At 39.4% G+C, this 144,179-nt stretch overlaps 3 protein-coding genes across 6 annotated transcripts; 2 read left to right on the forward strand and 1 right to left on the reverse strand.

Annotated features, from left to right (window-relative positions):
* Positions 1-38,025: 38,025 nt before the first annotated feature.
* lamp3 (lysosomal associated membrane protein 3) lies at positions 38,026-40,628 on the forward strand. Its single transcript, XM_065259869.1, has 6 exons — positions 38,026-38,176; positions 38,440-38,660; positions 38,932-39,051; positions 39,216-39,288; positions 39,618-39,788; positions 39,977-40,628. Exons 1-6 carry the CDS (start codon positions 38,116-38,118, stop codon positions 40,114-40,116), a joined length of 786 nt encoding a protein of 261 aa, XP_065115941.1. The 5' UTR covers positions 38,026-38,115; the 3' UTR covers positions 40,117-40,628.
* Positions 40,629-41,588: 960 nt separating this feature from the next.
* On the forward strand, positions 41,589-51,172 carry mccc1 (methylcrotonyl-CoA carboxylase subunit). Its single transcript, XM_065259361.1, has 19 exons — positions 41,589-41,878; positions 42,409-42,452; positions 42,557-42,690; positions 42,846-42,941; positions 43,048-43,169; positions 43,257-43,404; positions 43,493-43,614; positions 43,694-43,805; positions 44,644-44,725; positions 45,078-45,205; positions 46,122-46,305; positions 46,776-46,885; positions 47,895-48,111; positions 48,432-48,518; positions 49,799-49,848; positions 50,006-50,143; positions 50,240-50,347; positions 50,696-50,767; positions 50,847-51,172. The coding sequence occupies exons 1-19, from the start codon at positions 41,823-41,825 to the stop codon at positions 50,967-50,969; spliced, it is 2,133 nt and encodes a 710-aa protein (XP_065115433.1). The 5' UTR covers positions 41,589-41,822; the 3' UTR covers positions 50,970-51,172.
* A 3,405-nt stretch (positions 51,173-54,577) lies between these two features.
* atp11b (ATPase phospholipid transporting 11B) lies at positions 54,578-109,493 on the reverse strand. 4 transcript variants are annotated; one of them, XM_065259364.1, is made up of 32 exons: positions 109,238-109,493; positions 102,952-103,068; positions 102,696-102,785; positions 101,796-101,876; positions 101,573-101,680; positions 100,479-100,607; positions 97,164-97,267; positions 96,017-96,064; positions 95,765-95,829; positions 94,368-94,449; positions 92,651-92,801; positions 91,210-91,407; positions 90,752-90,910; positions 90,041-90,216; positions 88,283-88,351; positions 88,084-88,157; positions 87,897-88,000; positions 84,412-84,593; positions 80,904-81,107; positions 77,933-78,086; positions 77,670-77,772; positions 77,387-77,532; positions 77,232-77,291; positions 75,565-75,692; positions 75,137-75,275; positions 74,650-74,673; positions 74,193-74,258; positions 74,016-74,119; positions 73,472-73,637; positions 69,492-69,577; positions 62,736-62,869; positions 54,578-55,886 (listed from the first exon to the last, which is right to left on the reverse strand). In XM_065259364.1, exons 1-31 carry the CDS (start codon positions 109,262-109,264, stop codon positions 62,767-62,769), a joined length of 3,447 nt encoding a protein of 1,148 aa, XP_065115436.1. In that variant the 5' UTR covers positions 109,265-109,493; the 3' UTR covers positions 54,578-55,886; positions 62,736-62,766. The 4 variants fall into 4 exon arrangements, with proteins under 4 accessions (XP_065115436.1, XP_065115434.1, XP_065115435.1 ...); XM_065259362.1 differs by lacking the exon at positions 69,492-69,577; XM_065259365.2 differs by lacking the exons at positions 54,578-55,886; positions 62,736-62,869 and adding an exon at positions 68,265-69,005.
* Positions 109,494-144,179: the final 34,686 nt, after the last annotated feature.

Raw genomic sequence — 144,179 nt, forward strand, 5'->3', positions numbered from 1 at the left:
TAACAAAGAGTTACGAACCTTACACGTTTTGTCAATCAAGATAATCTTTACAAGTTAATCCAAAATAAATACATTTTGAAGCCTAAATAAAGCCGTCAGATATAAAATGCGGATCAACGTCATCATCAAGCTTCCTCAAACTTTATTTAAAAAACACGCTCGCTCATTATGATGTGCGCTGAATACTTACTTATCCACTTTTTCATGAGAATTTTTGCCCATTCGTTTTTCCAAAAATGTTTCAAACTAATTTTGTTTATGCGTGCCTCTTTGATAGTTTTATCTTTTGTTAATGTTTTATTTATTCGTTCATTATTTTGTTAGTTTATATAAAGCTTATTATTTTGTTGGTTTATATAAAGCTTATTATTTTCTTTGTGATTAAAATTGTTATACCTGATCATTGTACCACAAATAAACTTTAAAGATTGTCTTTCACTGTATTATGTTTGTTTGATTGTATGTTTCCATACTATTTTCTAATTCGCCAAAAAAAAAAAAAAACGCGCTTTTACCATCTCAAAAGCACTAACGTTAGAATGGCCGTATCAATTACTAATCTTATGTCCTTTTTTGTAGACGATAAAAAAACCATAGATCGGGGAGAGAATCATTATAAATCTGGACATGTAGAACAGTGCAGCTTAGATGCTGGTTTACTAACCGGAATTGTAAGGGCCAGCATGAGGGACAAGGTTTATCGAGTCTCGGTAAGTAAAACTAGGGAAAGAATCGAGTTATAATAGTATGTATTTAAGAAAACAATACAAACAATCTCTGAACAAACATAACAGTTAAATTCCAAACATTTAATATAATAGTTGTATATAATTATATATGTTGAATTTAAAGATAATTGTCCAATAGCATCAACAAATGCTTATTATATATTATAATTAAACCATATATGTTCCATAAATAAACCATATATACTCATTTTGTTCACGTTTTCTATATATTTTTACCTGGTAATCCACAAGCCCCAATGTGAGAGCCAGTGTAGTAAATTTTATCTCACATTCACATTACTGTGAACTGACTGGAGTGTAGTTACAATGGTATACAAGCAGTACAGAATAGTTTATCATTTAATTTTTGGTATTTGTCAGACAGGCGGCTTACAGTGCATTCAGTATACATATCAGCATGTTCTCTGGGAATTGAACTCGCAAACCTTTTGCACAGTTAACAGATGATCTAATCAATGAGCCACAGAAACCTTACAGCAAGAGTTGTAGTAAACAACTTTATTTTCATAAAATAAGTAAACTGAAAAAAACTATATACACTAATTGCAAAAACTGATAATTTACATGACAGGTCTCTACAGGGAAAGATGGCATTGTTGCTACCCAATGTGAATGCCCACGTGGACAATACAAATGCAGCCATGCAGCTGCTTTGGCCATCTTTGCCATCCACAATTTCAGCTGCACAGACACCACATGTCAGTGGAAGAAGCCTAAAGCAGCTAAGAGCACACACTCTGTAGAGGAGCTGTTTCCTCCACCAAATGAGCCATATAATCCACTGACACGAGAGCCAACAGCAGAGGATCGTGATTGGCTAAGGAACAGACTCAGGGGCAGATTCTCAGGAATGTCCTGGCTTCTCTCACCTGAGCCTGAAGAGAATCCTCACACATTGGAAGCACGTTCTGTACCTAAAATTGTAGAGTCTGTAGGACATAAGGGGTCTGAAGCTATCCTGGCCAGTATGGCTTTGTCAGAGGAGGAACGAAGGGCTATTCAGGTCGCAACAATTGGTCAGCGCAACAATCCCAACTGTCATTTAGTTCGACGTGGAAGGCTGACTGCCAGCAACTTTGGAGCTGTCCTTAGGTAAAAGCGTGTGACTGCTTCACTTCTTGCTAGGGTGCTGGGAAAGCAACAAGCCCTAGAGGGTGTTTTGTCTGTACAGTGGGGTATTGTGAATGAAAGTGAAGCCATCCAAGCATTCACCACGGCAACTCAGATGCCAGTCCAGGAGTCTGGCTTGTGGCTGTCTCCATCAGGAGTGTTGGGAGCATCTCCAGATGGTTTGGTGGGGTCATCCGCAATCGTGGAGGTCAAGTGTCCCTACGATGCGAGAGAGAAGTTAATTAGTGAGGCAGTGCAAAATAAGGGCTTCTGTGTCAGTATGGAAGGGGGTGTTTACAGCCTGCGCAGAGACCACCCCTACTGGCATCAAGTACAGGGGCAACTTCACCTCACTGCAAGGGAAAGAGCAGCAGGAGCCTGATGTTAATGGCTGGATGGAGAGCAGGAGCCTGATGTTAATGGCTGGATGGAGAGCAGGAGCCTGATGTTAATGGCTGGATGGAGAGCAGGAGCCTGATGTTAATGGCTGGATGGAGAGCAGGAGCCTGATGTTAATGGCTGGATGGAGAGCAGGAGCCTGATGTTAATGGCTGGATGGAGAGCAGGAGCCTGATGTTAATGGCTGGATGGAGAGCAGGAGCCTGATGTTAATGGCTGGATGGAGAGCAGGAGCCTGATGTTAATGGCTGGATGGAGAGCAGGTGCCTGATGTTAATGGCTGGATGGCGAGCAGGAGCCTGATGTTAATGGCTGGATGGAGAGCAGGAGCCTGATGTTAATGGCTGGATGGAGAGCAGGAGCCTGATGTTAATGGCTGGATGGAGAGCAGGAGCCTGATGTTAATGGCTGGATGGAGAGCAGGAGCCTGATGTTAATGGCTGGATGGAGAGCAGGAGCCTGATGTTAATGGCTGGATGGAGAGCAGGAGCCTGATGTTAATGGCTGGATGGAGAGCAGGAGCCTGATGTTAATGGCTGGATGGAGAGCAGGTGCCTGATGTTAATGGCTGGATGGAGAGCAGGTGCCTGATGTTAATGGCTTGATGGAGAGCAGGAGCCTGATGTTAATGGCTGGATGGAGAGCAGGTGCCTGATGTTAATGGCTGGATGGAGAGCAGGTGCCTGATGTTAATGGCTGGATGGAGAGCAGGTGTTTCTGACTGGATGGAGAGCAGGTGCCTGATGTCAATGGCTGGATGGAGAGCAGGTGCCTGTGCGTCACATCGCACCTGGTGTAGACACAGTGTAATAGAAGCTGGGCTGAGCTTAACTGAACAATGAGAGAATAGAGGCATCTAATAAACTTACTAACCTTTACATTGAGGTAATATTAGAAACTTCAGGAAATCCATTGTTTCTGGCTGGATGGAGAGCAGGTGCCTGATGTTAATGGCTGGATGGAGAGCAGGAGCCTGATGTTAATGGCTGGATGGAGAGCAGGTGCCTGATGTTAATGGCTGGATGGAGAGCAGGTGCCTGATGTTAATGGCTGGATGGAGAGCAGGAGCCTGATGTTAATGGCTGGATGGAGAGCAGGAGCCTGATGTTAATGGCTGGATGGAGAGCAGGAGCCTGATGTTAATGGCTGGATGGAGAGCAGGATCCTGATGTTAATGGCTGGATGGAGAGCAGGTGTTTCTGACTGGATGGAGAGCAGGTGCCTGATGTTAATGGTTGGATGGAGAGCAGGTGCCTGATGTTAATTGCTTGATGGAGAGCAGGAGCCTGATGTTAATGGCTGGATGGAGAGCAGGTGCCTGATGTTAATGGCTGGATGGAGAGCAGGTGCCTGATGTTAAAGGGATAGTTCACTTTAGAATGAAAATTCTGTCATCATTTACTCATCCTCATGTTGTTCTAAGCCTGTATGAATTAATTTTTTCTGATGAACACAAAAGAAGATATTTTGAGAAATGATGGTGATCACAGCAGATAGTGACCATTGACTTTCATAGTAGGAATAAAAAAAATATGATGGAATTTAATGGGTACCGTCAACTGTGTGCTTACCATCATTTCTCAAAATATCTTATTTTGTGTTCATTGGAAAAAAGAAACTCATACAGGTTAAAACAACATGAGGATGAGTAAATGGTGACAGAATTTTCATTTTAAAGTGAACTATCCCTTTAATGGCTGGGTAGAGAGTAGGAGCCTGATGTAAATGGCTGGATGGAAAGCAAGAGTGTTTTTGCACTATTCTGTTGCCACTTCTTTCATGAGAGGAGATTCACTAGTGCACAGCATACCTGAACCAGTTTATCTGCAAAGTGCCGCAAGTGAGAAGGAATAAAGCTGAGAATTTTAAAATCCTTTAAACTGCCATTTGCCCTCTCTACGTGGATCCTGTTCTGTGCAATCAGTTTTGTAGCATGTGCTTCACTGTGTGTCAGTTGGCCGTGACTGAGGAATGGGGGAATGTTAACTGTGACTCCTTCTGGCAGAATGTTGTGGATTAGGAATCCCTTGTCAGCCAAAATCAGGTCTCCAGGCTTAAAAATGTTCAAAACACCAGAATCAAGTACTATCTCCTTATCACTTACAGATCCTGGGTAAAGTTTGCTGCAGTATGTAATCACAGCATTTGGTGCCACCCCAATGAGTACTTTGAAGGAGTGCATGCCACGGTATGCAGAATAGGTCTCTTTCTGTGTATCCATTTGTTTGGGAATAGCAATTTTGATGTCAGTGCAATCCAATATCATTCTGCAATTTTGAAAAGGTAGAAAGGAAGACGGCATGCAGGTCTGGTTCTTCTCCCGGCTGGGAACAGTACTCATTATATCCTTAAAAAGGACCTTGTGCAAAACCTCTATGAATGTTATTAATACATTACTTACAGTCCTTGTTCTACAGTGAAAGAGTGTAGCCAAGTGTAAGTGTTTGTAGTTGTGGCGAATTTTCATCAAGGTCATGAAAATCTGGTCCTCAAGGATGATTTCTTTGGGTCTCCATCCAGCAAAGTATGTAATGGAATCCTCAAAACGAGCAATATATTCACACACAGCACTGAAAGTATCTCTATCTGGCAATCCTGTCTCCATCCGAATCACACTTTCACTCATCTGAGAGGCTGAATACCTGTCATGACAGTTACTCATTTCCCCTTGGAGTTTGTCTTTGAGAAACTGAATCTCTGCTTTGGAATGCTCCAACTCAATCTCAAGATGGATTCTCTTGCTTCGTTCAGACTGCAGCTCTTCAATAGTTGTGCTACTACTTGGTTGTTCTTCAGAATTAATAGTGAAGGTTTGTTCAGCCAGAGATGGTTCATCATTGTCAGACATAAATTGTGTAGCCACTTCCTCCTCTTCATCCATGGGTGGTGGAACATTTTTAGGCACATCAGCGCTATCCTGTCTCAGGGAGTATGAATGATCTTGCAAAATGTGTCCAGTGGGAACATCATTTGTGGTTAAAAACAAAACAGGGACATTTTTTTCCCCTGCAGGAAAATGACAGCTGCAGATACGCGAATGGACACTGGGCTTTCGGTCAGCTCGTCTAAGGATAAATTCAAAATAAACAATGTTAGTTTTATGGAAGTTACACCTTTACAAATTAAAATGACAAGGGGGTGGGGGGGGAAATCACACAATAAAATATTTGTATTAAATTAAAATGGAGTTTTTCAGCATTTACATTAATCTTCTTTATTGATCTGTCCACATTTATATAGCACATTCAATATAGTTAACATTTAATACGAAAATAACAAAGATTAATATCATTGTTACTTAATGCCTTAAATTATTCTGTTTACAAATACAATCATATTATTATAAGTGGGTAAAAACCAAGTTCACAAATATCAGGATGTAACGTTAGGACCCACCCTATTTATAATTAAACAAGTTACAATAAAAGTCAATAAACCAGGTATTATTTTGAACATTTTAATTAAACACATTTCTCGACGTAACGTTAGCCTTTAATAAAACTGCAGCGGATCTAATTTATAAAGAAATAAACAAGCTTTTAGATATTTTAAGAGAAAGACAATGGTATTTAGCTGTTGATTTTGTTATGAAAAACGTTTATTCTTGTTAACTTAGCCTTTTTAACTCCATCTGACAGTCAAATTAACATTAGCATGTTAAGCAATATGCACCATTAAAGTTTCGTCAGTAAACGTTAAGGCAGTAAATACGGTGTTCACATGGAAACTATCGTTCTGTGAGCTTACCTTACGGCACGAACCCAGAGTCTCCGCTGGGCAACATCGGACGGAAAACGGTAAAATGAGCATTTTTCATTCGATGACTTGTGGTTGCATCTCGGGACAAAACAAAACACCATTGTCGAACAACAGTCTCTCCACAGATGTAATGAACTGGTAATCAGTTCCCTTAATATAACACAATTATACAATTCTATGTACAACAATATCTGAAAAAACTACAATTTGAAAAGACTAAATATAACGTTAAATATATTAACTGCAAGGTAAACTTAAGAACGTGAGGCTGTTACGCGGGCTAGTGAGAGATTTCCTGTTGATGACGTCTAATGTCCTCGCCAAAGGATGTAGTCCCTTTTAGCAACTTGTTAGCAACCACCGTTTTTAAGACACAATAAAGTTTAAAAAAAAATCACAAACAGGTTATAACTGGTGTGTTTTATGTCATAGAACAAAACGTGAAAATATTTAGAGGTTTTGTTAACCACAGACGTTATTTCAGGCGATTTAGCAAAAACCCATTCAAAAAACCCATAGGCTTCAGGGCGAGGTAACCCGTAGTGCTAAAATGCTAACTCACTTCCGCGTTTTAGCCTACAAAGTGACGCCATTACTTCGGCACTCTATTGAGTGTGGGGTGTAAACTACACAATCCCTGCCAGCAACTCTCACTTTAATTTTATTGTCTTTTTTTTCCGTATGTGTTGTGAAGCTTAAATTGTGACTCTTGAGGGACGATTATTTTTTTTTACTCTATAAAATAAAGAATTTATATATTTTTCTATATTTGTGTTGTCCTTCTCGCCCCATCTTTGACAACGAACCTTCGTGCCTTATGGTTTAATTTCCCGGTGTATTCCGGGTGGCGTAGTTGGAAATTAGTTTCATTTGTTATTCCCTTTTTGTATATCACCTTGCCACATGAAGATAATTTACAAACATGAGAACGGATGGATTATGACTTGCGCACAATTTTTAAACAAAGGTATGTTGTCCCGTTTAGATTTTTCATGTTCATTCTATATGCACTGTCAGCTATGATGAAGTGTAATTAATCATTGCGCCGCCAACTACGGTCCTGCGACATCAGATATGTCTTGTCTATTTTTTACAAAATAGAGTAACGAGAGTAACGAACTCATTTAAATTTCAGTAATTGTAATTGCGTTACTTGATTAAAAAAATACTTCGTTACATGCCCGTTACTGCTAAAAGTAGTGGAGTTACAGTTACAGTTACAGTTACTTTGTAACGCGTTACTCCCATCACTGATAGTCACTTATGATGCCAATAGTCAGTTATGGTCATAGCGCCACCAGCTGGTAACAGGAAGTAACATGTTTACAATGATAATGCAATGTCGGATTTGTCCCAAACTTCACATGATTGATAAGAGTCCTGGACTGAACACATCTACGTGCCAATATTTACATGTAGTCACTCACACTCTCTCTCTCTCTCTCTCTCTCTCTCTCTCTCTCTCTCTCTCTCGCTCTCTCTCGCTCTCTCTCTCTCGCTCTCTCTCTCTCTCGCTCTCTCTCTCTCGTGCTCTCGCTCTCTCTCTCTCGCTCTCTCTCTCTCTCTCTCTCGCTCTCTCTCTCTCTCGCTCTCTCTCTCTCTCGCTCTCTCTCTCTCTCTCTCGCGCTCTCTCTCTCTCGCTCTCTCTCTCGCTATCTCTCTCTCGCTCTCTCTCTCGCTATCTCTCTCTCGCTATCTCTCTCGCTCTCTCTCTCGCTCTCGCTCTCTCTCTCTCGCTATCTTACACGATGCTACCTCGCTGTCATTTGTAATTAGCAACAGGAAATGTGGCACATTATACTACACTTTTAATTGGTTCACCTATGTTTACATGCTTAAATGCCTATTTACTACTGTTCCCTTTAATTCTTATGCCACGGCGTGGCGGTGTCATGTGTGCGAGGGCCCTTCCATCACTGCTTGCAGTTTTAATTTGGTCTTGTTTTCATTAGAAATATCAAAATATTCTTTAATCAAGATGATTGTAAGAAAATAGGTCTAGTTTTTAGACAAAAAGCATACAATTTAAGTGAATTTGTGCTTAAAACAAGCAAAATTATCTGCCAATGGGGTAAGAAAATTTTGCTTAATTAAGTGTTTAAGAAAAAAGAAAACGTATTTTTAGATTTTTTTTCTCACCCCATTGCATTGACATCGGACCCTTCACCATTGTTATGACACACGAGAGGAAACAAATGCGAGTTAAGAGGTTTATTGAAAACAGAGTAAATTGGTGGATGCAAACAGCTGAGTGGTGACACAGGCAGTTGAGGTGGCCAGCGTGGAAACAGGAAACTCCGGTCTTGTGGAAATCCAAATCCAAAATCCAAAAACACGACACGAACACGAACAAGAGAGCCGGAACACAGGAACACACAGCACGAGACCTCACTGACATCCACAGCGATCTGACAAAGAACATGAGAGCTGAGTGAGTATATATAGGTGAGACAATGAGCTGCAGCTGGAGCGAGTTGATGACAATCAGGTGCGCTGGAGGTAAGTGCCACACACGCCCACACCCGCACACACAAACACAACACAGCCATGTGAATCAGGAAGGAAACAATGCATTCATAAACCGTGACAGTACCCCTCCCTCTAGGAACGCCGCCTGGCGTTCCCAGACTCCTTTACCTGCCGATTGAACTCATCGATAAGGGAGTGATCCAGTATGTCCCGAGCAGGAACCCAACTTCTCTCCTCCGGACCGTAACCTTCCCAATCCACCAAGTACTGAAATCCGCGTCCCCTCCGCCTAGAGTCCAGAATGCGATTTACCGAATACGTGGTCACCCCATCTACGAGACGAGGCGGGGGGGGGAACCGGGGCAGGCGGATTAAGGCGTGAAAAAAACAGGTTTAATTTTGGAAATATGAAAGGCGGGATGTACTCTCCTGTACGCAGGAGGAAGACTAAGGCGGACAGTCACTGGATTAATGATTTTAGTGACCTTGAACGGGCCAATAAATTTGGGAGCTAACTTATTAGATACGGATCTGAGAGGAATATTCTTGGTAGAAAGCCACACTCTTTGACCAACGACGTACCTCGGAGGCCTAGACCGGTGGCGATCGGCTTTGGCCTTGGTGCGCTCCCGCACCTGGAGTAAAACCTCACGGGTTCTAGTCCAGGTGCGACGACACCTCTGAACAAATGCGTGAGCAGAGGGGACCGTGACTTCGGATTCCAGACTGGGAAAAACAGGTGGTTGGTAACCTACACTACACTGAAACGGCGACAGGCCCGTAGCTGATACCGGTAAAGAATTGTGGGCGTACTCCACCATAGAGAGCTGTTGACTCCAGGATGAAGGATTCTTGGAAACCAGACATCGCAACATTCTCTCCAGATCTTGGTTGGCTCTTTCGGTTTGACCATTGGTCTGGGGATGAAACCCGGAGGAAAGACTAACAGTCGCCCCTAGCAACTTGCAAAACTCACGCCAAAATTTGGACACGAACTGGGGACCCCTGTCGGAAACCACGTCTGACGGGAGGCCATGTAAGCGAAAGACGTGGTTTACGACAATCAACGCTGTCTCCTTGGCTGACGGTAATTTGGGCAAGGGAATAAAATGAGTCGCCTTCGAGAATCGGTCCACCACGGTCAAAACAACCGTGTTGCCCTGGGAGGGCGGGAGGGCGGTAACAAAATCTAGAGCGATGTGGGACCAGGGTCTCGAAGGGACGGGCAGCGGTTGAAGTAACCCATCAGGAGGACGATTGGAAGTCTTACCACTGGCGCAAACCGAACAAGCCAAAACAAAACTGTGAATGTCTCGAGCCATACGTGGCCACCAGAATCGTTGCTTGACCAAATATCTGGTTCGACTTACTCCGGGATGACAAGCAATATTGGAACAATGACCCCACTGAATAACACTGGACCTTAACCTCTCCGGCACAAATAAGCGATTCGGTGGACACCCGACCGGAGGCGTTACCCCTTCTAGAGCCGCTTTGACTCTCGATTCGACCTCCCAAACGAGTGTGGAGATAACTATCCTCTCCGGTAAAATACACTCGGGAGTAGACAGGCGTTCGGAACGATCAAAAATGCGTGACAAAGAATCGGGTTTGATGTTTTTAGAACCCGGACGATACGAGAGAGAAAAATCAAAACGACCGAAAAAAAGTGCCCACCGAGCCTGCCTGGAGTTCAGTCTTTTAGCCGTTCTAATATATTCCAAGTTCTTATGATCGGTCCAAATGATAAAAGGTACCCCGGAACCCTCTAACCAGTGGCGCCATTCTTCCAATGCTAACTTGACGGCCAGCAACTCTCTATTACCAATATCGTAATTACGTTCCGCGGGAGACAATCGATGTGAAAAAAACGCGCAAGGGTGCATCTTGTCATCTGAGGAAGTGCGTTGTGATAACACTGCTCCTACCCCCACCTCTGACGCATCGACCTCGACCACGAACTGACGTGAAGGATCAGGGGCAATGAGAATAGGGGCTGAAGCAAAGCAACCTTTCAGTTTGGCAAACGCAGCCTCAGCTGCGTCTGACCACCTGAACGTAGTTCGTGGAGAGGTCAAGGCGGTCAGAGGTGCGGTTAGCTGGCTGAAATTGCGAATAAAACGCCGGTAAAAATTGGCGAACCCCAGAAACCTCTGCAGGGCCTTACGGGAATCTGGGCTTGGCCAATCTACCACAGCCTTAACCCTTTCAGGATCCATACGCACTCCCTCAGTAGAGATGATGTACCCCAGAAATGGTACCGACTGTGCGTGAAACTCGCATTTCTCCGCCTTGACAAAAAGCCCATTCTCTAGCAACCTCTGAAGCACTCGTCTGACGTGTTGCACATGTTCCTGGAGAGATGAAGAAAAAATCAATATGTCATCCAGGTAGACATATATGAACTGGTCAACCATATCTCGCAACACATCATTGACGAGTGCCTGGAAAACTGCTGGCGAATTTGATAATCCGAAAGGCATCACCAAATATTCAAAATGGCCGCGAGGGGTGTTAAAAGCAGTTTTCCATTCATCCCCCTCCCTTATGCGGACCAAATGATAAGCATTACGTAAGTCCAATTTTGTAAAGACAGATGCTCCCTGCAACCTCTCGAACGCTGAAGACATCAACGGCAAAGGATAAGTATTCTTAACCGTGATGTTGTTCAACCCTCGGTAGTCAATACAAGGTCGCAGAGTACCATCCTTCTTCCCCACACAAAAGAACCCCGCCCCCGCCGGAGAAGAGGAAGGGCGGATGAACCCGTTTGCTAGAGAATCAGAAATGTATTTCTCCATAGCCTCCCTTTCGGGAATCGAAAGCGAATATAACTTGCCTTTAGGCGGAGACTTACCTGACATTAACTCAATAGCACAGTCATAGGGACGATGCGGAGGGAGAGAAGCAGCACGAGACTTACTGAACACTTCCTTCAGGTCGTGGTACTCCGCGGGCACATTAGATAAATCCACTGCCTCCTCCTGAAACACAGACAAAGGCACAGACGAACAGGCAGAAACAAGACAAGACTCATGACACTTAACACTCCAAGCACACACTGAGTTGCTCTGCCAGTCCACTTTGGGGTTATGAAGCCTTAGCCAGGGGTGTCCAAGTACAACGGGTGCCAGGGGTGAGTCCAGAATGTAAAAAGAAATTATCTCGGTGTGATTGCCAGACGTGATGAGTGTGATGTTCTCGGTGGAAAAAACTATGGTGGGAAGATCCTGTCCGTTGAGTGCATGAACTGAAATCTGTTGTGAAAGGGGTCTGAGTGGTATGTTGTGTCTGATGGCAAATGAATGGTCCATAAAATTACCTTCTGCACCCGAATCCACCAACGCCTGGCAATCGTGATGATGTGCTGGCCACCTCAGTCTCACCGGGAGGAGCGTAGATGTAGATGAGGACTTCTCGGCTGAGACCCCGCCCGATAGTAGCCTCAAACTTACTACCGGGCTGGGCCTTTTACTGGACAGTTGTAAGCAAAGTGACCAGTCCCGCCGCAATATAAACAAAGGCCCTGGGATCTCCGCCGCTCCTTTCCTCCCGGGAGAGTCGGGCTCGACCCACCTGCATGGGCTCGGGACCGTTGGCATGGCCGACCGCGTCTCCACCAGTGACTCTAAGCCCCTCCGTTCTGCTGACGCCGGAGCTGGGTGTGACTCTGCGATTCATTCGAGACAGACGGGAATCGACTCTCAAAGCCAGTTCAATGAGTCCATTGAGTGTAGTGGGTAACTCCATGGTGTAAATCTCCCTATGGACGCGGTCAGCCAGCCCATGCAGGAACATATCCCACTGCACCTCCTCATTCCATTGACACTCGGCAGCAAGCGTTCTGAACTCAATCGAATAATCCGAAACGGATCTCTCCCCTTGCTTCAACTCCGCCAGTAGACGAGCCGCTTCCCTACCGGCGAGAGCCCGATCGAAGACTCGCTTCATCTCCGCTGAAAGTGTCTGGAATGAGGCGCAGCATGGATCTTGATTCTCCCACACCGCCGTTCCCCAGAGCGCCGCCCTACCCGTCAAGAGGGTTAACACAAACGCCACCTTGGTTCGTTCATTGTTGAAGGTTCTAGGTTGCAAAGAGAAATGCATAGAGCAACGTGTTAGAAACGCTCTACAAAAATTCGGCTCACCAGCATATGATTCAGGCACAGGTAGGCGGGGCTCCGAGGACGTGTTGTTTTCCGGTGGTATGGGCTGGACGGGCGGTGTGGGCGGCGCAGTGGGCATCTGCAGTTGTTGAAATTGTTGGGTGAGCTCCGATACCTGTGCCACCAACGCTTGAACAGCGCGACCCGTCTCACAGAGATTGCGTTCTTGGGACTCCATATGTCGGTTGCTGCGATCAAAGAATTCCTCCATGGATGTAATATTGGAACTCGCTGCTTCCATCAGTTGGTCAGATCGTTCTGTTATGACACACGAGAGGAAACAAATGCGAGTTAAGAGGTTTATTGAAAACAGAGTAAATTGGTGGATGCAAACAGCTGAGCGGGTGACACAGGCAGTTGAGGTGGCCAGCGTGGAAACAGGAAACTCCGGTCTTGTGGAAATCCAAATCCAAAATCCAAAAACACGACACGAACACGAACAAGAGAGCCAGAACACAGGAACACACAGCACGAGACCTCACTGACATCCACAACGATCTGACAAAGAACATGAGAGCTGAGTGAGTATATATAGGTGAGACAATGAGCTGCAGCTGGAGCGAGTTGATGACAATCAGGTGCGCTGGAGGTAAGTGCCACACACGCCCACACCCGCACACACAAACACAACACAGCCATGTGAATCAGGAAGGAAACAATGCATTCATAAACCGTGACAACCATTCAGAGGCAGCTGAACAAAGTTACTTACCAGCTCAACTTAACACCACAATACAGGATTTCCCCTCATTCCACGGATCTCTTCTCAAACCATTCACTGACCCTGTTTCTCTTCCTTCCACAGACACTGATCCGGTTGATGAACCTCCTCCTTCCATTCCTGTAGATGAAGACCCCATCTACCAAGTCCGAACATCATGGACTCCCGGCGGCGAGGTCCCCGAATAGAGAACCTGGTCAACTGGGAGGACTACAGTCCCAAGGAACGTTCCTGGGTTCCCAGAGAGGATATTCTGGATCCCTTACTGCCATTCAGTTCCACTCAAATCATCCGGACTGTCCCGTTCCTTGACCTTGAGGTAGACCTCGTTGCCATACTCATCTCTCTTCACCGTTGTCAAGAGACGCCTCAGGAGGAGGGGGTACTGTCAGGAATGCATCCCCCTCACCCACTCCACCCACTTGTTTTCACTTACCAGAATATTAATCATCTCCACCTGATCCTCATCACCCCTATCGTTTAAACCTCATTCTCATTCAGCCATTCACCATCTGTTCTCATCAGTGATGACACTGATTCAATCAAGCTACTTTACCTCATGGACTTACCTGTTTATCCCCGACGTAGTCTGCCTCTTTCCCCTTTTCGTTGATCCATACCGGAATCATCATCTGCCACCTGAAACAAAGAAACTCTAAAGCTAAGTTTACCTCAGAAGAACTATAGCATTCCACCTACCATATCTACTCCATTACTTCTGTTTTAAAAAAAAGCTGTATTAGTTGCCCATAGATAGCTGCACTGTGGTGCCATCTTCCACGGTTAAGAACTTAGGTGTGGTGTTCGACAGCAATTTATCCTTCTAAAGTGATATCTCCAACGTCTGCCACACAGCATTTTTCCATCTTAGAAATATCTCAAAAATATGCCATAAGCTGTCTGCATCAGATGCAGAGAAGCTTATCCACGCTTTTATGACCTCTAGAATAGACTATTAAACTCGTTACTCGAGGGATGCTATGCAAATTAGGTAAACAGGCTTCAGCTAGTTCAAAACGGTGCTGCAAAAGTGCTTACTCGTTCTAAGAAGTATGACCACATAAGCCCAATTTTGGAATCTTTACACTGGCTACCAGTCAAATATCACATACAATTTAAAATACTATAAATCACGATGCTTCCATGCATTTAGTGGTGTGGTCCTGGTCAAGACAATCTCCTGAACTCCAAACTAAATGTCAGAATGGGAAAGAAAGGTGATTTAAGCAATTTTGAGCTTGGCATGGTTGTTGGTGCCAGACGGGCCGGTCTGAGTATTTCACAATCTGCTCAGTTACTGGGATTTTCATGCACAACCATTTCCAGGGTTTAAAAAAGAATGGAGTGAAAAGGGAAAAACATCCAGTATCCGGCAGTCCTGTGGGCGAAAATGCCTTGTTGATGCTAGAGGTCAGAGGAGAATGGGCCAACTGATTCAAGCTTATAGAAGAGCAACTTTGACTGAAATAACCACTCGTTTCAACCGAGGTATGCAGCAAAGCATTTGTGAAGCCACAACACGCACAACCCTGAGGCAGATGGGCTTCAACAGCAGAAGACCCCACCGGGTACCACTCATCTCCACTACAAATAGGAAAGAGAGGCTACAATTTGCACAAGCTCACCAAAATTGGACAGTTGAAGACTGGAAAAGTCTCGATTTCTGTTGATACAGTCAGATGGAGTCAGAATTTGGCGTAAACAGATTGAGAACATGGAACCATCATGCCTTGTTATCACTGTCCAGGCTGGTGGTGGTGGTGTAATGGTGTGGGGCATGTTTTCTTGGCACACTATACAATAGGCCCCTTAGTGACAATTGGGCATCGTTTAAATGCCACGGCCTACCTGAGCATTGTTTCTGACCTTGTCCATCCCTTAATGACCACCATGTACCAATCCTCTGATGGCTAATTCCAGAAATTCAGCTCCATCAACTGCAAGATGCTATCCTATCAATATGGGCCAACATTTCTAAAAAAATCTTTCAGCACCTTGTTGAATCAATGCCACATAGAATTAAGGCAGTTCTGAAGGCGAAAGGGGGTCAAACACAGTATTAGTAGGGTGTTCCTAATAATCCTTTAGGTGAGTGTGTGTATATATATATATAGGACTCCTAGGACTTTTTGTTCCTCCCAGAGGTTTTTCTCCTAGGGGGTTTTTCAACCCGGCATTGGTTTAACTTAGCACCCTCTTACAGTATATACGAGACATTATTAATTCGCTCGCTTGGAAAGTTTATTAATAGACGGTATATTTTGCTACTTATATTGTCTTTCGATTTTTCTGTGTTTGCCCTGCTTTTTTTTAATGTAAAGCTGCTTTGAAACAATTACCAATTGTGAAAAGCCCTATATAAATAAAACTGAATTGAATTAAAATTACCATCTGTCTGCCTGCCATCTCTCCGTTGTGACAATAAACACTTAATTCAAGAAAATTTGTCTTATTCCATTGGCAGATATTTTTTGCTTGTTTTAAGCACACATTCGCTTAAATTTTATTATTTTTTTTGTCTAAAAATTACTTATTTTCCTAGGTTATTTCGCTCATCAAGAAAAAAACATCTTAATTTAAGAATGTTTGGATATTTTTACTGAAAACAAGACAAAAATACTAAGTAAGAAAGTAATTTTGCAGTGTATCATTATTTGTATGGCTCTCTCTTGCATCTGCAAGTGACTTAAGGGCGATTTATAGTCGTGCGTAGGTCCTACGGCGTAGGTTCCGCATCGGTTTTCATTTATACTTTTGCGTCGCCGTCCGCGTCGACGTGCAAATACACGCGAAACCGCTGGTTGGCAGTAATCACGCGTGTAACCACAGTAGCAGCAGAAGTCGTCACAGAAGAAGAAGCTAAGCAAGTTAACTCACAAACGAAGAAGAAATAGCAACTTGTTGTGTATAATTTGAGAAGACCAGCAATGATGGAAGTAAATAAACAGCGACTTATGTTGGCAATTGCAGTTTGAGTTAAATCACTCCTCAACTTGGCTCATCTTTGTTTTCACCGTCTCAAACGGAAATACCTATGACGCAGTTTTTTTACCTGACGGGAGGGGTTCTGGTGGGCCAATAACAGCGCTTGCGGTCCGCGTAGAGCCGACGCGCTGTTAGAAATTTTGTGAGGTGCGCGTCAGGCTACGCAGAGCTACGCACAGGCTACGGATAGCTACGGCGTAGGACCTACGCACGACTATAAATCGCCCTTTATACACACAGGTTGCAGACGTTGCATTCCTTAACACCTTCTGAGTTAAGTAGTAAAGCACAAACAGCAAGTGTTTCCCTACACACAAAGTTATAAAAATTACATGCACACCCCTCTGCGACACACGCATTAGCCCGCACATACAAATGTGCGAGGTTGTGTATGCGCGTAGGTGCACGCTAAAGGGTGATTTATAGTCGTGCGTAGGTCCTACGCCGTAGCTATCCGTAGCCTGTGCGTAGCTCTGCGTAGCCTGACGCGCACCTCACAAAATTTCTAACAGCGCGTCGGCTCTACGCGGACCGTAAGCGCTGTGATTGGTCCACCAGAACCCCTCCCGTCAGGTAAAAAAACTGCGTCATAGGTATTTCCGTTTGAGACGGTGAAAACAAAGATGAGCCAAGTTGAGGAGTGATTTAACTCAAACTGAAACATAAGTCGCTGTTTATTTACTTCCATCATTGCTGGTCTTCTCAAATTATACACAACAAGTTGCTATTTCTTCTTCGTTTGTGGGTTAACTTGCTTAGCTTCTTCTTCTGTGACGACTTCTGCTGCTACTGTGGTTACACGCGTGATTACTGCCAACCAGCGGTTTCGCGTGTGTTTGCGCGTCGACGCGGACAAGTATAAATGAAAACCGACGCGGAACCTATGCCCTTAAGCCGATTTATAGTTGTGCGTAAGTTATACGGAGTAGCTACTGCGTAGGCTATCCGTAGCCTGTGCGTAGCTCTGCGCAGCCTGACGTGCACCTCGCAAAATTTTTAGCAGCGCATCAGTTCAGCAAATGTTCATTTCAGAGTGTTTATGTGTTTATATTATTTAGATAATTTTTTTAAAAATATAAATTAAAAGTCAATAAAAAATGAATATCCCCGTTAGCCAAAATACGTGACTGTTATGTAATAGTTACGTAATATGATTCAATGGCTCCAGACCATTGCCTTGTCTCGTACAACATACTTCTAGGATCGCTCAGTCAACACGCTACCGTTTAGGCAGAACAATAATTTACACTACTAAAGATAGCTTTATTAGTACTCTCCCAGACCTGCTCCAAATAAAACACGCAACAGATAACCATAAAGATCTGGATATTGTAATAGAAACCCTCAATAATGTTTGTACTAGCACCCTGGAAGCTGTTCCTCCCATTAGATCAAAGAGAAACAAAGAAAAAACACCAGCACCATGGTATGACCATCATACAACAGCCCTTAAAAAGGTAACTAGAAAAATGGAAGGATACTGGATAAGGACAAAGTTAGAGGTATGGCGTGCAGCATGGAAAGAGAGTGTTCAACACTACAACAGGCTATAAAACCCACCAAATCAGGGCTCTATGCTAACCTTTTTCCCAAGGAGTACATGTGCTCCTAAATGAAAAAAATTGGAAGCACACAAAGAAATATAGAAGCACAGTGAAAAAAAGTTGATTAAACTGCTCAATTCATATGGATTAGTTTTAGCATTATTCTACATTTAAAGGGGTAAAAAAGAGTTATATAACACTTATTGAGAATGTTACACCACATGGCCATATTTTCAGATTGTATATAAGGCATTCTTATTGCATTCATCTCATGAACTCAACATTTGAGAATATGTGATAATATTTTCATATTAAATTGTTAGTATGCTCATATACTTTTAATACAAGAACTACAAATTTAATTACAGATTTTTAATGGTACATTTAGATGAATTTGTATGTAATCCAAGAAAGCAGAAAAAAACAGTACTGTAATAATAATATATACTATTTGTATGTATTAATCATGTGGGTACAATAATGCTGATATTTGTAAATAAACACATTTTTATAGGCCTAATCATGTAATATAGACATAGGCCTGTCATAGACGTCCAAATGACGTCCAAAAAATTACTCAGTTTAAACGTCAAATGTTGCCCGTCAATATGACGTCCAAATGACGTCCAAAAATTTACCCAGTTTAAACATCAAATATTGCCCGTAAATATGACGTCCAAATAGGGTCATGGTGGGACGTCCAAATAGTGGACCTAGTTTGGACGTCGAATAGATGTCCAGAATTGGTCATGGACCGACGGCCCCAATATAGACATGATCTGCACGTCTATCCGACGTCCTCTGTTTAGTGGGTAACTTATTTACTCACTTAAGTACACATAACAAAAAAAGTTTACAATATGAAACATTATATTGTTTTATGCTGTTTTTGTCAAAGCTAATTATTTCACTACCCTTATTTAAACTACAACAGCCATCTTGGCAAACAGGCTAGCTTCTAATAAAAGAAATTATACTTTTAGAATTCGCAAGAGCAGTAAAATCAGGTGTATGTTTGTCAGTGCGATACGCATACAGTGGTGCAGGTGCTGCGGGCAATGGGCAATTAACTGTTACTTGTTTTAATTGCATTCTTGTGTGAGGACGATGACTCGCATAATATTTGAGCCTTTGTCTGCTTTTAATTTCTGAGAAACGCCAGGATCTTTTTCTCTAGTTCACAAAATCGTTTCAATGCGTTTTCTTTATTCCTTTTATTCTCATGACCCAGGACCATCTGTGCCCCCATGGTCTGGGACTGCCTCTGTTATGGACTACCTCTGCCTCTGCCATAAGGTCCTGGCCAACCCACCCACCCAGGGTCTCTTTATGATCTGTTGGTCTGTGTTCTTTTTTTTGGGATCCAAGAGTCGCCCATAAGAGGGGGGGTTCTGTAAGGGTTTTGTCTTGTGTTCTGTTTGGTTTGGTCTTTTATTTTGAAGTCATGTCTCTGGTCTTTAATTTTGATACCATGTCATGTTATACTTCACATTCCACTTCCTGTTTGTCACTATATAAACGGTTAAATCTCAACATCACATTGCGAAATATTGTTAAGTGTGACACTGCATTACCGAGCGTATATTGTCTTGTTTATGGTTTCTGTTTTCTTGTATTCATGCTCATGGTTTGACCCCTTGCCTATATTTTTGGATTACCCTGTTTGGATTTGTTTGCCTGCCTAGGTGGAATATTTTAATAAAACATCCTTGTATTTGGATTCTCTCACTCTCTCTTGCTTTGTGTAAGCAGCCCTTTGTTACAGAACCGTACAGTCTTGCGCATTTACTTCCTGCTGTGTGCACACGCTCTTGAGTGGCCAAGATGCACCCATACTGCTCTCTGTGCCATGCTTGACTACTTCCTGATTAACAAATAACATGACTCCTTACTGACGCCTAAGATTCTAAAAGGAACCATGACCAAATAAAATCACTTAAAGTATAAACAAGACTAACAAATGTGATAATTGAACAGATACTTTAGATTTTGAGTTGAAAGGCCAGGCTTTTGCATTAAGCTATGTGGCCATTTTACCATGTGCATGCGATCCTTATATTTACTTATCTGGAAACTGTTTTTATCTAAAGAGACATTTATGGGGGTAATATGATGCCAATATTATTGAAAATGGACAGAGTAAAAGTCACAAATAGATATTACAACTTGTAAACACAAAACGCAATCTACAAATAGATTAAAAATCCACAAACACAGTCCTTGTGATCCGCAAATGTAAAACAAGATCTACGAATCGTCTTTGTGATCCACAAATATAAAGCATGATTTACAAAAAGAAATCAGTGACTTGTACTTGAAAACCAGAATTTGAATGAATGTAAAGTGACTTCTTTGCAGATGAATATCATTTTCTATTTGTAGATTGTGTCACATTTGTTTTCAGAATTCTGACACTATTGTTTCGCTTTGGTGACAAAATAATGCCATAATCGTTGAAAATGAAGAGACTACAATTTGTAAACACGAAACAAATCTGCAAATAGGTTCCAAAACTGCAAACAAACTCCTCATGATCTGCAAATGTAAAACGAGATCTACAAATATATAAAAATCCACGAACAGACTCTTCATGACATACAAATATAAAATGCGATTTACAAATAGATTTAAAATCCGCAAACCAACTCTTTATGATTCACAAATAGAAATCATCGACTTGTACTTGACAAACAGAATTTAAATGAATGCAAAGTGATTTGTCTGCGCATGAGGGTCATTATTTGTTTGTAGATTGTGTTGCATTTGTTTTCAGAATTTTGGCACAACTGTTTCGCTGTTCCCCTTCGAGGGAACTCGAGCTGCGTCGCCGAAGCTACGCTATGGGAACGCCCTCTGCGTGATTGCGTCTGAAGCACGTATGTCAAATCAGTCCAATGGTCAAGTGACACGTCATAGGCGGGTGACGTGGGAACCAGGAAGCTATAAAAAGAGCACCCAGCAAGCCAACTTCAGCTCTTTGTGCCTCAGCAAGCGAGTGTGTGTCATTATCATGTCTAAGTCCAAACAAAGTTTTAAGGAGTGTGCTTCCCCGTGTCCTCGTTTCATTACGAGCGAGGACTCGCATCATCTCTGTGTTATGTGCCTCGGGGCACAACACGCACGATCATCTCTTGAGAGGGGTGGTTGTGCACATTGTGATAGGATGCCGCTCCGTACGTTGCGCTCGCGGCTCGCACTCTTCGAGGAGGGTGGGGAGCCGCGTGTTCCCCACGGTTCTGGCCCCGCTGCTGCCGAGGCAGAGCGGAAGCTGCGATCGTGGGGATCACAACTAGATCTCGCGGACGAGCTTGAGACGGGTCTCCCCCTTTCTCAGCCTTCACCGCGGGATCTAGTGCCCCGTCTCTGGATTCTGAAGCACGCGCTGCGGTTTCTTCCGCCCAGGGTGGGAGCCCAGATTTGCATTTATCGTCGTCCGAGGAAGTCGATATTATGTCTGTCGACGTGGTGGACGCTGAGGAGCCTTCTCATTCGTCCCCCGCGTTCGATGATTTGATGGAGGTTGTTACTAATGCCGTGGCTCGCTTAAAATTAGACTGGCCGGCGGAGACTCAGAGCGCGCGTCCTCAGAGTATGTTAGATGAGCGCTTTTTAAAACAGAAACCTCAACCTTCGCGGCGCAACATGCCTTTCTTTCCTGATCTCCACAGCGAGCTGTCGAGATCATGGAAAGCTCCGTATTCAGCCCGTGTTCATACCCCTCACGCCACCATGTATTCCAACATTGTGGGGATGGGTGAGCACGGATATTTAACGATGCCCCGGGTGGAGCAGACGCTTGCGAGCTATCTCTCCCCCGCTGCGGCGTCATCATTAAAATCGCCTTCGCTTCCCACGAAACCGGTTAGGTTAACCTCATCTTTAGTGGGTAAAGCTTATAAGTCTGCAGGGCAGGCTGGGGCTTCACTGCATACCTTAGCTGTCTTACAGGCGTACCAAGCAGAACTGCTTAAAGATTTAGATGCCGAGGCGGGGGGTACATCTGATTTATTTAAAGAGCTTCGTCGAGTCACTGATGTGTCACTCAGGGCGATTAAAGAAACTGCGAAAGCCGTGGGTAGATCGATGGGAGCTCTCGTAGCCACGGAACGCCATTTATGGCTTAATCTGTCCGAGCTTAAAACCTCAGATAGGGCTTTTCTCTTAGACGCGCCCGTTGCGCCCTCCGGTCTCTTCGGCGATGCCGTTAATACTGTCGTCGAGAGATTTGCGGAGGCTCGTAAGCAGTCGGCGGCGTTCGAACGCTATCTCCCCCGCCGTGCTCTTGATTATAGGGCTGCTGGGCGGGAGCAGCCATCGACATCATATAGAGCATCGCAAAAGCATAGTGTTGCCACTCGTGGTCCCCCTCAAAAACACTGGGGTTCGGGCGGTCGCGCTCAGACATCATCCAAGCAGAAAACAGACCTGAGGGCTGTTATTATGGCGAGGAAGGCGACGGCTAAAAAGAAGTCCTGAGGGACGTAGTGTCATATTTCCGAGGGCAGCCCCCAATCGGGGAGAGCCGGGGGCTGGGCCTCCTCACAACAGGGAGTCAGGGTTTTACAGCCGCTATTTCATAGTTCCAAAGAAAGACGGGGGGTTACGTCCGATTTTAGATCTACGTCATCTGAACCGGTCTGTTGCAAAACTAAAGTTCAAGATGTTAACTATAAAGCAGATCGTCACACAAATCAGATCCGAGGACTGGTTTGTGACGATAGATCTAAAAGACGCGTATTTTCACATATCTATCCTCCCGCAACACAGGAGATTCCTGAGGTTCGCCTTCGGGGGCGTGGCTTACCAATATCGGGTTCTCCCTTTCGGTCTATCTCTGTCACCCCGTACATTTACAAAGTGCATGGATGCAGCGCTGGCTCCATTACGACTCCGGGGCATCCGTGTCTTAAACTACATAGACGATTGGCTAATTTTAGCCCAATCAGAGAGTATGGCAGCGCAGCATCGAGATGCTGTGCTGACCCACATGAGAGAACTGGGGTTAAGGCTAAATGCAAAGAAAAGCATGCTCTCTCCAGTACAGAGGACAGCTTTTCTTGGCGTTATATGGGATTCAACGACAATGCAGGCACATCTGTCCCCTGCTCGTGTGGAATCCATTCTTTTGGCTGTAGGCAGAGTGAAGTTAGGCCAGTCACACACTGTAAAACAATTTCAGAGGTTGTTGGGGCTCATGGCAGCAGCGTCCAATGTGATACCCCTTGGGCTGCTTCACATGAGACCGCTACAGTGGTGGCTCAAAACCAAAGGGTTTTCCCCGAGGGGCAACCCGTTCCGTCTGATCAAGGTCACGCGCAGATGTCTTCGTGCCTTAGATCTTTGGAAGAGACCATGGTTTCTCTCCCAAGGACTGATGTTGGGGGCTCAGTTCCGTCGAGTTACCCTGACAACGGATGCTTCCCTCACAGGCTGGGGAGCAACTATGGGGAGCCATCTGGCTCATGGATTATGGGGGGCCAGACAGCTCAGCTGGCACATAAATTGCCTAGAGATGGTGGCAGTGTTCTACGCCCTGAGATGTTTCATCCCTCACCTGCGGGGCCATCACGTGTTAGTCCGGACAGACAATACGTCGGTAGTCGCGTACATCAACCACCAGGGGGGTTTGCGTTCATGCCCTTTGTACAAATTGGCGCGCCATATCCTTCTGTGGACACAGGGGAAGTTGCTGTCCCTCAGAGCAGTGTACATTCCCGGGTGTCTGAATCAGGGAGCAGACGTCCTGTCGAGACAGGGGCTGAGGCCCGGGGAGTGGAGGCTCCACCCTCAGGTGGTGGAGTCCATCTGGACGAGATTTTACCAGGCGGAAGTGGATCTGTTTGCGTCCAGAGAGACGACACACTGTCCGCTATGGTTTTCTCTCACACATCCAGCACCGCTGGGTCTGGATGCCATGGTTCAGCCATGGCCGAGGCTACGGCTGTACGCTTTTCCCCCGATCGCTCTGCTCCCGGGAGTTCTGGAAAGGGTTCGTCGCAACAACGTCCGCTTGTTGTTGGTTGCCCCACTCTGGCCGAACCGAATATGGTTCTCGGACCTGGTGTCCCTCCTCGACGGCTCACCTTGGGAAATACCCGTCAGGAGGGATCTCCTCTCTCTGGCGGGTGGCTCGATTCTTCACCCCCGCCCAGAGTTATGGAAACTGTGGGTCTGGCCACTGAGGGGGCCAGACTCATAGAATCTGGTCTCTCAGCTGAGGCTGCTGAGACCATTCTTCACTCCAGAGCTCCCTCCACGAGGAAGCTTTATGCCTTTAAATGGAGAGTCTTTACTTCCTGGTGCAGCAAACACCTGCATGACCCTGTGAACTGCCCAATTGGTACAGTCTTGGAGTTTCTGCAGGAAAAGTTCACAGCAGGGTTATCTCCTTCTACACTGAAGGTGTATGTGGCGGCCATCTCGGCTTACCATGTTCCTTTGGTTGGGCAATCCCTTGGGAGAGACCCGCTGGTGGTTCGCTTCCTTCGTGGCACTCGGAGGCTGAGGCCTGTAGTCCGACCCAGGGTCCCAGCATGGGACCTGGCCGTTGTGCTGGAAGGTCTGTCCTTGGCTCCGTTTGAGCCCATTGAGACCGTTCCAGTCAAGTTTGTGGCACTTAAGACAGTACTTCTGTTGGCAGTCACTTCTCTGAGGAGAGTGGGTGACCTTCAGGCCCTGTCGGTTTCCCCTACGTGCCTTGAATTCGCACCGGGGATGGTTAAGGCTTTCTTGTACCCAAGGCCCAGCTATGTGCCTAAGGTACCGACTAATGTGCCACGACCTGTCGTACTTCAGGCCCTCTGTCCTCCCCCATTTAGGGATAGGAATCAGGAAAAGCTTAACTTGGTGTGTCCAGTGCGAGCACTGGATGCCTATGTTCACAGATCTTCTTTGTGGAGGAGATCTGAGCAACTGTTTGTGTGCTTTGGCTCGCCCAAGAAAGGCCTGCCGGTGACCAAGCAGACACTCAGTAAGTGGATAGTTGAGGCTATCTCTCTGGCTTATGAGACCACTGGACGGCCTTCACCCATCGCCGTCAGGGCTCATTCTACTCGGGGTATGGCAGCCTCCAAGGCCTTGTGGCTAGGGGCTTCAATGCAGGATGTCTGTGATGCGGCAGGCTGGTCCTCTCCGCTCACATTCGTTCGGTTTTACGAGTTAGATGTTGGTGCTACGCCTGGAGCCCAGGTGCTCATGTCTTAAGCTGTGCGCGTTTTTACACACAGACAGGCATTTGGTAGTATGGTGTTTTGGTACATCGTTCCCATAGCGTAGCTTCGGCGACGCAGCTCGAGTTCCCTCGAAGGGGAACGTCTCGGGTTACGAATGTAACCATTGTTCCCCGAGAAGGGAACGAGACGCTGCGTCTCCCTGCCATACTCCCTGCATCCCTGTCTCGCCTTGCTTCGGCACAATCTAGCTGAAGTTGGCTTGCTGGGTGCTCTTTTTATAGCTTCCTGGTTCCCACGTCACCCGCCTATGACGTGTCACTTGACCATTGGACTGATTTGACATACGTGCTTCAGACGCAATCACGCAGAGGGCGTTCCCATAGCGTAGCTTCGGCGACGCAGCGTCTCGTTCCCTTCTCGGGGAACAATGGTTACATTCGTAACCCGAGACGTTTTCCATTAAAAAAATCTACAAATGCCCTCCTCACAATTTGCAAACAAACACAGTCTAACTTGTATTTTCCAACCATTGTAAAAAGACATTCTTACACATTCTGTGCAAAGTTCAGCATGCAAGTGTTGAATCTGTGTTTGCAGATCACAGGGCATTCACGAATCCTTCTGCACAAGTCTACAGATCTTTTTGGCACTATCTTTCCGCAGAGTTTGTCACTACGATCCACGCGTGTAGTCAGCCAATCAGGGGTATTGCTTCAAAGTAATGCCACGCCCCCTCAATAAGCTCTTTTCAAAATAAAAGCTGGGCTCACTGCCATTTACCGTTGCCGGTGTTACAGCGCTGAAAGGCGGCCAGACCGCGTTATCGATATTATATTAATGATATTAAAGCATTTATGTATAGCATGGCAAATATGTAGCATTAACGTGAACTAGAACAACCCCTCGTTTAAGTTATTATCAGTGCCTGACAATTCAGCCGAGGTCATTAAATCGTTAAAAACACTGCATGAAGCGGTTTTATCCTTAAAACATCAGTGTCTCTTCAACGAACATTTGCCGAGCGTCAGCGAGCCAGCTGGATGGAGTGGAGCTGCTAAGGTGACGCAGCTAAAATAAAGCAAGCGGGTGCAACGATAATATTGGATGTAACTTGCCGTAATTAACAAAAACATGAGCCTTATTTGACAGCAGCACTAATTGAACTATTTGACCATATGCATTTGATATACATACCGTGACCGGAATGCACTTACAAATCGCGCTGTTATTAGAAACATTTAACTGTTTCCAGACTGAGCATGGAGACAAACAAGCGCAAGCCGTTTATAGAAGCAGCTGCCTGTCAGCGTGTACGGAATGAAGTCAAAACGGTCTCGGTTTTTAGACCGGCAGTCTGCCTGTGCCATTCCACCCTAATCCGGACTGCAAATTACATGTTAATATTATATCCACCATTTACAATCCTTCCTTTAAGGTCTGTTCTGCTTTTAACAGCTCAAAGCTATTACTCTCTGTAGCTTTCGAGTCCGTTGTAGGCTACAGGTAAATTTTGCAGTTGTTTTAGTTAACTTTGCAGAGCCTTTTATTGTCGGAAATGGTCCTGGGCTGGGTTTTCCTATAACGATTGAACTTAGCACTCAAGAGCGCTTTCTACAAGGTAAAACGATCGCTCGCAGCTGGGTTTTAAGTGCTACTAACGAGTCGCTATCCCTTTGTCGAGTGCTGAAATGTCACTTACTGAATGACTCGTAATTGTAGCAGAAGCTTGTTTAGGCTAATGATCTTCAGCCGATGTGCACTAATATTTTTTAAAATATTATTAATTATTTTTCAATGACTTATTAAATGTTTTAATAATTTGTGCATCATGAAATATTCTTTTTTCATATTTAGTTAGGACTCGTCCCACTGCGCAATGCCTTCTGCATTTTATAATATAGTTTAGATTTTTCTTTTTATTTGTTGTTTATTATCTATGTTTATTTATTATTAAGGATTATTGCATTACCCAGTTGCGAGCGATCGTTATACGTGCATCTTTGGGAAACGCACGTATATGAACAACGAATGTTCGTTAAGTAGCTCGTAGAAAGCGCTCTTAAGTGCTAAGTTTAATCGTTATCGGGAAACCCAGCCCTGTTCGTTTGGAATGTGACTGGCACACAGCTCTAGTCAGGACTGATTAGGCTATCCATTTATCAAGTATTGATTAATTATTTTCACTTAATCCCTTTTGCATTTTACAAAAAGTAGAATAGGCAGGCATATTCTGAATTTAATCAAAATTATGACTGTGGCGTTGAAGGAACCTTCCTTTAGTGATAAATAAATAAGTTATTTTGCTATTATTATCTAGCAAATATGACAGTTTTAAACAAACTAAGTAGCCTATTTATTTATTTATTTATTGGCAAATGCAGAACAACAAGGAACATGTAGAACATAGGCGACACGCCTCTACCTTGCGATGAGAAGATTAATCATGGGGAACATAAGCTAAATGTAATTTTAAAATGTATTTAATTTAAAAACAAATTTAAACCGAAAGCGGATTGTTTATGCTTGTCAAATTTATGCTGGCTCGGTCAAAAAATTTCGTCAGGCAGTATTTGATATATGTATTTGTGTTCATGGAAAACAATATAGGCTATAGAAATTCGTGCTGAGTGACAGGAAAAAGACAACCGTGCTATTGGCACAAGAAAAAAAAAGGGTCAATGAATACGAACAAATAAATCGAAAAAAAATTAAGATATTGTTGATTCTGCATTTATCCAGCCCAGCATAAATTTGACAAGCATGTGCTTTCGTTTTAAAAATGACAGTTAAGCCTTTAATCATATAAGGGAGAAAGGCGTGTAGCCTACCTTTGCTTTCTCCTCATTGTTCTGCATTTGCCAATGAATAAGTCAGTCATATTTGTTATAAAAAAATCAATGTATGCTACATAATAATAGAACTTGTTAATTTTTTACCAAAATAAGAAAAAGAAAGTCGGTAAAAATGTGCACCCAGCTAGACACTCAAAATGAGGGCCGGAGTGGGACTCGCTGACTATTAAAATAATATAATTAAATCCTCAGTAGCCATATCTGCTATAATGTTCTCTGCAGCCTTGAAAATTCATTGTATTTTTCTAATATATCATTTCCAATTCAGTGCAAATACAGTAGCCTAAACAATTATGATTTTGCCATAATTGTGCAACCCTATATTTTAATATTATTTAAGTAAACTTGTTAAAAAACTACTAAAAGGGAACAAATGTGTTTTCCCCTATATTTCTATAAAAAAATGTAGGTCTTGTAAATACGTATGGGGTTGCAATAGTTTGGAACCTACTGATATACAAAACTGGCTAATATGTCCTGACTGGAGCTGTGCGCGTCTGCGAAAAAAAAAAAACGAAATAGGCGTCAGCTCATTTAATGTCATTGTGCTTTCAGTTAACCTGTTTAGAACTAGAAGTGTTCGCCCTGCCCTCGACTTTAGGCGGTGCGTTCAATTTCATATACAGCGTGCAGACAGCGTGCCTGAGCGCGAGGGGGAAAAGTCCGCGGGAGAAACTCAACAGCTTTAATGTACAAAAACCTTACGACAAACGGAAGCCTTCAGTCAAGCAGGATTAAAAAGAGGATGAGAAACGTGCAAAATATACAATGTACAGTATATGCAGTTATGTCATTAATAACTACTGCTTTTAAAAGGACTTTTAAGTTATTGTTTTTGTTTCATTTTCAAATTTTGATACATTGTGCATAATGACATACTTGGAAAAAGGGATAATTCAACAATAATTTATAATTGTATATCTTTTATTAATTTTATGAAATACATCAACTATATTTCAATGCACATTTAGGCCCTGAACAAAAAACAACTCGCGAGGGAAGGACTAGGGATTAACCCTTAATTAACTTTAAGGAATTAACTTTAGTGTTTAGAATTCAGTTAAAAACCAAAAAAAGAATTCTGTGTGCTTTTTGTTTAAAGTGCTTGTTTTTATTTAATGTATTTATTTATTCACTGGTGGTAGGGTTGGGGGACAATGAAGGGGAGGGGGGAATAATTTGATGTAACGGGTGGAATAATTTTAACATGTCACCTGCAGTCCGGGTGAGGGTGGATTGCAGACTGCGGGTCTAAAAGCCAAGACTGTTTTGACTCGATTTGAGTGCCTAGCTCGATTTGAGTGTCTAGCTGGGTATGCGGTTTTATCTACTTCGTTTTTCTTATTTTACACTGTAAAAAATGTTTTGTGGCTTAGTAAATTTAACTAAATAAAATTAGTCAATTATATAAAAAATAGGTTAAAAGAAAAACTATTTTTGAGTAGAAAATAATGCAAAAATGTGAGTAATTCTAGATTAACACATTATTTAGTTAATTCCTAAATTTTATCATGTAAAATTTGTGAGAAGGAAATTAAATAATTATAAAAAAATAATAGGCTGTATTAACTTAAAAATATAGTGCATCATTTTTGCATCCACTTTTTAAAGTAAATTTTACATGGAATTTTTAGTAGGCCTAATTGCTTCTCCATGTAAAACTTACTTAAACATTGCAATTGCTTAAATTGCAAAGGCTTAAATTCAATGTAAAACTTACTTTAAAAGTGTATGTAAAAATGATGCACTGTATTTTTTTTTTAGTAAATCCAGCGTATAATTTTTTTCATATTATTTTTATCAGTGTACTTAGTTTGTTTAAAACGGTCATATTTGTTATTAAAAATCATCAATATATGCTACGTAATAATAGCAAAAGAACTTATTTATTTTTCACTAAAATAGGAAAGTTTCTTCATGCCACAGTCATAATTTTGGATAAATGCAGAATATGCGTGCCTATTCTACTTTTTGTAAAAAGCAAAAAGGATTAAGTGAAAATAATGAATCGATACTTGATAAATGGGTGACTTGTTCATTATTGTAGTATCAAGAAATGCATTACATTTTTTAAAAACAAAGCCCGCCTTTTAATCTTTCTGACTAGAGCTGTGCGCCAGGCAAATTCCAAACGAGCAGGGCTGGGTTTCCCAAAAGCATCGCTAAGTAGATCGTAAAAACAATCTTAAAATTCATCTTAGAATTATGGGCCGTTTCCCAAAAGCTTTGTAGCTTAAGTAGCACTCGAAAATCATCGTAGATCTACGAGTGCTCTGGAATAATCGTTAATTTATAAGTGCATCGTAAGACAGCAGTGTTACAAGGTCACCTGCAGGACAACCAGCAAATTGCACTCCTGCAATAACGATAATGTAATGTTTTAAATGTAGGCTATATTTATTTATTGGGGGTTTTTTTCTTTGTTTATTTGTTTAAATTACTTTAATATAATATATTTAAAATTCAAACGAGAAATGAAATTTAAATGACTAAACATAAATTAATTAAGAAGGAAAACGTATTTGGTACAATTTTGGTAAAAGTTGGTACTAGCAAATTGATAAATGGTTCCTACCAATTGCTGCTATAATTCATCTAGGCTACAGTAAAAAAATATTTTTTTGAAGGGTATGGCATCTGATTAAAGAAACCAAATAAATATTTACGGTACAATGCAATAATCCTTAATAATAAATAAACATAGATAATAAACAACAAATAAAAAGAAAAATCTAAACTATATTATAAAATGCAGAAGGCATTGCGCAGTGGGACGAGTCCTAACTAAATATGAAAAAAGAATATTTCATGATGCACAAATTATTAAAACATGTAATAAGTCATTGAAAAATAATTAATAATATTTTAAAAAATATTAGTGCACATCGGCTAAAGATCATTAGCCTAAACAAGCTTCTGCTACAATTACGAGTCATTCAGTAAGTGACATTTCAGCACTCGACAAAGGGATAGCGACTCGTTAGTAGCACTTAAAACCCAGCTGCGAGCGATCGTTTTACCTTGTAGAAAGCGCTCTTGAGTGCTAAGTTCAATCGTTATAGGAAAACCCAGCCCAGGACCATTTCCGACAATAAAAGGCTCTGCAAAGTTAACTAAAACAACTGCAAAATTTACCTGTAGCCTACAACGGACTCGAAAGCTACAGAGAGTAATAGCTTTGAGCTGTTAAAAGCAGAACAGACCTTAAAGGAAGGATTGTAAATGGTGGATATAATATTAACATGTAATTTGCAGTCCGGATTAGGGTGGAATGGCACAGGCAGACTGCCGGTCTAAAAACCGAGACCGTTTTGACTTCATTCCGTACACGCTGACAGGCAGCTGCTTCTATAAACGGCTTGCGCTTGTTTGTCTCCATGCTCAGTCTGGAAACAGTTAAATGTTTCTAATAACAGCGCGATTTGTAAGTGCATTCCGGTCACGGTATGTATATCAAATGCATATGGTCAAATAGTTCAATTAGTGCTGCTGTCAAATAAGGCTCATGTTTTTGTTAATTACGGCAAGTTACATCCAATATTATCGTTGCACCCGCTTGCTTTATTTTAGCTGCGTCACCTTAGCAGCTCCACTCCATCCAGCTGGCTCGCTGACGCTCGGCAAATGTTCGTTGAAGAGACACTGATGTTTTAAGGATAAAACCGCTTCATGCAGTGTTTTTAACGATTTAATGACCTCGGCTGAATTGTCAGGCACTGATAATAACTTAAACGAGGGGTTGTTCTAGTTCACGTTAATGCTACATATTTGCCATGCTATACATAAATGCTTTAATATCATTAATATAATATCGATAACGCGGTCTGGCCGCCTTTCAGCGCTGTAACACCGGCAACGGTAAATGGCAGTGAGCCCAGCTTTTATTTTGAAAAGAGCTTATTGAGGGGGCGTGGTATTACTTTGAAGCAATACCCCTGATTGGCTGACTACACGCGTGGATCGTAGTGACAAACTCTGCGGAAAGATAGTGCCAAAAAGATCTGTAGACTTGTGCAGAAGGATTCGTGAATGCCCTGTGATCTGCAAACACAGATTCAACACTTGCATGCTGAACTTTGCACAGAATGTGTAAGAATGTCTTTTTACAATGGTTGGAAAATACAAGTTAGACTGTGTTTGTTTGCAAATTGTGAGGAGGGCATTTGTAGATTTTTTTAATGGAAAACAGCGAAACAGTTGTGCCAAAATTCTGAAAACAAATGCAACACAATCTACAAACAAATAATGACCCTCATGCGCAGACAAATCACTTTGCATTCATTTAAATTCTGTTTGTCAAGTACAAGTCGATGATTTCTATTTGTGAATCATAAAGAGTTGGTTTGCGGATTTTAAATCTATTTGTAAATCGCATTTTATATTTGTATGTCATGAAGAGTCTGTTCGTGGATTTTTATATATTTGTAGATCTCGTTTTACATTTGCGGATCATGAGGAGTTTGTTTGCAGATTTGGAACCTATTTGCAGATTTGTTTCGTGTTTACAAATTGTAGTCTCTTCATTTTCAACGATTATGGCATTATTTTGTCACCAAAGCGAAACAATAGTGTCAGAATTCTGAAAACAAATGTGACACAATCTACAAATAGAAAATGATATTCATCTGCAAAGAAGTCACTTTACATTCATTCAAATTCTGGTTTTCAAGTACAAGTCACTGATTTCTTTTTGTAAATCATGCTTTATATTTGTGGATCACAAAGACGATTCGTAGATCTTGTTTTACATTTGCGGATCACAAGGACTGTGTTTGTGGATTTTTAATCTATTTGTAGATTGCGTTTTGTGTTTACAAGTTGTAATATTTATGACTTTTACTCTGTCCATTTTCAATAATATTGGCCTAAAATTACCCCCATAGACATTTTAACCAATTAAGCTGCAAAGAGCATTTTCAGTCATGGACTAAATGTGTATCTTGTGGTGCATTGCTAGGTTTTATAGTCTTAGATGCATAATCGCACTTGGCTACCCAAGTTGGTTCCCGTAAGTGAGTGAATGAGACTGTGTGACTTACTGTTTAGGCACCAAAATGGCTGCTTCATTCTGCAAAAAGGACTTAACAAAACGGTACTTGTGCTGATGCAAGCTTTAGGATGTGAACTAATTAACTAAACTGTTATTGTGAGGAACTGGAGACATAGAACAAGAGAACCCATGCGCAGGCGATATCGGGGAGTGAACACTGAACATTTATTATAAATAAACATGAAAACAAAAAGCCCGCGAGGGGGCAACACAACCTTAAACATGAATTAACAACACTGAATTAACAAGAAACACTCTGAGGTAACATTAACTAAATTAACACGATAGACAGCAAAACATGACATGATACAACACAATGATCCAGCCCCAGACAAGAGACAAGAGGAGATTAAATAGGGAAACTTAACGAGGGTAACACAGGTGCACGGGATGAACTAATAATGAATTAACAGGGAGAACAAGGGGGCGGGGACTAAAGACGAGATACCAGAGGCACATGCCACAATTATCAAGGCATGGCCTCCACATTAAACAAGAGACTGTCAGAACTCTGCCATCACAATAAAACAAATATAAAATCAAACTCTCGTGGCAGAGTCCTGACAGTAGCCTCCCCCTAAGGAGCGACTACCAGACGCTCCTCAGGGGAACATACAAGACAAAACCAAACTAAACAAAACAGACATGAGTTCATGGTAAGACAAGACAAAGTCCATGAAACGAAGTCTGTAGACAGGACAACTGCACCAGCGTCGGCAGCTCCGGCTGCACAGAACGCGCAGGCCTCGGCGGCTCCGGCCGCGCAGGACGCGCTGGCTTGGGCGGCTCCGGACGCGCTAAACGCGCTAACTTGGGCGGCTCCGGCCGCGCTGAATGGCGCTGGCTTGGGCGGCTCCGGCCGCGCTGGACGTGCTGGCTTGGGCGGCTACGGCTGCGCTAAACACGCTGACTTTGGGCGGCTCTGACTGCGCTGAACTTGCTGGCTTGGGGAACTCCGGCCACGCTGGACGCGCTGGCCTCGGCGGCTCCGGCCGTGCTGAACGCGCAGACTTCGGCGGCTCTGGTCGCACTAAAAACGCTGTCATCGGCAGCTCCGGCGGCGCTGAACGCGCTGACACCGACGGCTCCGGCGGCGGTGAACACGCTGGCTTCGGTAGCTTCGGTCGCGCTGGACACGCTGGACACGCTGGCTTCGGAGACTCCGACCGCGCTGAACGCGCTGGCTTCGGCAGCTCCAGATGGACAGAACACGCTGACTTCCCCGACATCGCTGCTGGGTTCAGTATTGGCTGGATCATTCTGTGAGGAACTGGAGACATAGAACAAGAGAACCCATGCGCAGGCGATATCGGGGAGTGAACACTGAACATTTATTATAAATAAACATGAAAACAAAAAGCCCGCGAGGGGGCAACACAATCTTAAACATGAATTAACAACACTGAATTAACAAGAAACACTCTGAGGTAACATTAACTAAATTAACACGATAGACAGCAAAACATGACATGATACAACACAATGATCCAGCCCCAGACAAGAGCCAAGAGGAGATTAAATAGGGAAACTTAACGAGGGTAACACAGGTGCACGGGATGAACTAATAATGAATTAACAGGGAGAACAAGGGGGCGGGGACTAAAGACGAGATACCAGAGGCACATGCCACAATAATCAAGGCATGGCCTCCACATTAAACAAGAGACTGTCAGAACTCTGCCATCACAATAAAACAAATATAAAATCAAACTCTCGTGGCAGAGTCCTGACAGTTATATTGCTTTCAAAGATTTCCACTCCTGGAAAGAGGTTTTTATAGCATCAACTACTGGCTCCATTTATCCAAAGTTATAAACATAAAGGGGCGGTTTCCTGGACAGACTTTGGATTAATCCTGGCTTTAGATATATTAGAACATTTAAGTAGTTTTTACATACATACCTTACAAAAAACATTACTGGTGTGCATCTTGAGACAATGGCACTGACATATGTCATTAATAAATATATTAATATTAGTTTAAATATATATTTTAAATATTTAAAAAGTATTAATAAGTATTTATTTAAATTCAAAATTTAAGATCAAAAATGAATATTGCTACAATGTTAACACTTTAGAAACAATGAATACCTGAATATTAAAACGACACACACTAAAAAATGCTAAGTTATTTTTTACCCAGCACTGGGTCAAAAAGGAGCAAACCCAGCTGTTGGGTTAAATTAACCCAGAAAATGTTTTACTGTATTCGACCCAACAATGGGTGCAGCATTTTTTTATTATTCCTGTTTTTATTATCACATGGGACATCCTAAGTTGTTCTGATCCATACCGATAAAAGTATTTAGCATTAGTAGTTAATGTAGTGAGACTCAGATGATTACCTGAAACAAAAAATACATTCAGACAATTAGTCATAAGATCAGGGAATATATTGCTCCTATTAGAAGAGACTTTGATGCATTGTTACTCACATGTTGAAACAATAAAGATTTTCATTGTAAAGATTATCACTGAGAAAATATTCAAAGATTTTAACATGAATTCTGCATATTTAAAAAAAAACTTTTCATTTTTAAAACTAAAACACAGCAAAAAAAAGTGACACCTGAAAATGTGTTCTACAACTGACAAAAGTGAAAAGGGAAGTAAAAGAAACTTTTAGAAACACATAGAAAAGTGTGAAGAAGAATTGTTCTTAATTTTTCTAAAACATAACATTTGTTTTTTATTACAAACAAAATTCAGTTTGTTTTAAACAAATTTAAGTAAAGTTATTGGTAAATTAAACAACAGTTAGCAAACAATAAAGAAACTCAGGTCGAATTATATGAACCTAATCATGGCTGTAATTACAGTTTGAAAATTAGTGAGGTCCAGGGTGATCAAGTGCACTAAAATACACTTAAAAAATTTACTATTTTTGCACATTCATTTTGTAGCTATATATATATATATATATATATATATATATATATATATATATATATATATATATATATATATATATATATATATATATATATATATACATTTGTCCTGAATACTTCTTAAGATTAACTGTGCTATTTTGAGACATTTAAAAATCTATTTAACTCTTTACCCAACTTATAAAACTAACTTTTGTGAAAGCGCTGACTGGCAACGTTTTCAAAAATGCATGGTGGGGAAAGAGCACCACATAGTCAATAAAGGGATTGTCCTAAAAACTCGTCATTGACAGATAACTTCAGTCGTGGGGAAAGAGTTAAGTATTACCGGTACAGGTATTTAGTATACTTTTCCAGGTGCACTGAAGTAGAACTTTACTTTTCATTAGTATATTTGTAGCATAACTTTACAACTTTACATAACTTACAAATGTACTTGCTAGTATTTAAGTGTAGTTTTAGAACATTCAAATATACTTTATTTTTTTACCTGGGTTGTCTTTTTGCCATTTACACTTTGGGTACACACTCTGTCTGTTTGGGGGATAGACTGTTGACTAAGGGTCAATTATTTATTTATTTTTAATTCAACAATACTTATTATTGTAATCATTTTAATAAGCAATATTATATGAACAAGAACTTTACAAAACGCTAAACGGGAACTTTGTTTCTTTTTGTCTCTTATGAATGTTTTTAGGATGCCTTTGTTAAAGGTTAACTGCTTTGAACTTACATAGAATTCTTAATGTTTATGTTCTTTTAAGATTAGCTTTACTGTTTTACGTTTTTATAACTGTCAGTTTAGTTGCTGGTCACCCAGTGTTGCCAGATATTAATACGAAAAACAAACAAAAAATAATAGGCCACAAAAAAACAAAGTAAGTTCAAACCTCTTTCTTTCAGAAATATATCAGAGAAATCGCTAACACCTAATCCTTATTTTATAAATAACCCAAAGTGTTTCATTAATTGGTAAAACAGTACATCTGCAATATATTTATTTACATTTTACATGCAACATATTAGAAAGCCCTATATGAATACATTTGAAGTAAATTAGACTGACAACAATCATATCCAAAACTTGTTCCAGTGTACACTGCCACACCATCAAATATCCTGCTGAAAAAACAGCATAGACCAGCATGGGAAAACCCAGGCTGAGTTTTTATCATACTGGCCACTGAATGTTGAACTCTCTTAGGATTTAAGAAACAGAAATGTTGTTCTCCACAAAAATAGCATAGTTTGTTAACAAAAAACGATGCATAAGTACTGCCAGCATTGCCTCACAGGTTGCAAAAGCGGATGATCAGATGGTCAGTTCTACGACCATAACGCTGCACACTGCAACAAGACGGTTTGCATGGCCATCCTCCCAGATGGAAGACTCTTTTGAAGCTGTCTCACAAGAAAGCCTGTAAACTGTTTGCTGAAGACTGCCCAAGAGCATGAATCACTGGTACCATGTCCTGTGCTCTGACAAGACTAAGATAAACTATTTTGGCTCAATTTGATGTGTTGGTGTCCGGTGTGTGGGCGACTGCCATGCAAACTGAATGGTTACAGTGTGTACCGTTTGGTCTGAGCACTGAGTACTTGTCATGTAAACTTATGTGCATAACGTGTCATGTCAAAATACATGCTTCGAAGGGATTTATGATGACAGAGACATTCACATTTGCCAAATAATCATGTGTAATCAGAGTTTAATGTTGAGTTAGTGTCTTGCGAGTCAGTCGTCGCTTATGTCGCACTTATGTTGACATGAGGCATAATGCACATAGTTTACATAACCCTAACACATGATGAGCAACACACATGACTTTCTGAACACATATTTTGAAAATGCCGCCACTGACAAGGACTTCTTGTTCTGAGTGGAAACAGTTGGAAAACCTCTGTATGACCCTGGCTATTGTACAGTAACTCAGTTTTGGGGTGTTACCAATCTTCTTTTATAGCCTAGGCTATCTTTGTGGAAAGCAATAATTCTAATTCTATAAATATATTAATAATTAGAACACACTGCTATTACTATGTTACTGTATTGTAATAAACATTCTGTATTAATTCTGAAACAGTTTAAACTGTACAGATCAAAGTTGCTTCCTGATGTTAAACAAGCTGATGACATCAAACCACAGTGGTCCTCCCTCACAAATGTGTGTGTATTAGTTGACTGCCGCATGTAAGCTGCATATAACAAAAACTGTTCTGCGACCCAGAAACACTTTTCAATATGATTCACACAAGTCGCATCACCCTTCTGTTTCTGATGCTGTGTTCTCTGGAGTGGCGAGGTGAGATCATTTTCTTTGTATTGCATACAGACCTTAATATCATTTAAATTAAATGTGAACAACATTAATGTTTACTTATGTGAATATGATTTAAAATGCAATATTTATCTCATCTGGGTACATTCACATCACTTTCATGTACATTGTTTAAATATATATATATATGTTTAATATCTTTGCGCGGTATAACACAGTAAATATGTAAAACCAATAATAATAACTCAACCTTGGTTAACACTTTGCCAATTGCTTTGTGCTTACAGGAAATACTCTCACCTCAAATGCTTTTGACTCTATAACAAAAGAAGCTTCTACAGTTGACAGTCATGCTAGTAACAACAATGCTACAAATCTGCCCAAGAGACCCATTCTTCAGCCCAAAGAAACTGTTCCACTTCAGTTTACATGCACTTTAAAGAACCCTCAGGGCAAAGTGTGTGTGCGGGCCAGTTTGGGAGTGGAGTATGTCGTGAGGGTGAACAAAGTAAGCCTGTTAGAGTCTCAGCACTTTTATTTCAAGTCTCAGCATATATTTTCAAGGGGTGAGAACTCATTTGGTTGATGACCAACACTGTGTTAAGTCAGTTAACGGCTCGCCAAGGATAGGCATATTGCAAAACAAGCCTATCAGCATTTTTGTTGATCCTTCTACAAATTTGTATCTTGCTAATTATTTTGATTTTACTAGTTTTATATGCATGATGCACCATTAATTTATCCAATATTGGCGTTGATTTGCTTTCTTTGTATTGCAGAAAAAGTATTATTACAACCTGAATCCCAGCTTAATACAAGCAACAGGATACTGTGGGGACACTAAATCAGTGCTCTCATTGGACTTTGAAGGTGGACATCTAGAGTTCACCTTTATGAAGGTACCTACAGCTCATCTGATTTAATTTAAACTGATTAAATTTTTTATTTTATAAAATAAAATATATAATTATTTAATTAATCTTATATCAAATATAAAAACATATATGCTTCATCAACATCAAAATGCTAATATATTTTATGTTTTATTTAACCACACTTACAGGAAGGCAGTTTCTCGTATGTGAAGACTATTAAAGGTCTTCTGAATCCCGCCCCTCCTTGTAAAAAATGCCAAAGTAAGTAAACTATATGGGGCGATGTCCCGGACAGGGTTTAGGTTAATCCAGGACTAGGCCTTTTTAATATTAGGTCATTTTTACAAACATACCTTACAAAATACACTACAGGTGTGCATCTTCAGACATGACAATGTCAACGAAATATGTTAAATTTGAACAAGACAAGGTGTTTTTAAAGCTCAAACATGCATTTTAGTCTTTAATCTTTCTATTGATTTTGTGATGAATCCTTATTTCTAGTCTTTCAGGAGATTGACCTGTAACCATTAGTTTAATAAAAAATTATACTTTTGATCTAATTTTGATTTGATTTTTACAATGAATAGGTAAACCCTACATTGGAATTGTGGATCATGAAAACCTGTTCAAAACTAGCAATGGCCTGAGCTTCAAGTGCAAGTCTGAGACGATGCTGATACTGGCAAATAACTTCAGAGTTAAACTTATACCTCTGCAGATGCAAGCTTTTGATCTGGCTAATGGAGCATTCGGAAAAGGTGGGATATCTGCCTGCACATGTCTACATATGTACAGTATGTTTTTAAATGTAAATATAAACAAATAAACTAAGTATAAAACATTTTGTAAACTAAATTGAGTTACTTTACATGTTTCTTTAAACTAAAATAAAAAAATAACATAAAATGCATACCCAAAGATAACTTTTTTTATAACTTTATTTTAGAGGCTGAATGCTGGGCGGATTACAACAAGCGAATGATTCCGATTATTTTGGGAGCTGTAGCAGCAGCAATTTGTCTCATTGCAATTTTGACCTTTGTGCTTGTCCGTGAACGTCGTGGACAAGGCTACGAACAACTCTGAGACTCTACATGTGTGTTACAATCAAGTGATTTCATTTTTTTTTGCATTATTTGAATTTCAGGTTTCAAAGAATAAATACTGTTGTCACTGTGCTTAGAAAAATGACAAAATCCTCTTGTAATGGCTAAATCTGATGTGTAAAAAATAACAAGCAGGAATCAGACTAAACAAAAATGTATTAAGGTTGTAAAAGTATCAGTCTTACTGTTATTTCAGTTAATTATAATTTGAATACAATTAAAAACGCTTACTAAACATTTTCTAATTAACAAAAGGAATATAGCTCATAATGAAACACAAAAGACGTTTTGAATATGCAATTATTTCACAGATTTAAAATGTTTTTGACCAAATCAGTTTATAATTTCCAAAACATAAGACAAATAAAAACATTCTTGGTGGTTAAAAATGTTTAATTAACTTGCATATAAGACATTTTAAGGAGGAGCTATTGAAAACTTTGTTGTTTTATGTGTTTAATTCAAATAAAACTTTAATGAGGTTTATTTCCAGATGTTTCTCTATAAAAGTGTGTGTGCACATTATTCAAACATGATTTGCTGTACATTTACATTTGAACATTAAGCAACTTACAAAAGTGCAAAAAAAACACCCCCCAAAAACAAATGGCCTACAAGAGTAAAACTTCTGGGGCATATTGGCATACTACTACCGTTTCTCAATCGGAAGACTGCAACGTCCGGAGGTCGCCTATACAGGCTGCATACGTCATCAAGCCTGGTTTATTTAAATTAACTAAGTATTACATTCGCAATTCATAAACATATTACAACAATTTACGATTAACTAAGAATAATAGTCAACTTTATAATCGTTAATATTCTGAAACAAGACAGTCTTTATGAGGTATGCAGCCTGCATATGCGACCTCCGAAGGCGGCAGCCTTCCGATTGAGAAGGGCCTACATATCCCCCCATAGATATGTATATAAAGGCTAGATGGCTCAAGGCGGAGTCAGCTGTGTCGTCACTTGGCGGCCATATTAGGTCAGTGCTGCCATAGTGCTGCTCCCTGCTGCTGTGGACGGAAGGTGAGTGACATACGCCAACTAAAATGCTCGTAACTTGCTGAATTCTTGACGGATTTACAAACGGTTTGGTTTTTTACAAACGTTATCAACGTGGCTATACTTCTGGATGCTTTAACATGTTTCATGAATTTTTTATTTATTTTTAGTATACGTATTCAGTGTCATAGGTACATCTTTGACGTTTATAACAAACCAATCCGTTTGAAAATCGGTAAAAAATTAAGCAAGTTATGGTCATTTAAAAGTACCTGCATCATTAAAACTCAATGCTACGAGTGAGCGAGCGCCCTGTCCTAAGATGGCCGCCAAAATGCGGACGTTCAACTCAATTGGCCATCAGCGCGGACGAGCCATCTAGCCTTTATATACATATCTATGTATCCCCCAGTCGCCCTGCATCCAGATTCTCGACTCTGATTGGCCTCTGAAAGTACGGCAAGACGCTGAGGACAAACTGGTCGGCCGTCTGTTCCGGCTGTACTTGTTTCCACAAATATAATTTTAAAGATATTTATAACTCGATTAATAAACCGAGAATTAATATTTAGATATCATCGATTTATTCATTATGGTGTAGCTGTTAAATAGCTGAAAAAATAAAATTAACTGTCACAATAATAGCTACTACTACTGCTGCATGCTAACACAGTTATCATGGCTACAGTGTTGCTTACAACTGAAATCAGCAGAACTTTAAACAAACATCTACTGTAAGTTATGTTATATTCTTAATATTATCACATGCAATACATGTTTTATCCAAATTTAGCTGTTGATAAATCTAGAATTTTTAGCTAGCGTTTGTTTTAGTGATCTCTCTTATACGTGATTCGCGAGAAACGATTAATTGTAATGTTTCTCACTTTTAAACTGATTAATATTGATACCCATACACAACTAGACTTTGCTTTAAAAATTTGCACGAGAAGCCACATTTTCGCTCAGAAAAAACAAACAAAGCTATTAAATGCATGTTTGTTTGTTTGTTTGTTAAAATTACCTCTGGATAGTGAATTTAATATAGTTGTACAAAGTGAACGTTTTGCCTTAAGTAAAACAAAGTTTTGTTAAATGTTGAATACGCATGGTATAAAATGAAATGAATAATAGAGAGGTCACCTCTGCAAATGTTATGTCCTTGAGAGCAGTAAACTGAATCTTGTCCTACTATTAACTAAGAAAATACAATTAAAGAGCCAAATAGTTTAAAAACTTAGATTTTGTGTTCCCTTGATTGTAGGAAACTGATCTGTGCTAAAGGATCTGTCAGATATGCCTCTGTGGGTAAGATCACATTGAAAACTGTTATTGTTATTATTTCATTATCATGTTGGAGGACTTAGATTATAGTGAGCAGTCTTATATGTGCCATGTTTGTCTGTCTATAGACAGGATTGAGAAAGTTCTCATTGCTAACAGAGGAGAGATAGCCTGTCGGGTAATGCGAACAGCTAAGAAGATGGGTGTTCGCTCTGTTGCTGTGTACAGTGAACCAGACAGACATTCCATGCATGTGGCCATGGTGAGAAAAAATAAAGGACATTGCAGTCATTTATTGATTGATAGATAGATAAACACATAGGTAGAGATGCCTGTAGATTGATATAAGACTGATATGATAGATGTAAATCTCTAAAATAATGTTATGTTTTGTAATGTATCATAATCTCTCTGTAGGCAGATGAAGCATATCATATTGGGCCTGCAGCGTCTCAGCAGAGTTATCTGTGCATGGACAAGATACTGGACGTGGCCAAAAAATCCTGTGCACAGGTATTTCAGTGTGCAGAAAAGTTTTGTGATCTAAACATGGTGTACAGTTGACTTCAGAATAAAACATATCTTAAAAACTTAAGGAAATGTTTTTATTCTCGGTTAGGCGGTCCACCCTGGATACGGTTTCCTCTCTGAAAATACAGAGTTTGCTGAACAGTGCAAAAAGGAAGGTATCATCTTTATCGGTCCACCTTCATCCGCCATTCGGGACATGGGAATCAAAAGGTATAGGCAGAATTGTTTTCATCATCAAAATGCCTTAAACATCAAAGTTTTTGTTGTGGTTAATAAGTAAAATACATGTTGTTTTAGCACATCTAAACACATTATGTCAGCTGCTGGTGTACCTATCATTGAGGGCTACCATGGAGAGGACCAATCAGATGAAAAACTTCAAAAAGAGGCGGCACGGATCGGTTACCCTGTGATGATCAAAGCTGTTCGTGGTGGCGGTGGAAAAGTGAGCTGAAAGTTGTATTTCACACGCAGTTCTGTAATATTATGCTGTAAGTGCACATGGCGTCACTTTGCTTTTTCAATTCACACAGGGAATGCGAATTGCAGTTTCAGAAGCAACTTTTCACGAGCAGCTGCAATCCGCCCGAAGAGAAGCCCGCAAGTCATTCAATGATGATGTCATGCTTATAGAGAAGTTTGTTGAAAACCCAAGGTCTGCTTTGTTAGATTCTCTTAAGTATTTCCCATGTGATGTTATAAGTTATGATATGTGAGTATTTGTGTTGTATTAGACATGTAGAGGTGCAGGTGTTTGGTGACCAGTATGGTAATGTCGTGTATCTGTTCGAGAGGGACTGTAGCGTTCAGCGACGTCATCAGAAGATCATTGAGGAAGCTCCAGGGGTACGAATTACTTCATCTGTCAGTTAAATTCTCTTTTGCAATTTAAGTTGCTACGTGAGAATGTTCGTTTGGCAGAATTAATTTTGTTGTTCTACCATTTCTTGCATCCTAAGATTCACTCAGTAGGCTACAGGAAACTAAATAAAGTTTTCTATTGCGTTGAGCCTAATAACACCATTTAACCATGGTAAATTCACTGTAGCTCATGAACTTCACTTTAGAGGTCTTCTCGTGTCCAAAGAAATGTACCCGACATGAAATGTCTCGAATCACTTTTTACCCAAACCTGACATGCAGAATTTTTTTTTTAAGAAAGACCCGACCCAAAGACAAACCCAAGAAAATTAGACCTTAGTCCGAACCAGTGGAATTTTTTTCAGCCAGCTGGACCCAAATGTAAACTGCACCGATGTGTGTGCAAGTCTGCAGCCCAGCAGATACCAGTCAGAAATAATCACCAAGGTAAAAGCTAAATTGTACATTTAAAATTGATTGACAGGTTTGTCTCAACGCACACACGACAGTTCGGGTCTTTTTAAGTCCGTTCGGCAAAAACATTTGAATCATTTTAAATTGTTCATATATTGTTATACATGTATATATACCGTGTCCGAGGCAAACGTGAAACTTTTAGAGCCAAACCCGCTCGGACCTTGGGTTTTCAGATCTAAGACCTGTGAAGACTTCTACTCCACTTATTGCTGAGATAAGAAATTAATTTACATAAAGAGACAATTATTCCTCCCTACATGGGTGTGACATGATAGTTTATGATGTTTTTTGTTGTTGATGAAACTGCCCCAGTCTGATTGAATTGGCTCTGTATGTGTCATTGCAGCCAGACATTAGTTCTGAGGTCAGGCGGAGACTTGGGGAGGCAGCCGTGCGAGCGGCTAAAGCCGTCAACTATGTGGGAGCAGGTGATGATGTCATGTCAAATTTATGATGCACTAATGATACATTTTGTTAATTGTAGAGCATATAAAGCAGGTTTCCCCAAATCTAACCCTGGAGGGCCGGAGCACTGCAGAGTTTAGCTCTAACCCTGAACAAACACACCTGAGCAAGCTTAATAAGGTCTTCATGATCACTAGAAAATCACAGGTGGGGAAATTTGATTAGGGTTGGACCTAAACTCTGTAGTGCTTTGGCCCTCCAGCGTAAGATTTGGGGAACCCTGATATAAAGAATATTCCCATTGCAAACTTATTTAGCACTAAGTTTATAAAAAAATCTAGTGTGTATTTATTTAGCTGAATGTTATTTTAACAGGCACAGTAGAATTTATCATGGATGCCCAGCACAATTTCTACTTTATGGAGATGAACACACGTCTGCAGGTGGAGCATCCTGTTTCAGAGATGATCACAGGAACTGACCTGGTGGAGTGGCAGCTGCGGGTGAGACGGGGTGACAGCATCTACTGCGGGCCTGGATGAAAATTTAAAGGCTGCTAAATACATTTTTTAGATTAGCGATTTTATGTTTTTTGTTCAATGTTTCAACTTGGGAAACATTCTTCTGCATTAGGATGTGAGCTATATGTGCATCACCAAAATCCAAAGTTTTTAATCCATCTTGCTGTAGCTAAAATTGGATTGTTGTGAAAACATCACACTGATCTAATAAATTGAGTACTAAAGGCATAGTTCACCCAAAAATGAATATTCTGTCAACATTTAATCCCATTTATGTTGTTCTAAACCTGTATACGTTTTTATTTTATTTTGATGAACACAAAAGAAGATAAATGATGATAAACACACAGCTGATTGTAACCATTGACTTCCATAGTAGGAAAAACAAATATGATAAGATACTGTCAAATGTGTGCTTACCATTATTAATCAAAATATCTTCTTCATCATTTTTCACAATACTTCCATAATATTTGTTTTTCCTACTGTTGAAGTCAATGGTTACAATCAGCTGTGTGTTTACCATCCTTTTTTAAAATATATTATTTTGTGTTCATCAGAAAAAAAGAAATTCATACAGGTTTGAAACATGAGGATGAAAAAATTAGGACAGAATTTTCTTTTTCGGCTGAACTTATCATTTAAGGTCATCCCGTTGGTCATATAAGACAGCTCCGCTGATTGATGTGGCTGCTTTAGTGTTGAGAATGTACAGAGCTATATAAAGTATTGCAAAATTACTTATTTAAGGATATCAGATATAAGAGTCACAAAATGTGCTGTGGACAGAACGTTATTTATATTTGTCCACAATTACATTTTTTTTTACACAGCAAGACCATTACTTTTCTGAAAAGTTTATGATAAAAATGTGTTATCATTTGGCTTTGTCTATCAGGTGGCAGCAGGAGAGAAGTTGCCCCTCACTCAGGAAGAGATTGTGTTGAGGGGTCACTCTTTTGAAGCCAGAATTTATGCTGAAGACCCCAGTAACAACTTCTTGCCAGGAGCAGGGCCGTTGCTCCACCTGTCAACCCCGCAGGAAGATCAGTGCACACGGATAGAGACAGGGGTTCGAGAAGGTACTTTAACAATAAAAATATAATTCCTCATTATTTGAATTTGGACAAAATAACCTAGATATAATTTGTTTTGAGATTACAAAATGTACCAGAATTATCCACCTTTACCACATACCACAGCTGATAATACTTTGGTGTCAACATGGTCTAATTTTTATTTAAGTATCAATTATCAAATCTGTCTTGTGTTCCCAATTGACTTGGATATGGTTTTGTTTCGACATGTTAATGTATAGAGTATCTATTTAACTTCACAAGTCCCGTAATATTTATGTATTTGCTTTCACATAGATTAAAAGTGCATGTTTTCTTATTGTTTAATAATAGGAACAATAATTTTAAACTAAAAAGCCATTTTAGCAGCAGGCCAGTAGATTCAACATGTTTGATTCAAGAAGCGAAATAAGATGATGCTTCAGGACGTATTCAAGTACATATTAGATCAAATGTATATTATTTTTTTGTGTAAGGTGATGAGGTGTCAGCCCACTATGATCCAATGATTGCTAAACTGGTGGTTTGGGGGGAAGATCGCTCCGCTGCTCTGAAGAAACTCAGATATTGCTTACGCCAGTATAATGTAAGCAAACCATAAGTTCATATTAGGAAAAAACACACAACACTAGCGATATTTCATATGATTCTAGTCCATTAATCTTAGTATTTCAGAAAAAAATTAAATAGCACTAAATGTCTAAACTTTTAAAATCAAACCTTAGAAATGCACACCTTTGCTTCAATAAGTAAGTTATACTTCTCAATTATGTTGTTTGAATGTACACATTTTTTAAAGTCGTTGTTGAACGACGTAGCTCGATGACTATGAACAATGGGAATTGTAGTCTTCACTTTTACTGTCGATAGGAGTCAATCTGACTCAGAAATCATATTCATGGATAAAGTAATGAAATAATAATGTAACTGTTAAAAAACTTTATGTAAACCCACAGTGTGGCTTTATAGAAGCAACAACAGGGCATGTTAGATGCTTCAAGTATTACTTCTGCATACAGCGCTGTGCAGATTTATCAATGTATGACATCAAACATTGTTTATACAGGAATGAAGCTGATTTGTTCCCATACTCTTCAGTCTTTTCCCAGCATATCCCTTAAAGTTAGCCAAAGCTTTCTGCTTGGCTTTTTTACCAGATATTCCAGACTTGTGATGCACTTGTCTGTTCAATTGTGAACATTGAGTGATTCACCTCTCATTTGCATAGTCAAGCATTTGTAAATGTTTTTCTGCTCTTACTTTAATAATCTCACATGTCAGACAAATGCTTTACTCCCATCAAAAAACAAAAACAAAACAATTGTATGGCATCACAGTGAACGCATATGATTAAAGACAACAAAGCAGCACATATTTTACCCTCCTGTAATCTGTGTATTTATAAGATATGCTGAATATTTTGATGGATACATCAAAAAATTGCAACATAAAATATATACCAACAAATTACAGATAAAAATGTTGCCTGTAATGCCTATTTGACTTATATTAGACAATAATATCAATTGTGATTAAAAGAACTGGTAGACATTTCGTGTTCATGTTTACTATTATATCTTCTCTTTAATCTTCAGATTGTGGGTCTAAACACCAACATTGAGTTTCTTCTGAGTCTATCCGGACATCCAGAGTTTGAAGCAGGGAACGTTCACACAAGTTTTATTTCACAGCACTATGATCAGCTCTTCCCATCAGTACAGGAAGTGTCTCCAGAAGTCCTGTGTCAGGCTGCCCTGGGCCTGCTGCTACAAGAAAAACACTACACAGACAAATACAGGGACCAGTCCAGCGGTGAGAGAATATTATTATTATTAATACTTCACAAGTATCGTAATATTTATGTATTTGCTTTCACATAGATTAAAAGTGCATGTTTTCTTTTTGTTTAATAATAGGAACAATAATTTTAAACTAAAAAGCCATTTTAGCAGCAGGCCAGTAGATTCAACATGTTTGATGCAAGAAGCGAAATAAGATGATGCTTCAGGACGTATTCAAGTACAAATTAGATCAAATGTATATTATTTTTTGAGTTAATAAGTTATAAACGTATTCCAGTACTATCAGTAGGAAGCTTGTTTGAGTTGTTAACCAGTAACCTTCTCTTGCAGACATGTACTCACCATTTGCATGCAGTAACGGGAGACGACTCAATGTCCTGCAATGTAGGGAACTGACACTGCAGCTAGGGGACAAAAGTAAGTGTTCACCCTCTAATAATCACACAAACAAAGCCAAAATAGACTGTCCTGTCATCTTAAGCCAGTGACTGATACATTCCTGTCAACACATTGATATACCACAATAAACCACAATCACAATGAAAAATCCCTGGCATTGTCTAAAAATAGCCCATGTGTGAGTCTGTGGCTTTGTCCGAAATGCATAATGTGACAGTAGATACTAAATTAGATTAAGTACCACTTATCGACCATGAAAACAGTACTATATGAGTATGGATAATATAAATGAATTTGGACATCTTACATCCGCCATCTGATACATCACATGACATATGTTGTCATAACGTCATACAGTTAAATAAAACAACACCCCTCTGTCATCTCATTCTTTGGATAACTCTAGGTCATTCAGGTATTTTCGCCTACAGTTTTTCGAATACTATGAATTTGGACATACTAATCACCCCATTTAGGCAGTTTCGGACACAGCCTGTAATTCCATATAACTAAAAAATTCTCTTTATTTATTACTCTTATGTAATTACAAACTTGTAATGCAGTGAGGTACAGGTCATTTAAGATTTTGCTGACGGTCAGACATTGAGCTAAAAGTTCTCACATATGATGACACATGATCATGAATCAATGTCCTGGCTTAAAATTCCACAGGATCATTTAACATGAACAATATTGTGAATAATGCAGGATCAGTTTGCTTATTAATAGACTGCACACGCAATCATTCCTCCTTCATGTCAAGCTTAAGAGATGATCTTCCTTAAATAGCAACATATCATTTGCATTATAAATGAGCAGTAATGTGATGGCATTGATCATAATAAAAGCAGATTTGAGATTCTGGATGAGAAGATGAGTCTCTCAAAGTCCAGGTCATATTTTAATCCATACGAAAGAAAACTGAAACTATTTTGGGATTAGAAAGAGTTTGCATTCTGACATTTCATGACTAAAATTTGCTTTAGTTTTGTTTGTTTCATATGATTACCAGTTTCTTATAATGTAATTTTCAGCCATTTTTTCTTTGTAAATTTAACACAAATTAAAAGTAGTACAGCAGTATCATAATATATACTTATGATTGTACTTTAAAAATGTACAATTAAAACTGTGTTTTTGTTGCATTAAAAATTTATTTGGGTTGAACATGTGCTTCATTTTTAAGAAAGTATTGGCAAAATGATAATGTTAAGACAATTTTGTTTTACATTTAAGTAAAACGTGACCCAAATGTTTTTTTGGATCAAATTAATAATTTACCTTTTTTTAATCAACAGAAATTGCTTTATCTGTTACATACAATCCAGATGGGACGTATAGTATGGAGGTAAATGTTAATATTATACAATATGAAAAGGTGTGCATTAGCCTGTATGTGGCAATAAACTGTAATTTACAAATCAAAAATTAGTTTGAGGGCTATGACTAAAAGTTAATAGTCAGGGATTATGCAATGGCTAAACATGACATTTTTTGTTTGTCAGACTGAAGGTCAGGTGTTTCATGTGTCAGGGGAGCTTCAGATGGACAGAGATGTGACCTACCTGTGGTGCTCTCTCAATGGAGTGATGTGCCGACCCAAACTTATCATTCTGGACAACACTATACACATCTTTTCTACAGTAGGTTTTTGTATTATTTTTAATCATGATTTATGCTTTATTAGTGCCATGCCTGGAGGATTGTCTGTTATGGTCTGCTTTGTTTTTATCTTGTAGGAGGGAAGCACCCAAATTGACGTCCCTGTTCCCAAGTTCCTGGCCGGTGTTACTGCCTCCAGTGCACAGAGTGGTGCTGTTGCACCCATGACAGGCACTATTGAGAAGGTGCATTCTTGAATTTGCATGTTGTGCATATCACACGATCCAGATCAGGATTACTGCATACAGTACTGAATACAGTATATCAGAAACATTACTAACAGTTATATACAGTACATGCATTATTTTAAACATGAAGTTTCAATCATAATCAAATCATATTTAACAATGCTACATTGAATTATATAGTGATTTTTACAATGTACATTTGAATACCTGGATAATTGTGCTGTGGGCAAGGTATATGTCACAATGTTTTGTGTCATTTATTGTACTGTGATGTAGATGGCAACACCCGCCCCATTTTGTGTATACAGTTTTACTAGTGTAACTGACTTTTTACTTTGTTTGAAGGTGCTAGTCAAGGTTGGAGACTTTGTGCAGAAGGGTGACCCTTTAATGGTGATGATTGCTATGAAAATGGAGGTGAGAATTCATCAATTTTCTATACAGTGCAGTTCATAATTCAGACTACTAAAGAGTACTTTCTTGTGTTTCTGGACAGCATACCATCCGTGCACCTAAGGCAGGAGTTATTAGAAAGGTGTTATTCAAGGAAGGCTCACAGGCAAACCGCCATGCAGCACTGGTGGACATTGAAGAGAAGGATGGAGCTGAAGCCGATTAACAATGTGATGATATTCAGTGTGATGTCACAGAAATCAGCACTATGAGAAAATTTGGATATGATGGACAGATGTTCAAAACTTGGACTGATTCCCTAATAAGCAGTAATTTGGAAAAACCTAATAATTTTACCTTTGAGATGTAGGATTGTTTTTTCTTTTTGATTTGTATAGTCTATTAAACTAAACTAAATCTATGAACGTTTTTTCTGGCATGGTTTATTTTGTGGAATATTGTTACGTTACTAATTACTTTAATGTCATTGTTTGGTGGATAAAAATATATTTGTATGCCTCATTTGCCTGGATGTCCACTGTATGAAATGCCTGGTATGCTTGGTTTGTTTTCCCGGTCAAATTCGGACGACTGCAGACTGGCACTACATCTCCCATTCTTATGTGTTCAAGGAGGGATTCACATTTAAACAAAATAAGCATGAGCTTGTTCACTCAAGCATCAAGTAGTTGGTGGTGGTTGAGAAGATTCCCCCTCTCATAAGTAAAGCATTTTGAGGTCTGCAGAAAAGCGCTATATAAATGTAACAAATTATTATTATTAAGTACTTTTAACAAGTTGCAGAGTGATTGGTTAAACCATACAAATCTTATCAGTCAGAGGTAACGGTTTCAAACAGTTGTGTTGCCAGTGCCATAATTTTCAAGAAATGTACACCCTCTACTTTGCATATACATTAGGGTTGTTATGCAAATGTTCTTTTCAGTATGACGTATAACTGCATGGGCGTGACTGAAAGAGCTGTTTAGGTAGGCGTGGATGAGACTTCACTTTTAAAAAGATCTTATATGTGCACAGACATCTTTTAACACTCTAAAACAAAGGAAAACATGAAATCGGGTCCTTTTCGAGCAGCAAGAATGGCTTATAAATATAACCTGCAGCACTCTGACAATCAAAAATGTGTATGTCGCTCAGACCTGACGTAGGGTTGAGTACTTTTCTATATCTGTGACTAGGCAAATTACTATAGTACATCATGACTAGGGTTGTAACGGTATGAGATTTCCACGTTATGATAATCGTCTCAGAAACTATCGCGGTTTCACGGTTTGGCGGTATTAAACACTTATTATTATAATCATTAGCTACAATGACCCTTAAATTAATAAAAAACAGATAGGGGGTTTGGGTTGAACATATGGTTTATTATGTCAAACTTTTTTGGGAAAAAAAACACTTTTACAAAAAATAAACTTTGATTCTTAATTTATTAACTATTTTTAATTGTATTTTTTCAAATAAAATAATTATGAAATACTTATTAAATTATCTCAGAGCTGCTCTGGATATATTCATTTGTTCACATCGTCATATAGTGAGTGAAATAGTGAGCGAGTATAGTTTTTATTACATATCAACTATAATTAAATTGATCTGTAATCACTTAAATGGGCTTTAGTGTCTCCTTTTGCAGCCACTCTTCGTCCACATTTCTTGCAAACTGGATATCCATCTTGAAGAACAACCCTGCATTTGTTTTTTGGATACCCACAGTATTTCCATACTGTAGATTTTAACTTTTTTTCTGGTGGGGGATAGAGGTTAGAATTTGTAATCTCTGGCTCTGACATTTTCTCTGCTGTAGCCTACATAAAACGAGTGGAGGAGTCTAGCAGTCAAGCCGAATTAAGTTGCGTGTGTGCAGTAGCGCAGGTGAGATCTGCTTTATTATTTTTTTCCCAAAACCGTGTATAAGCAAATGTTTACAGTATGATAATCGTGAAAGTTAATATCATGGCCATACCGTTACAACCCTAATCATGACCGTCAGTGTCTCATTATTATTTACAAGATAGCGGGTTCTTATCCAATGTGGAGATGTTTTGCTTTTGTGTGCATGCTGTTCTGTATGGTAAGTAAATATGACTGCACCATTACGCACACTCTGTAATACGTTGGATGATTTTCCCCATGATGCCGTCAGGGCAAGACTCACCATCAACTGAATTTGCTCGGGAAAGCAACAGGAGGCAGGTGGACTTTGATCTGTTCTCAGGTACCCAATCCTGAGGACTTTTCATTATCTTCATACAAGCTATTATTTAAACTATAGCAGTTTTACTTTACATTTGTTTAAATTAAATATTATATTCAGTTTAATTATTTCTGTAATACTGCTAATTTTAGTAAATCTTAGCTTATATCGGTTGCCCCGCTGACTAAATTTGCTAATTAATGATATCAGCAATACAGTATTTTATAAGTATTTTCTAGGGTAGACTTAAGTTATGGGTAATAACTTATAATAATGGGAATAAATGGTTTTAAAATAAGTAATGTTTTATCAAAATGTTTGATAAATTACAATCATCTGGTAAAAATAATAATTTCAAAAACCATTTTGAATGGTTTGTTACTACCATTTAGTGTGGTAACTCACAACCTCAAGCTGCCTACTGCTTTAACAACAGTATGATAAAAGACAGGTACCTATATTTAAGAAGTTATTATTGATAATAATTATAATAATAATAATAATAATATCATTGATTTATCTGCCAAGTAACTTTCTGAAGCATATAAAGAACATCTCTAGCTGAAGGCTGTTTGTGGATGTCAGGCTACATAGGAACTTGGTGCATTTATGGTCATTTACATAGTATGCCTCAGCCAATTTAAATTCATTGTTTGGAACCAATCACTTTACAAACTTAAATGCCTGGTTTCACAGACAGGGTGGTAACACTTTACAATAAGGTTTATTGGTAAACATTAGTAAATGTATGAACTAACAAACAAACAATATAGTTTTTGTAGCATTAATGAATCTTTGTTAATGTTAGATAATGTCAATACAATTGTTCATGTTAGTTTCTGGTGCATTTACTAATGTTAACAGTTTCAACGTTCGATTTTTAAAATGTTTTAGAACATGCTAAAATTAACAAACTAACATTAATAAATGCTGTAGTATCGTTCACTGATAGTTGAAGTTAGATTGCATTTACTAATTGTTAACAAATACAACCTTATTGTAAAGTGTTACCGGGTTTAGATTAAGCCAGGAGACATTTAAGTTGCTTTTATAAATGTGACTCATAACTGGTGTGCATCCTGACTCCTGAGACAAAACAATAGTGCTAAAATATTTTACAAAATGTCAAGGAAAATATTTTACAGTTAAGACAACTCAAACATGCCTTTTAGTCTGGGACTACACCCTTAAGCCTTTTCTGTAAACCTTGGCCAAAATCATTAACAATGACAGGTAAGGAAGACAGAAAGGGAAGGTTAAGTGACCGGAGAAGAAGCTTTGAATCATCAATATAGATATGGGGATGTAGTTTTGGTGATCAAGCTTTGTTTTTCATCGGTTTAGCCAGAGTTGTTTTAAAATCTATACTTGGAAAGGGCCACCTGGATAATTGGTTTCCAAAACTTTATCCGCTTTAGTGCATTAATGAGACACCACATTTTAAAAATGTATTTATTCTGTAAATAGATCTTTCATAAACATCAGTACTTAAATTCATTGCAAGGAAAGTAGAACAGAACAAACATTTACAGAAAAAATGGAACCGTAACATGAATTACTGACATCACAGCTAGATCAGGCATTACCAGTCTAGACTGAGTCTTATTGCTAATGTCTGAGTAACAAATGGCATACTGGATTGCTATATAATCAATTACAATACAGCAAAACACTTCTTTCTTCATTTCAAATAAGTTGAAATAGTTATGACTGGTGTTCAGAAGTTTGTTTACTGACATGAAAAGTGATACACAAACAAAAAACAGAGGTAACAAATCTGTGTACTTCACAACTCCAACAAATTTGACTGAAACTAATCCAAACATTTAGTTTAGTGACCATTCAACAGCCATAAGGGTCACGGCACCATATTTAAAGGATCCAGGCTGGATCAATTTGAACTGTACTATGCAAAAACAAACTTAAAGCCTAGTTTTAACACTCACCAAGCTGGGAGTATTTATGTCAAGTTATCTAATGCCAATCCAAGGTAATTCTGATGGACTGACCAAAGCGCTACATGCAGTCTAATATCAAAAACTTCAGTATAGTTGATAAGCAAGTTTAAAACGGTTGTCTCAAAGCTTAGGCATTCATGTAACAGTAAACCACTGCCCATGTGGGAAAATTATTTAATTTATTTAGACTATGTCCTTTTATGCAAATTAAATACACACACAAACAAAATAAAACAGCTCTGTCAAGCGGCAACATACAGCGAGCAGAAAAACAAGGAACACGCTAACAATGATAAATTAAATTGGGACAATGGCTAGACATGAAAACATAGCAAACATTTGCAAGAGAGAAGAAACATGAAATATTATGCAGGCACATGGTTAATGAGGTTTAAAGTATGAAAATGATATGTCAGCCTTTAGGAACTCTGCAGCATTCCTGCATTATGATAATCTGCACAATCCAAGACTGTTTGGGTGTACAGGTAGGCATTTCAGGTTAGGAGGTTACAGATTTGAGCTCTAATGCTACACTAAACTTACATTTAATACCTTGAAAATCAGGCATTTAAGGGGGAATTATGGCTTTCAAACAAGACCCCTCATTTTCCTCAGGAAAGATTATGGCCCTTTGCATACAATTCCATGGTTAACTACTGCAATAGCGGAACACGAATCATTCAAATCCTTTGGTTTCTTTAAAGAACCACTGAATATCTTGTGTTGCTTGTCACGTTTGACGCAATGTGCTCTGAAAACCAGAGCCTTTGAAGTATAAAGCTGTTTTCGGTGTATGACTGGCTGGTGACTGTACTAGGGCAAGGGGAATGGGTAGGTGTCCAAACTTCATGAACGGTTCCTTTTATGGGGCTGGTGTGTGGCCTTTTCTTAACAATGGGATACCTCCATGGGGGAGAGTGTCAAGACGCTTCGGTCATTGGAGAAGGTCTCTGAGTCACTCCATGATCTGGAAGCATCAAGGAAATTGTGAAGAAAGAGGGGGAAAGTGTAAATGTTTTGTACAAGTTTAAAATATATCATTCCTGTTCTACCTGCTATATAGTCAGACTAATATGTGGGTGTTTTGATATGAAGAGAGGGACTGAAATCTCTAAGACCCTTATACTACGAATACATCTTATTTAACTGTACATCCTGATATTACATTTTACATGAAACATGCCAAATTTTTAAATGTGGAGATTATCTGGCTATTGCATTAGCCTATGTACCTGCCTGGTCTCTAGATATTGTTACTCTCATTATAAAGGAGATATAATTAACCATGACACATAATATTGAATACTTTTGATGCTTTAAAATCTGTATAGTAAAAAGAGTTGTGTAAAGGTGACTTTATGACTAACAAAAGTAACTGTTGGCTACAAGCCTGCCTATATTGGTGCATGCCTACAATACACATCTTCTAAAGCTGCATTTAAAGGTGGACAATGCAGGTTTTCCAAAAAAAAAAAAGAAAATATGAACTTTATGTTTTGACTAAATGTTACCATAAAAAAACATCTGAAGAATCGTTTGACAAAGGGTGCTTTGTGGTGCAAAGAGATTCTTCAAATTATAAAAAGTTGAGTGAGCAGCATTGGCCCAATTGTTACACAAAAAATTATTCAGAGTTAGTAGTAGTTTTGTAAGAGAGCGGCAAGAGTGAGAGTTAAGATGTTGTAACTGAAAAATCCTGCACAGTGCAACTTTAACTTGTGCACGGCGTCAATGGAAAAATGAATGCAAAGACATGTTAGTGCAAGATGGATTCATGTGCATAGTTAAAGGACACTAAATACAAATATACACACAACACCCGTTCACAGCTTTGACATTTACATAGACTACAACCTCTTCAGTATATAAGTTCACAGTTACAGTACATAAGTAATAATCATATAAACTAATTATTAAGATAAATCTATAGACTGTAGAAAAATATTCGGCATGTATATAGCTTTACTATAAAATATATATAATATTTGTAAATTGAGTAAAATAAGGCAGCCCTTAAGCAGTCCGGGCAAGCTGTATTTCTCAAATGCCATACCAACAGTAAATTGGAGTTATTCACCATAGGGCATCACTTCATATAGTTTGTTTTTAGGACAAATGCCCTTCAAGTACAGCCATATTATAGATACACCATGCTATAAGATAAAGATTACATTAGTAGCTACAGTAATGCAGTTATCTTTGGATCATGTTGAAGAAAGGACTAAGATAGGATGAATAAACATATAATGTACCATTCTTGCAGGTAAAGACAACCGTTTTAAGATCTTGAGGTATAGTGGTTTAAGTTAGAAAGAGTATATTGAATTCATATACATACATATATGCAGGGGTGGTCTACTCAATGCATACCACCACAGCAGACAATTTTTCATTGTCTAAAACAGTGGCTCTTAGCAAATTTTATAAATGGCAACCAAACAGTTTGTCTATCACACACTGGTCTAAGGACAAATGGAAGTAAAGCAGTATAGACCAGAGGTCCCCAACCACCGGGCCACGACCCAGTACGAGCATTTAAGGACAGCAACCCAAAATTGTTTATCATTAAAGGTGCCAAAGAATGCATTGAAATAATATGTTTACTTGTTTTCTGATATCTACATAGAAGCTATGTGGCTTTATTAAGCGCACAAAATATCCAGAGACGATTTTACATGTCCATTCACAACCCTAGGATTTGCCTTTAGAATAAAATGGTTTATTATTACTAGGGATGCACCGAATCCAGGATTCGGATTCGGCCGAATACTGGGCTTTTTGACGGGGTTCGGATTCGGCCGAATCCTAGATTTTTTTTCCACCGAACCGAACCCTAGGCTTGCGCTACGCAGGTCGACGTCACGCGGCCGTTGATTACACACATCGGGTGCTGACGTGGAGATGAGCTTTTTCTTTCGGTGAGCCTTGGGGGCTGGACACACCAAAACTTTTAAACGCCAAATTCCAGCTGTTTTTCAGCCGAGCGCTTGGTAGCTGTGATGCTTCAGCTGTAACCAGTTGGTTGCTGTGGTAATCTCCCGCCCCTCCTCCACTGTAATTGGACGGCCGTGTGAAACCTGACATTGACGAGCGGAGCTTCTCATTCAAAGTTAAATATAGTTTTCAGCGCGGAGCTGCTTGTTTATTGTAAAAACGAGCGTGTTGCAACGCATCGCTTTCATAATGCATAGGCTTATGGTAATTGTCAAAATAGTTTTTCCAACTTGTCATCCTGGCAGGATGTACAGTTAAAATTAAATAAAATGAAAAATACACTGCTGTTGACGTTGTTTACTTCATTAATGTGTTTTACTGTGTTAATGGAATAAGGATGCGAGTAGGATTCGGTATTCGGTTTCGGATTCGGCCGAATCTTAAACGGTGGATTCGGGATTCGGCCGAACCTAAAAAATCTGGATTCGGTGCATCCCTAATTATTACCTTATTTGAAAGGATCATGAATAATAATTGGGCTGTTCCTGGCATGAGAATTTGTGAGCTTCACTTTACGCAGAGAGCTTGTAGAGAGAAAATTCCTTCTTGCACGCACATGGACTTAATACGCGCGTCTCGGACTCGTTCTAGCACCTAAATCCAGCCCGTCATGCAGCTGCGCTTCCCTCTGTCTCACATGCACGCGCTACCGCATCTGTCCGAAGTCTAAACATAAACTTAAAGGAGACATATCATGCTAAATCCACTTTCTTGGCTCTTAAATGCATTTTGTTGTATATTTGTAGTGTTTATAAGTACATAAAAGTTGAAATTAGTCTCTTCAGGTGCTTTGTTGATATCTTTATATTCTGTTTTGGTCATATTTTCCAACCGGTTGTGATTTTTCTATTATCTATTACGTTTTTTGAACAATTACGTCACAGTATTTGCAGCGGAACTGCTAAATAAGGACATCGACTTCCAGCCCAACACTACGAGCAATCCGCCATTTTATATTTCTCGCTGCGATATTGTAGTTCAAGCTCAAGGATGCAGAAGTTACGAGAGCGTAAGAAATGTACTCACATCTGTGGGTAAAGTCATTTTTGTGTGCCCGAGGCACTTTAAGGATAACTACTTCACCAATCTCCGCCAGTATAAAGAAGGAATTGCCGATAGACTTCGTCTGATTGAGGGGTCAATTACTTATTTCTTTGGAGACGACGAGCAGAGCACTTCGGTAAGCAGTTTATAACTTAAAGTAAAAAAGTAAAGTACACGGTGGTCATGGTTTAGCAGTGCTGTTTCTCACTCCGAAGGCTGCAGCCTGGGGAGATCGCTTTTGGGCATCAAGCCTGGTTTAAGTTAACTGAGCATTACATTTGCAAGTCATGAGCATATTACAACAACTTACGATTAACTAAGAATAATAGTAAACTTTATAATTGTTAATATTCTGAAATAAGAACGTCTTGATGACGTATGCAGCCTAGATATGCGACCTCCGGAGGCTGCAGCCTCACACCATTGCGATACCTCCATACAGGTATGAAGACGTTGTTCTGCAGGTTCGTCGTCTTCATTTTCCTCTCAGTCCGTTTCCGACTCGAACTCGCGAACATATAAGGCCGGATGGACAAGTCTTCCGTTGTTGACATTTTGTGAATAACGAGTAAATAAAAAGTTTCTGTGCAGCTAGATAATCGTATCTCTGCTATAAAACTACAAAAATGGCCGAACGGGGTGGAGTTTAAACGAGTGTCACCTCTGCAACCTGGAGAGGGGGCAGGGTATGACGTGCATTTAAAAAGACAGTACCAAAACGAGTTGCTCTCAGCTGCACATCAGAAAAGGGGTAGAAAGGGGGCCTGTGGGGCTATAATAATGAGGAATTCAGACCCAAGCATTGCAGTTTCGCTTTACATAGACCACAAATAGAAGATTTATATGTAAAAAGGACAGATTTAAAAGCATGATATGTCTGCTTTAAGTAATTCTTATTTATTTGTTTAGTTTAATGCGTTTCATGCGAGCTGAGGCAAACTATTCATTTTGTTTAAAATATAACCCGCTGCATATTGGCGCCACTCTGGCGGACGTGCAGAGAGCTGCGCTCTGTCTGAAGTCAGATAGTAATTCTGTTTATGATATGCATTTCAATGAGTTGTAGCAATACATCCCACGTGTTTAAAATATGATTGCGTTCCCCTGGACCAATGTGTTTAAAAAGGCACCTCTGAGAGAACCACTGCTTGACATGTGCAGCCTTCTGCAACAGCACTAAACAAATGCATTTAAATATTTGTATTTGCGCTGCGGGTGCGCAGGTGCATGTTTTTACAGTCATTAAGTAATCGTGTTAAATAATCAGGATTATGATTTTTTCCATAATTGAGCAGCCCCTAGCTCTGACATTTCCTTGCACTAGAGAGGTTATTAGCGCGCAGAGGGTTAAAACCAGCACGTGTCTTGTTGTCGCTCCCTGGCACGCTGGAAAGAGCGTCTGGGCTTGAATGAAGCGCTCGGATTAATGGCATCAGTTTAAGAAAGATGCTTTTATTTTGTTGCTCTTGTACTTTTTTGAACCAATCAAGTGCCTTGTCATAATGAGTAAGAAATGAACAAATAAATAAATGAGTAAACTGCCCCGCCACCCGATACTATTGTGTATCGCCGATCTCACAGGCTGACGATAGAACGATCTCAAAATGGGGCATATCGCCCAAATCTAAATAATAATGTTGATCTCTACTCTAATTGGCTGTTTCTCAGAGCAGGTTGTTAAGAGTAGCTGTGTATAAACAGACCTTATGTTTGAGCCTGTATCAGATAAAATTAGAGATTTTGAGGAAAAACTAACTGTTTGGAGATTGTTAATGGACATTTCTGAGTGGTAAGTTTTTTTTTTTTCAGCATGGACCTGCAAAACTTAACTGTAATGTCAATAGTATAACTTCAGCCTAAACACTAGCATATAGCATTAACTAGCATATAGCGCTAACTCAGCAGTCACAATAAATTTAAATTAGGTACAATGTTGTTACAATGCTAAAAAAAATGTTGGGGCGTACATCTCGACTATAACGTCACAGTTGGTGTTATGTTAAGACTGGCCTGTTTTTTCAGCTGTCTTTTACATGCACAAGGTTTACATAAGTAGGAAACAATTGCGTTTGAAGCTCACGATATATCATTACCACGTACAGAGCTCGTATTATTCATCTATGCCTATGTAATACAGTTTTACATTCTACAGCACCTTTATTTATTAAGGCTGAATGGGCAAGCGAATTTGTAAAACAATGAAAGTAAAAAGTAGTGCTCCTGTAAAGCTTAGTAATAGAGCATTGTATTAGCAGTGCAAACGCTCATAGGTTCAAACCCAGGGAACATGCATACTGATAAAAAATGTATAAACAGTAATATAAATGTAATGTAAAAACAATCCGCCCAAATAGTCTTTAATTCTTATTTCCATTTAAAACTTCATACATTTCACAAGAGCACTAAAATTGTGAGCCACTTAAAATAAGTGATGGTGCAAGTATGCGCAACACGTAGGTCTTACTTGCACTAGCACTACTCAAACCCCCCACTGTCCGCAGATCAATTTTAAGCCTAAACCGATCCACAGTGTAAAAAAAAAGTTGGGGACCCCTGGTACAGACAAACCAATCAATGCAACAAGCCACTGAACTAAATGTTTAAAACTTTAAATGCTTCAAATTTTGAGATGGTAGGAGCTGAAAAAAACATGGCAAATCAATGGAGCATAATACTATTTTGTGAAAACACACTCTGGCATTTACTGACCATTCAACACAGTAAATACCAATGGCTGCAACCATGCAACTAGACATACTGATAGTTCATTTGTAAGGCTTCAAGTTTAACATAAAAACAGCAAAGGCGATAAAAAATTTGCTTGGAGACTACAGATTCCAGTGTCTCCCTCAATCCTAAAGTGGTCCCTTGATTTTTTTATCTTTGTGGTAACCAAACCAATCACTCAACAGTAGATAAACACTGTATCTACAGCTGACATTGGCCAGTCAACGCAGAGGTCTTCATTAGTACCCTGCTTTCCATGGCAGTGTTAGCGGTTCAACTGGAACAGGAATTTTATATTTATGGAGATCAAATGTCTATTTACATGTTTCAACATTTGGACACTATGAAGTAGCTTCGAAAGCATACGGACACAGACAGTTAAAATGATTACAAGAAATGTATGTCTTGTAAGTACATAATAGTTGCATGCAGATTGCGCTCACTGAGAGATATGCACATAAAGCAATAACTAACATAAAGACTAAAACACTCTGAACTGGGACGCAAAACTGAGAACATAGGATGTTTCACGGACATTATAGTACAACATTCCACAAGAATATACTTGGAAATACTGACATAGTGTTAGTTTTGCTGGGTGTGATGTGTAAAAACACTAATAAGCAGACAGCTTTAGTGATTATAGAGTCTGATATAAAATGGAGGCACAAGCACAATATCATCTGCTACATAGAAAAGACACACACAACGCGACACCAGCTCTTGCAAAGACAGGAGGTATAAGACTATGAAATAACGAAAACAGTGATCTTAAAAAGCAAACTCAAAAATTTTACTTCATGGCAAGAAGTTTTGTATTCGTTTTTTTTTTGTATTTCCACATACCTGGACCCTAGCAGGTGGTGTAGCACACATCTACATAATAAAGATCTGCAAGAATTTAAAGGTTTCCTTCCCAATCTATGCTTTAATCTTTAGGGAATGCTACAAGTTCAACGCTGGCCCTCACTACTCCAGGATGGCTGGCTCGTCACATTCCAGCTTGTAGGATATATGCTTACAACAAAGGTGAGAGAGAGAAAGGTCGCACCTGGTGGCCCGGGAGGGGTCACAGTGGCCCATCATTCGCTCCACCATCCGACCCAGCCGTGAGCAGGCGTTTTGCCCCTCTGAGAAACAGCACATGGAGTCCATACATCCGATGCCCTGGTGGGCCTCAATAAGCTGAAATGGACAAAAGAGAGAGAAAATTAGTTAAAAAACTTGAAGCCAAAATAAAAGCACCTATAAGCACGAAAATATGTCTGTGCTGAAAAATTATTTAATGTACATAATGAAGAGGATGGGCATATATCTTCATTTTTCCTGGACAGTTACTGAATACTGAAGCATACTGAAGAACCTTTAAACATACTAAAATCTGAGCTGCAGGTGATTGAAGGTTGTAGGAAATGCCATGTCACTCATCATGCCAGTATGAAAATGCATATGTAAGAATGGCATAAAAGTTACAAAAGAAAAAGCAAGATTAAACTGGTGCACCATTTCTTACAATTACACTTTATACTTATCATGAAGTGCCTAAACTGAACTTCTGTGTGCTGTTTCCGTTCGCGTGGTTATTTTTCAGTTGAAGCTGCATGCCATGTAATGTTACCAGCAAAACCTGTTTTTGCAATACATTTACTTTACAGTCGACAGGGTTTTGGTTTGTCAAAACCACAAAAAATGCACCATGATGGATTAATGGGGGGCAGAGGGCGTTTCACACGGTACGCGGGAAACGGTGGAAGCACTTTTCTGATATAGCAGAAGCGTTTGGTACAGGCGTGCTGGTGTTACGCTGGTGGAACGGACGTTGCCACGTCACATTGTTTTTATTGAAAAATAATAAAACATAACGAAAATTCTGTTTGTGTCATTTTGTCATTCATAGTTTTAATTACTGCAATTATTTAATAACTTTTAATTTGCCTAAAGTAATGATTTGCCTAAAGCAATATCACATTTCATGTCCCAAACTCTTGATTGCTCATTTATATTTCTGTATGAAATTGTTGATGTGTCATATAGCTCTGTGAATTAAATCACATTTCAAATGATTTTCTCCTCAATGTTTTAACACTTCACTATGAGCTCAGTAAAATGTTCTGATTGGTTGTTAATAATCTGTTCAATGCCTGGTTAAAGCCTACGCTGCCACTCACTAAAAAATAAAATATTTGTATCTTCAGCAGCTAAGATCCCACGAATTTGTGGTGCACGAACACCTCATACCAGTGAAAACCGCCCACTGTTTGCCACTTTCTGCATGTCTCCTAATGAAAATGAGTTCATTTTGTGTTTAATTACTTTTGAAACAGTGTAGCTTTTGCAGTCGTGAAAAGTCGTGGGTCCTGTCTGAAAGGCCCCTAACATAGACCACAATCAGACCCTTAAATAGACCACAATCAGACATGACTCAAATGCCCATCTTTGTTTACAGTCACCCTGATGAAATCTACCAATAACAATAGACCTCCAGACCCTTTTTAGCATTATATGCAAAACAGGTATCCAGTGCAAAGACAAATTCTGCTCATGCCTGGATACCTGTAGGGATTTAGAATTACATAATTATAATATGTTTGATATATACTAGGACAAGCTGTAGTATTAAAATGCCCTAAAGTGATTTATTCATAGTTACCAAAACCTAACCACACAAAAAGAGACCAAATAGGGGTTTTGCGCAACAAACGTCTATATTCTGCAAAACAGGTCACATCACTTCCGGTTGAGGTCTTCCGGCATATGCTTCCTGAAATTAAGATCTGTCCCAAGTTGCCTTTTAAATAAGCTACCAAAGATGAGAAGAACCAATGTCCATCCTGATGATATTTAAAAAAAATGTTTCTTCTGTTGACTGACATTTGGATACTAAAATTGAATAAAATGCCACAAATAAAATCAACTAGGTTATCTGAAAAGATTAGTTGTCCACAGATATTGCCTAGATATAGATATTAGATCATACTACTGTTAACACTTTCACAAGTATTTCACAAAACTTTGACCTGTGTTATCAATTAAACCTGTTATGATTTGTGTTATCTCTGTATATATTTATATTTAAATTTGTTTAATGATCTGAACATTAAAGTGGACAAACATGCAAAAAAAAAAAAAAATCAGAAAGGGGCCAACACTTTTTCACACAACTGTATACCCCTGGTTTCACAGACAAGGCTTAAGGTTAGTCTGTACTGATCCCACTGGATCATCTCTACTGATTCTACTGGATCTATCTGCCACTTTTGACAATGTTAATAACCACATCCTCATCCTCCTGCCGACCCACATAACTATGGGTGTCTCCTGAACAGTGCTACTATGGTTCAGGTCTTACCTGTCAGGTAGTTTTAGGTTTAATTTATTTTGCACAAATATAAACTATATACCACCCACCCACTCTTGTAGATTAATTCTCAACAACATTATGAAAATTAGACCTTTCCTATCCGAGCATGCTACACAAGTCCTAGCCCAGGCTCTTGTCCTGTTCAGACTGGACTACTGCAATGTGTTACTGGCCGGACTCCCAGCCTGAACAACCGAAACCTTACAGATGATGCAGAATGCAACAGCAAGAGTGGTCTTCAATAAGCCAAAGAGGGTGCACATCACTTCTCTCTTTGTCAGGTTACAACTGGCTTCCTATAGCAGCTCGCAAATTTAAAGCTCTGTTCCTGGCCTTTAAAATCACCACTGGGTCAGCAACCCCTTCCCTTCACTCGCTTATACAGACTTGAGTACCCTCTAGATTCCTGCTCTCTGCCACAGAGCGACGACTTTTGGTGCCATGCCAAAAAGGGAAAAAAAATCACTATTGCGTACCTGTGGAATGATGTTCTGGTTGCGACAAGATCTGCTAATTCTGTAGTCGTCTTTAAGAATCGGCTAAAACCCATTTATTCCGTCAACACCTCACTTACTAATACAGAGATTAATATCTTTTTCTATTTTCTACCTTTATCTATCTTGTCATTAAAAAAACTAACCCTTAGCTATGTATACTGTTTTAGATTCAAATAGATTAGTTCTAGTGCACTTATGTATTGCTGCTGTGCTTGTGTGGTTCTAATTGCTTCTATTGGTTACCTCATTTGTAGTCGCTTTGGACAAAAGCGTCTGCTAAATAACTAAATGTAATGTAGCGTATTTTTCGGTCTATAAGTCACGTTTTTTTTCATAACTTGGCTGGTGCTGCGTCTTACAATCAGGTGAGCCTTATAAGTCAGTATGAATTTATTTTGACATTTATTAGGCAAGAGACAACATTACTGTCTACAGCCGCGAGAGTCCGCCATATGCTGCTTCTGTAATTATGTAATTTAATGGGATCTGTAATGTGAAATGATGAGTATGCAAACTTCACCCTAGTTTGCTTGTTCGGTTAATTTAGCCTATTCAACCTTCCAGGTAAGTTCTGTATGCTATAGACCCCTTTTGCGCGGACGTCACAGATACGTCACGGCGCTAGCTGGAGGCAAAACAAACGGAAAACTTACTGGAGGCGGCTAATACAAACCAACACAGGGTCGGCTACACAAGGAGCTTTTAAAATGTCGTCTTGTTGTGTTGTTGGTTGCCAGAATTGACGGAGAACAGGCAATTTGAAGTTTTATCGGAAACCTGCTGCCACTGCCAGACAAAAAAATAATGACGACAGCTATGGTTAAAGCTAAGAAAACTCGGCAGCTACCGTCTGTTAAAGCATTGAGGGGAATCTTTCTGCCTCCAGCTAAGCCCCGCCCATACAAATACGTCACATTGTTTACCAACTGTAAAAGGGTCTACAGTTTGTCGTTTAAATAACTGATAATATTACTTTTGACGTACAGACATCTATTCAGCCTGCTGATCTGTCTGCTATTGTTTAGTTGAAAGACTTGCCTTTCCAGATTAAATGTTTGTTCTTCGGCTTGGATTTTGTTAAATAATTTTCCAAATAAACGCGATGTGTAGTCCACTGTGACTTATATATTTTATTTCGTCTTAATGACGCATTTTTGAATGATGCGGCTTAAACTCCGATGCAGTTTATAGTCCGGAAAGTACGGTAAATGTAGTCTAGACTGTAGTCCTGGTCTCAAGATACACACCAGTAACGTCTTTTTCCAAGGCATGTTTATAAAAGATGCTTAAACATCTTAATTTAAGTAAGGTCTAGCTAGGAAGTAGGTCCTGGGTTTAGCTAAGCCCTGTCTGTGAAACTAGGCCACAGTGTACCCACATTTTTCTGTAGCTTGATGGTACCCTGTAGTGTCTTCTCTTCTTACTAGATCACAAACTAAAATTGTTAATTTCTGCCATCAGAAATGAACATGCAGGAGTAAAGTCGACACACTCATTCTATTCAGCTCAGACTTTCACGTAACCCTGCTGCACGCATCAAAGCGTTTTTTACGAAGGCAGATGAAGGTGAGTGGCCATGCAATTGACATCTCTCCTTTTGAACCACAATCTGGCACGATTTGCGATCACAAGTAAACTGCGCCCGAGCCCACCTTTGCAAGCGGGACAGGGTGCGATTAAATAAACTAATATCGTTATTGCGGAAAGCAGGAAAGTCTCATCATTGGCAGGGAAGCGTTTTCTCTTATTTGACAAGTTATCTCGTCAATGGCGGGGAAAGAGTTAAAATAGATCTGATTAATACAGTCTGAAACAATAGTATCTAGTGCACAAAGTACAACGTGCTGAGGGTGGCAACTATGGTAATGCAGAACTGTAAGTGGGCGGGGCTTTATCAATGTGAGGGATTGGGGATTAAAAACAAGGAATGGGTGGATTTTTTTCATCGTAAGGTGGTTGTGTCAACACACTGACAATACACATTATGTCCAAACACCTTGTAAAAGTGGATTTAGCATAGAAGGTGCCATTTAAAACATTCTTCATTAACAATTATTCAGGTATGTCATTCTTGTAATGTAGCTAGCTACTTATTAAAAGTTATTTGTTACTAGTAGCTAACCACTTTTTCAGATGGGTAGCTTGGCTGTAGTTTAACTACTTTTATTGATAAGTAGCTTATAGATGATCTAACTACAGTTTCAGAGTAGCTTCCCCAACACTGATAGTAACAAAGCTAAAAAAAACTTTTTAGCTAGGTGGACTTGTCAATTTAAAACAAAATAAGAAAAGAAGCAATGCATAAAAAGTTATATTTAAGTTGGCTAAACAAACAATTGTGTCACTGTGTCATGTGTAATTTTTTTTTACAATTTCTCAATTATTAATATTTTTAAAATTGTCCCTGAATTGTGCAAGTGTGATTAAACTATATAACTTTCTGACATATGTCAGAACAAGCTATTATTGTACATCTAAAAAGGTGCTTTAAAGAAGACGTGATTTTGCAGCATGTCAAAGTTTATCTCACCCTGATTCTAAACCCTCTTCGTTTTGCCTTCCTAATATTAAAAGAATATTGGTGTAGCATTTAGCTGCAGGCTCACTTATTTTACTTTTATAATTCTCTGTTCACTGCTTGTAGTTCTGTCAAATAAAGATTCAGCTACACCGACTTGATGAGTTAACTAACACAGTGCATTTAATTATGAAAGTGATCACTGCTATGCTCTAATAATCCGCTGTAAAGAATATTCTGTGCAATACGCAGATACTGCGTGCGTGTTTCACTCTAATTATAAATGGTCGGATCTGCCATCACGTCTCAAATGTATAAGACAATTACAAAATGAGAGCATATCTCTGAAACATTTTGCTCAAATTGTGCTTGGGTAACCTGATCCTTTTTTAACCCAAAGCCGCATCAGGCAGAACTAAAACTTGGCATAGGATATCGTGCGCTTTTTACACATGGCTGTCCTCTGCGGCACTCTTACCGATGAATTTGTCTGAGCATCACTCTGCATGTTGGACTGATGCCATTTTTTACATGTGAGAAGCTACAGCGCTTTCTCGTAAGCTCAATATGGTAGGGGGCAGGACAGCTCCAACACTTTAAGTGAATGTACAAATCACAACAGACTGGGCCAGCTTGCCCAATCAGAGCATTTAGAAAGAAAGGGTTTCATATAGATTGTAAGTAACACAAGCATTGGAGGCAAACTGGGAAAAGAGCTGCAGCAAATAAGCTGCAGTAAATATTTTTTGAACAATTAATCAATAAAAATCTATTCTAGTACACCTTGAAAAAAGATCACGACTTCTACAAAGGTCAATACTATAATAGGACCCCTTTAATGAAACACACTCATACCACCCAAAGCAGCTCTTGTTTCAAGTACACAGCAACACAGGAAGAGCCAGTGTCACATGACAAGATGTCGTATTCTGAGCTGACTTCCATCTGGAAGTACAAAACAATGCAGCAAGTTTAGCACGTGTATGAAATGAAGTGAATGAGCATGAAAATGCTTCACATTCACTGCGAGAAACAGATTTTTAAGTCACAGAATACACTTTAAGGTAGTTCTTTTCCGCTTAAGCCAAGAAACAAAGAAGGACTACGGATCTCCCTCTTTAGCTGGATTGGAGATTATTTTCTCTGCTCTTTGTCAAATGCTCAATACAGAAAGCTATGTTTTAGGAGCATGCAGCCCAGATAATTATTTTCATAGCAAAGCAACTATTTTAGTCTATCATGCTGAGTTGCTACAAGAAGACATATCTGTAAACAGGCTCGTGGTTTGTTAAAATCGTCCCTGCAGAAGAATGCATGCGTAGGTGGGGGGTTTACATGCAGGGAGAATTGTTACATCACTGCCTCTGCTCTCATGAATGCTGGTTAGTTTGTTCTGCTGCATGCAGAGTGAGAGTATCTCTCCTACTCTACCTAATCTTGCCCAGTTGAGTCTTGGCTCTGGACAGAGGCTGCAGTGCGATGAAGTCATCACCTATAGCCACACGGTTGGTGTACATCTACAGAACACACAGAGAGTCAGATAGAGGAGAAAGCCACATGTGGAGTTATACACTAATGTCCTAAAGGTCACATTCAATCTACACACACTCAGAAATGACAAAAACAGCAAACAAGCAGCGGATGCAAAAAGCATACACTTCAAAACTAGCAGATGTCATCTGCAAGGCAACGAGTGCTAATGCCACAGAACTGTGTTGTATCACTTAGAAGTGTCAAATGTATCACTAGCTAGGTATTAAATTTGTCTTTCTCAGTCTCTGTAGTACCAACACAATTTGGTAACTAAGTATATGCCAAATTTCAAATGTCTGCATTTACTTAGGCTTTTATTTAACCAAACAGCAATAACTGTCAAAAAAATATTTCAACAACTTTAATGCAAGACGTAAAAACATTAAAATCTAATCAAACATAAGTCCGTATTTACAAGCTTATATTTATGCATTTACCAACTTGGGAGGAGCATTTAACATTTTATTTTAGTCTAAAGTCTTACAAAACCAACAGGAAAATGTAACCATTTTCATTTATATTTACTTATATGCACATATACAGTTGTGCTCAAAATTATTCATACACAGGTCAAATGTTTTATTATGGTTAATTTTTATATGACAAATAGGCATGTGCTGGCTGAAAACGACACAAGACAATATTAGCTGTTTTTTTCATTATTTACATTTTGAAAAAATGTCCCATGTCCAACATTATTCATACCCTTTCTCAATAATCAATGGCAAAGCCTTTACTTTTCATCACAGCTGTCAAATTTTTTTTAACATTTTGACAAGGTTTTTGCATATTACCACTGGGATTTTGGACCACTTCTCTTTTGCATAGATCTCCAGGCCCGTGAGGTTGGAAGGCTTCCTTGCCATACACTGAAAAAAATTATTCATTCAATTTACTAACTTTTTTAAGGTAAGTGGTTGCAATCAATTTATTTAAGCTACATTTAAACAAAAATTTTTATTTTACTTTACTAATCTTTTTTGTTTAAATGTAACTTAAATAAATTGACGGCAACCACTTACCTTAAAGAAATTGAGTAAATTGAATGAATCATTTTCTTCAGTGTAACTTTGGTCTTTTGTTCTCTCTACAAATTATTAATAGAATTTAGGTCTAGACTCTGGCTTGGCCACTCCAAAATGTTGATATTGTTCATATAATATGTCTTGTTTAATTAAAAGTTGAGTTTTAGAACAGTTTTTTGTCAAAAATTTTCTCTGGGGGGCCGCGAAGGAATGCGCCATACACAAGGGGGGCCGCACATTGAAAAAGATTGAGAACCACTGGTCTAGGGTGTGCCCAGGTCAAGTTTTTCTGCATACTGTTTGATGTTTTGCATCAGAATCTAAATGGAGTCTTTTTCTTTTTTTATGATGCCACTTACTTTCTTAAATTTGCCTGGCCCATTGGCTGAAAAACACCACCAAAGCGTCATGTTTCCACCACCATGCTTAACCATGGGAATGGTGTTCTTGGGGTTGAATGCTTCCCCTATATTCTCCAAAGCCACATCCCTATGTCCAAACAACTAAATTTAGTCTCATCAGACCATAGAATCGATGACAAAATGGATTCTTCATTGTCCAGGTGAGCTTTTGCAAAGGCTAGATTAACTTTCTGTGCCTGTCTTGAAGAAGCGGAGCCCTCCTTGGTCAGTGTCCATGGAGGTCAGCCTTGTGCAGGGTCCTCTGTAGTGTCCGCCTTGAAATGTTGTTACCAGCATTACATAAATTATTCAGGATGGCTTTGCTTGTGACCCTTGGATTCTTCTTAGCCTCCCACACTACCAGTCTTGCCAGTACAGGGGTCACTTTAGGCTTCCTAACACATTCTTTAAGATTTTCTACGTTGTGAAACTCATTGAACGTTTAAATAATGCTTTGCACATTGGCCATTGGTACTTGAAAACAGTTGGAAATGCATTTGTAGTCTTTCCCCTTCTTGGGTCCTTGGTTTTACCCATAATTTGCAAGTGACCAGAAACTGACTAGCAAACAGGTGTATTAGCAGTTCTGAATTTATACTTGAATAGAATGCTCTAGAACAGAGTTTCCCAATCCTGGCCCTCGAGAACCCCCCCACAAAATGTTTTAGATATTTCCTTATTTAACACACCTGATTTAACTCATCAGCTTGTTAGGAAGATATGCTCTGCGTCCGAAACCACCTACTTTTATACTATATAGTAGGCGAAAAGCACTTTGCCTACTATATAGTATGGAAGTAAGTGGTTTAAATGCAGCTATGTTAACCATTCTGGAAGGAGGCTGATGAGTTGAATCAGGTGTTTTAAATAAGGTGACATGTAAAACTTTCTTGGAGGGGGTCCTTGAGGACCAGGACTGGGAAGCACTGCTCTAGAACATACTAAAAGTTAACATACTAAAAGTAAACAGAATTTAAAATGGTGCAGAAGATGGCATTTGCTAAAATTTTTGCAATTAGATCTGGGGAATGAAAATGGGACATTTTATCAAAATGTAAAAAAGAAACAATAGCTAATATTTTTCATTAATATCACTAACTAAACGTCTTACAGTCTTTGTCCCCTTTCTTGTGTCATTAACTGTCAGAAGTTTCCCATTTACCAAATAAAATAAAAAATGTGGACTGTGTATGAATAATTTGGAGCACAACTGTACCTAAAGATGGTATTCTGACAGAATAAATGTTTTGTAACTGTGGTATATAATATGCATTTGGAACTCTCAAACACTAAGTGCCAATAGACGTTCACTACAAAGCCGAATGCATCAGAGCTCATTCTGTTGAGCAGCAGTAAAAGAGTAGTGTTCGAAATCAACTTAGCCTGCTTTTTGCTGATGGGTTTAACTTGACAGTTCAATTCATGAAAAAACATAACAAGCTACATAAAAATGAATAGTATTCATGCACATTCAGCAAGCATGTATTTAAAACTAATCAAGCACTGTATGTACTTTAACTAGAAATGCATTTCAACATGTTACTGATTTCTTACTTGTCAATAACAAATAACGTTATAGTGCTGTATTTTTGCTATTACCATTACTAAATTTCAATACAATAATCTTAATTTGCAAATCAAAGTAATGGTATTTGCAGTACTACTTGCGGCGGTTATAGGGAATCTGATTGACTTTGTATGTTCATTAAAACATAAAAAAATGTCATGAAGGAAAAGCAGAAGATTTAATGAGAAGCACAATAAAATATTGAGCCTTAAGGCATGCCATGAGACTACTGTATAAGGTTTGCAAAACTAGTCTAATGACATGACAAAAATCACATATAGACCATTACAATATTGACAATATTGCTTAATTTTAAGTCATTAATGAAAGCATCACAAACATACTGTGAATGCTAATTACATATCTAAGTACTACAAAGAAAAAAATGTATATAAAAATGGAAATGTTTTCGGGCAGTTTTATCAACAAGTCTTTTGTGCTGGATTGTACTCACAGGTTATTGTTATTTTACATCTTCACCACATGCAGTGTGTAGCCATCAGAATCTGAGCCATCACAGATTAACGACATTGTTGAGCTTTTAATATAGCTGTAAACTGCTCAGCACAGATTTTAAACTCTCAAATAATGAAGAGTCTGATCTTAAAATAAACAATTTCACAATTTTACCTGAATGAGGAACCGTAACGCAATAACGGTAAGGAAGTATCCAGTAACTGTTCATACAAAGACCTGGTCAAACAAGGCAACCAATACAGGTAACTACACAGCCTCCGTGCATGGTTTGAAACCTGCCATTATTCATTACTACTATCTCTGTAGATACCATACTAATAGTTTCAATTACTCGCGATTGTGGCGAATATAAAATAAATAAATGATAAGTCATAATGTATGACGTTTCTGTTGAAAAGTGAAGCTCACCTGAGATTTCTGTGTGCTGGTTGGATGCAGGTGCCTGTAAAAGATTTTCTTGATGACATCAGGAAACAGACAGGTAATGATGATGATGATTATAGCAAACCATGCTGAACCGCTGGACAGTAGCTGGACGAAGACAAAGTACATGTCCTGTGTGTGAAGAAATGGCCTGGCAGGGAAAAAATAATCACACTACAATTAGTTGCAATGAAAGTCCAGGCAAAGCTTATAAATGTTAGTAAAGTCAATACATTTAAATACATTTTATTTGTCTAATATATAAAACTAATCAAAAAGCCAAGCATGTATGTGGTTACTGACTTGATCTTATGTAATGACATAAGTACATAAATAAATAAAAAAAAATAAGAAAACCATGAGTTGGGCAGCTCCTTATATTACCAATATATTCCCTGTATATCTTAACAATTTTCCTATTTTATGTGGTTTCTCTTCTTCATCATTCATGTAAAGCTGCTTTAAAACATTGTTTTTGACACTTGAAAATTTTTAATAAACTTGATTGGAATAGGTGAAAACACAGTACCAGATGATGCCACCATAAAACAAGGAGAAGATGAAGTAGAAGGCGATGGAACCCCATGTGACAAAGTGATTCATCCACGTCCAGAAATGCGTCTCTAAAGCCAGCTGTGATGAAATCAGTTCAAATTAACCTTACGCTCACATTTAATTCAGAAACCAATGCAACACATCAACTTACCTTCAGTGTCACAGTTATAACCATCACAGTGAATACTAAAGTACCAAAAGTCCAGTTTCCAAACATCTGAAAGAAAGAAACGATTTGAAAAGATTGTAAACTATTTCACAGATGAAATAGCGGCTGATGTTAAGGCAGTTAAACATGTTTTTAAACATGTTGTGTGGTCCAGTTCTGCCAGCAAAATGTCTGAAGGGCTTCAATTTATTCTAAATTAAACAAACAATCCTCAATCGCTTAATACCAGAGAGAGAGAGAGTTAGAGCAAGATTCCGGCATGTCGGAAGCCATTTACTGTCATGCAAAAGCTGAGTGCTGGAGGGAATGCCTTCAGGTCTGATCGTAATTGAGGATGGCAGAAATCGAACGCTAATCAGAACCACTCATGCAGAGAGACACAGACAGCTGGTTATTTATAAAGAACACATGCATCAACTGGAATTCAGTCAATTCTTACCAGTTGCTTGTTAGCTCGCAAAATCTGAGAGCATGCACAGCAAAACAGAGAAAGAGATAAGCAGAAGAAAAAGGAATATGAATAAAAAAATAAGTAAAAGCCTATATCCTCTGACTATATGTTATCAGATAACAGTGTTATTACATTAAGGATTGATGTATTGTGTCTGTAAGCTGGAGTTAATCAATACTCATTAAGGCTTTGTAATGGTTATTAATGTCTAATGTCTAATGAATTCTCTTCCGCACTCCTACTGTGGCTACATTATTTAGTCTGTGATCCACAAATTTGTTAGCCATTTTGAATAAAAGCGTCTGCTTAATTTATAAATGAAGTGTAAATAAAACGTTAGTGTTCTGTAGACAGGTTTAATTGAAAGATATCCAAAAAGTCATGCGGAAACAGAACAGCAGTGTTAGACACATACAGGAGTTTGAGTGATAAAATGAGAGACAAGGTTCAGATGAAGCTGAAGAGAAGTCCTGACCTGTCCATTCCCAAGAAGCGTGGTGTCCTCTCCCATCAGGATGTAAGACCCAAAGAAGAAGATGAAGGCATGGCAGAACCCCAGTATAGTCCAATACAAAAAGGTTTTGAAGGAGAGCATTGAGTTTTTACTGATGTCTCTGATGAATGAACAGAAATTAATTTACTTTATTTTTTAAACAAAACCAGCTACAGACAAACATACATAACCACATGTATCATAAAGTAGTTTGAAAGCTAGGCAGACTATTTTGTCTGACTATGATAAAGTTTATAGACAGTTTTTATGAAAGTCCTTCCTGTACTTCTCTAATAAATGTTATTGGCCTTATAAATATGCAAATAAGAGTGTTATAGTAGGGTTATGATATATAGAGCATGAAATCTATTATCCAGGATTAATTGCCAACAAGTATGAAATGTTTTTACCTGTAAAGTGCTGGTTTGGTCTGCAAAACATGTGGATGCACCAGTTGCTCAAACAGACTATATACCAGTATGGGCAGAGAGGTGAAGCAGATATTATACAGCGTCAGATACACGCTGTCATAGAGGGTCTGTAAAATACAAGAAGCATTTCAAGTATCCACACAGCAAATCACACATGGCTCATATCATGCATACAATACATCACTTGTGGCTTAAATCATATAATTCCATGCCTATTCTATAATGATGTAATCTGAATTGTACAGCCTTGTAGATGTTTGTTGACTATTGGTAACACACTTTTGTGGCTTTACCAATGGCAGTTTGCCACTACTGCCAATCAGGGGCGTCACTATGGGGTGGGGGGTGGATTTGGGGGAAGGTAAGACAATTTTAAGAGCCCATGCACTATTGGGCCCATTAAAGATCAAAGAGGCTGTTTACATGTGTAAACAGTGTTCAAAACGGTTTGAACGCGTCCACTTTCGATCACTTTCAACCACATTCAGAGGTAGTCGAAACTCCTTTTGATCGGATTGCTTTTGTAGTGTAAACGCACATGTGGTTGAAGGTGTTCAAGCAGCCACACGCGATCGCCTTCTCTCCGCCCATTTATCTAATCTGATGTACTAAACACAAGTTTTACGTCTTTTCTGACTTCTGGCGTGAACAGATGTTGAACAGCACTATTTTTAGCCGTTCATTGATAAAACTACTGCGGGTGTTCTCCGTAGTTTCGTTTTGAAAGCATCTGAAAGTTGCATGATCCTATTTCATCAATTGCGCTGAAAATTCAGAGAAAGCTCCAACATATAAACGTACAAAACCCTGTGCAGCATGTTTACTTGCTAAACAAGCAGCGGACTCCGACATAATATTAGTTTGCGTCCATATAAACTCATAATTACTCCTGCTCGCGTTTGAATGACAGCAGAGAGACTCGCCCACCGTCTCACAGAACACCCCCTCACAGTATTCAAGACAGAAGCGGTCGAAAGTGGACAAGAGAGACGGATTTAAATACCAGGTGTAAACGTAATGTGTCTCTCTCGTCCACTTGTGATCCGATCAATGAAAAAACATCTTAATACCAAGTGTAAACAACCCCATAGTAACATGTAGTGTAGTAACGTGTGTGGTAGAGGGCCCAACTTCATATTCTTTTATAGGGCCCCAAATTGCTAGTGGCGCCCCTGCTGTCAATAAAACACGGGTTAAGCACTTTACACAAACCCAAAATCAATAATGTCAATCAAACAATAATGTAAATATCATTACAAAATTATTTTAAAATTATAAATATATTTATGAGAAATTGTATACTGTATATTCCTGGTACAATAATTGTAAAAAAATATATATACTTTTTAAATTAAAGTTGGCACAACTTCAAAATCACAATTTCTTCCACATACCTAACTTTAAACATTGAGGGGCAGATTCCTGGAGTGGGCTTATCCTAGTCCTAACTGCCTAAATTTGAAAATCACCTTTCAGTGACATATTTATTTGTAAACAGGTTTATTCATGGCATTAGGAATCTGATGTACTTCCCAGTCTATAGTAACACTAATCACATCCTTGGTATGCAAACCACTCATACAGAAAATGACAGCAATTTAAATGACTCCATGGCATAAACAAATAAATGATGACAAGGTACTTACTTGTTGTGAAAACAGACAGAAGAACTGGTATAAAAACTGGGGAGTGATAAAGCACACATTCTGCAAAAGTAAAGAAACAGCTTTATAAGAATAACATATATGTGACAATCACATCTGTAGTAAAAAGACGGTGTAAATGGCAGAAGGAAATGTACCTTGTAGAAAAAGTATTGCACAAGGGTTGCTATTCTAATGTAGTAGAAATGACCATGCACAAGCAGCAATTTGGCAAGGAATCTGAACCTCGCGATTGCATAGTCACTGTTTCTTACAGCTTGTCTTCCCTCTTTCCCCATGATACCTGAGTGCAATGGATTTCTGTTAGACTGATTGCGAAAGGATGTAATTAACTACTTTAGATACATTAACATTTTAATTGCAAACAGTGTCTCATAGATCTCACACTTTAAAGCCATGTTTGCTTTACCAGGCACCTACCAATTCCAACATGAGCTTCTTGGATCATACTGACATCATTGGCTCCATCCCCGATGGCTAACGTAATAGGCTTTTCTGGAGAAGTCTTCAGCAGTCTTACCACCTGCCAAACACAGAAGTTATTAACACCAATACTACAAAAACAACAGGGCAGTGTGGGAAAACTTAGCTTGGGTGAGGACATACTAGAGCACATGATCCCTGGCCTTACAAGACCAATGTGAAATGTGAACAGGCATACGAGAAAGGGGAAGGTCACTCACCTTGGCTTTCTGGAGAGGTGCCATTCTGCAGCAAAGCACAGCCGAGCAGTTCTTACACACCTCCATGAAGAGTTTCTCATGTTCTCGCAGAGCCAGAGACAAACTGGCCCCATCCACGACCAGTCCATGCTGAATCACATGATCTTCTTTGATCCTGCACAAATATTAATACACTGTTAAATCTATGAATGAAAATCACAACATATTTTATAATTCTGGTTGTGACAATTACAGTGAATTACATTACAGTGGGTATTAAAGGTCACATTCTTCCTGATTCCATTTTTAAAACTTTAGTTAGTGTGTAATGTTGATGTTAGAGCATACATAATACCTGCAAAATGATAAAGCTCAAAGTTCACTGCCAAGGCGATATATTTTCTTTAACAGAAGTCCACTTTCAAAGCCTACAGTGAATGGTCGGTTTGGACTACAGCCCTCTACTTCCCGATTTAATGAGGTCAATAAAAGTTTTTGACAAAACTCCTCCCACAGGAATACGTCAGTCGCCAGCTTTGGCTTTAATGGCTCTGCTAAGCTACGCTGCTGTTGAATCACAACACTAAAAAAACTACACAATCAGAACTCGTTACAGATTTCTAAAGGAGGAACTTCATAGGACAAGGAAAATATCAGCCCGTTTTAAGCATGGTGAAAACTGCGCTATAAAGATAAGTAAATTGTGTGAAAAATACAGCTTTTTTTTTTTTAAACGTGAAACATGACCAGATGTTATATTGCTCACTGTAAACACAACCAAAGTGTCAGATTCCAACAAATCATACATTAGAAAGTATTTTAATAAAGAATGTAAAAATAACAATAACCTTTTTTTAAATTAGCATATTGTGACTCAATTTGCCAGAAATGGTCACGTTTTACAAATTCTAGGCGAGTGTGACTACTTTGAAGATGTTTAAATATATAACAGTTTACATTTATTTTATTAATATTTTTGATCACAACATAATTCACATAGATATTCCCATATTCTATTGTTTTAATTAATTTAGTTATTCTAAAATGTAAAAATTGAGACTTGGTACATATATGCATTTCACTAGTTTAATTTAACAAAAGCTTATACATGCAATCTCCTGTGGATTAAAAAAAATGCTTACTGAAGTGAAATGATAGCTGTAAAAATATTCATTCATTATTTTCACTTAATTAACATTCCGTAGTCATTTAGTGTCAGGGCCGAATTAACCATACGGGCAACTGTGCAATTGCCCAGGGGCCCAAGACCTCTAGAGGGTCCAGGGCAGCAAGGGCACGAGCAAAATACTGTATCTGGTAATCTCCCACTGGTCGCTTCATATTAAAACTGTCAACACGGGCTTTTGCGCTGCACAGAGAAACGCTGCGCTGCCTATGACTTTGAACGTGAGTTGAGAGCGGTTGATTGTCAGTCTGATGTGGACTGACCAATGAAGAGAGGGCCTCAAGTTAAGACCCTCTCCTCATTGGTCAGTCTGCATGAGGTGGGTCAAAGGTTCGCAGAGCGTTACGTGACGCAAGGCGATGCTACAACAGAAAAAAAATGAGACATGGAGAAGCTAAGTGGGAGCGCGAAGCCGAAATTTAAAAAGGAAAAGGACATCAGAAACGCAGAAAATGTAAAGTATAAATAGTGGTGTAGTCTACGTTATACGCAGGTATCTGCGCGATCCTATCGGCGTATCAAATCAAATTACTTTAGCGGCGCGAAAGTAAATGGTGAGCAGACTGCTGTGGCACCACAAGAACCCACTGGCGAGTGACAGCAAAGTACCGCGAGAGCGATTCCAGTTATCACAAGGAGAAATCTGCTTTGAATCGCTCTCGCAGTACTTTGACATCACCAGGAGGTCTGCTTAGCGCCAAATGAAGTCGAACCTGCAGTGTAGCTGCTCACGCGACACTGTAAACAAACAGTCCATGTGGAGAATTGAACGAGTGGATGAGTGCTGTAACATAAAATCCGGAGAGTTAACAACGCACATGTGAGTAAACAACATTTAAATCATCAGTCCAGTTTTATGCTTTATCTGGAGGTAAGGATCCAAAAAGCATTAAAATAAGCCAGTGTTTATGCCCTGATGGTTTTTAGCTGCCTTCAGTTCCTCTTCAGCATGTTTGCTTGTGCTATAGTGTTAAACTTCCCTTCTCTGTGTTCATTTATAAATCTAACTTCAAGATGTATATGATCTTAAACTTCTGTGAGGAAATTAATGTCTGCGCTGATGTTCAGTTCAGTTCAGTCTTGCAAATTATCATTTCCTTCACTTTGGTTTGGGTGTCTAATGTTAGGCTACATGATGGTCTTGTAATAATACTTGTAAACAGTTTAATTAATTTTAATTAACAGTTGAGTAACTTTTGGCCTTGAGTTAGATGTTGATTAACACTAAACCAGTCTAAAAATCAGTCCAGTTTCCCCAGCTGTAAACCTGTTGGCTGTTAAAGTCTTTTTTTCTTATAATAAACTGACATGTTGATAACACATTCAGTTTATGTGTTTATGAGTACACTTCGGAGATTATACAGATGCTGATGTGTTTTGTTTTCATAGCATCATATGTAAGTGAATGTCTTTGATAGGGGACATAGTAGTGCATTTGTATGAGCATTTAAATATTTGTAAATACACCCGATGACAGTTAGAATTTGAAGTATTGAGTATATTTACTGTATATTACAGTAATATATTCTGTATATGACCATATTATGGTGATCCTGGAGTCATGATGTTGGGGCCCTTGAATATTGTTGCCCAGGGTATAACAAAGTGTTAATCTGGCCCTGTTTAGTGTAGACACTTGTATTTGGTTTTTGTACAGTCAACAATTTGGACCCCATCAATGAATTATATGGACCTACAGAGATGGGAGTATCCAGAAGATGTAGTGCATGTCATTAATGGCTTAAAATGTTAAAAAAGAAAGACAAGGAAGAAATGAATGTGAAGTTGTTTGTGGATGTATTGTACCTCCTGGCCAGTCTACGGAGCTGTTCGGCACACTCGTTGTCTGATTTCTGCTGCACAAGCTCCAGGATGTTCATAGTGCGGTGAAAGTGACCACATGAGAGACTTACACTAACTGCAGTCTCATGTTTATCACCTGTCAAAACCCACACCTTAATTCCAGCTAACCGCAGGGCTTCAATCGTCTCCTGAACCTTATCCTGTAGCCTAGACAATACAGAAAGATTAGTGTAGCATTATTATAATCATTTTATTTTTGGCCACTAACTGCAGTGTATAACAACATGTATAACAAGACAATTAGCATAACTAAAGGTGTCTTATTTTATTTTACTGTTGTTTTAATATAGTCCTGTGATAGTGGACAAAGTGAATGAAACTTCTGTAATAAATGTGTGAATTGCATAAGGAACATAGTAAAAATAAAATTTTAAGTTTGATGTTGGTATAAAATATGACCAGGACATTGCCTTTGTGAGACTTGTACTGTATATGATACATTTTATTGGAACACAACCAAAATATGAAGCTGAAGTCATTGTATCAAAGTAGCAAATTTTTTCTTATGTTCATGAAGATCACAGTCTATAATCAAACAATAATTTAAGACTAACAGGAAAACATAATTTTTTCCACATTACATGGGCTCTATCATACTCCCGGCAACACAAGTGGCTTTTTCTAGTTTCAACCCAGTGCAATTATCCTTTTCATTGGGTGCAAATGCATTTGCGCCAAATTTGCGCCCATGGGCCTTCTAGTCTTAAAATAAGGTGTGTTTGTGTGCATTGTTGAGTTGTGAGCTATGTGTGAGTTGTGAGCTATTTTGAGGCAACTAAAATAGACTACGCCATTGCCCAACAATACTGCTTTTGTTATTTAATGAGCGCGTTAGTAATATGCGCCTATAAACGGGACGGCAACGTGCGTTTTCTTTTCACACATGTGCAGCAGAACATAAACGTTTTAAAATATAAAAAATCAAAGGATTTAAATTTTAAATTATTATTAATGAGTCTCTTAGACATAAATGAGGATGGATTATGAGACGATAGAAGGCGAAGATCAGCTTCACCTGTAGCCTGGTAAGTAATTAAATGTTTTGCTTTAAACTAGTGCAAATATAGCATATATTTTTAAATGTTTTTCTTTAATGCTACCTACGGATTTATTGTATATGATGACTTTGTACCAGTGGATATGATGAGAACCTTTTTTAAGTAATGCTTTTCAAAGCACTCAAGTGCTGTGCCGAGTGCCGAAGGCTCTCCACACGTTTGTAAATTCTTTATCTCTTGTTTGTTATAAATAAAGTATTTATTATAAATAAATAAAGAGTACAAACCTTTTTTTGCATATTTGTAAATTATTTTTTGAGATAACACAGATCATGTAGGCTATCCATTTATTTACAGCAATGGATTAAAAGCCTGCTAATTTTACTTTCATGACTGAAAGAGAAAGACTTTTAAAAGGTTTTAATACCAAAAATAACAGTTTTAATACAAATTAAAACAACAAAAAAATTTATATTAATCTTAAACTGGTGGTCTTCTTCCTTTGCTTAGTTTTCCGGTTTACAATTTCCGCTTCCTAAATAGGGATTAGACATGGCGCCAGGCACAACTTGCTTTGAAAGGGGATGAGAACTGAGACTCTGAATGGTTTATTGCACGTTACGCCCAAAACACACCCATCACTAATTTTGATAATAGGAACAACCTATTTAGGCCTTGCGCATAAACTATTTTTCCCCGTTGTTAAATTAGCAAAAGTGTAATGTGACACGCCCGTTTAGACCGTGCGCTTTAGACAATGCGCTTAAATCGTTAAAATAGGGTTGTTGTGTGTCGATTCTACTAGTTAAAGAACACTCTTGGCATTTTCCCTCGGGACAAGAGTAATATGCTGCATAAGATGCCAACAACATAATTACAGACATCTTAATGACTTGTTTTCCCTGTGGTCTTATTAAATGTGCAGATTTACAGCCAGCTTTAAACACGGATACAGTTCACCCTCATTAAACCACAATGCAGCCCCTACTGATCTCCACACCATCAACATATCCTGTGTGTGTGTGTGTGTGTCTAGAAGTGCCAGGTGGTAATGATTTTGGCACATTATTATGGAAAAAGAAGGCGTAGCGTGCATTAACGATCAATAAGAACATACATTTACTAAAGGTTTTATTAAAACAGCAGGTTTTACCTGTAGACCGACATCCAAATATCCAACTGAATTACCACTAAAGATCTTGATCTAACTTTTACATATCAGGGCTCAATCCATTTTATCTACTGGCCTGGTCACATCAGTGGCTCAAAATTAACCTCTCAGTATTTACCCTCACTTAAAGTAATACAGAAACAGGCGATGAGAAAGCATTACTCAAGCTGTAATTTTGTGTTTTTCTGAGGAATACACACAGTTTAAAAGAATAAATCTGACTGGAACTGGTTTCAAAGCTACAACCCACCACTCTGACATGAATGAAATTAGATTAGGTAGAGGAAATTAATGTAAGCCGACATCTTGACTTTGTTTAAAAACAGAGGCAACGCAAAGAGCAATATAAATGAAAAGTCACCAGAAACAACCATAAGATCTATTGTTTAGATCTGAAGTGATCTACACTAGTTATTATAAATGTGTCTGCGCATATGGCACATACTCACAGATGCAATCAGACTAACACTCGTCTAAAGCAATAAAACACATGCAGACGTAATTTACAATGAACAACTACTATTAGCTGTTTTAAATTCAAATGCAGCTAAACCAATGACTGGTACTATACCTTTGTATAATATTTATTTATGTTTTATTTATTCATTTAAGACATGAAAGAGATGTAAAAAGAGAAGTTAATTAATGCAAGGTTTGAGGTGCAACTTTCGGACATGTACTTCGGATGTGTGTGCACACAAAACTTCTCAAACAGCGCGCAAATACCACATTCGTCTTCTTGCACTTGAATATTTAAATAGGCAAGGTTTAAAATGCATGCAATGCATCACGTGGTTGGACTTCAGTCTAAGCAGAGCCCCACAATTCATCATAGCATGACAAACTGCTTAAGCAGCAGTCACACACTGACTCACCACCGACTTTGTGCAGGAGTCCATACAATAATCATGAGTGAGGAGTTTCACAATCATTACTTTGATAACTGATTTTTCACTCATGATGTAAAAGTCACATGATTTCTGATATGACTGTTCAGACTAAAATCACATTGCAAAACATCTGATCTGTATTTGATTTAGATACCACATATGTAAGTGGCTAAAATCAGAATTGAAAAGATCAGATTCCATGTTGTGTGCGCTGTTTACACTGTCATGCAAGAGACAGATCTGGGTCACATATGAGCAAAAATCCTATTTTGACTGCAGTATGAACGTAGTCTGTTTATGTGGCCCAACGCATGCTGTGCTACTCTTTACTGTGCTGCAAACAGTGCATGCAGAATGTACAGTATGTCTATTGCATTGCTATATTGTCTCACTTGTCCTCCACACCGGTGGCCCCCAGCAACTCCAAGTCCTTCTCGATAAAGTTAAAGACCTCAGCAAGCCGTTCTTCTCTCTGTTGTAGAGCTGTTCTGGCTTCATAAAGCTTCCGGTCCACTTCATTGTACTCATCCACACTGAAGTGTCTGCAGGCCACCACCAGTGTCCGCAGGCCCTTCTACATAAAAATGAAAAGATGAGGAATAAACAATATTACCATATAAAAAGGAATAGCTGTGAAAAAATAAAACCAATGATACCTATAATGAAAATGGGGAACCACTAACACCATCAATGACAAATAAGCTGGATTAATGACACATGCTTAACATATGCTCAGCAAAGTTATCTGATCACTTAAACCACTTCAGGAGGTGGTCTGGGATGCATTCCAGACAAAACTAAGTGTAAATGCATCTGGTTGTTGAAGCCATACAGTACATGTAGCACTTTACTCCTCCTAAAAGCAAGGACATCAAGTTAGATGGCCCAGAAGCAAACAAACAAAGATGTCACGTTGTTGCTTTACAACAAAAGTGTACAAAAAAAACATGACAAACTCGCTTTTATTAAACAAACCAGATTGTTAGACAGAAGCAATTTTGTAAGTGCTAAAGTGCATTTCCTTTGTCATTGACCTGTCAATCATCGCGCCATCTCTCTTCGTCTGCTCTGTCCTCATGCTGGAAAGAGCAAACGTGCTTCCGCTGTATAACATAATAAGAGCTGCCTTTTGATACTAAAGCCTCATTGAAAGTTTCTTAGGGTGGAGTAATGAGTAGTGTATTTGCATTTTCAAAGACAGCTGGATCACCAGTAATGTGTTGTTTGCAGTTTTAAAGCCCTTTGCACAACCTGTAGGGTATTTGTCATTTAAATTAAAAGTGAATAGAATTTTGTTGGTATTAAGTAGTGATCGGAGATAGGGTTGAGCGATGTCTACCAAACTGGCATAGAAGGATGTTTAAATTAGTTATCATATATGTACATAAATTCCTGTCATTTACCCTAACTTGCCTGTAAATACTAAATACTTATACTGTACATTTATTTGTAAGTACAGTAATGTTTCTCGTTAGTTACAGTATACCTACACTATAAGTATGTATCTGTTATTACCCAGTACTTATCTAGAGTTACATAATAACTACCAAGTATGTACCACTGGTAAGTACAGTAGTGATACCAGTTAATTACCATGTGGATACCTAAAAGTAAGTACCACACATTTGTCGGTAAGTACAACTTATTTACCATATAGGTACATATATTTTACACGTACTGTAAAATAAAGTGCTACCATTGTTTCTTTGCACAAATTCCCCATTTTAATTTGGGCAGAGACAATAGAACTAAAATATAAATATACTACTCAAAACTTTTTACAAATCTTTGTACAAAAACAATAGATGTCAATGCATAATCTTCTGGTGCATTGACAATAGAGGTATATGCCCTTTAACTATGGAAGGTATTTTTGGACTTTTTTAAATTAATTAATTAAATTATAAAATAAAGACTAAAATCACAAAATATGTCCCAAATTTGAAAATGAAATGCTAAAATAAAAATTAAAACATTATATTAAATTATTTCATTTTTAACGTGATGCAGCATCATTCCGGCCAAATAAAAAAATTAAATTAAATTGATGATTTGACATTTCATTTTCAATATAATCTTGGGTCAAGACTGACAATATTAAAATAAAGAGGCAAGCTTGAAAAGGAATCTGTAAATAAATTTTTTAAAAGGCTTTTTATTCATGCCCAATCAATAATAGGGACAAAATTAAAATGTAAAGTTCAGTTTTAATTTTATTAAAACTTTTTTATTATTTATTATTTATTATTTTATTTTATTATTTTTTTTACCTTTCTTTTTCATTTTCGTTTTAATTTTCGTGTTCATTTTTATTTTCCACTTGTATGCAAATTCAATGTTAATCAGTGGGTGGGGCTTACTTGCTTAAAAAAGGGGGATTGGCTGAAGCAGTGTTGCCAACTCAGTGACTGTGTTGCTTGCCAACTTAGCGACCTTATTGCTACATCTAGCGACTTTTAGACCCATTTAGCCAAACTTAGCGACTGTTTGGATGAATCTTAGCTTCACATCTGTACAAATAGGCTACTGTGTCGATTGTACTGGCCAACGAGTGCCGGGTGGCGCTGTCATGGTGAAATGTGCGTCTACCCTCTGTGTATCATATGCTCTCAAAATTGAAATTTGGCGTGGGGGGGTTGTTGTGCTGTTAACAGCCTACTGCGTGATTTTGTTGCTTCTTCACCGTGGTAAAACAAAATCCCGTACGGTCACAGCCCACAAATCAGCGTTACAAATGAGGACCACTTACAAATATGCAGTGTTTAAAAACTGGGCCGAAGCTGAACCCCATCACAAAGGCTGAAGTCTGCTCCGGTGTGCCCGCTGCAAAAGTAAGTGACTGGTCGCTGTGTATGTCCATTCTCATGAAATGCATACAAATAACACGCAGGGTGATTATCGTGCTATACACCAAATTTCAATTTTGAGAGCATGTATTGCACGATTATCACACTGCATGATACTGTATGTGTATGCATAAGAGAATGACTGACGCCTCACCGGATCAGATGTGTAAAAATACACACATACATAGCGGACCAGCTTCTTTTAATGTTTGTTCCTTCTTTGAAATGTAAACAATCCACGCGTCAGCTCATACAGTCTAAATGTTGCTCACTGCCCAGCTCCATGCACAGAGGGTAGACGCACATTTCACCGTGACAGCGCTACCCGGCACTCGTTGGCCAGTACAAATCGACACTGTAGCTTATCTGTACAGATGTGAAGCTAAGATTCATCCAAACAGTCGCTAAGTTTGGCTAAATGGGTCTAAAAGTCGATAGATGTAGCAATAAGGTCGCTAAGTTGGCAACACTGCTTCAGCCAATCCCCTTTTTTTAAGCAAGTAAGCCCCACCCACTTATTAACGTTGAATTTGCACACAAGTAGAAAATAAAAATGAACACGAAAATTAAAACGAAAATGAAAAAGAAAAACAGAACATAAAATTTAAACTGAACTTTACATTTTAATTTTGTCCCTATTATTGCTTGGGCATGAATAAAAAGCCTTTTAAAAATGTATTTACAGATTCCTTTTCAAGCTTGCCTTTTTATTTTAATATTGTCAGTCTTGACTCAAGATTATATTGAAAATGAAATGTCAAATCATCAATCTAATTTACTGTTTCAATTTGGCCAGAATGATGCTTCATCACGTTAAAAATGAAAATGAAATAATTTAATATAATGTTTTAATTTTTATTTTAGCATTTCATTTTCAAATTTGGGACATATTTTGAGATTTTATTTTTTATTTTATAATTTAATTAATTATTTTATAAATTAATTAATTAATTAATTTAAAAAAGTCCAAAAATACCTTCCATATTTAACAACTGGACAGGCAACAATATAAAAAATTTAAATAATCTTACCAGAGCAAACTCATCCACATGGACTCTGGTTTTTTCAATCTCTCCACTCGTGCTGTATGGTAGGATTGCTGATTCAGCTCCTTTTGTGAACAGCACCTTTTCACCTATTGAGACAGCGTAGGTTAAGAAAACTCATCTGCTGCAGTCAACCAATAACCAGCACATACACATGTTCAAAATCTCATGCCTGAGGGCGTTTGCAGGATCACGCTCATTCTTCTGCGATTTGCATCAAACTCAAGAACATGAAGAAGTTTGTATCTGTGTGCAGAATGACAGCTGTTTAAACACAATTCCAAAAGCAGTGACAACATAATTTACTACCACGTAAAAAGGTTTCAATTATATTAGGGTAAATATCTGAAGTAAATGCAGAAATTAGTTACTTCTCTGCTTTTCCAAATGTTTTAATCTCCATGTTTTCTCCACTGCTTCCTGTGAATGTGACACCCATCCTAAAGTTAAAAAACAGACAAGATAAAGTGAACAAGATATTTAGCCAATTATAACTTCACCTTTCCTTACACAAAGTTATAAATGTTTAGATGTAGAGAGGGGCCTCATTTGATTTTACATTTTAATGATGAATAAAGGAACATGTTCCTATCAGTATCCACACTAGCTAAAGAGCATGAGCACAGACATTTTTGCCTGAAAATGTTTAGCAATACAAGTGTGGATGGGACGGTTCCAAACTGAATTCATTAATAAATTAGAAACCACATTTATTGTGCGTGCAGAATTACCATATGAGTTTGAACGTAAAGTATTTGTCATTTAACTGACAGTATTTTAAGAGCTGCCTGTACATATCAAAAAAGGATGAGCATTAGCAGTCATTATGTCTACTTGAGAATAGGGGTGTCACAATGATTAACAAATCGTCTCATCGCAATGATTTCAGATCACCGCAATGATGGCACATCTCTCTAAAAACACAAAGGGGAGCTGAGGCGCCTATATTAATGAGACTGCATCAAATGGTGCTCCTTAACTGACAGTGTAACGCGATACATTGAAAAGCCATTCAATACAGTGGAAAAAACATTTAAAGAAATCCTTCAAATCTTTGATAAGCGAATGAACTGCCAGGTAAAACATAAATGTGAAAGATGCTATTCTTACGGATCTGTAAGGAATTAATTTTTTGCAGCCACTACAGACATGTGGTCCAGTACTAATATGACCTTAGTAGGATTGGCTACTATTTAAGCAATGTTTTAATATGGTTTATTTTGATTGCATTTTTACTTTGTTCTTTTTCAGACACTTTATTGTTTTTATTTCTTATGAAGAATTTTCAGTTTTTGAAACATATATTAATTACATAATTACTTTTTAATATGTGTTATGTGAATAATTATGAGAATTAAAAGTCAAAGCAATAAAACAGGCAATTAATCGTCATAATCGTCATAACTATAATCGACTGCCCTACATGAAAACTTATTTGAGATATCAAACAGCAATTAAATTGTTTTTTAAGCATCTAATTTATTATTATAGCCACTGATACAAAACATAAAATCAAAACATGTCTTGTTTTGTTTATTTGTGAAGAATGAGACGGCATAAGTTATGGTAAAAGTCATAGGTTTGGAACTACATGAGGGACAGTATGTATGTAAATGCAGACGTAATGCTTAACCAGTGCTTTAGTTATCTGAAAGATAAAAATTACCACAGATGACAACAGTTTTAACTAGAGATGGATTAAGAAAAAAGAGAAATTAGTCCAAAACAATTCAAACGAAGAAATACAAATAAAAAACTACTTGAACAGAAAAAGCAATTAAATTATTAAATTATACATAAAACAGATTTTTTAATTTTATTCTAGTATTTTTCTTTAAATGCATCACTAGTTCACACAAATACATGTTTGATAACTAGCAGCCCTTGCACTTCATTATGCATTGCATTATGACTTGCACCTTTGTGACCGCATTCAGGGCAAAACAATGCTTAAAATTATTTGTGAATAGCCAGACGAGTAGTCTGCATTTACTTATGTTTCCAGCCTTAATGACAGGATGGTTATTGTTGAGTGAGCAATTATTTCAAATAAATGAAAAGAGGATTTATTGACATTGTAATCGTGCTTGAACAAAAGATGCAAACAGTGTTAGCAGCTCTGATCTTACCTCTTGGTGGCTTCTACTAGGGCCTTCTCATCCGGAGAGGAGGCATAATACTCCATCTGAGGTGAGAAGCCATTTGAATGACAGAATGGGTCTCCCAGTCCATCTGCCTGATCATAACTGATCTGTACCGTATGACACAGCGAGACAGCTTTAAGGAACAACTCCTCCTCTCTGTTCTGAAAGGTATAAACAAACATTAAGATAAATAATAAACTAAAGTTTATCATACACATGGTTCATTTATAGGACCCCTACAATGTTTATCATACGGTGTATTGCTTAAAATAAAATTGCAGTAACTTTACCCATTTTACATTCATAACATGAAGCATTTCCAGGGTGAAATTGACAAATCATTTAAAAAACTATTACACTATCAAAAACAGATCCAAAAACTGATTTGTCTAAATGGGGGGAAAATGGGGCTTGCTAACCATCATTTTTCATCTCCCTTGTGTGGCATCCTCTTTTGTGTTTCTACATTAAATTAAATTAATAACAAATGGTGTATACAGTGAGTGCATTAGTGTCAACTTTTTACATTGCTTGGTTATAATGTACCATTTACTTACATTTATTTTCACCAAAGTGAAAACTTTCGTCACTACATGAATTTGTTACTCTAACACCATATTTGCTTTTTTTATTTGTGCATTGTTACATTACAACACTAGTTCAAGATCTCATTGCATGCATCAGACTAAATCTTACCAGACAAGACACAGATCCGTCTGGAGAGACTTCTGTCATTCCTTCAGGAACAAGCTTTCCATTGATCTCCTGGTATTTTATGCCATTAATGGAACATTCCCTGAACTGCATCTCGTTTTCGGTAAGAGTTCCCGTTTTGTCAGTAAAAACATACTCCACCTGGGGTACAATATAAATATATATATATATATTTTTTTTAAATATAAATGTATACAACGTTCCCCTATTAAGCATGGTCACATTAATTATTTGCACATTAAAAAAGTTAAAAGTTCAGGTTTTACTGTTTCCACAAGGACCCAAAGACTCATTTTTTATGAAGAGCGCTACCTACAGCATGATCAGAAAACCCAGCCACTAGAAGGACTGTTCAAATATTGCCATGTTTAAACTTTGAACTATAACAACAAAACAATACATTTTTAGATTTCATCTTGGCCTGCTTATAAGTCACACACCTGTCCTAGCTCCTCGTTAAGGTCTGAAGTGTTGACTTGAGCTTTCTGGTCACTCTCTTCATGGTAAAGATCCAAATCCCAGCCAATAAAAAATGAGCCCAGAAACTTTTGGAGTTCAACCGTAACATATAGAGAAATGGGGATAATGAAGTTGTACAACACAAGGAAGGCCAGGAAATCAGAAATGAACTTCAGAATCTGTAAAAACAAATAATATTCAAATATATGTAGTTATGCATGTATATTCTTTCTTTAATGCTTTGATTAATTCTTATAAAGAATTAATGCTTATTTCTATTTATATGTAACAAAATAAAACTAAAATAGTGTTAAGAGATCATTCATTTATAATTGAGAAAAAAATCTGCTGATTCAAAATACAATTTCTGACAATTCAGAGAGTAGAAGCAAAACAGATGTCTGAATGCAAATATGGTGAATGATGTCATGAATATGTTAAATAACACATGATGCAATCTAGGAAAGAGGTCAACAACCTATAGTTTCACAAAATCCTGTGGGAAACACTGCTTGTAACACTTAAAATTTCAATAATAACATTATCTGATATACAGTACTGTGCAAAAGTCTTAAGGGGGTTGCACACAGGACACGCAGCTCAGCGCCATTCTACAAAAAAAATAAAAGGTGGGTGCTTAAATACCTGTCGCAGCCACAGAGCGCCACACATAGTTTAACATTAAATAACATCATATTTGTCCCAAATCATTAACGACTAACATTGGCTGCTAAAGTATATTTTGGATTTTGAAGTAGACGCTATCTGACTAAGCTCGCACTTTTTAATGTGCACGAACGGTGTGCGACCCCCTTTAGGCCACCATGCCACAATAATATTTGTTGTTTTTGCAATGTTATAGTGATCATAAATTATTGTTTCTCAGTCTCTTTAATAGAGTACATCCAGAATATACAGGAAATGTGTATATATTATTAAAAACTGTATAAAAATGTAAACTGATGTGTCAAGTTTTTGGTGTAAACTTCCCTTCCACTTGAGCAACAGCAGGAAACTGCAGGATCTCTTAAACCTAAATAAAATTAAACCCTAATTTCTAATTTTAAAGAAATTAGTCTTTTTAATTCTGCTCAAAACCACTCAAGATGTGTTTAGTGCCAAGAGAGGTCACACTAAACAACACCGACGATTACTAAAAAAGAAGAATTTTATTTGTACATATTTCCTGCATTTCCTGTTTGTATCTTAATAACATAGACTGAAAAATAAATATGGATGGACATTAAAACTCTGGTGGTGGTGGCCTAAGACTTTTGCACAGTGCTGTATATTTTGTAGGGTTTTGATAAATAAAAATTACTGTACATAAGGTAAACAAAAATTTTAAAGAACGAGTTTCAAATTTAATCTCAAGGTCTGCTCTTTGCGTTGTGTTATGGGAAGATAATGATGTGTAGTGACCTGGCTGCTGTTTTTCTCCTGATCAGTCTTCTGATTGTAAAAGGGTTCATTCCACTTATTTTCTGCCTGCCAGGCATACTTCAGTATAGTGCTAAGGATGGCTTCAAATAGCAATATACACAGGTAGATGAGAAGAAATGTATTCATGGACCTGCACAAGAAAGAGAGGATGTGGACATTAAGGAGTGGTGATCCAATAAACTAGGAGGCTGCTTATTAATATGCATTTTAGTCGATCGGATCACAAGTGGACGACAATAAAGACAGGTGTAAACGGGGTGTAAAAATTTTTAAGCTCGACCACATTTAGAGGTAGTCGAAAACGCATTCGACCGGATTGCTTTTGTGTGTAAACGCGCATATGGTCAATGCGTGCGAACAGTCACAAAACACTGTCTACTCTCCGCCTATTGATCTAATGTGTAATGTATCAAGCACATTGTTTAAAAGGCGGGGTGCATGATGTTTCAAAAATGCTTTAGAAAAGTCAGTCGGGCCGAACAACAAAACAAACTTGTAGCCAATTAGCAGAAAGGGGTCTTCTCATTATGCGGTGGAGAGAGTGTTCAGTGCATATGTCTAACATTAGCCAAAATCGATTGAAAGATTGACTGCCAGATAAAAATGAAAAGAGTAAGCCATCTGCCGAGCGAATAAAAAGGCTTACGGTAAGGCAAGATGCAGGACCCGTGTAAATATAGGATCAGCTTTCCAGTACTGGAGAGAACTGAAGGAGGACACCGAGGTTGCTTTTTCCCTTCTCAATAGGTGAGTAAATTTGGTTTTACTTTGTTACACAGAACTAATATGCCGTCTTTTGCATAATTATGCATATGTGTCATGTTTGCTTGTTTATCTGCAATCGTATTGTTCTTTCCTTCAGCTATGAAGACACATTTATTTCCACACCCTATAAGCCTGGTGCGTCTAAACCTCCTCCGACTTATTTGGGTTAGGGGCGTGTTTGTTTAGGTGATATAAATGTCAACATTGGCTTCCAGAGATTGTGCACCCCGCCTTTAACTTTTATTTTTGTTTCATTTTGCGAGCATGTGAAAGTTTATTTCAAGCTTATTTCATCAATTGCTCTGAAATATCAGAGAAAGCTCTTACATATACATGTAAAAAACCCTGTGCAGCACAAGCAGAGACTCTGACATTATATTACTTTGCGTGTATTAAACCCATAATTTCTCATGTTTGTGTTTAAATGAAAGCAAACAGACTCGCCCACAGACCACCCCCTCAGTAATCAGGACAGAAGTCGAAAGTGGACAAAAGTACCAGGTGTAAACGTGAATCTGTCTCTCTTGTCCACTTGTTAATACACATCTCTTGTACACATCTTAATACAAGGTATAAACAGCCTTCTCTGATATAACAGCGCCATTGATAAAATAAAATCGTGCAACGTTCATACGCTCGCAAAAAAACAAACAAAAGAAAAACGCAGAGATCAGCCGCTTTATTTTTATCAATGAAAGTCTAAAGATAGCGACATACACTGTTTGTTCACGCTAGAAGTCAGAAACAATGTGCATAGTACCTCAGATTAGACAAATAGGCGGTCTTGTGGTTGAATGTGTTCAAACAGCCACACATGCGCATTTACACCAAAAAAGCAATACTGAATTGTGATCTGATCTACGAAAACACATCTTTATACCAAGTGTAAACATCCCGTAAGAGGACATAACAAATGTGATGAAATACAAACTTCTCTACTGCTGAGCGCTTCTGGGACTTGCACTTGTAGTTCAGAGCCATCTTGGCCTCCATGCCAGTATACACCGCCACACCTGGATGACAAGATGTTCGTTAAACATAAACCATCAACATGTAAATAGATTAAGGACATAGTAATCAATATTAACATATTAACACAAAACAAAAATTCCTTAATACACCGAATTAATAAAAACTACATTTTGTGAATCATTTATAAAGTATTCTGCTTATGGACACCTACATTTTTTTTTATACTGAGTATCTTTGGCTTAATTTTCAGTAAAAGTATTAAAAAACAAGACATTAAACAAGACATAAAATACTTAAATTATAGCTTACATTTGCCCAGAACTGAATCTAGCATTACAATTAAAGTCTGTGTAAATTACATTTATAGAACCGTTTCTAAAAACATTACAAACATAATAAATTAAAATTGTATTGCTCAAACACATTTCAAACACTGTGAACTGTGTAGTAGTGAATTGTGGAGTAACACCGTTAAACAGTTTTTCTACATTTCTGAATTCACTTTCACTTTCGCACTGGAGCCACCGAGCATGGCCCCGCCCCTAACACAATCGTGAGCATCCATTAAGGTTGCAGCGATATTTGAAAGTTAAAAAGATGTCAGATTTTACACATGAGTGGCCTTTGTTTCAGTACCGACAGCATACAAGATTTTCTTGTTTTTCAAGTTTTTGATAACGTATATTTACTTGGCAGTTTTTTATCATTCAAATTTGGCTGGGTGGTTAATAACACATTTTTCTGTGCTGTGACAAACTAAGAACACATTCAATATTGGACTTTACACAGACTTTAACTATTATTGTAACTACTATGAAAATTATGCATGGTTTGGTGACCTAGCTTGCATTGCCTCTGGGAGGTTAATAATAATTTAAAAACTAAGAATTTGTTAATTAGTTTTTGTACACGGAATGAAAATGTTCAAATGCACTAAACCTTGAAACACTAACAGGAGTGACTATGACAGTAGAGACAAAGACCAGACGCCCAGCGTCCAATTGCAGAAAAAAAACCAACAAAATGTAGGAAAAGGCAGTGAAAAATAAAGTTAAATAAATAATAAATAAACAATAGTTAGCAGTGAAATACAGGTTCTAAAATGTTTATTTCACATGTCAGAATAATCTTAATATAATTGTAATAATTATTTTTTATTTTTGTCCTAAGGCAGGATTTTTTCACATTTAAAGCTTCTAGTAAGGATATTTGGATATGTTTGCTAATAAAGCTAAGCAATAATAATAATAATACGCCTATTAAAGTTAATATATCTCTAATATATCACACTGAATATTCAGCTTTACTAAAACAAATCACAAAAAACATGTTCATGTTTCTTTGATTTTTTTTTACCAAAAATTTCTTTGGTGTTTTTTAATCTTGCTCCTCGAAGCAGGAGGTTCTCGGGTCCTAAAGGTCTGAAAAATATAAAATAAGTATATTTCAAATCCCAACCCTCCTCCTAAATTAACCCCCAATAAACAAAAAACATGAATGAAAACACTTATGACATTATATAAATGTAATCTGTTTCTGCAAAAAAAAAATATATATATATATTTAAATGGAAAGTGTTTTAAATCTCAGATATGAAGCCAGTCTTACCTGACTATCTCCTCTCCTTGTTGAGTAACTGTTATTCTTCCAACAAACCTGACAGAGTGAGAGAGCATAATAATAAACAATACTTCTAAAGCATTTATTAATATTAGAATAAATTTTGCAACAACCATTTTACATAAACATTTACATATAACGTTTACATGCAAAAAAAATTGTCACTCCGACTGAATTTATTTTGATTGAAGGTTACGACAATAAAATTTACATGCACCCTTAACATGGCAATCTGAATCAAATGTTTGTTTACATGTACATTCTATAAAATCTGAACCAAACGTCTGTGCAAGCGCACAGCCAGGGTTGCCAGCTTCGAGTAACAAAACCCGCCCAATGGACATTCAAAATAACCCAAAAGCATCCCAATGACTATTCACAGCCCAAATGCCAATAACTAATGAACAAATCCTTTCATCTTTAACCTGCAGAAAATAACAACTCGTGGAAACAGTTTAAACAGTAGTCCAAATCTGAACTTTAAAAAAACAAGGGACTTGGCAACGCACGCTGCACACAGCATCTCTCGTCGGGATATAAATATACAAAGTAAAAGCTGAGTTTTCAGACCCAATTTTCTGAAGGCACGACGCAATTTATTGCTTTATGTAGCCTAACTTTATTAAAGTACACATTAAGGCTGCAGAATGTACAGTGGGTGACCCCATTACCTGAATAATAACTGTTGCCAATGTCTTGCTATTGCATGTTTCTGTGATGAGGATCATGTGATACATAAATAAGAGATAAATATAAGACATGAACTTGAGCACAATTGTTCTGCGCATGTGCACGATGTATTTTTGCATCAAATTAAGAAAACACTATGATTTACGTGTTTACATGTGTACTTTTCTCCTGATGATCGGATCACAAATTGGACTACAACACCCATTTTAATACGAACGAAATTTGCATAATACGACCTCAATCATATTGATGTAAACATAGCTATTGTAAAGTGCCACCAATATTTTAAATGTATTACATAAAAGACTCAAAAAAACTTTTGAAAACTGACAAATATAAATAACATATTTATATATACACACACACACACACACACACACACACACACACACACACACACACACACACACACACACGCTATTGTAGCTGGTTTGTAGGGAAATACCTGTACAAGTCAGCTTCCGGCTGCTGGCACTCTACTACTGCCTGCAGAGACTCCAGCCGGGACACCGTCTGCAACACAGCTGTTTCTGGCACTGCAAAGTGCGTCTACACATCAGATTAGAGAACAGTTTAAAACTACTGCATAAATCTACTACTTTAGAAAATGTATTTCTATTTAATTTAATTTATTTCTATAGTTTTATAGTTTATCTTCTAAAATTGTATTTCACAATGTGCAAAATATGTCCATACAAGAAATACTATTTTAGAAATAATTCTAGCAAAAATGACCTTCAGTCCTTTTGACAAATCACTGATTCTTGAAACTTTGGCAAAAACATGTCCCACTAAGAAAAGTGCTAATTCTGTTGGAAATTAATAACATTTTCATGAAGAAAAAGAATCAATGTTATAATCAGGGGGTCCTTTGCACATATGTAAGGTTCTTTCTTTTATAGGTTTATTTTTATTTTTTTATCAATTTAATGATATATGCTGGCCCATTGCCTACAAAATCGGCTGTCCTTGGTTAAGAGATAATCATTTCAACTTGATTAAAAAAGCCAAAAGTAATAATTGAATTGAATAATATATTTACCACATAAAGGGGAACATTGTAATATGTATTAAAAACTACAAAAGTGTGTTTTGAACAATATTTACTATTATTTTGTGAATGTTCAAAATGTGTCCCACATATTCGTCACCACCGTCAGATATTTATAAAAAGCAATAAAATCAAACAACTACAGGGTCAACTTCATTCCTGAGAACCCCATTATCAAACCTTCAGCTCTACTGCATGCTTCAAGTTCACTCAAACTCCTGTATGTTTGCTATTTTCTCTTAAACTTCTTCATATTTTTGGACACTGCTACTGTGACAACCATAACATGTCGACACCGTCATCTTTGTAAAAAAATATTAGATTAGATTATGAAATAAATGTATCATTTTTAAGAAGATGGCTAATGTGAACAACTCATCTATTTTTTTTATCTATATTAGGTTTTTGTCACCACCGTCAGATGTCACCACCATCAGGTTTTCTGTCTTTTCTGTCAGGTTTTATGTATTTTAGGAAGTTATAATTTGATATTTGTTCATCACAGTGCTCAGGATTGTTATTTTTTGAACCAAATATTTGCATAAAGTTTAAGCAAGAAGCCACTGACTTGGGCCCGGTTCCCCGATAGCGCTCACTCTTAGCCCGCTAAGAAGACTCTAGATATATCTTACCAAAGCTGTTTATGTTCCTAAGTGTGTTCCCCGAAGTGTCCCTTAGGAACTTTCTTAACATGCTGCCTCTAAGTTCGACGTAAAAAAGGCGCTGTCCCAAGTGAAGGTGCTGAATAATTTGGGATCGATTGCTCAGTGATCGATTTTCCACTTCAGGCGAAGGTGCATTACGGCGTTAAGAAAGACAACATGTTCTATACAAATGAAACATTCCTCAAATTATTCCATTAACATTTATTTTAACATATAGTTTAATAAAAATATCCGTAAAATATAGACTATTAATTTAATTATCAAATTGTCATTAATACGGGTAAACGAACCGGGTATCCCTTGCTAATCATCCAACCTCCTTATCCCGTTGTGCCACTTGTGCCGCTTCATGGGTTTAACAACTTTTAAAAATGATGTTAAACACTTTTATACTAATGGTAAGGAATTTGGTTTACAATCAGAATTGATTGGCAAGCAGCTGCAGTTACTTCTGTTTAATGCTGTATTGCTGGCCATTGGTTAATGTTTTCAATAAAAAGCACCCTACAATGAACAGAGAGAGGGAGTTAGATAAATAATATGGTCTGAGAATATCCAGCAGCTCCATAATGAGTTGTCTTGGGAGGCAAATTCTTTTTAATATAGCCACGTCAAGCAAAATTTCAAAAGGGTTTAAGTGTTGCCAAATAAAAAAAATTGGCATGGACTAAACGGCTCCGCGGCCGGTGTTGTGTCGAAGTCTGTTCCCCCTATGTTTCCCTTTAGTATAGCGTTTTATCACATTATACATTGAAAGTTTCAATTGCTACTGAGATGTATATGTGTGCATTTATGTCATGTATTTTTATTGTTCTTAATGGTAAGTCAATTATTTTTACAGTAATCATATTATATGTATAATATATATTTATTATGTATGCAAACATAACATTTTTAAAACAAACAGCAGAGAAAAAGAAGAAAAAGCCTGCTATGTGTTACCGTTACATGTTACAGTTTTATATAAGGGTAATTTCTACGGACCTTTTTACAGAAGGTAAAAGTCGCCGTAATCTTTACTGACATTGTCCGTAATGATTACTGACATGGAGCATTCGGACTGGACTAAAATCACTGAGAAGCTCTAAAAAAAATGCTTTACCCCACCTCCCTATGTAACTAATCCCATCCCACATGTATGAAATATTTAATAAATTGTATTATAAAATACATGGTATTATTGCTTTTTAGTATAATCAATTCAAATAATTAATCTTTCTAAATAAATTATAAATGTAACGTGATGAAAACGCTATTTTTATTTGCGCGGCGATAGCATCTTGCTCTCAAACAACGCTAAGAGAGAGCTTACGAATGGTCCAGACCAACCTTACGAAAGTGTGACTTACAGAAGATATACTTAGCGTAAGAACATGTCAGGAATCGTGCCATAGAGTTAAGAGAGGGGTTAAGGAATAGGTTAAGAACTACTTAGCGTTAAGAACGTTTTGGTAAATTAATAGTCTCTATTAATACAAAAATATGTTTATTAAATAAAAAAATCATTACTTTTTCTATTTAGGCTTAAAGTAAATGTTGTATGAGTAATAACTGGAAAAACGCCTATTTTATGAAAAACAGCCAAGACCTTGATCTATAATGATATACCTTCAGATTTTGTAATTTAACAAACTTTTTTTTTCAAAATGTTAACCTGTTTTATCCAAATTCCCAAGAATCAATGAAATGTATTCATGTTTACAAACTGTATCTACATGATGGAAGAAATTAGATTTCCAGGTAATGTCAATGTGCCTCAGTGAGCAAGTCAGTGGTGAGTCAGCGGTCTGACAAAAAACCAAAACTCAAAGAGGTGAAGTGATGGAGAAAAAACCTTAGGAGAAACTGACTCAACAAGATGGGGTTCTCTTCAAGAGCATTATGTTTTTGATAATTTTATGACATCTGTTTTTAACTATTAACTAAGCAAAACTTTATCAACTAAATATCAAAAAGGTTCATATTATACTGTCCACTTTGACAACACTGTTAGGTAGGGGTAACAGTGTTAAGAACATTGTCATGAGCAGATGAAAACAAAGACCTTCAGGTTAGTCTCTCCATCAAGGCTGGCAGTGGTAATATGGCAAGTCCCCTCTGCACGCTCTGATGATAAGAGCACCAGGTCTGCAGGAAACGTCTCATCTTTGGCTACTCTCACAATATCACCTACCTGCAGACATAAAACACAAGGACCACTTTAGAATGTGACATATAAACTAATGTGTTTTTATGTTATTATTAAATGTATATTCTTAATGTAATTTGTAATTTACAGTTATGCCTGTGAGATTGAAATTTGGCATAAAATTGGTCATGCTCATAATTTATAAGTTATTTGTATAATTCCTTTTATTTACAGATATTATTGATTTATTACAATAGTGTGGACTTCAGACACACTATAAAGTTAAAGGAACAGTTTGTAAGAAATTGATATCAATTAATCATAAAATGGCCCTGATATGTCACTAGACATTAAAAAATCATTTTCATTTCAAATACTTATATCACTGACAACAGTGGTCTGGCCAGGATATTGTCATTTAAAAAGTGGAGTTGATGTTGTCATTTTGTGTATTGGCCACAGCTGTGTGATTGTAGTACCAGTTTAAGCCACATGTTTTGTGATTGCAATACCAGTTTTGGCCACAATCCTACATACTGTTCCTTTAAGGTTGTCATATAAAAGTTCAATGAAAACTACTGAAATGAGTTGGGTGGACCTTTAATTCCTAGTTAATTAAACTCAGCAATCTACTTTTATTAGTTATCTGATTGTTTGAACCCGGTTCAACAGTTTGGTAGTTAAATTGAAAGACACAGGATATCACTCAGAAAACAGAGTTAGAAGAACTACTTTGCCCAATAACTTTTATTAGTCAAGCTGACCGAATCTGTTGTGATTGGTCACCCGTCTGGGGCATGCTCCACCTCTTACCATAACCGCATGATTTAACTTCTCAGGTGTAAACAGTGACAATGTCATTACTTTTACTATATCAATTCAATGCATGGAATCAAAACAACATTTGCAAGGGTAAAGGAGCCTAGTAAGTATGTGAAAAGGGCTTAGTGTATAAACCTCACATTTCAAATGTACAGACCATTTCAAAATTCATGTTGATTAGAACTTACTCTTATATTCTTGGATCGGGTCTGGACTAGACTGCCGCTGCGCACAACAAATACTGGGGCTCCATTAACTTCATTGTCAGCATTGTGTCGCAGCCAATCTTCATATCCCTGTATATGTGTGAAATAAAAAGCGTACTGTTTGCCCTGCAATAATACTGGCATAACACTGTCCATATATTTTTGAAAACATGAACTTAGCAGCATTAACGTGTCATATGCTTACCTGTTTGATGGCAGTTACAGTGATGACAAAAAATAGAGGAAGTCCACTAGTTATAGGGGAAGTGGGAGTGTCTATCATTAACTAAAAAAGAGAGAAAGTATATTACTGAATAAAAACCAGACTACTGTACCAAGTTAACTGTGATGATATTTATGACTCCTGACAAAACAAGAAACTATGCTCAATAAAGAAAAACTTGGTACAATGACCAGTACATTATTGAGAATTGCTTTGGTTATGTCCCACAGATCCCACGTTATATTCTAAATACTAAGGGCTTACCCTAGATAAAACACATACAATGCACCTGTTGTCTACAAACATGTTATAAAATTGTACTTACAGTTAAAATATCTGCAGGTCATAACACACATTAAACCTAATCATAAAGCCTGGAGGATAGTTCGTTTTTTCAATGTCTAACTTACGATGCATAGTTTATTTGCTTACACAGATGTTTGACGCATCAAGTTGCAATGCATCTCCTGGCCTACATACTGTATACTCCTGTTTGTGCATTTGTGACCTATGAGTACAAAATATGTGCAGTTACAAAAATCTGGCAGCGCGTATAGTGACCCACGTGTACGCATTAAAACAGAACTATACTTCAGGCTCAGACCTACCCAGAACACATGTGCCCAAAAGTTACAATGCATTTTATTGTGCAAATGCACTGTGTTTAAAGACATCTACATAAAGTGAGACCGAAATACATTAAATACGGGTTTAAGGGCGAGTGCATAATTAATGCATTTTTAGTATATTTAGTATTGCTTAAAATATCTTTTACAGTGATTAAATGCATTGAAAGATAGGGGAACCATCATGGAAAACAGAGAAACTCTGTCTCACAATCTGTTGAGTGCTGGAGACAGATAAAGACAAGTCAGGACTTACCTGAACTAAGAAGATAATGAGAAAATAAAAATTGGCTATTCTTCTGAACTGCTCAAACAAATTCTTAGGGACGAAGTTCCATATGGTGTACTACAAAGAGAAAACAAGAGCATGAAGGATTTTACTGTCAAATCCATGGGCAGAGTAGGAAAAGACTTCACACGTGACAGTCAAATGACTCCACATTTACATCTGTAGCTCAGTTGACAATGTTTTAACATCATTGCGTATGAACATTAATGCTGTAACCTCCTACCTTGGATGAAATGATCCTGTTATCTGCAAATCTCTGAGGAATATAATGGCCATGATGTGGGAACTTGTTTGCTATATACACTGTCCTTGTGTCACTTTGATGGGGAGGGTCAAAGCCCTGTAAGAAATAAGAAGAGACAGACCAAAGATAACATTTCCATTATATCATGTAAGCATAATTGTGTGGAAATAAACACCTGAAATAGAGAGTGGACATATTACAGAAACTTCTAAGTAAGGTGCCTTGCAAACATGCAGTGGTAGTTGATGTGTTGACGTCATTTTAACTGAAACAGGAAGTCCGTGCATGACATATTGAGTAGCCCATCCCCTTCTCTTTAAATAACAAATAGTGTTTTCTTCATGGCACAGCCCGGAAAAGCTGCATTTAACAGCTTGAGAGAGCCACGGTTAAAAATGAAGTCTAATAGATTCCTGATATAGATCTTATCCCTTATATGAAACTGTTACTCCAGTGACGTGAAATTTATGATGGTGCACAAATTTAATGATTGTCTCCTCTTGTTCTCGTCAGTACTTTTTAGAAAGTCTAGAACCCATCTGTCAAATCGATGTTTGATTTCCTCCACAGAGCATGAATGCATGATTCTGTCCAGAATCTAAATGGGTCAGATAAGTTTTGTTTTTGGCCCAAATTTGCACATATGATACGTTTTTGTGCCATTGTACTAGACCGCAGTACACTTTAGGCACTGCGGCAGTTCACGTGACACCAATGCGATCAGCCTTCATTCATCCCAATGGACGGCATATTTACACTGTCTAAATCAATCACAATCCACTGCATAATGCCGAATGCGCCATTAATCATCCTAGTCTCAGCCTCAGACGTCATGCGCACAGACCATTGGTCAAACATCTGATGCATACAGCACACTTAACTAGAAACACTTCTGCAGATTTCAAAGTCGTCCTCTGAATGGTTCAATTACACAAGATTTCTAGGAAACAGCCTGCCTGGAAACAACAAAAAGTCATCTAATTGAATAAGAACCCGTCATGTTTACTACTAGGCAATATATCGCATGGCATTGTCATGTGCATATCATCAGTAAAGTTGGTTTCGTGATTAGTAGCAAATCACAATAACCTGCTTTCAGATGGAGTGGCATTTACTACACAAAGTAGTTGTTCACTGACAGGCTAGGCAACATCACATTCATAATCACAGGCAGTGGCGGCAGGTCAATTGAGTCGCTGGGGAGCTGCCCCCTATAAAGTTGGCTAGAGAAGAAAGCTGCTTTAACATGCTACCACAAGTAAAATATATAATGCTAATTAATACAAAATAAAATCATTTAGTTGTACCAATTCACTGTTAGTCACTTTATAAGTTATAGAAAAATGTATTTTGTTCGTTTTATTGTTTTATACTGTTGCCTAAGGTCTACTTATGATGTTCGAATTGCTTTTGAAAACCTCCTTTTTAAACTTCAAAAGCAATAAGTTATGGGCTATTTTATACATTGGTTTTGAGGTTGGCTCCAAAAAATGCTCCGTTTTGATAGAAGGCTATGATTGATGGCTATGATTGGATAGCTTAATTTCCCGTCTTTACGGTGGGGAATTATTTTGAAAACCTTAATGTGTAAAGAATAGCAACCGAACAAATATATGTTAGAGCCACAAAATGCTCTAGGGTGCTAGAGATGATACACATAAATAACAATACGCATGGTGAAGTAGGTTTAAACACAACCTCCAAAGTCAAATGGCAATGAATTCTTCTGTAGCCCCGCCCACAGGTGTGTAGGGAAGTAACATGTGGGGGCCAAAGGCGAAGCAAACCATATGCAGCATCTCAACAATCAGCAAACATGTCTTTAAAGATTGCCAAGGTTTGTATAGTTCCCGGTTGTGGAGGAACACAGTCGCTGTATAACCTTCCCTCAGAACCTAACACTTGGAATGCATGGTTGAAGTTTGTTTTTAAAGAAGTTCTAGCTCATGTGGGGAATACAGAGATTTTGTTTACTTCATTGTACCAGGGATTCATTTTTAAAGAAGCCACAAGTCGATGCCGTGTCTAAACACGTATGTTTGACTGTTTTAATTTACTAAAAAAAATGTAACGATTAATATAGGTCCAACATGTTTGAATGGTTACCTTGATTATTTCATTAATGCTAATAACCCCTCAAATTCATAGTATATTTATTTCATGCTTTAACAGTTGAGGTCAACCGTAAAATTTTCAGCATTTTAGCTAAGCTGTAAGTATACAACTTCACCTGATTAAAAACTGGTTATTTACAGTCCTGCATTACTACAGTAAAAATTCGATTTTGAGTTTGTTTGTGCCCCCCCCCCAATTTTTTTTAGCACCAGCCGCCACTGATCGCAGGTTTAAGATAAGCAGTGCTTACCTTTTTTTTTTTGTCTTTATTGCCTTTTTGAGAATATGGTGTTTAAAAATGTTTTATTGTATTCTATTAATGGATGTTAATAGTATGGAGTGTGCACATTGTGCCTCGTTTAAAAGAATTGGTGCATGACGCCACTGACTCCAGCAAATGTTTTGGACCCACCCACAATTTTTTTGCTTCCGACGCCCATGGATAACCTTATGACTAACATACTAACACTCATACTAGAAGCAAAAAACCTTAAATTTGATTTCATTTCAAGATATTAAATCTTAATCTGAAATTACCATGGTTAGTAAACAGATAAGACAGGATCTGAGTTAGGGTATTTCTGAAAAATATAATTCCATAAATCTCTTCACATTGTTAAAGTTATGAATAAAACCTAAACACTAAAATAATAACACCAGCATAGTGTAAGCCAACAAAAATGGTGATGCCATCCCAGCATGCAATGGAGTATGACATAGTTTTACTTTTTTCTAGTAGAAATCATAAACATGAATGGGGTTGTTACAAGAAAAGAAATTGGGGGGGGGGGGTTCAGTCAATGATTATGTTTATGCTCAACACTAAGCTTCAGGTTATACTCCAAACACACCAAAGCAACATGCATACAAAATGTTTTATGCATCTTTAATAAAATATTTCAATAAAGTTGAGTGCACACCAAAAAATTATCGGACTAATTTTCATCCGATTTCCCCTCCTGACAATCCTAGCTATGTCCCGGTTATCTTGATGGTTCTACAGATTATTTTATCAGATTTTCCCTTGGTGTGAGGAGTGTTAAGAGTGTCCGAACCTGATCGGAAGAACGTCAAAACATGTTTAATATTTACGATCAGAAATCCTGATGTGTGGGGAACCCCGATGACAAACGACTTTTCTATCACCTGAAAGGATAGCAGTCCAGCGCTAGTAATGGTGCTATACCAACACAGCAATAATCCAAAAGAGACAAAAGAGTCTAACATCTGACGTAAACAGCCATTCGCTGTGCATCATAAAATTGTGCTTCATCGATTTATATCATAATTGTTCTGTGACAATCTGGGTGTCTGCAGCACAAAGTAAACACAACATGAATATAATTGTCAAGAAATCTCCAGTAACAAAATGTACAAATAAGTACAAACCAATTTACAAAGATGAGCAGCAATGCTCAATAAAGAAGCATCCCATGATTGTGTAAAAAACAGAGATGTGGTTCTATAGCGCCAATTTTTTTCATCTCTCAACTAACCAATAACTTTTAAGAGCAAGTTTGCAGCAGTGTATTCAGACAACTAAAGAAACGACCACAGAAAACAAACCAGATCTAGAAACACTTCCTGAGTAAGACCAAAAGCATTAGGACACAGACTTCAGATGTACAAATGCTGCATCTCTATCAATACAAATGTTGTGCAATTTCCATTTACAGACACATAACAACTACTACACAATTATTATTAACAAAGTATTAACAAAATTAGTAGGAAACCATCAAAATAATGTGTTAAACAACTCGTAACTTTCCCTTATAGGAAATTCAGTTTTCTACATCAGATCCTTATATTTTTCAGATTGTTCAAACATACATGCAAATGGTTAAAAAAACAGTAAGCTATGACATCACTCAAATGAGTTTATGTCAACACATTTAGCATTTCACTATTTACAGACAAATTTTAAATGTTATAAATAAACTGAATAACAGACTTGCTATTTAATGCTAAATAAATGTCTTAACCCTTTAGTTGTATTTGGGATCTGAGACCTCAAGACTCAATGCTCAATTCAATAACTTAAAGCTGCAGTCCATAACTTTGACCTCTCTATCGCCATCTTTGATTGAAATATAGACCTCACCTGGTCACTCAACACCACCCAGCTGGTGAAGAAAGCACAACAGCAGCTGTGCTTCCTAAGGAGACGGGGAAGTTTGGCATGTCGCCTAACTGTGCTGTCACACCGCCACCAGCAAGAGCGTCAAAGTAGCCTTAAAGGAACAGTATGTAAGAAATTTATATCAATTAATCATTAAATGGCCCTGAAATGTCACTAGACATTAAGAAATCATTTTCATTTCAAATACTTATATCACTGACAACAGTGGTCCGGCCAGGATATTATCATTTAAAAAGTGGAGTTGCAGCCCTCAACTGATGTTTATGTTGTCGTTTTGTATATTGGCCACCAGCTGTGTGATTGCAGTACCAGTTTTAGCCACATGTTTTGTGATTGCAATACCAGTTTTGGCCACAATCCTACATACTGTTCCTTTAAGTCAATCATTTTCAATTAGAGCCGGCGGCAAGCTCCAGCGAGCAGCTGTGTTGTGCGTCATGTACAGTGTGAGCGTCGAGGAGAGTTGAAATCAGCTCAACTTCATGGTAATGAGCTATGACGTGGTTCGGCGGAAACGTTCGCCGGCAACAAATCGGAGGGCGGAAAGCCGTGTTGTTGAGAGCATCTTGACCACCTGCATCACTGTGTGGTATGGCAACACTACTGTGATGGACTGCAAACGTCTGCAGAGAATTGTCAAGACTGCCGAAAAGATCCTCAGGACCCCACTGCCCTCTCTGCAGGCCATTTACCAAAATCTCATTTTGCACATCTTCAAGGTTACTGCTGATATTGTAATTATCCCAATAAGTGACAAAATATGATGTGACTATACAACACATAAATAGGACAAATTTTGCATTATTTTGTCACTTATTGGGAGCAGTATGCTAGCTGGAGCCATTCACTTCCAGTCTTTGTGCTTAGCTAAGCTAGCGGGGGCTGCGTCAGACTGAGTTACAGCACACACGGAGATGAGAAAGGTATGTATGGACTTACCCAACTCTGGGGGATACGGTGAATAAGTTAAATTCCCAAAATGTGGGCGTGTTCCTTTAAGCTACACACTCCCAAAGTAGCCGGCCCCTTTTCTTTTTTGTTTACGGACATGATGTAATCATGCAAAGATAAATTAGGTTTTTTTACTTTTTGGCAGTAAAACTGACCCAGCCAATCAAATTATAAATTATTATTATAAGCTTTCCATTGTAAATTGAGCCAAGTTAGTATACTTTTTAAAGACTTTTTTCTACATATATAACTGAATTTTGATCATTTTTAACTGAAAAATGTGACGGATTGCAGCTTTAAACAACATATTCAACATTAGCATATCATGATGATACTTCATGATTTTTCTTTTATTGTCATTAAATGTCATTGTAGACTATTTTTGCTATATATTCGTTTTGTGTTATTGTCTTCGTGGGGTGTAAAACATTTCATAATTCATATGCGTTTTAAAATAGCCAACTAAAATTTTCTTATTGCTGTGCTTACAACACTTTTTTTATTGATGTACACAATCCTAGTCTACTGGTTGAAAGCAGTAAAACTTGATTGATGCAAGACTGCCATTGTAGATTTCAATAAGCTTAAGTGTCAGGTGTTTATAGAGAGAAACAATAGAAACAAACCGCAACTATCCACAAATAATAGGCGAGCTTAAAGCAAACAGTACACGCTCTTTTCTCCATAACAATTAGACACACAAAGATACACAAAAAAACGTTAAACGTTGAAAAATAAATAAGTATTAAATCATAAATCAACATTTTGCAAATTGCCACTACCAACAAGAAAACCTTTTCATCAATACAAAAAATAGAAATCTAAGTTATACGTTAAACACTTGACTTGAGTAACGTAAAACCTTGTCTTGTGCCTCTACTAAATAGTTTTTAAATTGTTGTAAAGATAATTTAAAGAGCAAACTAATGCTAGGCTGGAGCTGGAACTAACATTCCAAACATTCAAATCAGAAACCCAAAACATTTTATTTTCTGTAAGAGGCAAGATATAAAGGGATAAAATGCAGTTTTGGAGAGAGTGACATCGTTACTGTACCAGCTGCTGTCGGATCCAGCGAATCATCTTGTGTCCTCAGCTTTGTACGTAGTAAGCTAGCTCCTCCTCATCGACACGGCATCAAAACAAATGCTGCTCCCGACACGTCTAACTCTCTGCATTACACAAAAAGCGCGTGTACAGAAATAAAATTCAATTTTCGACCCATTATTAAAGCCGCTAATATCGAAACACGAAGACGACCGCACACCGCCTGCGCTTGACGGAGATGACTTCTTACCAACAACATCCTGGAAGTGACGTCACCTGTGACTCATGAACTGAGCAGCGGTGGGGAGTTGTGTTGCACTACTAGCTAGCTACAGAAATTCAATTTCAACCACGCAAATATTGACATTAGGTCACAGAGTTTACCATAAAGTCTATTACAGTTGATTGGAATAGGCTATATCCTTGAAGCATCAAATAATCTTAACCTTCACACGACAAAACGGAAAATTCTTTCATGTACTCTCCCTTCCCAAACCTGATTTCTTTTGAGAAACACAGCATAAGACGTTTTGAAGATCTTTTTACGCTTAATAGTGGCCCGTCAATAAACACTATTATATAAGAGATCAAATGAAGTAGGCTGTCATCTATGAGAGTACAGAGCAAAAGTTGTTTTTCACTGAAAATCATTTTCCCTGCAGTTCTCAAATCTTAAGGAGTTTGTTTTGGTGCCCTTACACAGCCTACTTGATGTTGATAATGTACCAAACAGTACTTTATATGTTTGATTTTTAACACATAAGTTTTGTCTGGCTTTAGGCTAGGTTTCAATATAAGTAAGATATTTTGGGGTTTGGTTTAAATGTGTCGTGATTTCTTGCTTCTGCATGAACACCAAATGCTATTTTGTACATTTATGTTTTTAACTGTTAATTAAAAGTTGACAGTCAAACTGAAACATACTGTTTGGATTCCTCATGTGTTGTGTGTTCCCCCCGAGAGGCCATGTTTGATCTACAAATAGTAGTTAAAAAACCTGTGTCTTTAAAAGTAAAAATTAACGTATAAATATTTAATCACTTAATTGATTATTAATATTGTGTTATTACTATAAATACCAGTTTTGCTTTTAAGTCTAATGTGCATTTATCATATTTCCAAAATAATTATTATGTTGCACACCTCAAAAGCAGTTGAGGGAACAGATGCAGAAATTATACCATGTCAGCAGACAATGCTGCATTAAACAAAACACATGCACTATTATTAATGATTAATATGTCAGAGTACTCAATTTCAGTACCCTGTCATCAATTTAAATCCCATAGTCATCTGCTGAGTTTCCCTGGATTAGTAAAAGAATATCAAAGCTGTCAAAATGCTGTCACATACAGTAACTGCCTAATATTTTAAATAATTTAACAAGGATTGGGAATGTTTAGTTTTGTGCATTTGTGTGTTTTCTACTCATGTACATATGGACAAACAGACAATCTTGATACAAAATCAGTGTTTCAACAAAGCACGGATGTTGCATCAATCCGTTTGTGATGTTAACCTTCCAGTTGCCAATTGCAGAAAGCATTCACCACATCACACCCATGCAAATATGCAGAATTGCTCAAGATGTATTTAAGTTTAGTTAAGGGAACCAGTTTCTTTCTCTTGATATTCTTACGTTATTGGAATACCTTTTATTTTTTAAATGTTATTGCTATTTTTAGTTGAGACATTTATAACAAGGTTTTGTTTCTTTACAAACAGTCAGTAAAATATGAAAAACTGTTTAGCTCGACCTTTTTTCCCTATAATGTGTAATTTGGTTACGTCACCTAGTGTATGTAAAGCCTTTTTCTATTCCAACAGCGCCACTTGCAGGACAATAAAAAATACTTGTGGCTCAAAAGAAGCACAGTATCTTACAAATAGAAATAGACTTTCCACAATTACCCATTTAAATTAAAATTACCCTTGTTTATAATGATTTGTCAGGTCTGCGGAAAAATCATTATACTGTGCAAATTTTAATATAATTCTATTTACATGGTGCTTTTCCTGCTGATAATTGTTTCAAGCAGCTTTACTGGGAAACAATGTTTCATGTTTTCTTATTGAGCAGTTTAAAATAATTATGACTAAATTTGTCAATGAGCACACAGTGAGCAAACTATCAGTGACTGAAGCTAGGAATGAAAACCCACATGATTCAATTCAGTTTTTTTTATTTACATAGCACTTTTCAAAATGGTTCCAAAGGAGTTTTACATTAATAAAAAACAAGAGAAAACACAGAAAAATCAGAGTGCAACAAAAGTAGCAAAGTATACAGTGGCTAAGATTAAACCATATAGACAGAGTATTCATTTAATGTTTAGAAGAAAACTAAGTTAAGCTAATGTCAGCTGACTCCAAAGGGGTTGAAAAAACCCCAGTGGGGAAACCCTTAAAATCCCCTGAAAAGAACCAGAGCTGATCCCATATAAGATATACAATGGTTTGAGTAGTACTGTATATTATAAAAAAATGATGGAAATTAAAAGTTGTAATCTATCCAATAAAAAAATACTATACTATAAGATTTATTTAGAATAAAAAAAATCTAATAAAGGGAAGTGGTCTGTGGTCACTGGTCAGACATCGGCTGGGCATCTTGATAATGTGAGGCCAGTAGATCAGTGGTGTGATCATTTAAGGCTTTATAGGAGATAAGCAATATTTTAAAATATATGTGATATTAAACCAGTAGCCTGTGTAAAGATACCAAAATTTGGACTTATGTTATCATACTTAAAGTAAGCACTCTTGCAGTGACGTTTTGAACAAGCTGAAGCTTGTTTAGCTGATTTGTGTGACATCTACTAATATTTTTAACTAAAGGGGCTGTTTATTCCTGGTATTTAGAAGCATTTTCATCAATCAGATCACAAGTGGATGAGAGAGACACTTTCACATTTACACCTGACTTGATATTTTAAAGAATTACCATCACAGTGTCAGGCTGCATGTGCATGACTGGAGACTTAGAGAAGAGATAAAAATGTAAAACTTTAATTTCAAATCTGGAGACAGGCATGAAACACCCTAAGAGAGACTGGCAAACACTGAAGGGAACAGGAGAGTATAAATGGATTGGAGATGATGAGGATGGCTGGCAGGTGAGTTTGTTTGAAGACATGAAACAAGTGAGGGAGCGTAGAGGATGAAGGGAAATGGAGAAAAGAGGGAGGCAAATTAATACTGTACATGGGGAACAGAACAGGAGGGCTGACAGGAAGAGTGACATTAGTCACCTCTCCCAGAAGTTGCATTCTTATGCAAAAACACAGATAGGGGAGAGTGGGGTGATTTGTGCCAGGGGGGAAGTAGTTCCACCCCTTGTTTCTGGAAACCATAGAAGAAATTGGTCATGTGACCACATAATTTTGAAAAGCCATCAATTTTACTTATCCTCAAAAAAAAAAAAAAGAGAGACACATGGCATGAGAAGTAAGCATATTTTAGCTTTAGTTTTTTCCTTTCAAAGTAAAATTTCTATGATTAAGGTTTTTTTTGTTTGTAGTTTCTTAACAATTATAGATAGGTTTGAAAATATTTCACACATGTTTTAGTGCTTTAGCAGGCTACACAATGAATCTATACAGTTAGCATAATGTTAGCTCTTAACTGCTGGATCATGCTAATTGTTCAGACTTGTAGGTCTGGGGTGATTTGTGCCAGAGGTGATGTGCTCAAGAAACTACTCACACCCCAAAAACTTGGTGGTACAGCCATAAGACAGCATTCGTTTATATTCCCCTGCAGTATTGACAAGTGGGATGTTAAATAGTAGGCCAGATTCAGACCACCTAGACCTATATAATCTGGAGAAGTGAGGAGATGTTCATGCCTCATCAGTGTTTGACTTAGGCCTACCTGCTATTTGTTTAATGTAGCTAACATTGTTTAGAAATTAGTCTAGTCACTTTATTCTTAAATAATACATAATTGACAGACAGCGTTCTGTGTATGTCAACAGGCATCTAAGGCACTTTGCCTGAAATTAATCAGAAATATCATATATTATGTATTTAAAGCAACACTATGTAGTTTTTTTACCTTTAAATAATGTCTCTAAAATTATTTCAGTGATAGAACAACTTTTAACTGGACAAATTGTACTGTTGCTGCAACCTGAGAAGCCTCCTAGCTGCTACAAGCACACTCTGAAAGTGGCGGTGGAGGGTAGGAAACACAGCCCCGCCCCTCCCCCTGCCTGCAGAAGAGTGTCTGATACCAGGCACTGTTGCACTTTTCAACCACATGGGGGAGCTGTAAGTCATTTTTACATGGAAACTACATAGTGTTGCTTTAAGTTGTGTAACTACAAAATATGACTTATTCCAACAGTTTCATAGAGTGACAATATCTAAATAAACCTTAAATGAGATATTGTGAATTGAATTTGTCTTGCTTTAATAGCATTACAGTTCATAACATTAAAATGTTCTGTTTTACTTCAGAAATCCCCGGCACAATTTACCCCGCACCAGGGGCAAGTTGTGCCACAAGATCCAAATTTATTGTTCTCAGGGATGCACCACATCCTGAAATATATGTACATCCTTAAGTTGAAGGCATTACTGTCATGGCCTCACTTTAAAGTCCCTTTGAGTAAAAACTGGCACAACTCACCCCACTCTCCCCTATAGAGTACATCCTGGAAGGGGGTGGTGGGCATTCTGAAGGCTGATGAAGGATGAATGGACAGGACGTCTCGCCGAACCCAGGGAGGTGCAGCCCGCACTGGGAGCCATAGAGGTGCAGCCTGCACTGGGAGCTGCAGGGAGGTACTGCCCACAGTGGGAGCCATAGAGGACAGACAATGTGGCCGATTGGCTGGAGATAGGAGCACATGAGATAAAGACAGCTGCTGTGGCTGTTACATCACAGACAGGAGCATAGAAGATACTGATGGTTGCTGTGGCCGTAATGCTGGAGCTGAGAACACCCACCTCAGTCAAGAAGGGGTAGCACCCCCCTTTTCTTAGGAAATATCCCGGAGATACCCAATGGCTAGTCCCACCAATAATGACATAATGACACCTGGAGCCACCACAGGAGCTCGACTGAGCTCTGGGACGAGGGAGGGCACTGGGCTGAGCTCTGGGACAAGAACAGGCAGTGGTCTAAGCTCTGGGATGAGAACGGGCACTGGTCAGAGCTCTGGGGCGGACTCTGGAGGATATTATTTATGAATTAGGCTACGATCAACTTACATGAGGAGGCAGAAACAAAAGATCATCCAGTCCCATCTGAAAGCATGCATTCATTGAGCATTGAATCGCTACACATATTTGCGAAACTTTAGCGTTATTTTCAGCCGTTTAATTTAGTGGCTTTTTTGTCCACAAACAACCCGAAAGGGTAGTAAATTTGTCCATGGTATAATGTTGAGTTTTTGAAAAATTTCAAACCATTTTCTGAAAATATGTGTTAATATAAGATTTGTCACCGAAAATCATTCCATTTGCTGAAACACAGAGAAAGTTGTGGCCAAATTAAGACATAAAAAAACAAAAATGGCCAAAAATGACCTCAACAACCCACAAGGGTTAAAACAAACAAAATGCTAAATATTCTGCTAAAGTTATGTTATTTTAAAACCCAGTTTTATTTTGCTTGTGGTTGGCAAACGTATTTTTATTACTGATTTCATTATGTTAATTATAAATTAATGAATACATAATATACAATCAATAATTTACCTTACATTGAACTAACAAATTTACATTTACAAGTAAGTTTGTCAGTGTTAGCCTGAAAACAAGATAATTTAGGTGGTTAGTTCTGCTTTTATAAATCACAAATTACTGAATAACTAAAAATGCAGCGAACACACTCTCGCTGATGCAGGGATGTTTTGAAAAGTAATTTTTTCTCCTGATTGCGGCAAACCACGCGATCCAGCTTCTTTTCGTCAGCTTCTCCACCTGTTCCCTAGTGTTTTTTTCCAGGAAGGAAAGCTGAAAACACTTATTCCGTTGTTCAGTCCGACTAAATCTAAACACAGCCTCCAACACACAAATTCAAATACAGCGGCATAGGGTTACCGCTGTATACCGCGATCCTGCAGATATGGCGGAGGACCCATAATGCAACACGGCGTGACGTCACCTTCATGTTCCCTATTACTTGCATGGCTAATGGCTACTGTTAGCACTCTGATCTAGTCTGCCTGCTCTGCTGCACACTGTTGTTAGTAACATTATATTTAGAGTAGATTTAATCACAGTGAATAAAAAAAACTTTGCTCATTGCACGGAGTGTTTGTACAATTAAAAGGGTAATGGAAATACAGCTTTAGGCAGGCAGGAAAACACTCCAAATTCAACAAACACTAAAAGGAACAGGAGAGTAAAAATGGTCTGGAAAGGATAAGGATGATGGCTGGCAGGTGAGGATGATTGAAGACATGAGACAGGTAAGAGAGCCTGGAGGAGGATGGGAAATGGAGTCAGGAGGCAAACAGGGAATACATATCAAATGTATATGGCTCAGATCAAACTTATCAAAAAATTAAGCCACCTCAGTCCATCTCATTAATTTTATTTATATGGCATTTTATACAATACAGATTGCTTTCTTGCAGCTTTACAGAAATGTGTGGCTGTTTTAGAGATGAGTGCATACAATTTGAAACAATCAGATCAGAACACACACAATCACATACTGTAATAAAATTCTAATAAAACCTTGAAAGTTTTTTTGTAATTTACTGGAAAAATATAATCTTGAAAGCTTTAATATTGACTGACTAAGGTCATGTGAATTCAATGATTAAAATCAAACTTTGATGCATCTAATCTCACCAAGAGATTATCAGACTTTAGCATGGATTTCACAAGCAGGGTCACATATAATATTAGGAGATATGTAAATACTAGAAAACACCAATAATTACAGATGTAACAATAATGTGTGTGTGTGTATGCAGTAGGTTGCCAAGTTTAAAGAAATAAAAGCTCAACTAAAGCCAGTGCTTTACTGATAATATGCCAGCAGTCCTGGTTTCTGTTTGCTGCTGTTACTCCTATATAATGGAACATACTTGTAATTGCCCACTTAGGATCCTTAAAGCTGGGTTCCTGTTGGTTTTGCTTGGTTGCACCTGGCAACCTCTCTGCACTTTGAGAGTATAGGTTGGATTGGATTTCGTGAGGAATTAATCCTTCCTGTCTGGGTCTCTAACAGCCACTGACCCACAGCAAACACAATGTGCCTTTAAATATTTTCTATGGCTGACCTAACTGAATATCTCTCTGAGTAAATGTATTTGCACATTAACTTACTGCAAATATGGTGTCTAATGAATGTGAACTCTAATGAATGTGAGCACTTTATATTGTATATTATACACAATATAAAATTGTGTCATTGAATCACTAAAACTATTTACTAAAATGGTAAATGGACTGCATTAATATAGCGCTTTTAACAGACCTATGGCCATCCAAAGCGCTTTACAATTAGCCTCACATTCCATTCACGCGTACTTTCATACACCAACGGCGGTGTCAGCCATGCAAGGCGCCAGCCAGCTCGTCGGGAGCAGCTGGGGTTAGGTGTCTTGCTCAAGGACACTTCGACACTTGGTCCGGTGGAGCCGGGGATTGAACCACCAACCTTCCGGTTTGTAGACAACCTACATGAACCACTGAGCCACTGCCGCCCCTAAAACTATGCTTAATTAATATGCAGATTTCTAAGATACTTTTCCTTTACAAAATAACTTTCAATTGGCACAAGAATAGGTAAATAAGTAAAAAAGATTAGTAACTGACTAAAAACTACATTGTAGCAAATAATTTTAAACCCCTTACCTAAACTACAATTAATAATAATAGTAATGCTTGTCATAGCCAATACTAAATGCTTAGTAGTTACTGTCCAAAAAGTAATCTTATGACTCATTTTATTTCCAGAGGGACCTGTTTTAGCTTGAGGGGATACCAAACTGACAGCTCTCAAGGCGATGTGTGGCTATCACAACATATTAATGGTAGGCTTATTACATGTAACATGTAAAATGTGTGGCCATCCTTGACTGCACTGGTTTAAAAATGACTGTCATGATGCAGTTAAAGAGCTGTTTGCCACCAGTATCTTAATTGGTTATCATTAAATAACCAAACGCAATGAAAGAATGTGGGTGTGGCTTTATAATTTTTAGCATTGTACAAACAGTGGTTAAATCAAGTTGAAATTTGGCAGAGAACATCTTTATTAGCATCTTCAGAAAAATATGAAGAAAATATGTCCAGCATATTTCCTACAGTATAAGCTCCATTTCAGTTTATGTCTGATCCAATGTATTATTATTGTCGTTATACACTAAATAATACACTTTGGTAACTTCTTATCTTCCTAACATGGAATTTGGCAGTTGGCATTTATTCAAACCACAGATTGATCGAGGAGAATTGGTTTATTCTAGATCTCAAATCTTCAATTTATCTTACAAATACTAGTAGTATGATTTTACAGAAATTCTATCTGTGAGAAATTGTATTTAGGATTGAGACCACATTGCAGTAAAGAGTCTTATGAGATCGTTCTTTGCTGCTAATGTCCTCTAATCATGGCAGCTTTGCTCATCTAATATAACTGGACCTTACTGTTGCTTTCTACAGATCATGACTTTTTTGGGCAGTCCAATCCACTGCAGTTTTCTATCAGGGCCGGTTCTAGATATTTGGAGGCCCTAGACAAAAATTATGGTGGAGGCCCCTCATACCCCTCTAATTTTCAAAATAATCTGAGAAAGTGTTTTTTCTACACTGTAAGAAATCATTTCAGCACTACAGTGATTAAACATGTTTTCCCTATTACTTTTCTGTTTTATCAAATTAACAAATTGATTCAATTTATGTTCAAATGTAATTAGAAATTATGCAAAACCACATGTTTTAAACATTTTAAGGCAGGTCAAATTTGTTGTTGTTGTGGGTGCAGTAATTTATTTAAAACACCACCTTTTAGGATAACACAGGATAACACTTTGCTTTCTCCGAAGAGTAAAATTATAAAGACAACACTACATTGCAAAAACCCTAACTGTAAAAAACTACAGATGATTACCTCCTTGAAAACTTTTATTGTTTTTTATTTTAGCTGGGTATGAACAGGAATTCCACTCTTACTGAACCAATATACAGTATAAAGTTCTATCTATTAGACTATGGATATATTTATATGTATTTCAATCCATATACAAATCAGCTGCCACTGGAAGTTAAACAGACAAACTGCTATGTAGAATTATTATTATTATTTTTTTTAAATAAATATGCATCATGTTTTCATGATTTGAAAACTAAAATAAAGTGTAGAGGACTTACAAGAAATACAGACAGTTTACTTTAGATAGCGCCAGTTTTGTTTGCTGTTTGACTTTAAATACAAACTTAATTTGACTATTTTGATAGTCAGTTCCCATTGCGATGCTATCGTGCACATGCATTCAAAGTGTCTAAACAGAATCAGCAGCACTAAAGGTTGATCTGTCTTGAAATGACGTTGATACACAGAACAAATCTAAGTTTATTTTTAAAACGCATTATTTCACGACGAATGGGTTCCCCCCTTCAAATTCATCAAGCCATCGAGTGACTCACTGTCTCGGGCAACCACAAAGAGACTTTAACCCTTTTTGTTTTCCATTACAGGGGATAATAATTACAGGTGGAGAAAATATTAACATTAATAATTGAAATTATTAATGAATAACTTATTATTATCAAAATGATGATTGGTTGTTTTAAACAACACTATTCCGTAACCCCTCCATTCGCTACAGTGGCGTCGGTCATTTCTGCGCTGGCTATTCAGAGGACCATTATCACCACTACACCTGTTGTTAAAGGTGCACTAGTCACACCTACACCTGAGATAGCTCCCATACCCAAACCACTTCACAAAATGTGTGGTCTTTCTTCTGCTCATCTGTCTCCTGTGATGTTTTCCAAGATCTTGATACTGAGTCATTGGAGTCTTTGGAGTCATCTGATGACTTGGATGGAGGGTCTGGACCTGTGTCTCCTGAACTTTCTCTCACGACTAGAAGGTCATTCATGGTTCTCATGCTCCTCCCCTTGTTTGTTGTCTTAGTGATACATTGTTTCTGCTCACCATCACTCTTCCAATATAGTCAGGGTGCGATTTGTGAAAAAAACAGAGGGGGGGATGTTTTCATAGGCGTCGATTTCGGCGACGGTGGGTATACCCACCTTAATTTCGTCATGAGTCATTTTGTACCCACCACTAGTTTTAACTTTTTTGACTGTTTTCAGTGGTTATGAAGAGCAATATGAGAGAGAAATTTGGTAATCATTGTCCGACCTAACAAAAATCCATTATAATATTATAATTTTTTATATATATTTCTAATTAAAATATTTCTAATATTTAGAAATGCGCTCTCTGCTCACGAGCTCTGATCGGAACAAACCCGAACCTCACTGTCTGCTAAACTTGCGCAGAAACATCAAAATATAACCAGCTTTTTAAAATGGTTTTAAAACGAAACATTTAGACTATAGCACAAATTATGAGCTTATCGACGATTTTTTATAATTCTTGACATAATGTGTCTCTGTCCACAGCACATTTCAAAACATTTTAATTAATAAAAATAAATCATGAGAACATGAATGCATCACTGCATTTGCAGGAATTGTAAAATCTTTTTTCTTATTAACTCATGAAGCAGCCTAACGCAATATTTTTACTCTAATAGCTTATCTTTCCCCACACATATGAACTGTGATCATGCACAACGAAAAAACACGCAAGAATTAAATCTTGAATGGCAAAACTATATGGCATAACGTAGTGTCAACTTAAACATAAATATGAACAATGTATTGATTGCAAAGTTAAACCATTACAGTAGAAACAGCTTTACTGCTGCTTTTAAAGTAATAACATTAACTTTACACCGCGATGCTGAGCTACAGTGAAATGATAGAAAAGCCAGATGCATTATGTGTTAGTCACTTACCGTGTGTCTCAATTCGTTCCCTAGCTCCCGAGGTCGTGAATCAGTATATCGTGTACACAGGTTCGGGCACTGGTAAGGACCCTAGCTCACTTCACATTGGGACAATGTTCACTTATTTTTCTGTCATGTGGCTGCTTAAGCACGTTGATTATTCACAGCTGTTACTCATCAACAACCGGCAAAACCAACATCTCTCTGACTTAATTTTAAAAAACAGTACATTGTGGAAAATGCTGTCATTATTCTCTTACATATCTGTGCATAAAATTGGAGGCATATAATTACATTTTAAATGTAATAAATATATTTACAATTTTAAATAAATATTATTATTTTAAATATTGAGTAGATTGTGGTCCCTTACTGTGTAGCAATGTGTGTTTATATTTACAACTAAAACAAACGTTTGTCTTTATAAAAGTTCTGTTACATTTCATAAAGTTTATTGAGTTGGATCACGTGATGTTCGGGTGGCGAGCGTCAGAAAAGGTCACGTGATTTCCGGTTAGGGAACATAGGGAACATCGATGCTCACTGGTTTTTGCGTTGCATTGTGGGAATTTTTAGGGAACGAACGTTCCAGTGCACTGAACGGATTTTGCGATTGAGACAGCCCTTAAAATGGCCGACTCCCTGATCAGTGCCCTGACTACTGAACAAGGGAGCTGATTGAGACACACGGTTAGCCTCATTTGCACAAACTGGACGCGCCCGCGCCTCGCTAAACACCTCATCGGCATTTATCATATTTGTAACTTCAGCCATACGACACATAAACAGATAATCAGATTGTAATGTTTATTCCCGCTTTATTAATATGGGGCTAAATATGCTGCCTTCCACCGTTTCGACACACAGCTCCAAAACCATCTCGCATGTGTTGATAGGCTATTACTCGTGAGGTGTAACCGGGTCTATAACCAATCAGATAGCGCCGTGGGCGGGACATTGAGCAAGTCTGCAGAGTGGTGAATACAGAGCGGGGCCGCTATATCAGAGCCAGCCAAAGTAACGCATTTTAAAACAAAATTGACTTTAATCAAACCACGGATCCGTGATAAGTTTTGTGATCCGTCTTGCCACTAGTGTAGTAGCACTGATCACTTTGAGGGGGGGATAAATTTATCCCCACCGGGGATAAAAATAATTAAGCAGAAGCAGGGATACATTGACCAGAAAGGGGGAAATCCCACGCATCCCCCCCGGCAAATCGCACCCTGAATATAGTGTATTGTGCTTTCTCACAGCAAACTCCTCACACTGTAAAAAACATGGAAATGACAAGAGAGCTATTCATTATTAGAAATTACCATCAAATATAATTCATCATATTTATTCAAACCATACCAAACACAACTCAAAATAAATGTTAGTATTTTGATTCAGTCACATTGCAATATGCAAGTTCCATTTGTCTTAGATTTATGAGTTGTCGCTATACAGTAGACATCAATATGACATTTCGTGTATATTAACGTTTTAAATGATGTATAAATCATATCTGTATGTCCAAAATCAGCAGAGTTATCTAAGTCTCTTTGTGGAGGGATTGAAAAATAAAGAGTTTGCGGCGCCCGCGCCGCAGCCGACCCCAGAGTGTTAACCCCTTCTATATCACAGTATGGAAGGCAGATATAGCTGCCACATAATAACAACCTTAATGCTCAAAGGAGACAGTCTTGCTGCTAACCGCCCCTATTAAAAACTATAGAACTGTACCAAGGGGCAGTTAACAGGGTCATATATGTGCTTGTGGCACGATGTAATAAAAAGTCTTCATTTAAAGGAATATTATTTCCTGAAGGAGGGAGCTCTGGAATGTAAAATAGTCTGCACATCCTTGGTTGAGATACCCATTTCTATGATTTGACTATGAATGGTACAGTTTCCCCATCAAGCCATTGGCACCACTTCCCCAAAGTCAACTGAATGGCCAAGAGTTTACGGTTTCCTACGTTGTAGTTGTGCTCGGCTGACGAAAGCTGGTGAGAAAAGAACATGCAAGGATGAACCTTACTGTCAAGCAGTAAGGGCCGGTGAAAGCACCGCTCCCACGCCCCAGTCAGATGCATTCACGACAACAATAAATTGCTCCTTGGAATCAGGGGTGATTAGAATAACCACAGAGGTGAATAACACCTTAAGGTTGTAGCAACATGGGCTGCCTGCCACCAGACAAAGCGAGACTTAGTCATGGTGTGGGCAGTTGGAGTGGGCTGCTACTTCACTGAAAATATAAAAAAACCATCTATAGAACTTTGCAAACCCCAGAAATCACTAAAGGGCAGAGACTCGGGAACGCCCATACTTTGGCAGAATCCATACTTATCCCCTCCACCAACACAAATAAGGTTCTCTAAGAGATGTTGAGCATGTCTGTCAAGAAAACCGCAGGGCAATTACAAGCTCAAACGGCAAGGTTAGATATTCAAAGTGACCTAAGGGTGTGTTGAGCACAGTTTTCCACTTGTCTCCCTCTTTAATATGTACTACATGCATTGCTAAGATTCAATTTTGTGAAAATCTTTGCTTCCTGCAAGATCTCGAAAGCTGATGACATCAGTAGCAATGGATCCTGGTTCTTAATGGATGATGCCATTCAGCCCCCAGTTATTTATGCAGGGATGCAAAGAGCTGTCCTTCTTTTTCACGAAGAAGAACCCTGTGGGAGAAGAAAGCCAGACAATGATACCTGCAGCAAGCAAGTACTCAAGATGTTTTTGACCACCTTGCATGGCCGTACAAACAAGGAAAACTGTCGCTGGAGTAGTGCCAGAGAGAAGATCTATTGGTTGATGGGGAGGGAGAGAAGCTGCCAGGGAACGCCTAAACACCACCAGCAGATCATGGTACTCCTCCGGCACAGCAGACAAATCATTTGGCTCTTCCTGAAGCTCCTAAACACTTACTGTAACATGACAGGAAAGACTAAAGGGGTTAAAGAGTAATGGAAAACAAAAAGGGTTAAAGTCTCTTTGTGGTTGCCCGAGACAGTGAGACTCACCCGATGGCTTGATGAATTTGAAGGGGGGAACCCATTCGTCGTGAAATAATGCGTTTTAAATATAAACGTAGCTTTGTTCTGTGTATCAACGTCATTTCAAGACAGATCAACCTTCAGTGCTGCTGATTCTGTTTATCACTATTCCAATTCAGGGAATTGTTGATTTAGCTCAAATGCAAATACTTACAATTAATTGTCCTTAACTATAAATGTTTTTGTAGGATTTAGCAGAATGAATCATAACAATTAATTGATTAATTCGTCCAGCGAATATATCCATAATTGTACATCGATTCTGATAAACGTTGAGCGTGAGGAAGCATTGATCGAAAGTTAAAGTGACTTTGAACTTGAGAGAGAAAGGGCCCTATTTTAACGATCTGAAACGCAAGTGCGAAGCGCAATGCGCAAGTGAGTTTGTGGGCAGATCTTGGGCGCTGTTGCTATTTTCCCGGCGTGAGAAATAACTCTTACGCCGGGCGCAAATCAATAAGGGGTTGGTCTGAAGTAGGTTCATTATTCATAGGTGTGGTTTGGGCGTAACGTCAAATAAACCAATCAGAACGCTATCCAACATTCCCTTTAAACGCAAGGGCGCAAGTTCCATGGCGGGTTGCTATTATTATGACGGATTTACCAGGCGTACACCAGGAGCGGTTTACAGCTGAGGAGACCCACGTTCTTGTAAGAGAAGTCAAAGACAGAGAAGTTGTTTTGTATGGGGATAGGAGAAACCTGCCCAAATCAGCGTAGGTTAAACAGGCGTGAGAGGAAATAGCCACAGTCTCATCAGCTGGCATCCCCATAGTTGCGCCAGCATAAATCGGGCATGCCGTGTAACGGGAGGTGGATCTGCCTCTACACAGACGCCAGTAGAGGACATCGCTGCGTCCACCCTCACCGCTGAAAGGGTTTGGGGGCTTTGAAATCGGACCCAAGAAACGCAAGCAAGGTCCAACCCCAAAGTTCTCTTACAAATCAAGTTCATATACATTAAGGTTTCTTATGAAAACATTTTAATTATTATTTACATAAAATAAACGTAATACAGCCACACAACAAACTTATGAAAATATTTTAATCGTTATTTGCATGAGAATTTTTTAACGCAGCCACACAATAAATAAAAACTATCACCACAATGCTCACCACTATGATTCCCCTTATCTCGTGTATTAATATTTTTAAGTGTAACAATTTATGATTTGCAAAAATAACTGTTGCATCTGTGTAGATTAGATGCAAAGTGTATGCGCGTTGTGCACGCTATACATTATGGTCAAGCATGCGCCCTTAAAATAGCATAATGAACCACGCACACTGACTTAAAAGTTTTTTTTCTGGTCAGTGGCGCAATTGTTTTCTGAAACTGCAAAATAGCATCAGGGATGGTTTGCGCCGGAACACGCCTCTTTTTTTGCGCTGAACCGCCCAGGGAGCGCAAGTTCATGCCCTAGTTTGTCGACGTGCTTCTGTAGAGGGAATTGTAGGGAAAGTCAATTGCGCTGGGTGCAAGATAGGGCCCAGAGACTTTGACTTTTAAAGGTCTTTTTATTTACAAAAAAATGTTCAAAAACATACAGTCAGCTACACATATACTTGCAAGGAGCCATCACAATCAACTTCACAACTACATTGATTTACTCACCATTTGGATTTAAACATTTCAATATCACTGACCAATTTATAATATACAAACTCAATTTTAATACAAGATTTTAATAATCCCTTTAAAATTGACACAACATCAGTTGACCCAAGACCATTAATTAGTTTTCTCCGTGAGAGCCATACAGCCATTTTTGCTTGCCCAAGTATAAAATGTATCAAAACATGTGCTTCCCTCCTACTTCTATATGTAAAACACAGGAGTAAAAACTTCCCCAAGAGACTGACAACACTCTTCTAAAACGTCAAACATTGGTTGAAGCCTTGCACACTTTAAAAACAGATGAAAAACTGTTTCATCTTCACCACAGAAAGGACAACCCACCCCTACCTGTGGATCAATGTGTGCTCTGTATCTATTTGTAGCTATAATCCCATGTACAATTCTCCACTGAAGGTCTCCAGACCTTTTTTTCAATGGGTGGTTTGTACAGGGACCTCCAACTCCATTTAGGGGAAGCACCTGGCCCAAACATCTCCTGCCATTTGGACTCTTTAACAGTCTCCAATGCATTGAGGTGCCCCACTTTAACACACAGTAGGTAGATATTTTTCTTTCCAGCGTAACTGAAAAGTTCTAGCTTGGGTGTCTTGAAAGATAGAAGGCTACCTTCTTTTTCTTGCCATGTTACAGTCTCTGCTGAAAAAATCAGCTCTGGGAAAACACAGTTTTCTTCATCAGAAGTTTCTAGCACCATTCTGTGATCATGAGGTAGAAGTTCCACTATTAGATTTAACCAATTTTGTGGCACTCTGACCGATGTCATACCCAGTTTCATAGCCAGATTCTCAGCAGTAATCCATTTTTTTGTTTTCTATTAAATGTCAATTTTTTTGTTATTTTTGCTGCCCACATGGACTTTCTGATAGCTTCTGTTTTTAAAAGGTCCAAGTCCAGTGCATAATTAAAAAATAGAGGTTCTTCTTTTAACCATAACCTCTGTAAACAGTCTATGCTCCATGAAAACTTACAAGATGTCCATGAACTGAAAATGGATCTGTAAAAAGAGCTCAGTCCAGACAAGTTCAGTTTATTAATATCCATAAGGAACAGGTGACAATCTAATTCCATATTTCCTGCTTTTCTCAAGAGAGCACAGGCTACTCCAGCCCAGCTCACATCTTCTCCATACAGGAGTCTCTGTACAGTCTGAAGTCTAAAGGCTTTTATTTTTGATTTAACATCAATCAGCCCCTGGCCTCCTTCCTGCACAGGGAGATACAGTACAGCCGCCTTCAACCAGTGTTGTCCTGACCAAATGAACTCCACTAGTCGTTGTTGGATTGCTTTAACCAGATCTTCAGGAGGCTCAAGTATGGTCATTTTATGCCACAAAGAAGATGCCATCAGATTATTACAAAATGAAGACTCCCCCCTGTAGGATAGTTGGGGTAGCAACCAACGCCAGCAAGACAACCGAGCACACACCTTTTCCACAAGGCCCTCCCAGTTTTTCTTTCTGTACTCTTCTGTACCTATATGCACCCCTAAATATTTAAAACCACTTTTACCCCACTGCAAGCCACCTGGGAGTGTCAGATCTGTAAAAACTCTTCCACACCACAGTGCATCACTTTTACTCCAATTTACTATGGCTGAGGAGGCTTTTCTGTAACATTCTAAAGCCTCCTTTAGTGATTTAATATCATTTTAGTCTCCTATTATTACTGTTATATCATCAGCATAGGCAGAAAGTTTAATATGAGAATATATATTGCTAATCTGTAGACCCATTAGCTTCTTCCTTAATCTACACACCAAAGGAAAACTTTGCCCACCAGCCATTTTTATCATGCAAGTTGCCTCAATATACAGAAGTTTAACCTTAGAGATAAAAATATCCTCAAAACCAAAAGCTTTCAAAGTGTTAAAAAGAGAAACATGATCAACCCTATCGAAAGCCTTTTCCTGGTCTAAAGATAACAAACCCACATTGACATTATTACAATAGGCAAAATCAAAAACATCCCGGATTAAATGAAGATTATCTGTGATTAAGCGATTTTTTATACAGTATGACTGATCTCCATGTATAATTTTTTTAAATACATTATTTAATCTATTGGCCAGACACTTCGAAAAGATTTTATAATCTGTACATAAAACCGCAACCGGTCTCCAATTTTTTTAATAAAGTTAAATCACCCTTCTTATGCTGAGTTTATGTCACGGGGTGACGATCTTTCAGGGCGGAACCAAAAGTTGAGGAAGTTTTGGTTCCGCCCGGATGTTTCCGTCCAGACCGGAAAACAGGAACACCGGACATCCGGCAGATTCGCGGAGGCTGTAATCAGCCGATTGGGCACAGCTGTGCCTAGTTGAAGAGATCGCCGGGCAATTGGATGACTGAAGTACAGAGAGGAGTATATAAAGCACAGTTAGAACACAGTTAGAGGTGCGTAGTGTGTGCTGAGAAACGGAGCTGTGCTCATTGTTGGACGTGGTGGCTGTCTGTGTTTCCCTCTCTCTCTCTCTCTCGTTGTAGTCTCTGTTGTGGACCTGCTGGAGTAAACAGGAAAATCTTATGGGTAAAAAGGAACTTTGTTCTAACCAATACTGAAGGAGTAAAGCAGGAAGAAAATTGACCTTCTGGTACAACGTGAACAAAGGCTATTCGCCGTGAGTATACCCTTTTGGTGTGGAGTAATTTGCAGAAATTAACTTGTGTACCCATTGGAAACCTCCAGGAGAAGGAGGGCGGCCCTACCCCTACAACAGCGTGGTGGGAGAGCCGTTAGAAGTACAAATTCAAACAGCCACCGCTACGAGACTTTATTGTGGTCGTATTTCCCATCGCCCTATCTTAGCCCAAGCGCAGTGGAGGACACCGGGCGCTTCCCTTGTTGTGGTGCACTTATAGTGTGGTGAGTGAGACTTGCAATTAATAAGCTTTTCACGTTTGGAGTGGTGCTGTGTATTTGCTGTGGGTTGCTGTGTGTCTTATTAGACGAAGCCCCGCATCATCCATTTTCTTCCACTGGGCAGAGGACGGAGAGGCCAACGACCTCAGAAATTACTGTTACCATATGTAGTGGGCTGTTCGGAGTACGAAGGGACGCAGACCAAGAGCTGTCCGTGACCGTGAGTAAACCATTGGAAACATTCGTGGTGTAAACTTACCTGTGTCTGTTTCGTCGCAGAGTCAGAGGCGAAAGGGTCCGCCGCCCCGTGGTCTCTACGAAAAGGGCGCCCCCGTCTTGGATTCGATCGGCCTATGGGCATTGGAGATAGGGCAGCGCTCGACCCGGTGAGGTGGTGTGTGACCTTCGCCCCTCTGCTGACTTACGGAGGAGAACCATACCTACCCAGAAAGCTGTAAACAGCAGAGCCGGTGAGAAATACTCGAAGTCTCAGTAACAGTATCTTTGTGTCCTAGTGGCCACCTGTGGAGAGAGAGCAGAACGAGAGTGAATAATTGAAGAACAGACGGTGAACGTGATACCTACCCAGAAAGCTGTAAACAGCAGAGCCGGTGAGAAATACTCGAAGCCTCAGTAACAGTGTCTTTGTGTCCTAGCGGCCACCTGTGGAGAGGGAGCAGAACGAGAGTGAAAAATTGAAGAACAAACTGTGAACGTGATACCTACCCAGAAAGCTGTAAACAGCAGAGCCGGTGAGAAATACTCGAAGTCTCAGTAACAGTGTCTTTGTGTCCTAGCGGCCACCTGTGGAGAGGAAGCAGAACGAGAGTGAATAATTGAAGAACAGACTGTGTAGCGTGATACCTACCCAGAGAGCTGTAAGCAGCAGAGTCGGTGAGAAATACCCGCAGTCCAAGTAACAGTGTCTTTGTGTCCTAGTGGCCGCCTGTGGAGAGCAAGGAGAAACAATTGGAGAACAGATCGTGTAACGTGATACCTACCCAGAGGGCTGTAAGCAGCAGAGCCGGTGAGAAACACCCCAAGTTCAAGCTAACAGTGCTTTTGTGTCGCAGTGACTATCTGTGGGGCACAAGGAGAACGTGGGTGGACGTACGACAGGGAACGTAAAGGCACGTGGGGCGAAGACCCCCTGCTGACCCGAGGAAAGATACACCGACAGTGGAGATCCTCCTTACCAGTCACACCGAAATTATTCTGCCTCCAGGACGGAAGAAGGAGGGCGCCACGGTTAGCAGGGTCCAGGCCGGAGCCTGACGTTTCCCTTTCTCCCCCGGCTTATGGTGGTTGGCACCCCTGTTGCCCTTGCTCTGTCTGCCCGTGGCTGCAGTCTCCCTGGAGGGAGGAGAAGAGACCTATTAGTTTTAATTTCCCCTTTCCCCAATTCCCCGTTCTTTTAAATATTTAAACCAAATAAAGCTTGTTTTAAATTTTACTTACCTGTTCCCGTGTTTGTCTGGTCATTGGGTTGGCTTTGGGGACCTCCTCGAGGTGGGAGTTGAAAAAGGGGCGTGGCCTAGTACAAAATAGCCAGCCCCTGGTGGTGACAGATTTTGGCGTAGTCGGCAGGGCCCCACCTCGAGTTGAGTAACCAAGGTCACCCAATGACTGACAACGCGGGGCCTGCAGCCCCACCCCGTGCCACATCTATTATCATGGGAAGCCCATGGATCCAGAAATATGGAGGAGCAGAGTCGGAGGTACGACTGACCGAATGGAAGGCCCAAATAGAGTACTTGGCCGACTTACAGGGCCTTAGCGCCGCTCAGCGGCTCCAGTTTGTGTTGAACTCCCTAGAGGGAGAAGCACGGCGAGAGGTACAAGCCGCCCCCGAAGCCATCCGAGCCACCGCCCAGACTGTGTTCCAGTTCCTTACCGAGCAATATGGCGACCATACCCCCGTAGCTGTCCTCCGTTCACAATTTTTTAATTGTAAGCAAGGCCCCCGACAACCTATTAGAGCTTTTGCCCTCAGGCTGCGAGAGCAGTTCACTCGCCTGCAGGCCCGACGAGACCATGGGCTAGGAGACGGAGAGACCTTGTTACGCGACCAGTTCCTCCTGGGAATGAAAGAGGGCCCCGTGAGACAAAGTCTGAGGGTCCAGTTTCGGAGGGACTCCGGGCTCACCTTTGAAGACCTAAAGAAGGAGGCGCTGGCCTTGGAGGGTGATGAGGTCGAAGCAAGTGAAACCCCTGTATGTGCAGCCGTAAGTGGGAACACCGCAGCACCACCTGAACACGCAGATTGGAAGCAAGCCCTGAGAGTAGAGTTGTTGAAAGATGTCCGAGAGCAGATGTCGGAATTATCTAAGACTCTTCTGGGAGAACTTCGCCAAGGTAGGGCGCGAGAGGAACCGAGGCCGGCACCCCGAGAGCGAGTCTACTCTGAGAGGGGCCGAGAGCCACCGGGGCGCCCAAACCGTTTTAACCGGCCCCGCTTCGAGTGGGATGACCAAGGGCGACCAATCTGCAATCGTTGTGGAGAACCAGGGCATTATAGCCGTCAGTGTGGGCCTCGCAGGGCATCGGAAGGGGGTTTTTAGGACGACCGGCCACAGTGGGTCGTGTGGCCGGGACCCCTCGAGGAGACCCGGAAAGACGTGATAATTCAAGAGACCAGATGGTTGGGCATAGCCCAATGGCGGAGGTGAAGGTATGTGGCAAGACAATACAGTGCCTGGTAGATACGGGCTCTCAAGTGACATTGTTTGCCGAAAGTCTCTCGCAGGAAGTATTCGGGAAGCAGAGAACCCAAGGAGGAGAGGCCCCCTGGCTGACGTTGCGGGGCGCCAACGGCTTAGAGATTCCTTACATTGGCTATCGGCTGACGGACTTAGAAGTTCACGGGGTGTTAGTTCCCCAAAAAGGGGTGATCATCGTGGAAGACAGGTGTTTGGGTATTCATCGAGCCCTATTAGGGATGAACGTGCTCTCCGAGTGTTGGGAGGAGTTATTTCGGGCTAAGCCCGGCCCCAGGATCTCCCCTGTCGAGAGGCCCCTATGGGAGCGGGTAGTCGCCGACTGTCGTCGGGTCCAGATGACCCAGGTCCGCAGAGGCCGGGAAGAAGTAGGAAGAGTGATGTGTCGCTTTGCTTTGTCTATTCCCCCTAGGAGTGAGGCCATGGTGTGGGTGAGAGTGGCCCCCCGAGGAGTTGGCCCCGAAGAGTGGGTATTGGTCGAACCCCACGCCGATTGCCCCCAAGTGGAAGTAGCACGAGGCCTAGCGGCGGTCCACCGGGGGAGGGTCCCTGTAAAGGTTCGAAACGACCACCCCTATCCAGTACACTTACATCGGCACCAGCGGCTGGCCCGACTAACGGGGGTTGCACCCCATCAGGTGAGGGAGGAGAGAGATGTTAGTTTCCGTCAGGTGTGCCCCACTGTCATCGAGGTGGCCCTGACACAGATGGAAGCCCCTTCGAACGACGGGGAGAGGGACGTGCCGAGACACCTGGCAGGTGAGTCCCTGCAAGGGGAAAAGCTGGAACAGGCGCAGACACAAAGACTCCAAGCCCTCCTTCAGAAATGGCAACATGTGTTTGCAAGACACGAGGAGGATTACGGATGCACTAAGGTGGTAGAACATCATATTCCGACTGGAGATGCAGGACCCAGTAGGGAGAGGTACCGGCCGATCCCACCCACCTTGTATACGGAGGTACGCTCACTATTGCAGGGCATGCTGGGGCGGGGCATCGTCCGGGAAAGCAGCAGCCCATGGGCAGCCCCCATCGTACTTGTGCAGAAGAAGTCGGGAGCTTGGAGGTTTTGTGTGGACTATCGTAAGCTCAACCTGGTGACCAAGAAAGACGCTTTTCCCCTGCCCCGGATCGAAGACTCCCTTGCGGGTCTCACGCGGTCTGCATGGTACTCCACTCTGGATCTGGCCAGTGGGTATTGGCAGGTGCCAGTGGCCGAGGCCGATAGGGAGAAGACCGCTTTCACGACCCCGTTTGGATTATTCGAGTGGGAACGGATGCCCTTCGGGCTCTGCAACGCCCCAGCCACGTTCCAACGCCTGATGCAGCGCTGTCTGGGAGGTCAGTTAATGGAGTCAGTCTTGGTATATCTAGATGATGTAATTGTGTACTCCCCAGATTTCGATTCCCACCTCCGGCACCTCGAAGAGGTTTTCCAGGCAATGGAGAAATATGGGCTGAAGTTGCAACCCGATAAATGCCATCTGTTGAGGCGAGAGGTCCAGTTCCTGGGTCACGTGGTCAGCGCTGCTGGGGTGGCTGTAGACCCTGGGAAAGTCTCTGCAGTAAGAGATTGGAGTGCACCCAAGACTGTGAGGCAAGTACGGTCATTTCTAGGGTTTGTGGGATACTACAGACGGTTCATAAAAGATTTTTCTAAGATCGCTAAGCCACTTAACCAGCTGCTGGTCGGTACAGGGCGGAACCGGGGACGGGGATCACCCCCTATTGACTGGGATGAGTCCTGTGAGGGGGCATTTCAGAGATTGAAACAGGAATTGTTACAGGCTCCTATCTTGGCCTATGCAGACTTTACTCAACCATTTATCTTGTATACAGACGCTAGCAACCTGGGGTTGGGAGCGGTCTTGGCCCAACGACAAGCGGGAACAGAACGGGTGATTGCCTACGCAAGCCGAAGCCTCCACCCAGCTGAGAGGAATGATGCAAACTACAGCTCATTTAAACTGGAACTGCTGGCCCTGAAGTGGGCCCTGAGCGAGAAGTTTAAGGACTACCTCTGGGGTGCTAAGGTAACGGTGATTACGGACAATAATCCTTTGGTGCATTTACAGACAGCGAAGTTGGGAGCTGTGGAGCAGCGCTGGGTGGCACAACTGGCCAATTTCGAGTATCAACTGCAGTATCGGCCGGTGCGAGAACACACGAACGCTGACGTCTTGTCCCGATTGCCAGAGGCGGATAACCCCGGTTGCCGGGGGGGCCAGGAAGAAGAAAGCCAGAGGGAAGGCTATCTGATAGGGGCCGTGGAGGCACCAGGAGGCCAGCAGGAGGCGGTACCGGAGAATTGGGGCTGGGACCCCTGTCGGTGGAAAGCGAGGCAGGCCCAGGATCAGGATGTGTGTCAGGTAAAGATGTGGGTGGAGCAGGGCCGACGGCCAACATCGTCTGAGAGGCTGACCCAAACAGAGACGGGAAAAAGACTGCTGGGACAGTGGGACAAGCTGGAACTACAGGAAGGGGTGCTTTGCCGGAAGGTTAGTGACCCGAAGCTGGACGAAGAGGTGCGCCAGATCGTGGTGCCCGCCGATCAAGCAGCAGCCTTGGTGTCCGCTTACCATGATCAGCTGGGGCACCAGGGACAAGAACGGACAGTCTCGCTGCTGCGCAGGTTTTTCTACTGGCCGGGGCTAGAAACATCAGTACGCAGCTTGGTCCAAGCTTGCCCCAGGTGTATGTTGTTTAAATCTCGACGAGAGGCTCGAGCGCCGATGGTGCCCATACATGCCAAAGCCCCCCTCCACATCATGGCGATGGATTTCCTGACACTGGGCCGGCCACAGGACCGCTATCCGAACATCTTAGTAATCACCGACCTGTTTACAAAATACGCATGGGCAGTTCCCACCCTTGATCAGACGGCAAACACCACCGCAACGGCTCTATGGCGGCACGTCTTCCAAACGTTCGGATGTCCAGAGTTCCTGCACTCAGACCAAGGGGCCAATTTCGAATCAAAGGTGATCCGAGAATTATGCCAGCTGTATGGGTGCACGAAGACCCATACGACGTCGTATCACCCTCAAGGAAATGGCTGTTGTGAGAGGTTTAATCAGACCCTGTTGGGGCTCCTAGGGACCCTGGACCAACGGAAGCAGAGCGATTGGGTGAGTGCTCTACCGAACCTTTTGCAAGCTTATAATAACAGCGTTCATAGTACGACGGGGTATGCCCCCACTTATCTGATGTTCGGCAGACATGTGCGGATGCCCACGGACCTGGTCTTGGGAGTGGCCGCTGGCCAAGAGGAAGGGAGCGTGACGGAATGGGTGGGGCGCCACCACCAACGGCTGCACTTTGCTTACGAACAGGTATCCCAGAAGATACGGGCTACAGGGGAAAAGAACAAGCGGTTGTACGACCGGACGGCCCGGGACGCCCCCTTGTTGCCAGGAGAGAGAGTCTTGGTACGAGACAATCGGCGGCAAGGCAAAGGAAAGCTGAGTGACCGTTGGGAGACCACCCCGTACGTAGTCTGCAGGCAACAGAGGCCGGGACAGCCGGTGTATACCATCCGGCCGGAAGGAAAGGCCGACCCTGAACGTGTGGTACACCGAAACATGATTCGCCCTTGCCCAAATTATCCCGAGGTCGCGAAGGAGGTAGTGGCGGAACCGGCACCGACGGCCCCCTGGATGGAAGGATGGGCTGTGGTACCAGGCCTACCCGTGGTGGCACCACCCCCGGCCACCCCAGGAGAGCCAGAGCTAGCACCTGAGCCAGTTGAACCCCCGGCCGCCCAGAGACAACCAGAGCCAGTACCAGAGCCAGCCGAACCCCCGGCCGCCCAAAGACAACCTGAGGTTGTGCCCGAGCCCGCCGAACCTGACTCCCCTGTGAGGCGCTCCCAACGGGAGAATCGAGGCCGACCCCCTTCCCGTTACGGTGAGTGGACTACTCAAAAGCATTCCAGGGACTAGAATGCATTGGCGGGGGAGGATGTCACGGGGTGACGATCTTTCAGGGCGGAACCAAAAGTTGAGGAAGTTTTGGTTCCGCCCGGATGTTTCCGTCCAGACCGGAAAACAGGAACACCGGACATCCGGCAGATTCGCGGAGGCTGTAATCAGCCGATTGGGCACAGCTGTGCCTAGTTGAAGAGATCGCCGGGCAATTGGATGACTGAAGTACAGAGAGGAGTATATAAAGCACAGTTAGAACACAGTTAGAGGTGCGTAGTGTGTGCTGAGAAACGGAGCTGTGCTCATTGTTGGACGTGGTGGCTGTCTGTGTTTCCCTCTCTCTCTCTCTCTCGTTGTAGTCTCTGTTGTGGACCTGCTGGAGTAAACAGGAAAATCTTATGGGTAAAAAGGAACTTTGTTCTAACCAATACTGAAGGAGTAAAGCAGGAAGAAAATTGACCTTCTGGTACAACGTGAACAAAGGCTATTCGCCGTGAGTATACCCTTTTGGTGTGGAGTAATTTGCAGAAATTAACTTGTGTACCCATTGGAAACCTCCAGGAGAAGGAGGGCGGCCCTACCCCTACAACAGCGTGGTGGGAGAGCCTTTAGAAGTACAAATTCAAACAGCCACCGCTACGAGACTTTATTGTGGTCGTATTTCCCATCGCCCTATCTTAGCCCAAGCGCAGTGGAGGACACCGGGCGCTTCCCTTGTTGTGGTGCACTTATAGTGTGGTGAGTGAGACTTGCAATTAATAAGCTTTTCACGTTTGGAGTGGTGCTGTGTATTTGCTGTGGGTTGCTGTGTGTCTTATTAGACGAAGCCCCGCATCATCCATTTTCTTCCACTGGGCAGAGGACGGAGAGGCCAACGACCTCAGAAATTACTGTTACCATATGTAGTGGGCTGTTCGGAGTACGAAGGGACGCAGACCAAGAGCTGTCCGTGACCGTGAGTAAACCATTGGAAACATTCGTGGTGTAAACTTACCTGTGTCTGTTTCGTCGCAGAGTCAGAGGCGAAAGGGTCCGCCGCCCCGTGGTCTCTACGAAAAGGGCGCCCCCGTCTTGGATTCGATCGGCCTATGGGCATTGGAGATAGGGCAGCGCTCGACCCGGTGAGGTGGTGTGTGACCTTCGCCCCTCTGCTGACTTACGGAGGAGAACCATACCTACCCAGAAAGCTGTAAACAGCAGAGCCGGTGAGAAATACTCGAAGTCTCAGTAACAGTATCTTTGTGTCCTAGTGGCCACCTGTGGAGAGAGAGCAGAACGAGAGTGAATAATTGAAGAACAGACGGTGAACGTGATACCTACCCAGAAAGCTGTAAACAGCAGAGCCGGTGAGAAATACTCGAAGCCTCAGTAACAGTGTCTTTGTGTCCTAGCGGCCACCTGTGGAGAGGGAGCAGAACGAGAGTGAAAAATTGAAGAACAAACTGTGAACGTGATACCTACCCAGAAAGCTGTAAACAGCAGAGCCGGTGAGAAATACTCGAAGTCTCAGTAACAGTGTCTTTGTGTCCTAGCGGCCACCTGTGGAGAGGAAGCAGAACGAGAGTGAATAATTGAAGAACAGACTGTGTAGCGTGATACCTACCCAGAGAGCTGTAAGCAGCAGAGTCGGTGAGAAATACCCGCAGTCCAAGTAACAGTGTCTTTGTGTCCTAGTGGCCGCCTGTGGAGAGCAAGGAGAAACAATTGGAGAACAGATCGTGTAACGTGATACCTACCCAGAGGGCTGTAAGCAGCAGAGCCGGTGAGAAACACCCCAAGTTCAAGCTAACAGTGCTTTTGTGTCGCAGTGACTATCTGTGGGGCACAAGGAGAACGTGGGTGGACGTACGACAGGGAACGTAAAGGCACGTGGGGCGAAGACCCCCTGCTGACCCGAGGAAAGATACACCGACAGTGGAGATCCTCCTTACCAGTCACACCGAAATTATTCTGCCTCCAGGACGGAAGAAGGAGGGCGCCACGGTTAGCAGGGTCCAGGCCGGAGCCTGACGTTTCCCTTTCTCCCCCGGCTTATGGTGGTTGGCACCCCTGTTGCCCTTGCTCTGTCTGCCCGTGGCTGCAGTCTCCCTGGAGGGAGGAGAAGAGACCTATTAGTTTTAATTTCCCCTTTCCCCAATTCCCCGTTCTTTTAAATATTTAAACCAAATAAAGCTTGTTTTAAATTTTACTTACCTGTTCCCGTGTTTGTCTGGTCATTGGGTTGGCTTTGGGGACCTCCTCGAGGTGGGAGTTGAAAAAGGGGCGTGGCCTAGTACAAAATAGCCAGCCCCTGGTGGTGACATTTACACCAAACGTGTTTTGGGCGTCAAAATGGTGTCTACCGCGCGTGGTTTGCTGCTTGAACAATTTGGATGCATTCGCGCGTGTAGAGCGGAGTAGACGCGCGGAAAAAGCAAGCATTTGACGCGCGTCAGAGGCAAACTCTTCTTCTGGGAAGAAGAGTGGGAGGGGCAAGTGCTATGCGGTTGTCTGTTTGTAGGATGACTTATGTTGACTGTGCATTTATTGAGAGAGTTACCAGTTTGTATTTGGTAACCATACTATAGGGGGATAATAAACGGCGCGGGTCGATAAACGTCACGTGACTCAAAAGTGAAGTGTGTATTACAACTTAACAGGTTGCCCAAAGTCCTTACTGACACTCTTCCAAGCGAGGTCCTTTTTATTCCTGTCTCCTCTATAGAAATAAGAACTTGTGTCGTATAGCTCTGGGTGACTGCGCAGGGACAATATCAAGCCTTGGTTGAGTGAGTGACTCCGGGCGGGGCTGCAACCACAGCAGCAGGCAGGCGCCTGATTGGTTAACGCGGCGCGAAATTCCGCTGAAGTTCAAATTTTTCAACTCGGCCGTCAGCCGCAAATTCGCGTGAACTGCAAAATGCACAAAAGCACAATTCGCGCGTACCACGCACAACGCTCAATTTGCGCCTTTGAGGCGGAAACGCGTCTTCCGCGCCGAACGCCTCTTCCGCGCCGCGGGACCTCCTGACGCGCGTCAACGCGTCTTCACATTGACTTAACATTGAAATCACTCGCGCTTCACGCCTCTACCGCGGTTGGTGTAAATGCAGCATTAGGGAGCAAAGATAAAACTGCACGCTGACAACTTGTAGAGCGAGTTCCTTCACTAAAACATTCTTTAGGTACTTTGAAATAATTATCTCCTATAACAGACCAAAAACTCCTTTAAAATTCAGTGGGTAGTCCATCCAATCCTGGAGCACGACCTACAGAGAGACTCATTCTGCTAAAGTAACTTCCGCAAAAGTAATCTTAGACTCTAAAAATTGTTGATGTTCTTCAGGTAAAACAGGGAGATCCTTTAGCAGCAAGTCTGTACAATTTTCATCTGAGTTTTCAGAGGCATACAAGCAGAAATAAAAGCAGAATAAAAATCTACAGCAAGTCTGCGCATCTCTGTTGGATCTGAAGTAGCTTGTCCATTAATGTCCTTTAGAGAATGCATCTGTTTCTGTTGACCCGCTTTACGCTCCAAGTTAAATAAGTAAGTAGTTGGAGCATCCATGTCTTTAACAGTTAAAAAGCGACTTCTTATATGTGCCCCTTTAACACTTTCATTTAAAATTGAGCTTAACTTATTTTTTTTCTCAGTCCACAGTTCCTTTAAATTGGCATCATCACTGGATATAATATTCTTCTCAATATCAAACAATATAAAAACACAATATCAAATTCTTTTTTAAACATAAAGAAGAATGGGTATATTTTTGACAAAAACCTCTTACTGTATATGAACCTTCCCAACTTCCCACCACTGTATAATGTTTTCAAAAAATCTTTTTTCTTTTTTCCAAGTCTCCCAAAACTATTTAAAAGCATCACAAAAATGTTAATCTCCTAAAAGTTTAGTATTAAAATGCCAATAGCAACTCCTGTATGTACTTTTAGCCAAAGTAATACCAAACACAACAAACTTATGATCAGAAAAAGAAGTAGGAATAATACTTGTATTAACAAACCTATTTCTTAGGTTGTTAGATATATACAAACGGTCTAAACGTGCAGCAGAAATTCTTTCATTGTAAACTTTCACCCATGTATGTTGCTTTATAGAGGGATTATGTTCTCTCCACACATCAGTAAAAGAAATTTTTTTAATGACAGCTGCTAAACAAGTGGCAGACAAAGCATGAGGTTCCTCGCCATTTCTATCCAAAGTAAAATCAAGAGTACATTTGAAATCTCCTCCCACAACAATAAAAACATCATCATTTTGTTCTTTAATTAGATTTTCTAACTTAAAAAAAAAAAAATAACTCTTTCTGCTCCAACATTAGGTGCATAAACATTCACAAATAAAAAAAAATGAAATTATTAATTTCAGCTTTCACAAATAAAAGTCTTCCTGTGACAAGTTCATTAATTGTTAAAACTTTAGCTTTAATAGTAGGGGAAAAGAGAATGGCTACACCAGCACTTAGATTTGTCCCATGACTCAAAACATGTTCCCCATTCCACCATAAGCCAGATTCACTTTCATTACTTTCTTTACTATGAGTCTCTTGCAAAAAAATAACCCAGATCTTTTAAATGATTCATTTCTGACAATAACCCATTCTTCCTCCCATCCCTCATACCATTAATATTAAATGAGCCCACCCGTAAAAAAGTCATAAGGTAGAGTGGGAGAAAGAAAAAACAGAAGAATGTAAGATTGAAAGTGAGACTCACTAAAAGCTTTAGTTTCTCCCCTCGATAGTCTTTCTTTTCCTATTTTCTTATTCTGTCTAATAGCAGTTAAATGCTTTTTTAGACGAAACCTCTTTTGTTGTGACAACAAATCATAGCTACTCCTTTTTCTTGCACGCATCACAGAAAGAACAAACTTTTCAATATCAGGGAAGTAATCACTTATTTCAACCCCTGTTTTCCTTTAGTCGTGTCAAGAAAAGAGTTAATCTCTTCTACAGTGTACAAATCTTTTTCAATATCTTTGTGCTCATCTGACCATTGCTCACCATCTCCTATACCATCATCAGTAAACTGTGACAACACTTCTGATTAATCAGTGAGGTTTTCCTCTAAACCCTCTGCTTGAGCTCTATCAACCACCTCAGTCATATCCTCAGCCAAATTTTCATTAACATCAGTAGCAATTCCAATCTCATTATCAGTAGCATTTACAGGTTCATTATTAGAAACATATCCAGCATTATTATCATAATTTTCACTCACTTCTTCCTGTTCATTCACCTCTTCTGTAACTCCATCCTGTTCCTGACTTTTCTGTTCAACTCCAACATTTCTGTGTAGCTCTACAGTAAGTCCTTCACTGCGAGATGTAAAAGGTTGCTGATCATCTCTATGTGGACACGCGTAGCATTTATGGCCTACACTTCCACACTCAAAACATTTCAGATGTTCAGCACTCGCGTAAATTATATACGAGCTTTCACTGTGATTTACGTAAAACGAAACTTCCAGAGTCCGCGTGGGTGAAGTTAGAAACATATAAATCTGTCTTCTAAAGACAACACATGTTTAAGAGAAGCATTTTTGCATCCAAGGTTAATTATCTTCATAGGACTAGCAAACTTTACCCATCTCTGCAACTCTTTAGTAATCGTGTCATTAGAGATGAAGGATGGAACATTAGAGATTGTGATGTTTGTAGCTGGAGCAGATAAAGGTGTAACCGGAACCAGGGGCGTAGGAATAAGTTTAACATTGGGGGGACACATATCGGAAACCTGACAGATCCGTTAATGGTTTGAACAGAAATATGTCATAATTGAACTACAGTGCAAAACATTCACCAACATACTTTATTCAGGCATGAAAATGGGTCAGGGGTGAAAATGTTGAGAAGGATATTACCCCTCTAGAGGGGTCTTGGGGCATGCTCCCCCGCAAGAAAATTTCCATCAATCTGATGCATTTTGAGATGCATTTTTTGCCATTAATGCCATATTTAAGTCTCCTGAGGCACATAAGGTTGCCAACTGTCCCTATAAAATACAGGACAAAAGGTGGGCTACACAACAATACGGGTATGGTTTTGTGTGAATATACAGTGTATTGATTTAAGCCATTTGTCAAAATGATGGCTAATCTCCTAATTTATAACTTTTATGCCTACAACATATGGTAGGTTTATTAATAGTTTGTTAATTTACAGCTTTACTTTAGTTTTAACACAGTCCTTTAAACAAAACACGTGTGACTCTTGCACTAAGGGTTAAAAACTAAACCCTAAAAAAAAAAAAAAATCTTACATATATTCTGTAGTTTCCAGTCAACATCATATACTTTAACAAATAAGTTAATTAAAACACACGTAAGTAACAGACTGTGAATCACGCACGAGAATCTCCAAGCAAAGTTGGAAATGCTTTTGAGGCACAGTAGATTGAGGCGAAACTGCTAAATAACCCACTTAAAAAAAGAAAGAAAATATGAAATCGTATTATATCATCCCCTTTAATGTACACTTGAGGAGGTCTGTGATTGAATGACAGGTGATCATTCTCATGTATTGTGATCCAGTGGCGAACCATGAGTACTTCAGCTGGGCCTTCAAAATATGCAATGAAGTGCAAATGCCTCTCCATGCGCAATTACGCATGGTGCAATAAATTAAAGTTCGCAATTTTAATGGATAGGGTCTACTTACTACACCGCCTTAATTCTTAAAAACAGGGAAACGGAGACAAGTGAGCATGGGGGGAATAAACTCCCAAATAAATTGAGAGTATTTGGTTTTTCGTACATTTTTTAATTCAGAATATAATACTAGGCTATTCGTATTTCGTTAAATCATACAATGAACGTGTAAAAATTCTGAGCACGCAAAGTTAAATTACAGAATGGGCATTGTCTGCCTTTAAATGCAGCTGTAAAGTTTAAAATTACTTTATTCTAACTGATAAACACAAATACAGACTCTGCTGCTCTGTAATGACAAGAGGCTCTGTAAATTTGCATTTAACAAGCTTAAATTATGTTCTATAATTTATTTTTGTTTTTTGGATATATATACATTTAGCTGTAGGATAGCTTGTTAATCTTTTTTCATAAGGGTAAATATAGCGCCCGGCCTTCTCAGTGCACCTCCTTATGGCTTATAACTGTTATAATATAACCAGGGCTCGCAAAATCGCTAGCCTGAGCCCAGAGGTCCCGGGGCTATTGCGAATTCTTGTCGGGCTACCAAAATCGGGTATAGCCCATCGGGTATAGCGAGGAAAAAATATTTGAATGTTTTTGCATTCTCTTAGATTAAGTTAGTTAATTATATTGTATGTAATTTGGCGTCGTCTGTCAGTCATTACTATCCTCATGTAACAAGTGAAACTGTCAGGAAGTGAAAGTATAATTAAACCCATTATTTTTCTCGTGTTCGCGTCTGATATGCGCAGAGCTCCTCTGCACGCGCTTCTCCCAGCTGTGCTCTTCACGAGTACCCGCTTAAGTAATTTTGTTTTTACCTCAGCCTTATCCAGCTAGCCACAACGTCAATCACGTTTTCCGCCATTTGCCTCAACCACTCTCACCGCAGAGATTCGGGACATTTGACTGTATTAATATTAACGATCTATGATTAGGACTTCTTCTTCTGTGTTTTACGGCGGCTCGCATCCAGTTTGTTGCATGATTAGGACTTCATGAAGGCTTACAATGTTTTGTTTTTACCCAACCATTTAAAATTAAAGCGTGATAGGTCGATTTGCCCGTCACTCTCCACACCAAAACACATAGCTTGGCCTTCCCTGGGATTTGTGAAGTCCTAACCAATGAATGAGCCAGCTAACCGGGCCTTAATAGAGACAGATGATTCTGATTGGATAAGATGTTTTCATGACATGAACCTGACAGTAAGCTTAACGTTAGAACATATGAGAGAAAATATATTACATGTATTGTATTAAATTAAATTAAATAGAAATTTAAAAATTTAAAAACATATTTTTATTGAATACTTTATTATTTATTAGTATTATTATTATAAAAACATATTTTTATTAATTTTTTTAGGCCTTCTCTGAAGGCGTAGAAGGCCCTGAAGGTTCCCCACTGTTGTGCCCCACTGTTGTGATCAGCATTGCTGCTGGTTCGACTTTGTGCAGTGGTGCTGGAACCGACAGGCAGATGACATCAAAGTACAGCAAGAGCATAGCAGTCTCCTCTGTATGTTTTCTTGAATCGCTCTCATAGGATTTTGATGTCATCTACCTCTCGGTTCTTGTGGCGCCAAACCGGTTTCAGTCACTGGTTAGATCAGCGTATCAGTCAAAAAACGGGAAGCGAGTGATTATGTACGGGACAAATCAATTACCACCAAAATACTGCCCTAGGCATACAGTGCAAAGACACGTACCTGGGTCAGCTGGCTGCTTGATTTTTTATCCCACAAACTAAATGTCAGGACGTGATGATGAACACACAGAGGCAAGGATCCAATTGCAGATAACTCAAAGTTTAATAAAGACAAAATTATAGACAGAGAAAAACCACTGGGCTAGCCAGGGAGAAAAACACTGGAAACACACTCGGGAACTCAATCCACTGCTCTGCTGGTCACAATAGTCAGGAAATAGTCCAAGGCTCACTGCCGCTGAGAAAAGGTCGATGATAGAAGTCACAGACGTGCACTGGAGATCGCGCGCCCTGCACGATGTAGGGAACCACCGGTTCGAATCGGGGAGATGAGTGATGACAACCCGGCAGTACAGCCGGCTGAGGGCTGGACACCAAAACGGTCCGCCACAGTGCTACTGGACAGCAGGAATACCAGTACTCTGGACAGCGCACAGCATGTAGTCCGGTAGATGCAGCAGGGCGGCGAAGAGGAGCTCACACAGTGCAACAGAGCCACGACCACACACAAGAGACAGCAGGGCAAAAGACCGGCAGGGCAGAGAGAGGTAAAAATATCCACAACAGCGGAGGAGAGCGGAGGTGCTGATGTCCTAAAGAGAGGGAAACGATAGAAAGCAGACAGAGCAGGCAGAGCAAAAAATGACAAAAAATACAAAAAGGTCAAAAACTAATAAATTCCAACAAAGGCGGCGAAGACGACAAGACAAGGCTGGATCAACATAACATTGACGAACTCGCACGGAACACAAAACACAGAGGGTTTAAATACCAAACGAATGGGGAGACAAATGAGAAACAGGTGATGTCGCAGGTGAATGAAATCAGTGCTGATGAGATCGCTCCAGTGGCAGACGCGCACGTGAGAGCTGTCAAAACACAAAACACACACACACACACACACAACAAAACAAAAGAAACAGAACAGTCGAAAAGACCAAAGTCATGACAGTACCCCCCTCCTAATGACCGCCTCCAGGCGGTCCCGGAGGAGGCTTACCTAGTCGCCGATGGAGGTCTGCGATCAACTCCGGATCCAGAATGCCCCGGGCCGGGACCCAACACCTCTCCTCCGGACCGTAACCCTCCCAATCAACTAAATACTGAAAACCTCTGCCCCGTCTACGCATATCTAGTAAAGTTCTCACTGAATAAGCAGGAGAGCCGTCCACTAGCAAAGGGATGGGGGGAGCAGGAGCAGAGGGAACAGGATTAATACGGGAAAAGAATACAGGCTTAACCTTGGACACATGGAAAACAGGGTGAATCCGACCGAGAGCAGGAGGCAATCTGAGCTTAACCGCCACCGGACTAACGACCTTAATTATACTGTATGGACCAAGGAACCGAGGAGTCAATTTACGAGAATGCTCTCGGAGAGGCAGATCCTTGGAGGAAAGCCATACCTTCTGCCCACAAA

This window comes from Paramisgurnus dabryanus, chromosome 24 (genome assembly GCF_030506205.2).
Source record: "Paramisgurnus dabryanus chromosome 24, PD_genome_1.1, whole genome shotgun sequence".
Classification (NCBI taxonomy): Eukaryota; Metazoa; Chordata; class Actinopteri; order Cypriniformes; family Cobitidae; genus Paramisgurnus; species Paramisgurnus dabryanus.

Coding starts and splice junctions, on each gene's coding strand:
- lamp3 (XM_065259869.1), top strand. CDS start 38,116: ATGATTCACACAAGTCGCATCACCCTTCTGTTTCTGATGCTGTGTTCT. Junction 39,289..39,617: donor TCCTTGTAAAAAATGCCAAA/GTAAGTAAACTA, acceptor TACAATGAATAG/GTAAACCCTACATTGGAATT. Junction 39,789..39,976: donor TAATGGAGCATTCGGAAAAG/GTGGGATATCTG, acceptor ACTTTATTTTAG/AGGCTGAATGCTGGGCGGAT.
- mccc1 (XM_065259361.1), top strand. CDS start 41,823: ATGGCTACAGTGTTGCTTACAACTGAAATCAGCAGAACTTTAAACAAA. Junction 41,879..42,408: donor ACTTTAAACAAACATCTACT/GTAAGTTATGTT, acceptor CCTTGATTGTAG/GAAACTGATCTGTGCTAAAG. Junction 43,405..43,492: donor TTCGTGGTGGCGGTGGAAAA/GTGAGCTGAAAG, acceptor CAATTCACACAG/GGAATGCGAATTGCAGTTTC.
- atp11b (XM_065259362.1), bottom strand. CDS start 109,264: ATGATTCGCTGGATCCGACAGCAGCTG. Junction 102,786..102,951: donor ACAGGATCATTTCATCCAAG/GTAGGAGGTTAC, acceptor TTCTCTTTGTAG/TACACCATATGGAACTTCGT. Junction 77,533..77,669: donor AGAAGCTCATGTTGGAATTG/GTAGGTGCCTGG, acceptor CATTGCACTCAG/GTATCATGGGGAAAGAGGGA.